This window comes from Lampetra fluviatilis, chromosome 74 (assembly GCF_964198595.1).
Source record: "Lampetra fluviatilis chromosome 74, kcLamFluv1.1, whole genome shotgun sequence".
Lineage (NCBI taxonomy): Eukaryota > Metazoa > Chordata > Hyperoartia > Petromyzontiformes > Petromyzontidae > Lampetra > Lampetra fluviatilis.
Window position 1 is genome coordinate 578,787 of NC_136348.1, and position 144,179 is coordinate 722,965.

At 52.4% G+C, this 144,179-nt stretch overlaps 3 protein-coding genes across 6 annotated transcripts in view; all 3 read left to right on the plus strand.

The window, feature by feature from the left end:
- The first annotated feature begins 23,190 nt into the window (after positions 1-23,190).
- ORC1 (origin recognition complex subunit 1) lies at positions 23,191-47,342 on the plus strand. The gene is made up of 14 exons (XM_078883918.1): positions 23,191-23,420; positions 25,307-25,496; positions 26,520-26,585; positions 28,339-28,462; positions 29,448-29,712; positions 34,184-34,254; positions 34,627-34,722; positions 36,004-36,166; positions 36,561-36,662; positions 41,156-41,305; positions 44,502-44,621; positions 45,056-45,333; positions 46,150-46,237; positions 46,350-47,342. The coding sequence occupies exons 2-14, from the start codon at positions 25,307-25,309 to the stop codon at positions 46,548-46,550; spliced, it is 1,914 nt and encodes a 637-aa protein (XP_078740044.1). The 5' UTR covers positions 23,191-23,420; the 3' UTR covers positions 46,551-47,342.
- Positions 47,343-48,983: 1,641 nt separating this feature from the next.
- On the plus strand, positions 48,984-92,032 carry LOC144953349 (coiled-coil and C2 domain-containing protein 1A-like). Of its 4 annotated transcripts, none has more exons than XM_078883911.1 (29): positions 48,984-49,322; positions 49,691-49,835; positions 52,235-52,347; positions 56,036-56,131; positions 57,211-57,321; positions 57,530-57,914; positions 59,196-59,308; positions 60,040-60,148; positions 62,459-62,533; positions 63,084-63,196; positions 63,959-64,031; positions 67,367-67,536; positions 71,254-71,338; positions 71,526-71,710; positions 72,384-72,509; positions 73,266-73,324; positions 76,559-76,675; positions 78,400-78,473; positions 80,386-80,444; positions 80,933-80,984; positions 81,463-81,562; positions 81,917-82,001; positions 83,157-83,294; positions 83,932-83,963; positions 86,902-86,965; positions 89,730-89,856; positions 90,592-90,668; positions 91,024-91,071; positions 91,436-92,032. In XM_078883911.1, the coding sequence occupies exons 1-29, from the start codon at positions 49,245-49,247 to the stop codon at positions 91,454-91,456; spliced, it is 3,030 nt and encodes a 1,009-aa protein (XP_078740037.1). In that variant the 5' UTR covers positions 48,984-49,244; the 3' UTR covers positions 91,457-92,032. The 4 variants fall into 4 exon arrangements, with proteins under 4 accessions (XP_078740037.1, XP_078740039.1, XP_078740038.1 ...); XM_078883913.1 differs by having other exon boundaries at positions 83,157-83,288; XM_078883912.1 differs by having other exon boundaries at positions 49,691-49,832.
- Positions 92,033-129,664: 37,632 nt separating this feature from the next.
- LOC144953336 (uncharacterized) overlaps positions 129,665-144,179 on the plus strand; it is a 16,718-nt gene continuing 2,203 nt past the window's right edge. Inside the window, exons 1-3 of the mRNA XM_078883898.1 lie at positions 129,665-129,842; positions 130,914-130,975; positions 134,544-134,656. Coding sequence (XP_078740024.1) covers positions 129,665-129,842; positions 130,914-130,975; positions 134,544-134,656 — 353 coding nt within the window. The remainder of the gene's footprint in view (positions 129,843-130,913; positions 130,976-134,543; positions 134,657-144,179) is intronic.

The following is a 144,179-nucleotide window of genomic DNA, read 5'->3' on the forward strand; positions in this document are numbered from 1 at the left end:
TGGCGCTGGTGGGTTAACGACACCATTACATTTACGCCACCGACAACAAAACAGCCTTTTGTTACGAGCAATAAGGGTCGCGAAAGCCCTGTGACTGCGTGATAAACAGGCTCATGCGTAACGAGGTGGCCACGACTACAGGGTGAGCTCGCCAGTCCGAGAGAGCCTCCAGAGAGAGGGTTGGCCTCCTAAACGGTGGAAAATTCGATCGACTCTAAGTGCTTCAGCAGAGGAGTGTTTCATTACGCACTTTGATGGGATATGGTGACGTGTGTGCGGTAGTGGAGTCGTTAGCACCCTGCGCTATGAACCTGGTGACCCAAATTCAATTCCCGCTCACATCTGAACCAGTCATGGGCCTCCCCTAAGTCGACTCAGTCTCAAATGAGTATTTGGTGTGGTGTGTAATAAACATCGCCACGGGGGAGACAAATGCGTCCGGGCGTGGTGCTGGCCACCCACCCCCTCGTGTGCCGTGCCGGCCTTCATAGGTACGACTCGTTAACAGCACTTTTCCCTCCAGTCTATTAAGGCGATGCGGGAGATTTCTCTTTGTGATCTTGAACTCAATGCTGAACAGCTGGATGTACAATGGCGGTGATGTTAGCGCTCTGTAACGTGACACACAGGGGTAGTTTACTTACGTCTTCATTGTGACTTGCTTACCTATCCTATGTCTCCCTGCTGGTGACATATGGTCAAACCACCCCCTATTACCAACGCGGTGTTGGGGATGGGGCTGGTGCCCTTCACTTTCCGCAGTGAAGATTGACAAAGGGGCGCAGTCTGTTGTTTCAGGCGACGACTCTTCTGCAGAACCGTCGGGGAGGGTATACAGAGAGATCATTGGACGTATGTACGTTATATGTAGTATGTGTGTTGTATGTATCTACGCATGTTGAACAGTACTTGCCCCAGCGGTTTGTTAAGGCTACATGGGGCATCTTTGTCTTTGGTGGGGGAGATTTTTATTGTCTAACCGGTAATTGCGTGGGGGAAAAAAAAGGTCAATAGAAAAGCACTCCCGCTTTGTGCGTCACACGCAAAACAAAGAAAGCCATCGCCAGTTTCCGCAGAACTGATTCGACTTACTGCATTGTCATCGTCGAAATGAATTTTGAGCAAAAACAAGTAATATTAAAAAAACACTTTTTTTAAAAACACGCTTTCATTAAATGTACCGTATACTAGTAATGGAAGAACTCCACGACTCCAGGAAGTGACCCCGAAGCTTGCCATAACGAAAGGGACTGTGGTCAATTACAGCCAACGTGAGTTGACCGTGGACAATTAGATCCAAGCCGAAGCATAACATATCAAAAATAATGTTTTAAAATATATGCTTTTTAATTTTTATGATAGAATATAGTATTATCATCAGTATTAAATAAGTATACCAAGTTTGCAGTCTATACCACACTGGGAAGTGGGTAAAAATTTAGTTGCAAGATTTGAGGATACAACAACATACAGAGTGAGTTTAATAAACGCGTGTAATAATAAGTGACAAGTGCAGACAGGGGCGCGGTCTGCCTCTCCCTCATCTTCATCCCGCACAGCTGCTGATGTGGATGCAGAGAAACAGCCAGGCACGGACTGGCCAACGGGGTGAATGACCATTTAAATATTTGATGTGCCTATAATGTGTACGCGTCATTGCTTATTTACGCTCTCTCAGCTTGCCCTCAAGTTCCCAGAGATATCGGCAGCACCCAAAGGTTCTTCATCTCTGCTTTTGGAGCCAGCCCCAAATTGGCCCTAAATGAGATCGCACGGCAACACCGCAATGCCAACACCACGACTCTATAATGCGTAGTGGTGGTAGTCGTAGCAGGTGGCTTTCGCGACAAATATTCACAAGAGGTGTCTGTGCGTGTTAGATCGCGTGAATATTAGATGCGTCGTTAAAACACTACACTACTATACATTACTACACACTACACGACTACACACTGTACTACTCTCTCTTAAACGCGTGGTGTTGTTGAGTCTAAACGTGGAGGGGTAAAACCGGATGACCCGCATAATAATCCATGCAGTGGCCAGGGCGAAAGAGAGAGACGCAGACTCCAAATCTACAGCAGCAGCAGCAGGCGTCGTCAGAGTCGGGATCGATCCCACGACCAGGCGAGGGAGTTAACATCTAAGTTGGACACAGACCTCTGGGACTCGTTCGCAAGTCCCTGTAATCCAACGCGGGCACCATCTGGACAAGGCGAAGATTTACAATGGCGAAGAACAGATGTTAAATTGTGCATCATGAACTACGCACGGTCTGTTCTACAATAAAGGGCTGTATGTGCTGTTTACTCACTCACCCACTCGCTCACCCACTCACTCATTCACCCACCCACTCACGCGCTCACCCACTCGCTCATCCACTCACGCACTCACCCACCCACTCACTCACGCGCTCACCCACTCGCTCACCCACTCACACAATCACCCAAACACTCACCCACTCACTCACCCACTCGCTCACCCACACACTCATCCACTCGCTCACCCACAAACTCAATCACCCACACACTCACCCACTCACTCACGCACTCACCCACTCGCTCACCCACACAATCACCCACAAACTCAATCACCCACACAACCCACTCGCTCACCCACAAACTCAATCACCCACACACTCACGCGCTCACCCACTCGCTCACCCACTCACACAATCACCCAAACACTCACCCACTCGCTCACCCACTCGCTCACCCAAACGCTCACCCACTCACACAACCACCTACACACTCACCCACTCGCTCACCCACACACTAAATCACCCAACCACGCACCCACTCACTCACCCACTTACCAAATTACTCAACCACTCACGCAGTCACTCACCACACACTCACCCACTCGCTCACCGACAAACTCACCCAATCACTCACCCAATCACACAGTCACTCACCCACTCGCTCATCACACACACCCAATCACCCACACACTCACCCAATCACTCACCCACACACCCAATCACTCACCTAATCACTCACCCACTCAGTCACCCACCCACTCGCTTACCCACACACTCAATCACCCACACACTTACCCACTCGCTCACCCACACACCCACTCACCAAATCACTCACACAGTCACCACACACTCACCCACTCGCTCACCCACACAATCACCCACACACCCACTCACCAAATCACTCACAGTCACTCACCACACAGCCACTGTCACCGACACAATCACCCACTCACCCAATCGCCCACCCACACACTCACCCAATCAATCACCCACTCGCCCATATACTTACCCACTCGCTCACCCACACACTCAATCACCCACCCACACACCCACTCACCAAATCACTCGGTCACTCACCACACACCCACACTCTCAACGACACACTCACCCACACACCTACTCACTCACCCAATCACTCACCCACTCACACAATCACCCAAACACTCACCCACTCGCTCACCCACTCGCTCACCCAAACGCTCACCCACTCACACAACCACCTACACACTCACCCACTCGCTCACCCACACACTAAATCACCCAACCACGCACCCACTCACTCACCCACTTACCAAATTACTCAACCACTCACGCAGTCACTCACCACACACTCACCCACTCGCTCACCGACAAACTCACCCAATCACTCACCCAATCACACAGTCACTCACCCACTCGCTCATCACACACACCCAATCACCCACACACTCACCCAATCACTCACCCACACACCCAATCACTCACCTAATCACTCACCCACTCAGTCACCCACCCACTCGCTTACCCACACACTCAATCACCCACACACTTACCCACTCACTCACCCACACACCCACTCACCAAATCACTCACACAGTCACCACACACTCACCCACTCGCTCACCCACACAATCACCCACACACCCACTCACCAAATCACTCACAGTCACTCACCACACAGCCACTGTCACCGACACAATCACCCACTCACCCAATCGCCCACCCACACACTCACCCAATCAATCACCCACTCGCCCATATACTTACCCACTCGCTCACCCACACACTCAATCACCCACCCACACACCCACTCACCAAATCACTCGGTCACTCACCACACACCCACACTCTCAACGACACACTCACCCACACACCTACTCACTCACCCAATCACTCACCCACTCACAGTCATTCACCCACTCACAGTCACTCACCCACTCGCTCACACACACACTCACCCACACACTCACTCACCAAATCACTCACACAGTCACTCACCCACACACCCACTCGGCTCACCGACACTCACCCACTCACTCACACACACTCACCCACTCACTCACACACCCACTCACCCAATCACTCAACGGACAAAGATCCCAACCCCATAGCTCCGCCCCTCACCCCCCAGAGCCCCGCCCTGCACACTCCTTGTAGCCCCGCCCATCAACACCCCATAGCCACGCCCCTCACTTCTCCAGAGCCACAACCCTCCAGAGCCACGCCCCTCACATCCAACCCCAGCAGCAAGTTCAAGTTCATTTATACTGGTAGGAACGAAGTGGACCAGCCTACAATAGATTATATCGTCCGTCCGTTTGTCCGTCCGTCCGTGTAGCAACATCGCCCCCTACTGCAAACACTTGGCATGACCCTACAAAAACCTTTAGACTCTGTGACGCTTTCCTAGCTAAACAAGTGTAACATCTAACCTATATAATTCATTCTTTGTCCGTCCGTCCGTCCATCCGTCTGCGTACGCTCCCTACCGGGGGATTTAGCTCTCGGACCGTGGGGTTCGGCGAGATTAAATTTCGCAGGTGGGCACGCCCCCGGCCCCGCGGTAAACTTAGGCATTTCCGATTTTTCGTCTCTAAACTTTAAATCGGACCGATTATCGATTTAGTGCGATTTATCTTTATTTATTTATTTAACGCTTTATTTATTTATTTACTCTCGCCGGCCGGCGCGGTCCACGGCGGTTGCCCCTGGCAACGGATAGGAACGCGTTCGCTGCAGGGTGGACGCCATTTTGAATTACCATTAAAAATATGCGCACGCATTAACACGCGATTCTGAGGTAAATTCATCAAAGTTTCACGTCCTCTTCACTCCCCCCCCACCCCAATGTGTGCAATTACTATTATAGGGTCGGTAGATAATAAAATTATAGCGATTAGACAGTATTATTGTAGCGCGGGGGGGGGGTTAACGGCCCCAGCACCCAGCCTCAGTCGGGTGGGCAATCTAGGCGAGGCCGGAGGCTCTGCACGGTACTAGGCCTCGACACGCAACTCTGTCAGGCGTCGACTTTGTGGTATAAACTCGATATACCCAGCGTTGCCCGGGGGAAAAATACATTTAAATCTTCTGAAAACCTTAAAACATAACATTCCAATGAAAATACAACTGTGTAATTAAAACTCTAAACCCGACCGCGCCAAGAATCGATTCTCTGAATCGCGAAAAGGAATCGAAGGTTGTAGATTCACTTAGAATCGCCTTATTCCCGTTTAATATAAGTTGGTTATAGAGTTGATATAAACTGCTACGAATGGGAAATATCCGGCGTTGACCGGGGCTAAAATATAATTAAAAACTCCTGAAAACTTTAAAACATAACATACGAATGCAAATAAAACTCTGTAATTAAAAATAGAAACCTCCTATGCGCCAGGAATCGATTCTTTGAATCGCGCAAATGAATCATCGAAGGTTGTAGATTCCTTTAGGAGCGCCATTAACATGTGGTGAGGGGGAGAGTGGTGAGTGAGGGGGAGAGTGGTGAGTGAGGGGGAGAGTGGTGAGTGAGGGGGAGAGTGGTGAGTGAGGGGGAGAGTGGTGAGTGAGGGGGAGAGTGGTGAGTGAGGGGGAGAGTGGTGAGTGAGGGGGAGAGTGGTGAGTGAGGGGGAGAGTGGTGAGTGAGGGGGAGAGTGGTGAGTGAGGGGGAGAGTGGTGAGTGAGGGGGAGAGTGGTGAGTGAGGGGGAGAGTGGTGAGTGAGGGGGAGAGTGGTGAGTGAGGGGCAGAGTGGTGAGTGAGGGGGAGAGTGGTGAGTGGGTGGTGAGTGGTGAGGGTGAGTGGTGATTGCTGAGGGTGAGTGGGGAGGGTGAGTGGCGGTTGTTAGTGGTGATTAGTGAGGGGTGAGTGGTGAGGGTTAGTGGTGAGCATGAGTGGTGAGGGTGAGTGTTGAGCGTGAGTGGTGAGGGTGAGTGGTGATTGTTGAGGGTGTGATTGGTGAGGATGAGTGGTGAGTAGTGAGGGTGAGTGGTGAGGGTGAGTGGTGAGGGTGAGTGGCGGTTGTGAGTGGTGATTAGTGAGGGGTGAGGGTGAGCGTGAGTGGTTAGGGTGAGTGGTGAGGATGAGCAGTGAGGGTGAGCAGTGAGGGTGAGTGGTGATTGGTGAGGGTGTGATTGGTGAGGATGAGTGGTGAGTGGTCAGGGTGAGTGGTGAGGGTGAGTGGTGAGGCAGAATGGTGTGAGGGTGAATGGTGAGAGTGAGTGGTGAGGGAGAGTGGTGAGGGTGAGTGGTGATGGTGAGGGGTGAGTGGTGAGTGGTGAGTGGTGAGGGTGAGTGGTGAGTGGTGACGGTGAGTGGTGAGGGAGAGTGGTGAGGGAGAGGGGTGAGGGTGAGTGTTGAGGGTGAATGGTGAGGGTGAGTGGTGAGGGTGAGTGGTGAGGTTGAGTGGTCAGGTTAAGTGGTGAGGGTGAGTGGGGAGGGTGAGTGCTGAGGGTGTGGTGAGAGTGAGTGGTGAGGGTGAATGGTTAGGATTTGTGATGATGGTGAGTGGTGAGGGTGAGTGTTGATGTTGAGGGTGAGTGGTGAGGGTGTGTGGTCAATAGTAAGGGTGAGTGGTGAGAGTGAGTGGTGGGTGGTGAGGGTGAGTGGTGAGGTTGAGTGGTGAGGGTTAGTGGAGAGTGGTGAGTGGTTATTGGTCAGTGGTGATTGGTCAGGATGAATGGTGAGTAGTGAGGGTGAGGTTGAGTGGTGAGGTTGAGTGGTGAGGGTGAGTGGTGGTTGTGACGGTGAGTGGTGAGGGTGAGTGGTGAGGGTGAGTGGTGAGGCAGAATGGTGAGGGTGAATGGTGAGAGTGAGTGGTGAGGGAGAGTGGTGAGGGTGAGTGGTGATGGTGAGGGGTGAGTGGTGAGGGTGAGTGGTGAGGGTGAGTGGTGAGGGTGAGGGGTGAGTGGTGAGGGGTGAGTGGTGAGGGTGAGTGATGACGAAGAGTGGTGAGGTTGAGTGGTGAGTAGTAAGGGTGAGTGGTGATGGTGAGGGTTAGTGGTGAGGGTGAGTGGTCAGTGGTGAGGGGTCAGGGTTAGTGGTGAGGGTGAGTGGTGATGGTGAGGGGTGAGTGGTGAGTGGTGAGGGTGAGTGGTGAGGGAGAGGGGTGAGGGTGAGTGTTGAGGGTGAATGGGAGGGTGAGTGGTGAGGGTGAGTGGTGAGGTTGAGTGGTGAGGTTAAGTGGTGAGGGTGAGTGGGGAGGGTGAGTGCTGAGGGTGTGGTGAGAGTGAGTGGTGAGTAGGAAGGGTGAGTGGTGAGGGTGAGTGGTGGGTGGTGAGGGTGAGTGGTGAGGTTGAGTGGTGAGGGTTAGTGGAGAGTGGTGAGTGGTGATTGGTCAGTGGTGATTGGTCAGGATGAATGGTGAGTAGTGAGGGTGAGGTTGAGTGGTGAGTGGTGGTTATGACGGTGAGTGGTGAGTGGTGAGGGTGAGTGGTGAGGGTGAGTGGTGAGGCAGAATGGTGAGGGTGAATGGTGAGAGTGAGTGGTGAGTGGTGAGGGTGAGTGGTGAGGGTGAGGGGTGAGGATGAGTGGTGAGGTTGAGTGGTGAGTAGTAAGGGTGAGTGGTGATGGTGAGGGTTAGTGGTGAGGGTGAGTGGTGAGGGTGAGGGGTGAGTGGTGAGGATGAGTGGTGAGGTTGAGTGGTGAGTAGTAAGGGTGAGTGGTGATGGTGAGGGTTAGTGGTGAGGGTGAGTGGTGAGTGGTCAGTGGTGAGGGATCAGGGTTAGTGGTGAGGGTGAGTGGTGATGGTGAGGGGTGAGTGGTGAGGGTGAGTGGTGACGGTGAGTGGTGAGGGAAAGTGGTGAGGGTGAGTGGGGAGGGTGAGTGCTGAGGGTGTGGTGAGAGTGAGTGGTGAGGGTGAGTGGTGAGGGTGAGTGGTTAGGATTTGTGATGATGGTGAGTGGTGAGGGCAAGTGTTGATGTTGAGGGTGAGTGGTGAGGGTGTGTGGTGAATAGTAAGGGTGAGTGGTGAGAGTGAGTGGTGAGGGTAAGGGTGAGTGCTGAGTGGTCAGTGGTGAGGTTGAGTGGTGAGTAGGAAGGGTGAGTGGTGAGTGGGGAGGGTGAGTGGTCAGGGGTGAGGGTTAGTGGTGAGGTTGAGTGGTGAGTAGGAAGGGTGAGTGGGGAGGGTGAGTGGTCAGTGGTGAGGGAGGGGTCAGGGTTAGTGGTGAGGGTGAGTGGTGAGGGTTAGTGGTGAGGGGTGATTGGTGGTGGTGAGGGTGAGTGGTGAGGGTGAGTGGTGATGGTGAGTAGTGAGGGTGAGTAGTGAGGGTGAGTGGTGATGGTGAGTGGTGATGGTGATGGGTGAGTGGTGACGAAGAGTGGTGACGTTGAGTGGTGAGTAGTAAGGGTGAGTCGTGAGGGTGAGGGTTAGTGGTGAGGGTGAGTGGTGAGGGTGAGTGGTTAGGGTTTATGGTGATGGTGAGTGGTGAGGATGAGTGGTGAGGGTGAGTGGTGATGGTGAGTGGTGAATGGTGAGTGGTGAGGGTAAGTGGTGATGGTGAGTAGTGAGGGTGAGTGGTTAGGGGTGAGTGGTGGGGATGAGTGGTGAGGGTGAGTGGTGAGGGGCATTGGTGAAGGTGAGTGGTGAAGGTGAGTAGTAAGTAGTGAGGATGAATGGTGAGTGGTGAGGGTGATTAGTGAGTAGTGAGGGTGAGTGGTGAGGGTGATTAGTGTGTAGTGAGGGTGAGTGGAGAGGGAGAGAGTGAGTGGTGAGCGTGAGTGGTGAGGGTGAGTGGTGGTGGTGAGGGTGAGTGGTAAGCGTGAGTGGTGAGGCAGAGGGTGAGTGGTGAGGGTGAGTGGTGAGGCTGAATGGTCAGGGTGAATGGTGAGAGTGAGTGGTGAGTGGTGAGGCTGAATGGTCAGGGTCAATGGTGAGAGTGAGTGGTGAGGGTTAGTGGTGAGGGTGTTTGGTGAGTGGTGATGGTGAGTGGTGAGGGTGAGTGATGAGGGAGATTGGTGAGGGAGATTGGTGAGTTGTGAGGGTGAATGGTGAGTAGTGAATGGTGAGTAGTGAGTGGTGAGGATGAGTGGTGAGTGGTGAAAGGTATTGTCAAAGCCCACCGGGCTTTGACAATACCTTAGTATCTGTGTATATATGTAAGGTTATTAAGAAATATATTTTTCACCCGGGCAACGCCGGGTACTTCTGCTAGTTCCCTTATAATTAATTCTAGATTTGAAGCTTTCGTGACTGCAATGATTCATATTCTTAGGTTTTTTCGGTAAAGTCACGTAGGTAAAAACATTAAAATTAATGAAAGTAAAATAAAACAAAATAAAAATAAAAATCACGACGTTTCGGAGGCAACACAAGTCTCCGTCATCAGGTGGGACCGTCACAGCCGAATTAGCTGCATCAAGTGAAGCAATGATTCAAGATGTAATCCCTTATAAGCAAGTTGAAGGGAGGTGGAGAGGGGGGTTTGGAGAGCTTATCAGACTGTGGTAGCCAATGAATGGAAACGTATCGGGAGGGAGGAGGAGCGGTGATCAAAGACTGCACGTAGTGCTCAACACAATGATGGACACGTGTCGGGAGGGAGGAGGAGCGGTGATCAAAGACTGCACGTAGTGTTCAACACAATGAATGGAGACGTGTCGGGACGGAGGGTGAGCGGTGATCAAAGACTGCACGTAGTGCTCAACACAATGAATGGAGACGTGTCAAGACGGAGGGTGAGCGGTGATCAAAGACATCACGTAGTGCTCAACACAATGAATGGAAACGTGTCGGGACGGAGGGTGAGCGGTGATCAAAGACTGCACGTAGTGCTCAACACAATGAATGGAGACGTGTCGGGACGGAGGGTGAGCGGTGATCAAAGAACAATGAAGAGATTACTGTTAAACACTGGGGATGTTAACACTCGGTGAAGTAAATTAAAATAGTGCCTGTCAGATAAGATGGTCCAAAAAGTGTAATTAAGTCTTTTTTGCGTGGTTAATAACATCTTTCCAGTGATTACTAAGTTTGTACCCATCATCACGGTTGAAATTATGTCTGTGTTTGTATATTTGTATGGCTTTGTTGGATATATGCCCCCCTTTTTAATTTTAAAATTATTTTTTTTTTTTAAGAATTATTCTGCCAACATAGATAATATCGTTTTTTTAATAGACACGGGACAACGTGAGAACGGACGCGCCCCCACACTCCCACAGAGGCCCCCACACACTAACACAGATGTGCGCACACCTCATTTCAAAGGAAAGAGGGCATGAAAGAAGGTAATCAAGATCATAAAACTCCCCGAATTTCACACAAGAGGACAAGGGAGGGAATTGCAAGCGGGGGGTTCTGGAAGAAACATCCTTTCGTAAAGAAAAAAAAACCCTTTTATAAGTACAAAACCAGGCCACGAAATATATAATTATATTCTTAACAAAGGAACAACATTAACGATAAAAAAAACACAAACGGGTTTTGAACCATGTTAGACAAACTAGTACAACTTAGCCATGAAGTAAGCAAACAGTATCCATCCTCACTACAATTGAAAATCAGACTACAGTCTGCACCAGAATCGCGACCCATCATTGTTAATTAAATACTGACATTATTTACCTTTATAGAATTTCTACACGGCCGGGCCGAAGCATCGAAGAACAATTATGGCATATATTTCGCTCCAAAACAAAATTCTTAGCCGGGATAGCAGATTAAATAATCACAAGAAGTCAAATAATAAGTACGGAATTAAAGTGAATATCCTAGGAGCTAACGGTGAATAAGGCTCTCAAAATTAACCAAACACAACAACCCCCTGAAAACAACAGCAGCAACACGACCGTCTTTGTCTTTCCGAGAGGATCTCCACACGCAGGCACAAAGCCGGGAAATGACACCAATAAAACTCCTGGGCAATGGCTCAAAGGAAATTAACACGCTCTCAGAAATAAATAAATAAGCGCATGCGCCGGGCGCTTCCACCGTGGAAACAACCGTCTTTGTCTTCCCACAACACGGACAGCAAAAATTGCACACGCAAGGAATAACATCTCCATGAGAGATCGGGTCACGATGAAACATCGGGAACACGGTTTCGGCATAACTGGGGCATAATGGAATAAGTCACATTTCAACTTCCAAACCAAAACAACTTAAGCTGTGTGAGACAAAAGATATGATCCCCGAGCGAGGGCGGAAATAATTAAGCTCGCTTAACGCGTAGGTTTTTGCGACAAATATTATTCAGTAACAAAAACATGGATTCGAATATCTCTTTTATATATATATATAACTCGACGCGAATCATCGGTCTGGCTAATGGATATCTTCGTTGGCGCCGTCACGAGCCCCCCCCCCTTCCAGAACGACAACAGCTGTGTCTTCAAAGCTAATAAACACACGGACGGACACACACACCCACAGGAAGGTTTTATGACAGACTTTGAACAACTCGGGAAACTGAGTGGCTTTTTCTCAATATAAGCCGGGGAAAAATCCATTCATCACATCGTCAGGGCCTCTGGCCCCATCACAGATCGTCAGGGCCACGGGCCCCACCACAGATCATCCGGGCCACGGGCCCCAACACCGATCGCCAGGGCTCTGAGCCCCATCTCGTCGCCAGGGCTTCGACTCCACCACAGATCGTCAGGGCCTCTGGCCCCACCACATCGTCCGGGCCACGGGCCCCATCTCATCTCAACGCCGACAACGAAGAAGTTTTCGTCATCTAGCATGACGAGAATCGCGAGGTAGCGACGTGCTGCTACAAGCCGAGGTATGCACCACCTGAGAAGAATCGCTACCCTGAGTCGCCGAGCTGCGAGTGAAGCCAACAAAGACGCCAATGTCCACCCTGCCACGAACGAAGCATCGCTCCTCGTCAGAGTGACGACCCGCGAACAACCCGCAGGAAAGGCGGAGATCGCTGAACGAGCGACACCGTGCGCCACCTTGCGCCACCTTGCGCCCCCGTGCGCCACCTTGCGCCACCTTGCGCCAAGCGAGCGCCACCGCGCGCTACCGCGCGCTACCGCGCGCCACCGCGCGCCACCGCGCGACAACGAGCGACACCCAGATCGGCCCGCATCAACCAAAACCGACTCGTCATCCCGCCGTGGAGAAAAAGAGTCAAAGTCTTCTGGACGAGCGCCGCCGCTCACCTCATCGCGGAGAAAGTGTCAGCTGCAGCTCGCACAGACGGCAGAGAGGTTGTATCGCTCCCCACACACAGACTCAAGGAAACACAGAGAAAATCTTGTCAAACCAGTTTCCTTTGTCATAGAGCCTCGCCGAAGAATTAATTAAAACAGAGCCAGATTAGCTCTCCCGCAACACGCCTCACCCACCATTGTATCAAACATTCCGTTAAAAAGGATTTGGTACTTGCCGATGAATCTATTGACATGTACTTTCGCTTCTTGGGTATAATAAGTGCTATATTACCGCCATACGAAATGTGTCATGCTTGTTTCAAACTCGGCCAGTCGCCGATTGTGATCGATACGAAAACGAACTAATGAGATGCCTGGTTGTTAGGAGAGTTTTAGTCATTCAGTTCGATTAAATGCATAAGAGTTTTGAGTTATTCATTCATTTTAGTCAAACGTATAGTCTCGTAATTGCATAAGAATTTTAGTTATTCATATTAATCGAATGCATGATATCGCAAATGCATAAGTGTTTGGTTATTCATGAATTATTGACGCATGTTTGACCTGCATGATAGAATGTCACATGCTTGTTAGAATAAAATTGCTTAACACCAACTGTTCGAGTGATTCTTTCCAAGTCCATGCAAAACGATCTTATTCATAAGAGCTGTTACCTGCGATGAGATATGAAAATGGAGACCTAAAATATCATAAACACACACTAAGATAATCGGTAAATGTTTAATCGATGATAATCGTGTTATCCTGATTGATATAACACTGGATAAACGAAGCTGAGCCAAATTATCACAACTGCACACATTAACATCATCGCAAGCATCCGCATAAATTACTACGATTATCTCCGTGATTATCATAATTTATGCATATAATTACGCTCACCATCATAATTTATGCATAGTAATACACCCATTAACATAATTAATGCGATTTGCGCATTTTTCGGAAAATTATTAAATTTTATTATTTTCATCAAAATTTCATAACTCCAACATATACAACATAATGGGGGCTCGTCCGGGATCTCTCGCAGACAGTGTTTTGCATGGATGAAGGAATGAATCACCACGTGTTAACCAGAATATCGGGACCAAACATTGCATTGTGATTGTAAACGGGCGTAAAACAAAACAAAAAAACGCCCTCTGAGGTTAAAATCCAGAATAGCAAGTTGAAACAAAGACAGTGGAATTCAGATAAATCATATCGAACCGATTGTATCCTGTGATAAATGGTGTTAGAGGTACGCACACTGAATCGGAAAATAACAGGATAGATCGAGTCAAACTGACCACACTCTGTGAGATAATTGTTTTATAAGTACTCTGAAAAGGAATGTCAAAGTAACTTCCGCCATACCTAAGATGTTAGGATTAAGAATAATTTTTGAATGAGTTACGGGATACGGGGAGCTCGTATTAGAACGTACCGACCAATCTGTTACAAAGCAGTACAGTCAGAGAGACATATGGGAATTGAGCTGTATCGATAACACGAACACACCTCGGGGGAAACTAATTGACTGGATAAAATGTAACGAAGGCGAACACGATGCAAAAACTACAGAGAAGGCAGGACAGGACTCATGTCTCCTCACACAGGCATACAGACAGGGATGGTGGAATAAAGAAAAATTTGGAAAGGAAACGGGAGAGAAATCGTCTCTAATAAACGAGGAAAAATGTCCTCACACCATCGTAAGTGAGGAGAAATCAGGGCTCGCGACACCAGCGAAACTCACAGACGTTGATCCACAGAATAAATATGGAAGTAACATTAAATCACACTCTTGGGTACGTGGACAGAGTCCAGGGACTAATGGCAAAAAAATTATGGATATCGAACAAAAAATCCTTGACAAACAGAAACCCTCACAATTCGAGAGAAGGGATGGAGAGATACATATGCAAACAAAAACATGTGAGATTGACAACCTCACAGATAGAGGGAAGCAAAATGTTAAAGTAAAGTCGACAGGACGTGCTCCACTAAGGGCAGAGGCAAAAACTGAAGGGAAATGGCAACACGAGCGACACGGCACTGGGCGAGCACACAGAAAATGCACGCCACTTAAACACAAGCGACACAGCACAGACCAAAGTGACAGATTGCCTGATGATAACTTGTTTGATGATGACGCTGTCGGCAATCAACTTTCGGAATACCTATTCACCAGTAAAACCCTTAAATTGATGGACAAGGCTCTAGTCAGAATTCCCGATTTTGACCCCCACAATAAGACTATGGATATCCACACACATATCGCGACAGTAAAAGAGGAGGCAATGATTAGAGGGCTGAGGAGACGGGATGAAAAAGCGAGTTTGTTGAAACGGACCTTACATAAAGATTCTATCCCATGGGTAAAGTCACTACCACACAAGGTTAGAAATGATTTTAAACAACTGAGCCTGGCAGTGATTCGGAAGTTTGGAGAATATTCGACATTCACTGAGGGGTTTTATGCTGTAAAATCGATGACCCAGGGCATGGACCAAGACCCACGTGACTACCTTGTACAATTTAAAAGAGCGTATTACGCAGGCGATGTGAATCAATACCACGAAGGAGATAAAATGTTCTAAATTATGTTTTTTGAATCCTTGAGCCCAGAGATTACAGAAAGGGTGAGAATGGTTTTGAATCCAGAAACCGCATCCTTACGCCGCATAGAGAGCAAGGCGTACATGGCATGGTTATACAGAGCTAAGAATCATAATTCGGATCCAGAACACAGGGAGAGGGATAAGGAACCCAGCCTCTCAGAGAGGAATAAAAATCACTGAACAGTCCCACAATGCCTAGAAGAGCAAACACACACGCACCTGTGGCAAAATAAACCAGAGAGAGGTTGGCACGAGAATGAGAGCGGCACAAAGCCGAACATCCAGAGGAATCGCAGGAGGGGGAGGTTCAGAACAGAACCATACCAACACCCCATGCCACGACACACACACGGTCAAAATCACCCACAGAGATGGCGAAGTAACAATCCCGAAAAAATTTGGCACCCAAATGGGAAAAACACTGGGCCAAAAATGTACGAGATTCATAGGAGGGAGAGGTTCAGAACAGAATCATATCAACACCCCATCCCACGACACACGCAAGGTTCAAATTACGCACAGAGATGGCAAGATAACCACCTAGCGGGAAGGTGTTACACAGACCGCGGAGGTATGGATGCGAACATGCAAGAGAATCGTAGGATGGGAGGTCAAACACAATCGATCCAATTCCGACCAATTCCTCCACCGGCTATACCAGGAGGGAGTAGAGGAATAACACAGAATGCGGTCCAAATACATGATAAACAACCCACAGTGAGCGCGAGCGAGCGGCCAACACGCGCCCCACCCGCCGAGGTTTTAAACCCGGAGCTCAATGGGAAATACAGGCAGGCTGCAAGTGACAGGGCGGGCAAAAACGCGGACAGTGCTCCCGTAAATGACGCGCGGATCGAATACAAGGACAGGGTTGCATTGAAGCGTGATCGGACAATACAAAGAGAGAACACAGAGACACGCCCTGAGGAGCGCAGGCGTGAGCCTTTGAATGGAAAATATCCAAGGGAAACCAAAATGTATGTGGATCGGAGTGCTAAAATGGAGACGAATGTTCATGACATATCGGGAATGTTGTTAAAATCTAACACACTCGTAAAAACAAAGAGGGCAACATTACGAGGGACAGAATTAAATCGACACACAAACTCGGCAAATGTGCATGTAATCGCAGAGAGAGCGAATGCCACGAACCAAGTGTCAAAGTGGGTTGTGTGCGCGAATTCTGATTATGTACAGCACAATTTTTCACCACACACTCCCACGACGCGAGAGAGTGAGAGAGGAAATTACAAAAACGAACCCGAAAACCGTGATCGAATTATCAAAGTGATAAGTGGTAAACCAGGCAACATGAGGAAGGTAACGCATAAATGCGTTCGAAACCGCTACCTAGCGTTTCCCAGGATTTAACAAAAACAAAGATGAAGTTCGTCGGAGTTATGATGTATGAGAACCATGTAACTGATTATATCGATGTTTTAACGTGTTGTTATTTTCCTTGCTTATTTCAGATGTAACCAGGTTAAGATTGTAATACGTGCACGCGCGTCGTAAGAAATAATCGCCGAGAGTAAGGGCGGCTGATGGGATGCATGACATAAAAAGGGGGCATTACTTTGTTTGAAAATTCGCCAGTGGCCAAATCGACCCCTGATAATTTTCAAAAGGGCGGACTGTTGGATATATGCCCCCCTTTTTAATTTTAAAATTAAATTTTTTTTTAAGAATTATTCTGCCAACATAGATAATATCGTTTTTTTAATAGACACGGGGCAACGTGAGAACGGACACGCCCCCACACTCCCACAGAGGCCCCCACACACTAACACAGATGTGCGCACACCTCATTTCAAAGGAAAGAGGGCATGAAAGAGGGTAATCAAGATCATAAAACTCCCCGAATTTCACACAAGAGGACAAGGGAGGGAATTGCAAGCGGGGGGTTCTGGAAGAAACATCCTTTCGTAAAGAAAAAAAAACCCTTTTATAAGTACAAAACCAGGCCACGAAATATATAATTATATTCTTAACAAAGGAACAACATTAACGATAAAAAAAACACAAACGGGTTTTGAACCATGTTAGACAAACTAGTACAACTTAGCCATGAAGTAAGCAAACAGTATCCATCCTCACTACAATTGAAAATCAGACTACAGTCTGCACCAGAATCGCGACCCATCATTGTTAATTAAATACTGACATTATTTACCTTTATAGAATTTCTACACGGCCGGGCCGAAGCATCGAAGAACAATTATGGCATATATTTCGCTCCAAAACAAAATTCTTAGCCGGGATAGCAGATTAAATAATCACAAGAAGTCAAATAATGAGTACGAATTAAAGTGAATATCCTAGGAGCTAACGGTGAATAAGGCTCTCAAAATTAACCAAACACAACAACCCCCTGAAAACAACAGCAGCAACACGACCGTCTTTGTCTTTCCGAGAGGATCTCCACACGCAGGCACAAAGCCGGGAAATGACACCAATAAAACTCCCGGGCAATGGCTCAAAGGAAATTAACACGCTCTCAGAAATAAATAAATAAGCGCATGCGCCGGGCGCTTCCACCGTGGAAACAACCGTCTTTGTCTTCCCACAACACGGACAGCAAAAATTGCACACGCAAGGAATAACATCTCCATGAGAGATCGGGTCACGATGAAACATCGGGAACACGGTTTCGGCATAACTGGGGCATAATGGAATAAGTCGCATTTCAACTTCCAAACCAAAACAACTTAAGCTGTGTGAGACAAAAGATATGATCCCCGAGCGAGGGCGGAAATAATTAAGCTCGCTTAACGCGTAGATTTTTGCGACAAATATTATTCAGTAACAAAAACATGGATTCGAATATCTCTTTTATATATATATATATAACTCGACGCGAATCATCGGTCTGGCTAATGGATATCTTCGTTGGCGCCGTCACGAGCCCCCCCCCCTTCCAGAACGACAACAGCTGTGTCTTCAAAGCTAATAAACACACGGACGGACACACACACCCACAGGAAGGTTTTATGACAGACTTTGAACAACTCGGGAAACTGAGTGGCTTTTTCTCAATATAAGCCGGGGAAAAATCCATTCATCACATCGTCAGGGCCTCTGGCCCCATCACAGATCGTCAGGGCCACGGGCCCCACCACAGATCATCCGGGCCACGGGCCCCAACACCGATCGCCAGGGCTCTGAGCCCCATCTCGTCGCCAGGGCTTCGACTCCACCACAGATCGTCAGGGCCTCTGGCCCCACCACATCGTCCGGGCCACGGGCCCCATCTCATCTCAACGCCGACAACGAAGAAGTTTTCGTCATCTAGCATGACGAGAATCGCGAGGTAGCGACGTGCTGCTACAAGCCGAGGTATGCACCACCTGAGAAGAATCGCTACCCTGAGTCGCCGAGCTGCGAGTGAAGCCAACAAAGACGCCAACGTCCACCCTGCCACGAACGAAGCATCGCTCCTCGTCAGAGTGATGACCCGCGAACAACCCGCAGGAAAGGTGGAGATCGCTGAACGAGCGACACCGTGCGCCACCTTGCGCCACCTTGCGCCCCCGTGCGCCCCCGTGCGCCACCTTGCACCACCTTGCGCCAAGCGAGCACCACCGCGCGCTACCGTGCGCTACCGCGCGCCACCGCGCGCCACCGCGCGACAACGAGCGACAACGAGCGACACCCAGATCGGCCCGCATCAACCAAAACCGACTCGTCATCCCGCCGTGGAGAAAAAGAGTCAAAGTCTTCTGGACGAGCGCCGCCGCTCACCTCATCGCGAAGAAAGTGTCAGCTGCAGCTCGCACAGACGGCAGAGAGGTTGTATCGCTCCCCACACACAGACTCAAGGAAACACAGAGAAAATCTTGTCAAACCAGTTTCCTTTGTCATAGAGCCTCGCCGAAGAATTAATTAAAACAGAGCCAGATTAGCTCTCCCGCAACACGCCTCACCCACCATTGTATCAAACATTCCGTTAAAAAGGATTTGGTACTTGCCGATGAATCTATTGACATGTACTTTCGCTTCTTGGGTATAATAAGTGCTATATTACCGCCATACGAAATGTGTCATGCTTGTTTCAAACTCGGCCAGTCGCCGATTGTGATCGATACGAAAACGAACTAATGAGATGCCTGGTTGTTAGGAGAGTTTTAGTCATTCAGTTCGATTAAATGCATAAGATTTTTGAGTTATTCATTCATTTTAGTCAAACGTATAGTCTCGTAATTGCATAAGAATTTTAGTTATTCATATTAATCGAATGCATGATATCGCAAATGCATAAGTGTTTGGTTATTCATGAATTATTGACGCATGTTTGACCTACATGATAGAATGTCACATGCTTGTTAGAATAAAATTGCTTAACACCAACTGTTCGAGTGATTCTTTCCAAGTCCATGCAAAACGATCTTATTCATAAGAGCTGTTACCTGCGATGAGATATGAAAATGGAGACCTAAAATATCATAAACACACACTAAGATAATCGGTAAATGTTTAATCGATGATAATCGTGTTATCCTGATTGATATAACACTGGATAAACGAAGCTGAGCCAAATTATCACAACTGCACACATTAACATCATCGCAAGCATCCGCATAAATTACTACGATTATCTCCGTGATTATCATAATTTATGCATATAATTACGCTCACCATCATAATTTATGCATAGTAATACACACATTAACATAATTAATGCGATTTGCGCATTTTTCGGAAAATGATTAAATGTTATTATTTTCATCAAAATTTCATAACTCCAACATATACAACAGCTTCGTGTACAAACCTTTGATGGTAGCCAGTAGGTTTGCAGAGAACCTTGGTCTCGGAAAAGACAATTTCATGAGAGCCCACAGAGTTGTAGCAATGTTCGGCAACGGCCGAAGAATCAATTCTGCCGTGTTTCAGATCTGACTTGTGCTCGCGGACACGATCAGAAACATGACGTTTCGTTTCTATAATTCCCTCAGATAGCTTTTAATTAAAACATTTCAATTAATGGGGCTTTCCTGGCTAAACAAGTGTAACATTCCCTTATAATTCCCTGAGATAGCTTTTAATTAAAACTTGTAAATTAAAATTTAACTCACAGCGGCCTAAAGCCTACAGCTAGGCCTAAAGCCTCGAACAACGCCTCAAACTCTCCCTTCGTATCGTTCCCCCGCGTGTGTGAAAGGGAGTTAATGTTTAACAATGTTACATTCCCTGATGTTTTTTAATAGAAACATTTAAATTTAAAGCTTTTACATTAAAAACAACTCCCTACCCCGCCCCCCCTCGTCGGCGGCTCTCCAGCCTAGAGCCAGGCCTGGGAATCTCTCCCCCGCTAGGGGTGTATTGGGCGGGGCTACAGCGGCAGGGGGCGGGGCTACGCGGGGCTGGGCGGGGCAACGGCGGCAGGGGGCGTGGGCACGAGGTGGAGGGCGGGGCTACGCGGAGTTGGGGCGGGGTTACGGCGGTAAGGGGCGGGGCAACGAGCTGGGGGCGGGGACACCGAGATGGGGCGGGGCCACGGGTGGCCGGGGCGGAGTTACGCGGGTGGAGGGTGGGGCCACGGGGCATCCACTTATTGGTGGCCATTTTTTGCCATTTCATTTTATTATAGCCATTCAATTGTTCGTTCCTACCAGCCGACCCCGCAGGGTCCTGTTTAGGTATAGCCCTGTGAGCCATTCGGCTCTTGAATCGGGTGCAACCGCAACAAACAAAAAACAAAAACATGAACAAAAACATCTTAAAGTGAATATGTGACTGAGTGCAAACAGAAAATACAAGAAAATACAGCAAAATATTGCAGAAAAAAACACCGTACACCAACGCTGTGTGCAAAATCCCAGTGGAATGCAAGTCAAACAACAACAACCACAAGACAACTTAGATTAAGGCCATCAGTCTAACTATGTACTACAACAAACAAACATGGCTAAACCAATACACTTTTCAAAATCACCAAAATAAAGCCATGAAAGCAATGAAACAGTGATCATAGGAACTGTGATGGAATTTTCACAATAAATGGCATAAACAACATGTACTACCAAAATCCTGCAGCCATAGCTGGCTGCATGAGTCACTCTACAACAGCAGGAGCATCAATTGGAGTATTATAATGTTTCAATGCACCTTTAAGATCAGCACACTAAATCAAAACACAGGTCATACTCTGTAGCGATCATCCGGAGCGAAACATTTTATTTTAGGCCACTGAATAGCACTGGCAGCTAGGGGTGTACAACTCCTCTAGAGCAGTTTTGAGTGAAGATCTCATAGGTAGTGACTCAAGTTTAAATTTATTGGCAACAGCATTCCAGACCCTGGGGGCATCAATAGCAAAGGCCCTCCCTCCAGTATATGTACGGCAATAGGGAATATGAAGCTGGTAAATGAGTGTAGACCTTAGGTCAAATTAATTCTTTGAAACAGAGAGGAGATATAGCAGGTAATCTGCGGATTTTTTTGTAAGTAAATCATGAATAAATAAGATCTGGTGCACAAGCCGTCGAACATTCAGAGATGTTAAGTTTGACCCAATGTAGAGATCACACTGGTGAGTCCTATATGGGCAGTTCAATGCAAATCTTAAGGCCGAGTGATACATTGAGTAAAGCTTCTTCAGTACAGTACTTGGAGCTGATTTATACACGATGTCACAGTAATCAAGTAGAGGCAGTATGGTAGCTTTTATCAATTCCAAACGGAACATAGGGGGGAAGCAGTGCTTGTGTCGATATAGAAAACCAATTTAAATTTGTCTTTTTCACAATATAATCAATGTGATCTTCAAATTTCGATTTAAAGCTTTCGTGACTGCAGGGATTCATCTTCTTGGTTCTTTCGGTAAAGTCACGTAGAAGGGAAGTAATAAAATAATAAAAATAAAACATAATAAAATTCTCACGACGTTTCGGCCACAACACAAGCAGCCGTCCTCAGGTGGTGTTCCATTCTTCACCTGAGGACGGCTGCTTGCGTTGTGGCCGAAACGTCGTGAGAATTATTTTATTATGTTTTATTTTTATTATTTTATTACTTCCCTTCTACGTGACTTTACCGAAATAACCAAGAAGATGTAATAGATTGTTGGCGGACAGGAAACTGCTAATTTGGTAGTTCAATAATTTTTTTAAAAAATTCATCAATGGTGACAAAATTGAGATAGGTCGGTAGTTATTTGGATCATCTTTAGGGCCCCCTTTGTGAAGTGGGCGAACATAGGAATGTTTCCATTCTCGGGGAACTGATGCTTCTTTGATAGGATGAAAATATGGGCTATAGGTTTGTATATTAGGTGACCAACAGTTAGTACAGCAAAGACGGGAATACTATCTGCTCCGGTAGAGGAGGACCCTTTGAGGTAGGACAGTTGTTTCAGAACATTACTTTCGTGGATTGGCTGAAAACTAAATTCGCTTAATGTTTGGATAGGGGTGTAGGAATTTGCATGAGCAGGGGTGACTCCCAATACATTATCAAATAGGGTACCAGCTTCAGAAAAATGAAGGTTAAAATTGTCAACAATTTTTTGAGGATCTGAAAAATATTCCCCATTTCGGTTAAGCTCAGCGGGCAGATTATCTGTTTTGGATGCCTTTTCGATTCATGATTGTTTACCAGAAAATCCTGGCATTTCCATGTGATTCAAGGAGAGTGAAAGAAAAGTAGTCATTTTTTGCATGCCGTATTTTTTTGACGCATCTATTCCTTAAAATTCTGGCGCTGTGCCAGGCTAGGTGCACGAGGAGAGAAGGTTATTCAAGTTCAAGTTATTCAAGTTCATTTATTAGGTTTCGCCCTGTGAGCCATTCGGCTCTTGAATCGGGTGCAACCGCAACAAAAATAATGAACAAAAAAACATCTTAAAGTGAATATGTGACTGAGTGCAAACAGAAAATACAAGAAAATACAGCAAAATATTGCAGAAAAATCCCCGTACACCAACGCTGGGTGCAAAAATCCCAGTGGGATGCAAGTCAAAACACCAACAACAACCACAAGACAACTTAGATTAAGGCCATCAGTCTAACTATGTACCACAACAAACATGGCTAAACCAATACAGGTCACAGGATAGACCAGCAGGTGCCATGGGTCTTCCTGCTCCCGTGCCAGGCAAGGCGCACCATCAACCACGTCCATCTTGTGACTGTCTTGACGTCTTAGTTAGTGACGTCATCCACCCTGGTCCCTCGACGACATGACGTCACGGAAGCGGCCGAAGCGTTGAACGGAAGTGACGCAATTTATTTATATATATATATAAAAGCTTTTAAAATATATACTTGTTATCCCATGTTGCTGTTAAGCAGACAGCTTTATTCCTAGTTTAACTTTCAATCCTGAAACATTTAAAATATAAAAATAAAATATATTATTTAAAGTCTCCCTGGTGTGCATCCGGTTTTCGGCGGAAGCGGAAGTTAGGAGAAAGACGCGGGAATATCAGAGCTGGCGAGAAGAGAGACAGAGAGAGGTGAGTTAGTGGTGAGTGAGTGGGTGGGTGAGTGGGTTGGTGGGTGGGTGGGTGAGTGGGTTGGTGGGTGGGTGAGTGGGTTGGTGGGTGGGTGAGTGGGTTGGTGGGTGGGTGAGTGGGTTGGTGAGTGGGTGGGTGAGTGGTGAGTGAGTGGTGAGTGAGTGGTGAGTGAGTGAGTGGTGAGGGGGTGGTGAGGGGGTGGTGGGTGGTGAGTGAGTGGTGAGGGGGTGGTGGGTGGGTGGGGAGTGAGTGAGTGGTGAGTGAGTGGGTGAGCGAGTGGATGGATGAGTGGTGGGTGAGTGGGTGGGTGAGTGAGTGGTGAGTGAGTGGGTGAGTGAATGAGTGAGGGGATGAGTAGTGAGTGGGTGGGTGAATGGTGAGTGTGTGGGTGGGTGACTGGTGAGGGGGTGAGTGAGTGGGTGAGTGTTGAGTGGGTGGGTGGGTGAGTAGTGAGTGGGTGGTGAGTGGGTGGATGGGGAGTGCGTGGAGGAGCGGTGTTTGAGTGGGTGGGTGAATTGGTGGGTGGTGAGTGGGTGGGTGAGTGAGTGGGTGAGTAGTGAGTTGGTGAGTAGTAAGTGGGTAAGTAGTGAGTGGGTGAGTAGTGAGTGGGTGAGTGGTAAGTGGGTGGATGGGGAGTGCGTGGGTGGGGAGTGGATGGATGAGCGGTGATTGAGTGGATGGGTGGGTGGATGGGGAGTGCGTGTGTGGGTGGTGAGTGGGTGGTGAGTGGGTGGGGGAGTGGTGAGTGGGTGGGTGAGTGGTGAGTGGGTGGTGAGTGGTGAGTGGGTGGTGAGTGGGTGGTGAGTGGGTTGTGGGTGGTGAGTGGGTGGGTGGATGGTGAGGGGGTGGGTGGTTGGGTGGTGAGTGAATGAGTGGGTGGGTAGGAGAGTGGGTGGGTAGGAGAGTGGGTGGATGGGTGGGTGGTGAGTGAGTGGTGGGTGGGTGAGTGGTGAGTGGGTGAGTTGGTGGTGAGTGGGTGAGCAGTGAGTTGGTGGTGAGTGGGTGAGTTGGTGGTGAGTGGGTGTGTGGTGAGTTGGATGGTTAGTGCGTGGGTGGTGAGTGGGTGGGTCAGTGGTGAGTGAGTGGTGAGTGAGTGGGTGGATGGTAAGTGCGTGGGTGGATGATGAGTGGGTGGTGAGTGAGTGGGCGGGTGAGTCGGTGGGTGGGTTAGTGGATGATGAATGGTGAGTGGGTGTGTTGGTGGATGGTGAGTGCGTGGGTGGGTGGCGAGTGGCTGAGTGGTGGGAGATGAGTGGTGCATGGGTGGGTGGGTGGGTGGTGAGTGAGTGGTGAGTGGGTTGGTGAGTGAGTGGTGAGTGGGTTGGTGAGTGGGTTGGTGGGCGGTGAGTGGGTTGGGTGGTGAGTGGGTGGGTGATTAGTGGGTGGGTGGTTGGGTGAGTGGGTGGGTGAGTGGGTGGGTGGGTGGGTGGGTGGGTGAGTGGGTGGGTGGGTGGGTGGGTGAGTGGGTGGGTGGGTGGGTGGGTGAGTGGGTGGGTGAGTGGGTGGGTGAGTGGGTGGGTGGGTGAGTGGGTGAGTGGGTGGGTGGGTGAGTGGGTGAGTGGGTGGGTGGGTGGGTGAGTGGGTGGGTGGGTGGGTGGGTGAGTGGGTGGGTGGGTGGGTGGGTGAGTGGGTGGGTGGGTGGGTGAGTGGGTGGGTGGGTGGGTGGGTGGGTGAGTGGGTGGGTGGGTGAGTGGGTGGGTGGTGAGTGGGTGGGTGAGTTGGTGGTGGGTGGGTGAGTGGTGAGTGGGTTGGTGGGTAGTGGGTGGGTGGATGGGTGGGTGGATGGGTGGGTGGGTGGATGGGTGGGTGGGTGGATGGGTGGGTGGGTGGATGGGTGGGTGGGTGGGTGGGGGGTGAGGTGAACCTCTCTCCTTTTCTCTTCCCAGATGCCCCGCTACAATACCAGGAATTCCGGATCCACGATTCCGGATTCCGGATCCAAGATTCTGAGTTCTGGATCAAAAATTCCAGATTCCGGATCCAGTATTCTCGATTCCAAAGGGAGCAGGAAGCGTCGCGTAGCAGAGGATCATGGGAGGCGGCTGGGTCATGTGACGCCCGTGATTAAATCACCGGGTACCAGTACAGGAGATCAACATCACTTCCATCAAGATTACTACCATTCACATCATTACCATCAATATGACTACCATCGCTGCCATCAACTATCACTACCATCACTGCGATCAACATCACTACCATCTCTACTACCAACATCACAACCATCAACATGACTACCATCTCTACCATCAGCATCATTACCATCACTAACATCACCATCACTAACATCAGCATCATTACCATCAGCATCATTACCATCATGACCATCACCACCAGCACTACCATCACTACAACTATCACTACAACTATCACTTCCATTGACATCACTACCATCAACATCACCACCACTGCAACTATCACTACCTCTCCCACCAACATCACTACTGTCACTACCACCATCACCACCACTACTACTATTACTACCACTCCCATCAACATCACTACCTCCATCACTACAACTATTATAACTTTAGTGACTTGATCAGAGACGCTAAGACTTGGAGGCACTTCTTTTATTTAACCCAGCACCCTCGGCACAATACACACCCTACACACTCTTCTGTTGCTCATTTATACACAACTTTACGTGAGTTGCTAGCCTATACACAGCGCTAGCCGTCTAACACTGATGGCGCTGAACCGAGACGGCCAACAACCGTATAGCACAGCGACGAGACGACAGCGACGAGACGACAGCGACGATGGCGACGATCTTCAACAGCACGACGGGGGTCCCACTCCAAACGACAGCCCCGAGCTCCCGCTCAGGGCCCCCTTTTATGCTCCCAGCGTGGCCTCGCTGCGCCCCGGCCACGCCCCCTCTCTTGAACCTACCAGTGGGTTCCAGGGCTTCCCCCACGTGCTCCTTCTGTAACCTTTCCCCCAGATATCCCCTCTGGTGTACCACGTGGCCTGCTGAAGTCAGGGCTGCTGTAAACCCGCCAGCAGCCAGCGCTATGCTGCTACATAGCTCATTCTATGTCACTACATAACCATCAACATCACTACCATCACCATCGGCTGTTCTCTCTTTCACAGAATGCACTTTGGTTCCGCGAGTCTCCATCACGGACATCCTCTCAATAATCCTGTCGGACGAAACAGGTGATGGGTGGTGGTGATCGGGGCTGGTGGTGGTGATCGGGGTTGGTGGTGGTGATGGAGTGGTTGGTGATGATGGGGTTGGTGGTGGTGATGGGGTTGGTGGTGGTGATGGGGTTGGTGGTGGTGATGGGGGGGTGGTGGTGATTGGTGTTGGTGATGGGGTTGGTGGTGGTGATGGGATTGGTGGTAGTGATGGGGTTGTTGATGATAGGGGGGGTGGTGGTGATGGAGTTGGTTGTGGCGATGGGGGTGGTGGGCAGGCCCAGGTAAGCTACATTGCTGGGAGTCGTAGCCATTCCCTGTTCACCTTTGGGTGCGACAGGGATGTCCTCTAGCTCCCACATTGAACATTTTTAGACCACATAGTTCGAGAGGCCTTCTATGGCTCTACCGGAGGGATCTCCATCTGGTAGAGATCCAATGGGAGGCTGGTCGACATCTGGGTGTGGTCAAGGTACGGCTCCCTATTGGTCAACCATGTTATATATGCTGATAATCTGGTGATTGCTGCTCTCTCAGAGGAGGAGTTGGAGGCTGTACTGCTGAACCTGGAGTGTGCCATTAAGAGGTGGGGTCTTACCATCGGCTCCACCAAAACTAAGCACCTGCCTGGGTATTTTGTGCCATCAAACACTCTACCCTTCAACTCCCCAATAGTGATGGGGCAGTTGTTGAGAGAGTGGAGAGTTTTACATACCTGGGCAGGATGCTCATGACGAGCTCCGGTTCTACATTAGACGTCTCACTCCGAATCAGTCGACCGGCCGTGTCTTATCATTAGCTGGGTTTAACCAGGCTGAAATCTGTGAGCAGCTCACAAATCCTTGAAAGATCTAAATAAAGTCCCGTTGGTGAGTTCCTCCGGCAGGCAATGCTGTGTTGGCTGGGTCATGTAGCCTATGCCCAGCCAACGCATGCCTAAATATCTTTTGTTCAGCCGGATAGAGGGGGCTAAACGGGCGCGGCACGGGCTAGAGAAGATATGTAGTGATGTGGTACAGGAGGACGTGGAGCTGAGTGGACTTGCAGATGACTGGTACCAGCGGTGTCAAGATCGGCCTCAGTGAAAGAGGTTCGTGAAGGACGCTACTGGGCAGTTGGAGGCAGTCACCCTCCAACAACAACAGAGGGCGGAGGAGCAACGCTCACAACAACGAGCGGAGTGCCGGGTGGCTAAAGCACAGCAAGTTGGCACAGTAAGGGGCACAGGTGGTGCATCAGCCAGTCATCTCAGTCAGTCGACCTGTAGCACCTGGGTCTGCCCCGTGACCTGCCAGCGGGCGTTCGACACTTTACGTGGCCTCAAGGTGCACATGGCCTGGCACAAGCGTCGTGGTGATGTCACTTCCACTTAGTGGCGAATGGCGGTTGTTGATGTTCATGATGTAGATGATGGTTGTGATTTTGATGTAAATGATGGTCATGATGTTGATGTAAATGATGGTCGTGATTTTTATGTAAATGATGGTCGTGATTTACATCATGAGGCCTCCTTTGCCAGTAGAAAAATATAATAATAAGTTTTTACCCTTTTTTTCTGGCAACAAAACTGGAACCTTTTTTACGAGGAATCATGTTTACATTAACCACAATACCTGCAGTCAGAATGCAAACAACATACATTATCAGAGTGTGTTTTTTTTGCATTCTGACTGCAAGTATTGTGGTTAATGTGAATTCCTTGTAAAAAGGTTTCAGTTTTGTTGCCATAATAAAAGGGTAAAAACCTCTTTTTATAATGGTCGTGATGTAGATGATGGTGATGATGATGGAACCCATCGGCAGTGCTCCGTACTGCTCACCCCAACCTCAAGGAAGAGTCGCGGCAAGCAGCAGCAGCAATCGGACATCCTGAGGCTCGCCCCACTCAGCTCCCCGTACGTCACTCACCCACTCACTCAGCTACTCACTCATCCACTCACCCACTCACTCACCCACTCACTCACTCACTCATCCACTCAGCTACTCATCCACTCACCCACTCACCTACCTACCCACTCACTCAGCTACTCACCCACACCTACCCACTCGCCCAGTCAGCTACTCACCCACACACCCACTCGCCCACTCGCCCACTCACCCACTCAATCAGTTACTCAATCACCCACACACCTACCTTCCCACGAACCTCCCACTCAGCTACTCACTTACCTCACTGCGCTACTCAGCTACTCACTCACTGACCCACCCACTCACCTAATCGTCCACTCTGCTACTCAGCTACCCACTAACCTACCCACCGACTCACCCACACACCCACCCACTCACCCAGTCACTCACCAACCCACTCACCCACTCAAGCTACCTACTCACCTACTCACTAACTTCCCAACCTACCAACTCAGCTACCCACCCACTCAGTTACCCACCCACTCACTCATTCACCCACTCACCAATAACCCTCTCATCCATCCACTCACCCACCCACCCATACACCCATCCACCCACTTGCCCACTCACCCACCCACTCACCAATAACCCACCCACTCATTCACCCACTCACCAATAACCTTCTCATCCACTCACTAACCCACCCACTCACTCACTCGCTCACCAATAACCCCCTCACTCACCCATTTGCCCACCCACTCACCCACCCACTTACTAACCAAATCACCCACTCACCAATAACCCACCCACTTGCGACCCGCCCACTCACTCACCCACTCACTCACCCACCCACTCAATCACTCCTGCACCCACTCACCAATAACCCACCCACTCACCCATATTTCCACTCACCCACTGATATTATGATGTTGCACATGGTGATATCCATGATGGTGGTGGTGATGATGTTACTGATTGTGATAATGATGTTGCTCATGGTGATGCTGATGATGTCTCCATCTCCATATCTAGGTTACGAGTCAAAACAACAAAATTTCAACCATCACTACCACGACCATCATCACCACCACCATCACCACCACCACCATCATCATCGACATCACCACCACAGTCATCATCACTACCACCATCATCACCATCGTCATCATCATCACCACCATCATCCCCACCATCATCATCATCGCTGTCATCACCATCATCACCATCATCATCGGCATCATCATCTCCTGTCCCAGTTCGCCGTACCAAGAAAGTTTTACCCAAGCCTCAAACCAAGGTAGAGTCGAACTTCTCTTACTCAGCAGCCCTGTTAACGAATAACCATGGGCCTCCATAGAGCCCAACGTGTAGTGTATAGTAGTGTAGTGCATATTCGTGTGTAGTGAATAGTTATGTAATGTATAGTTGTGTAGTGTATAGTGTGTATAATCGTGTAGTGTATAATAGTATATAGTAGTGCGATGTATAGTAGTGTAGAGTAGTGAATGGTTAATACAAAAATCAGAGAACCTTGCCCAGACAAGGTATGACGGGACTCCCCCCTGGAGCCAGTCCTTGGGGATGGTATTCGCCGGCTAGCACCTGGTCGCTGGGTTACCCACATAACCCGGTCAGACCCAGCTGGAAATGGCTACGTGGCGCCGTCATGTGGGCCCACCATCCGCAGGACGAAGGGTGAGGGCCGGGTGCGATGCCAGTATGGCAAGGAAGAGGGATGGTCTCAGACAGACTGGACCTTGGCGACGGACACTAGTTAATCGGACGTGGAATGTCACATCACTGGAGGGGAAGGAGCCAAAGTTGGCGGAGAAGGTGGAAAGGTACCGACTATATATAGTCGGTCTTGATTTGAAGCTTTCGTGACTGCAGGAATCCATACTCTTTGGTTCTTTGGTAAAGTCACGTAGGTATAAAAGCATGGTCTGCTGCTGAGGCAGCAGACCATGCTTTTCCACCTGATGACGGACGCTTGTGTTGCGCCCGAAACTTCGTGATTTATTTTATTTCATACCTAAGTGACTTTACCGAAACCCAAAGAGTATATATGGTCAGTCTCACCTCCACACACAGCATTAGCACTGGTAGCAAACTTCTCGATTGGGGGTGGTCTCCTATTCTGGAGTAACCCCTGGCGAGAGGCCCCGGGTGGGTGTGGGGATATTCACAAGCCCCCGGCTGGGTGCTGTTCAGTTGGAGTGTGTCCTTGTGGATGAGAGGGTCGCCTCAATGAGACTTAGGATCTCTGAAAGGAAAACTCTGACTGTTTTCTGTGCTTTTGCACCAAACAGCAGTTAAGAGTATTCGGTCTTCTTGGAGACGGTGGGTGCAGTGCTTAACGGAGTGCCGCCTACCGACTCCATAGTTCTACTCGGCGACTTCAATGCTCACATGGGAAATGATGGCGATACATGGAGAGGCGTGATTGGGGGGAATGCCCCCCCTGATCTGGATCCAAATGGTGGGATGTTACTGGAATTCTGCGCTGGTCACGGAATGTCAATAACAAACACCGTGTCCAAACACAAGTATATTTTGTACCACAGTGCCTTGGGCCAAAGGTCAATGATTGACTTTATAGATGTATCAAGGACGTGTGTTCTGGACACTCAGGTAAAGAGAGGGGCAGAGCTCTCAACTGATCACCACTTGGTGGTAAGTTGGATCCGACGCTCGAGGCACCGACCAGATAGACATGGAAGGCCAAAACGGATAGTGCGGATTTTCTGGGAACATTTGGCGGAATGACCCAGTGCAAAAATATTTCAACTTCCACCTCTGGGAAAACGTTTCCTGCACTCCATGGGAGGTCGTGGACATTGAGTCTTGAGTGGACGATGTTCAGGACCTCGATTGTGGATGCAGCTATGAAAATCTGTAGCCTGAAGGCAGTTGGTGCCTGTAATGGCGGCAACCCTAGGACACCGGTGGTGAGGAAGCTGTCGAATCAAAGAAGGAGGCTTTCTGATATATGCTCGTTAAAAGGTCTCTCGAACGAAGGTTGAGAGGTACCGGCTTGCCAAGAGGATGGCAGCGGTAGCAGTCGCTAAAGCGAAAGCTTGGGCATGGGAGACTTTGGAGAGGCCATGGAGAGGGGCTACCGGGCAGCGTCAAAGATGTTCTGGCAAACCATCCGATACTTTAGGAGGGGTCGACGAGGCGTGGCTCAGGATGTTTTCAGTAAGCGTGGTGTAAGATTGACCTCGACTAAATAGATAGTTGAAAGGTGGAAGGAACACTTTGAGGAGCTCCTCAACCCGGTGGAGACACCCTCCTCTCAGGAGACAGCCCTGGAAACAGCTGGGGGGATCAGATCCATCACGGTTGCTGAAGTCATTGCGGCGGTTAAGGGCCTTCGTAGCAACAAAGCTGCTGGGGTGAACGAGATTCGCCCAGAGTTGTTGAAAGCACTGGACAGTGTAGGAGTGTCGTGGTTAATACACCTCTTCAATGTTGCATGGAAGGTAGGTACAGTACCTCTGGACTAAAAAAACTGGGGTCGTGCTCCAACTACAGAGGAATCACACTTCTCAGCGTCCCAGGTAAAGCTTATGCCAGAGTGCTAGAGAAGAGGCTCTGCCCAGTGGTCAAGCCTCATATTCAGGAAGAACAATGTGGATTCCGTCATGGTCGTGGAACAATGGACCAGCTTTTTTTCCTCTCACAGATATTTGAGGGGTGATGGGAGTACGCGTCTCCAGTCTACCTCTGCTTTGTAGACTTGGAGAAAGCATGTGACCGTGTTCCCCGCAATGTCTTGCGGGAGGTGCTGTCGGAGAATGATGGACCGGTGCCGCTTTTGTGCTCCATCCGGTCCCTCTATTACCGGAGTGAGAGCTGTGTCCGTATTCTTAGTGTTAAATCAAAGTATTTCATTGTGGGTGTTGGACTCTGACAGGATATCAAGGCACAACTGAGGTATGGAGAGTATCTGGTTATGGGGGCATGGAGGTGGCATCGCTGCTTTTTGCAGGTGACCTCCTCTTTGCCCCGTCAGTCTGTCATCTTCAGCGTGCACTTGAACACTTTGATGCCGAGTGTGAACCAGCTGGGATGAGAATCGGTACCTCCAAACCTGAGGTCACAGTTCACTTCCTGGAGACGGTGGATTGTTCTCTCTAGATGAGGGTGGAGCAGCTGCCCTTAGTGAAGGAGTTTAAGTACCTTGGGGTCTCTTTAGTGAGTGATGGTGAGTGGAAGCGGGAGATCGGTGCGGCGTCCGCGGTGTTGGGGCTGCTGTACCGTTCTGTGGTAGTGAAGCGGGAGCTGAGTTCCTGAACAAAGATCTCAGTTTACAGGTCAATCTACATTCCCACCCTCACTTATCTTAATTTTAGAACTTTCGTGACTGCAGGAATTATTATTTGTTTCTTTCGGTTAAGTCACGTCTAAAGATAAAATAATAAATAAAATTAAATAATAGAATACGACGTTTCGATTGCAACACAAGCAATCATCATCAGGTATAATGAAATCACTTATGATCAGGAGCTTTGGGTAATGACAGAAAGGTTGAGATCGCGGGTACTAGGGGCCGGGATGAGGTTTCTCCGCAGGGTTTGCCGGGCTCACTCTCCGCGATCGGGTGAGGAGCTCGGTAATCTGGGAGAGCCTCAGAGTCGAGCCGCTTCTCCTCCGGATTGAGAGGAGCCAGTTGAGGTGGTTCGGGCACCTGGTAAGGATGCCCCCCGGTAGAGTCTCTCTGGAACTCTACCAGGCTTGTCCCACTGGGCGAAAACCCCAGGGCAGGCCCAGGACATGCTAGCGGGACTATGTTGCTCGGCTCGCCTGGGAACGCCTGGAAATTCCCCAGGAAGAGCTAGAGTCTGTCGCCAGGGAAAGGGAGGTCTGGACCGCTCTACTCAACATGCTGCCGCTACGACCCTCACTAGGATGAACAAACAGTAGTGTAGTGTAGAGTAGTGTAGAGTAGAACCCCTCTTAACGACTAACCGTTTAACAACGGGCATCCGTAGAGTAGTGTATAGTAGGGAGCCCAATGTGTTCGCCTAACGACCTTTCTCTTCTGAACGACAGGCTTTTATAGGTACCATAAATATTCATTGTGTGTTCATAATGTTGCTTCCATCTTTACGTCGTAGTATATATTGTTAACGAGAGATTCTTCTCTCGTATTTCAATGTTTTTTTTATCTCGTATTAATAGTTATACACCGAATGAATATTAATGTTTATAGACCTAAGAAATATTAAAGTTTATAGACCTCATGAATGTTAATGTTTATAGGCCTAAATAATGTCAATGTTTATCAACCTAATGTAAAATTAATGTTTATAGGCCTTATACTAAAAAATTTACATTAACCTCATGAACATTAATAAACGTTGACCTTATGAATATTAATATTATACCTGGTGAACATTAGGTCTATAATGCATATTAATGGAATGAACATGACTGTGTTAACCGCATTGATATAAATTATTACCCCACGTGATATTAATGAGCATTCACCTAATAAATGCTCGACGGTATTACCATAATGATGATTAAGGGGTGTTGCTCTAAAGATATTAATTCCGTATTAACGTGACTTATTAATTAGTATTCTAATCAACATTGGTGCATAATCTTACGCGTTATAACAATCGCTTGTCTAATGAATATCAGTGGACATTCTACTGAATATTCTCATGGATATTAACAAACATCCCAATTAATATTAATGATGATGTGTGTAAACGTGGATGCCCGAATTGATATTAATGAGTATTCATTATTCTATACAGGCACAAAAAACCAAGACCACGCAAACACCTAAACTGCCTTCAAGGACACAAGTGCTGAAGACAGAAACCGGGTCAGTGTCTCCCACGTGTTTCACCGTGTTTCCCCGTGTCTCCCGTGTCTCTCCGTGTCTCCTCGTGTCTCCCCCGTCTCTCCATATCTCTGTATTTCCGTGTCTCCCCATGTCTCCCCATGTCTCCCCATGTCTCTCCGTGTCTCCCTGTGTCTCACTCTGTGTCCCCCTGTCGCTACTGTCTCTCCCTGTCTCTCCCCGTCTCTCCGTGTCTCTCCGTGTCTCCCCATGTCTCCCCGTGTCTCCCCCGTCTCTCCCTGTCTCTCCGTGTCTCCCCGTGTCTCCCCTTTCTCTCCATGTCTCCCCGTGTCTCCCTGTGTCTCACTCTGTGTCCCCCTGTCGCCTCCGTGTTTCACCCTGTGTCTCCCCCAGGCCGTCCGTGTCTCTGGCGTGTCTCCCTTGCAGGGAGTCTGAGTTCCAGGAGATTTTGGATTTTGTGGAGACTAAACTGGACACTCGGAGTGGAGGGTGAGCTACCATCGTCATCAATATCACGATCAACATCATCACAATTACCACCACCATCACTACCATCAACATCATAATCGCCACCACCATCACCTTCATCACTAATGTAGCGTCATTGACAAGCACTGTATGTACTCACCTGTAGTAGCAGACGTGTCCATAGAGGGTGGTAACTCAGGATGAGTTGGGCCGTTAGGACACGAGGTTCTCCCAGCCCCAAGAGAGGGGTTGGGCGGATAGACCCTGGCACGAGTATAAAAGCCGGACCTCTGGACGAGTCCAGCAGTCTTCGTCAAGCTGAAGAAAGAAGACCAGCTAGGCTAGGACCCTGGGAGAACCCCCAGACCTGACGTCCTTCTAAGGGTCGGGGCTGTAGTGGGCCAGTGGCCGGGACCCGTGGACCTTGGCTGGGTCGGGTCAGATAGCCTCCCCTGGGGCCCCCTAGCCAGAGGGTTGAGAGTACTAGCCCCAGTGGTAGGACACACTGGCCCTGAGAGTTGAGAGTACTAGCCCCAGTGGTAGGACACGCTGGCTCTGAGGGTTGAGAGTACTAGCCTCAGTGGTAGGACACACTGACCCTGATGGTTGAGAGTACTAGCCCCAGTGGTAGGACACACTGGCTCTGAGGGTTGAGAGTACTAGCCCCAGTGGTAGGACACGCTGGCCCTGAGGATTGAGAGTACCAGCCCCAGTGGTAGGACACGCTGGCCCTGAGGGTTGAGAGTACCAGCCCCAGTGGTAGGACACACTGGCCCAAGGCTGGACCTCCCCAGGTATCGGGTAGAGGGGCCGCTACCTCTCTGTGCTAGGGACCCGTGTATCACGCAGTTGTATTAAATACAATTGTTGCCTCAAGCGATCCGTCTCCAGTCTTCTTGGACCCACTACACAACCATTAACACCTTCACCGTGACTACTATCAACATCACCATCACTATTTACAACATCACCGCCATCACTACCATGAGCACCACTACCATCAACATCAATAACAACACCACCATCATCACTATCATCGTCAACTCACTGTGTCACCCCGTGTCTCCCCCGTGTCTCCCCCGTGTCTCCCCCGTGTCTCCCCGTGTCTCCCCCATGTCTCCCCCGTGTCTCCCCTGTCCCCCCCCCCCCCGTGTCTCCCCCGTGTCTCCCCCGTGTCTCCCCGTGTCACCCCCGTCTCACCCCGTGTCTCCCCCGTGTCTCCCCCGTGTCTCCCCCGTGTCTCCCCCGTGTCTCCCCCGTGTCACCCCCATGTCACCCCGTGTCTCCCCCGTGTCTCCCCAGGTGTATGTTTATCTCTGGCGTCCCGGGGACAGGAAAGACTGCCACCATCCAAGCCGTGCTTTCCTACCTCGTGGACAAGACGAGGCCCGGGGCTCTCACCGTTGTTCCCATCAACGCGATGGAGCTCACGGAACCGAGACAAGTCTACAGCAAGCTGCTGAAGGTGGTTCCTCCTTTCTCCGTCTCTCTGTGTCTCCATTTGTCTCAGTGTCTCCACTGTCTCCATCACTCATCCAGTCACTCGCCACCCTGCTCACTCACCCATCCACTCACCTCCCCAGTCACCCCCCACCCACTCACCCCTCCCCCCCCACTCACTCACCCCCCCCCACTCACTCACCCCCCCACTCACCCACTCACTCACTCCCCACTTACCCACACATTCAATCGTAAACCCCACTCACCCACTCACCAATCTCACCCCCTCTTTCTCACTCACCCATTTACTCACCCATCCACTCACCCACACACTCACTCACTCCCCCGTCACTCCCCCCACTCACTCACCCCCCTCACTCACCCCCCCCACTCACCCCCCCCCCCCCCCCGTGATTCAGGCGATGAGCGGTGAGCGAGCCGTTCCGTCGCGTGCCGCTCAGATTCTCAATGAGCTCTTCGCTCGGCGCAGCAAGAGATCCGTGCTGCTCATCCTAGACGAGGTGAGGAATACCGCTCACCCATCCACTCACTCATCCACTCACTCACCCACTCATCCACCCACTCACTCACCCACTCACCCACTCACTCACCCACTCACCCACCCACTCACCCACTCGCTCGCTCACCCACAAACCCACCCACCCACTCACTCACCCACCCACTCACTCACTCACTCGCTCACCCACCCACTCACCCACCCACTCGCTCGCTCACCCACCCACCCACTCGCTCACTCGCTCGCCCGCCCACCCGCTCACTCGCCCACCCACTCACTCGCTCACCCACCCACACACCAATCACTCACTCGCTCGCTCACCCACTCACCCACCCACTTGCTCACCCACTCACTCGCCTAAACCCCCACACACCTAACCCCCCACACACCCACTCACACACCCACTCGCACACCCACTCAGCTACCCATCCACTCACACACTCACCCACCCAATCACTCAGCCACCCACCCACTCCCCACTCACCATCCATTGACCAACTCACTCAGACACCCACTCACTCACCAGCCCACTCACACCCACTCAGCTACCCACCCACTCACTTAGCCACCCATTCACCTACTCACCCACCGACTCACCTCAACCACCCACTCACAACCCATTTACTCACTCAGCTACCCACCCACTCACTCAGCCACCCATCACCTAATCGCCTAATCACCCACTCACTCATCCACCACCCACTCTCCCACCTACCCACCCACTCACTCAGGCACCCACCTCTTTACCCAACCACTCGCAGAGTTTGGCTACTTCCTCCAATGTCTGGGTGAGTGGGTGACTGATTGAGTGGATGAGTGGATGGCTGAGTGGGTCCGTGAGTGGTTATGTGAGTGAGTAAGTAGGTGGGTGTGTAAGTGGTTAACTGGGTGAATGGGTGAGCGAGTAGGTTAGGTGAGTGGGTGGGTGAGCGATTAGGTGAATGGGCAGGTAAGTAGGTGAGTGGGTAGGTGAGTGAGTGGCTAGCTGAGTGACCTTCTTTGTGTGTAGCTGGACCTGTTGGTGACCAGGAGAGGTGAGTGAGTGGTGGTTGGGAATCCTCGGATATCGGAGGAAGTTGACAAACCCTGTGAGTGCGTTACTGGGTGAGTGGATGTATATGAGTGCGGGGGGAGTGGGGAAGTGGGCGAGTGGTTCAGTGAGTGGATGAGTGAGTGGGTGGGTGTGTGGTTGGGTGAGTGGGTGGGCAGGTGAGTGAGTGCATGGGTGGGTGGTTGAGTCGGTCCAAGTGGTGGAAAGGTTCGTGTGTTTCAATGAACCCGAGATCGATTGCTTCTGGTAGGGTCACCCATGGCGGTAAGGTCGAGGTCCAAGACTAAGTGCGATCCAAAAATTACATTGGGGGGGGACACACATTCGGCAGACTCTAAAAATGGAAGATCCTGGCAGCCCCCTGCAGCCCTGCTCACCTGAAGGTTGTCTCCAGTTTTCTCTCTTGCCACCGGAACCTGGTGAGTGCGGTCACACTTGTAGAGGGAGACATTGCGCCCCCCATTTGCCACACTAAATCCATTCACAGCGCACGGCTATTGCGTCTGCCATAGAAGTCCTCTGGCAACAGGACAGAGTGACGGGGGCAGGTAATGGATTTGACTGTGGGGAGCTTCTAGCTGGAGTCCTACACAGCTTCGGGGCGCGTGTTTGATGGTCGTTGTGATAATGGGATGAGGAACGGCATCCTCCTTCGGCAACTGCTCGTGTGACCCAGCAGCTCTCTTAAGGGTCCGCACTGCTCACCCCTCGATGGGGAAGGGTCTATAAAAGGTGACCTGACCATTTCCCGTTCCTCGCGCACCTGGGCGGCTAACCGCAGCCATCAAGGCAATCCCCCCTTGTACGGTCGAAAATCAAAACCTACTGAAGTTATGGAATGTACGCACTCTCCTTGACGTTCGGGATGGAACAGAAGGACCTCGCAGACGGACTGTCCTTGTTGCACACAAACTCAAGAGGCACAATGTTGATATTAAAGCACTAAGTGCGGCCCGGTTCCCCTGGCGAAGACTACCTGACTGACGGAGGTCAGCGAAGGTTACACCTTCTTCTGGAAGGGCCTTCTGAGAGATGCCCATGGACTTCATGGAAGTGGCTTTGCTGTCAGAAGCAAGCTACTCCGCAACATCCCTGAGTCTTGCAGGATCAGGGAAAGGCATTATGACCTGGCACATCCCGCTAGGGAAAGGCCATTTTGCCACTCATAAGTGCCTACGCTCCCACCCTGGATGCAGATGACAACACCAAAGATGCCTTCTATGATTCCCTTGACGCTGCACTATCCAGAATCCCTCGCGCCGACAGACTTGTTCTCATGGTTGAGTTTAACGCCAGAGTGGGCACCGATGCCAGGCTCTGGCATGGAGTTATTGTAAATCACGGCATCGGAAAATTAAACAACAATGGCCCAAGATTCCTCTTGCTGTGCTGCAAACACAAATTGGTCACAACAAATGCATTCTTTCAAGTGAAAACAAGCCCAAAACATCTTGGATGCTCCCCCGGTCCAAACGCTGGCATCTGTTGGACGACATCATCACTCGCCAACAAGACCAAAACCATTTCTCCATAACCCAGGCCATGCGCGGAGCCAAATGCCGGACCGACCAAAGGTTTATCGGATGAAAGTTCAACATAAAGATCCGGCCACCACACAAAAAGCAGCAGCCTCGAAAATGACTTCACCACAGAGCCCTTGAATCTCCAAACTTCCAAACCTGACTGTCGCATGATGAAGCTAGTTGTAATTACTGGCGAAATGTCGTTCTCAGATTGTAAATGCTGTGGCTTTGCTCTCCAACACACCGGTGTGCTGTACTAGTGACGAATGGGCATGTTCTGTTTGTGACAACCCTTACTAATTGGCTGTGTTGGGTGGTGGCGGGTTTAACGGCATATTTACGCCATCTAACCCCAACAAAACCTGTTATGGATGATATTGGTTGCGAAAGCCTCCGTGTTAAACTTCCACAGCAGACTAGCTGACGGGCTTGCTGCTGCACTCCAGGATGGCCACCCTCTTGACGGTGCCCTCGACATGGACAGCGAATGGTCAAAGCTGATCTCAACCGTGCACCAAGCTGCCTCCCAGACAATTGGCTTCACCCAAAGAACGTCACCAGGATTGGTTTGATGACAGCTCCCCTGAAATGCAGGAGGGCTAGATACAAAATGCAAAGCCCACATTGCTTACCTCTCCAACCCCCAGTCTTACTGTGTTCTCTCTCTCACTGGAAAGCCATCCGGGTGCGGAGACTCAACGAAGATTCCGGCTCATGGAAAACGAGTGGTGGCTCAGGAAAGCTCAAGAAATCCAGAGCTACGCAGACACCAACAATGCCCATGCAATTTTACAACGCTGCCAAGTCACTGTACAACCCTCAGAAACAAAACATCACTCCGGTAAGATCAGCAGACGTCTCTGCGCTACTCAAGGAGAAACGGCAGATCATTGAGCGCGCTGGGCAGAACACTTTGACACACTCCTTAATAAAAAAAAAAACTCTGATCACTCTGTCCTAGATGCCCTCAACCTTATCTCAGTAGCCTTTGGTAGACTGAGCTCTAAAGTCTTTGAGAACAACAATCTAAAGACACCAACGAATGTTGTCTACCTGGCAGTCTGCGTGTCAACGTTACTCTACGGCAAACCTACCGCTCTCACATCAGACGCCTCGAGGCTTTCAACATCAGATGCTTGAAACGGATTCTTCGCCTCACCTGGGAGGATATTGTCCCTCACGTTGATATCCTCCAGCGTACTGAGGCCATCAGCATGGAAAAGAGGCAACTCCGCTGGGTGGGCCACGTCATTCGGATGCCCGGCAGTCGTCTACCGCGTCAGCTTCTCTGTGGACAACTCCCGACAGCCAGCAGAAGGCCGGGCAGTCACAAACTGAGGTATAAGGATCAGCTGAAGGGGACACTAAAGATGTGCAACATCAAGCTGAGCGACCTTGAGGCAGCTGCAGCCGACAGCCCACTATGACAATCTTATGCGACACAGGGGTCAAACACCTTGAAGAACAACGGTATCCAGCAGCGGATAGTACGTCAACAGCGCAGACACCAACACACTGTACCAGAACCATCCAAGGCCTTACATATGCCAGCTGTGGCAGGATACGTGGCTCTAGGATTGGGCTTGGGAGCCATCTGCAGTGGCATCATCGCCGGTGGCGATAGCCACTAGCAAATACTTTTACCAACAAACAATGGAAACAGCGTTGTCTTCGTATAGATGGACTGCCATAAGTAAGGGTGGGTGGGTGGGTGAGTGAGTTTGTGAGTGGGTTTGTGGGTGAGTGGTTTTGTGGGTGAGTGAGTGCATTTGTGGATGAGTGAGTGGGTATGTTGGTGAGTGCATGAGTAGGTCTGTTGGTGAGTGAGTAGGTCAGTGGGTGAGGTGAGTGGGTGGGTGGGTCAGTGAGTGACTGTGTGGTAAGTGGGTGGGTGAGTAGGTCAGTGACTCTCTATGTGTGTAGCTGGACCTGCTGGTGACAAGGAGGCAGGACCTGCTCTACTCACTCAGTGATTGGGCCACCGGAGGCTCCTCTTGCCTCATTCTCCTCGCCATTGCCAACACCATGGACTTGCCTGAGAGGGTGATGCTCACCAGGGTGAGCAGCCGGCTGGTAAGTGTCGCTCGCACCGTAGCTCCTCACCCACCCACTCACTCACCCACCCACCCACCCACTCACTCACTCACCCACCCATTCACTCACCCACCCACTCACCTACCCACTCACTCACCCACCCACTCACTCACCCAGCAACCCACCCACTCACTCACCCACCCACTCACTCACCCACCCATTCACTCATCCACCCACTCACTCACCCACCCACTCACTCGCACAACAACTGCCATTCAACACTAAGTGACGGTGACATCACCACTCCGCTTGTGGCAGGCTATGTGCACGTTAAGGCCACGTAAAGTGCCGAACGCCCGCTGGCAGGAGGTCACGAGACACACCCAGGTGCCATGTGTTGACCGACTGAGATGAGTGGCCGATGCACCACCTGCGCCCCCTACTGTGCCAACTTGCTGTGTTTTAGCCACCCAGTACTCTGCTCTCTGCTCGTTGTTGTGAGCGTCGCTCTTCTGCCCTCCGTTGTTGCTGGAGGACAACTGCCTCCGACTGCCCAGTAGCGTCCTTCACGAGTCTCCTCCACAGAGGCCGATCTTGACACTGCTGGTACCAGTCATCGGCAAGTCCACTCAGCTCCACGTCCTCTTGTACCACATCACTCCATCTCTTCTCTAGCCCGTGCTGTACTCGTTTAGCCCCCTCTATCTGGTGAAACACAAGCTCTTTAGGCATGTGGTGGCTGGGCATGTGGGCTACTTTACCTAGCCAACGCAGCCTTGCCTGCTGCAGGAACTCACCGATGGGACTATGTCCAGATCATTCAAGGATTTGTAAGCTCCTCGCACAATCCAGCCTGCTTAAACCCAGGACGGATTGTATGCAGGCCAGCCGAAATGTTTCTAGCCGGCGAAGATGTTCCTTTATGGGGGGTCCAAGCATAGAGAAAGAAGGGTATGATCTTTGCCGAGAAGACCCGAAGCTTCGTGTGGAGCAACAGACCAGGTAGCTTCCACACAGCATTACGCAGCCGATGAAAAGATAATGCCGCTCGACTGATTTGGAGTGAGACCTCTGCTGTCAAACTATAGCCGGTCATGAACACACTGCCCAGGTTTGGAAAACTCCCCACTCTATCCACAACTGCCCCATCACCAATTGGGAATTGTGGGGGTGGAGTGTTTGATGGTACAAAATAAGCAGGCAGGTGCTTAGTTTTGGTGGGGCGCCTCCAACTCTTCTCTAAGTAAGCAACAATCACCAGATCATCAGCATACATAACATGGTTGAGCAATGGGGAGCCATCCCTTGACCGCACCCAGGCATCGATCAGCCTCCCTTTAACATCTATCTACGTGGTCGAAGTAGATGTTCAATAATGTGGGAGCCAGAGGAAATGCCTGTCGCACCCCAAGGTGAATAGGGAATGGCTCCAACTCCTAGCCACGTAGTTTTACCCGGGCCTGCCCACCATAATGAAGGTACTTAATAATAGTGAACAGAGAGTCAGGGACTCCGAAAGCACGAAGAACAACCCAGAGCCCATGCCTACTGGTGGTATAATAGGCCTTGACCAGTTCAACAAAGCAGAGATGTAGGTCTTCGAATTCCCTCCACCTCTGCTATAGCAGACGGCCAGAAAATATGGCATCTGTGCAGGACCGCCCTTTCCTGAAACCACATGCGGGCTCCGCAAGCCTTTCCTCAGCGTCCCTGGCAAGGCCATGTTGAATAATCCTTGCCAGGACCTTTCCCGGCACACTTAGGAGGGAGATGCCCCTGTAATTGCTACAGTTTGTGTGGTTCCCCTTCTTAAAGAGAAGGAACAGCAGGGCATTCTTACAATCCTGCGGAACCCATCCTGTGCTCCAGACTGTTATTATGATCTCATATAGGGCAGTCTGTGCAAAAACGCCACCCTCCCTCAGCATTTCGCTTGGGAGCTCATCTCTGCCAACCACTTTTCCTGGTCTCAGACTCTGGAATGCCTTCTGTACTTGCTCAACAAATGGCACTTCAGCATACTTCTTCCAATATTTGAGGCACCACTGCCTCAACAGGTTCATTCCCATTTTGCCTCATGATGTTTTCCAGGCTAATGGATTTCCCCTCCCCCAAGAACTCACAGAAATGCTCAAAATCTGCAAAACTGTTCTTGAGGGTTGGAGATCGGATCACCGTTCTTTCACCTAATGATGGTGATCGGTGTGGCACTGAAAGTTACTTTTTTGATGGCGTTAAAGAGTGATTTGTGGTCGGGGGCTACTGAGGCAGACTCCATCTTCTCAGCAACCCGCGACGACCACCCATTCTTGCAGCACCGCAAGGCTCTCTAAAGCTCCGAGCGAAGGCTGCGGTAAGCCACCTCATTCCCTAACATGGGCTGCTGTAGATGGTGAGAGTAGGCCTGTCGATTTTTCTCAGCCAGCCAGAACAACATCTCTGTCAGCCAGGGTCTCTGGGGAAGTTTGGACCATGTACCCAAAGCAGCCATTGCAGCTGCAATAAGCCACAGTCCTAAACCTCGCCCATTTCCTCATTTCCCTTCGGCATCAGGAGGAGGGGGGGGGCGATGCCAACCACAGCTGCAAATTAAAATGAAAGTCTCGCTTGCAATTTTCATCAGCAACCTGAGACCAAGCAACTGTGTTTGAATGGGGTCCTGGGTGTACACCCACCACTGGAGTGGAAGAATGGCAGACGCATTTTTACAGATGACAAGCCGATGGTCAGTGGGCAGATCAGCTTCACGGTAGGTTCTGGTGTCAAGGACATGGACCCGCATCACTATATAGTCTAGCAGATGTTCTTGTTTGGACCCAGCGTGCATCCATGATATTGTGGGGATGTGCTGATGCCAGAACAGCGTGTTGGTAATTCCAAGCCCATGGGCTGCACAAAAGTCTAGCAGCTTCCTACCGTTGTTATTGGGCTGATCTGGCCCTTGCCTTCCAATCACTCCAGACCAAGTACAAGTTGTAATGGCCCACTCGGGCATTAAAATCACCCAACAGGATGACTATCCCATAGGGGCCACTTTAGCTAGCTCCTGTGACAGTAGGACATAGAAGGCATCTGACTCATCGGCCTTGCCTGCATCCCTCCACTGATGGGTAACTGATGTCTCTCACTCACCCAGTCACTCACCCACTCACGCATCCACACTCCCACGCACCCTTTCTATGCCGCCCCCTTCCTCCTGGTAACCTCACTTCCTGCCATCCCTGACCCCCCACAGGGTTTGACCCGGATGTGCTTCCAGCCCTACTCCTTCCAGCAGTTGCAGGAGGTCGCGAGGTCGCACCTCTCTGGGGTCGCGAGCTTCGAACCGGACGCCCTCCAGCTGGTGGCACGCAAGGTCAGGGATCGTGCAACCTGGGGGAGGGGGAAGGGGGGGACAGGTAGTTATGCCACAGGGAATGCTGGGAGACAGTACGTGATGTCAAAGGATTTATTCACGGATGAAGTGATGTCACGTTAAGGTTGTGACAGGAAGTGATGTCACATTCTCACTAGCGGTACAGTGTTCAGCAATAATACTTATAATGTTTAATAACGATACAGTTATGATTCATAATATAATCTTCATAATAATTAGCAATATTTATAATCATAGATTGACATGATTTGATTTCACAGCTCAGAAAGAGATGTAATCTAACAGGAAGTGATGTCATCAAACAGGAAGTGGTGTGATCTAGCAGGAAGTGATGCAATGCAAGAGGAGGTGACGTCATGGACTCACCCACTCCACCCTCCCTCCCCTCTCACCCCCCCCACTCACCCCCCCAGGTGGCTGCTCTGTCTGGTGATGCCCGCAGGATGCTTGACGTTTGTCGCCGGGCGGCCGAAATAGCAGCTGCCGAGGTGAAGGCCGCCTCCTCCATCTCCACCTCTCCCAGCTCCCCCATCTCCTCCTCTGCCAATGGGAGAAGGGCCGCGGGGAGGTCACGTGACCTGGCGAGGGCGGCGGCAGTGGCAGCCAATGGGAAGGGACCTCGCGTGGGCCTGAGACAGGTTGGGGCAGCACTGGAGGAGACGTTCAGATCACCCTGCGTGGCAGCCACTCGGTGAGTGGGGGGTGAATGGGTGGGGGGGGTGAGCAGGGGGTTGAGTCGGGGGGGGGGGGGTGAGTCGGGGGGGGGGTGAGCAGGGGGGGGGGGGCTTGCTCAGTAGTAGCAGTAGCACCACCATCACCATTATCAACAACATCAACAACATTCCCTCCCACATCCCTCATGATTTCCCTCTTCTCCCCTGCCCCATGTCTCCTCTGTCTCTGTCCCTGTGTCTCTGTCCCTGTATTTCCTCTGTCTCCATTTCTCCCCATGTCCCTCTCTCCCTGTCTCTTGGTCTCCATGTTTCTGTCTCCCAGTGTCTGTCCCCGTGCCTCTGTCCCTATGTCTCCTCTATTTCCATGTCTCTCTCCCCATGTCTCTGTCTCAGTGTCTCTGTCTGTGCTGTCTGCGTGTCTCTGTCTCTGTGTCTTTGTCTCCGATGTTTTCGTGGCTCTGCTGTTCCCGTTTCTGTATCTCTGTGTCTCTCTGCCCGTGTCTTCGCTGTCCTCGTATCTTCTCTATCTCCGTATCTCTGTGTCCGTGTTTCTGTCTGCGCTGTCTGCGTGTCCCCTCTACGTTCGTGTCTCTCTCCCCTTGTGTCTCTCTCCGTGTCTTTGTTGTCAGCGTGTCTCTGTCTGTGCTGTCCCCGTGTCTCTCCGCTGTCCTCGTGTCTCTGTCTCCGTGTCTCTCCCGCCGCGTCTCTTTATCCTCTATCTTTCATGTCTGTCTCCGTGTCTCTGTCTGCGCTGTCCCTGTCTCCTCTGTCTCCGTGTCTGTGCTAACATGGTGTCTGTGCTGTCTGTATGTCTCTCTGCTGTCTGTGTGTAGAGAGTGCTCCTCTCTGGAGAAGTTCTTCCTGGAGGCCGTTTTGTCTGAATTCTCTCGGACCGGGCTGGAGGAGACTTCCTTCGGACAGGTGGGTGGTGGGAGAGTCCAAGTTCACTCTGTGGGGGGGGGGGGGGGAGTGGGTGGGAGAGTCCAGGTTCACTCAGAGTCTCTGTCTCTGTGTCCCCCCCCCACACCCCCAGGTGTTTGTGTCCCTCCGCTCGCTGCTGCTGATGTCGGGGCACCCCCCCTGCTCGGTGTCGGCAGCTCTCGGGAGCTGCTCACGGCTCCTCTCGGCGCGCCTCCTCCTCTCCTCCTCCACAACCGGCCTGCGCCGCAGGCTTCGCCTTAACGTGCCACGCGCGGACCTCCTCTACGGCCTGCGCGGCGGAGACTCGGCGTGAAGTCGCCAACATGACCGCCACCAGTGTGACCTTGCCAACGTGGCCGCCGGTGTGACCTTACCAGCGTGGCCGCCGGTGTGACCTTACCAGCATGGCTGCCGGTGTGACCTTACCAGCGTGGCCGCCAGTGTGACCTTACCAGCGTGGCCGCCGGTGTGACCTTACCAGCGTGGCCGCCAGTGTGACCTTACCAACGTGGCCGCCGGTGTGACCTTACCAGCGTGGCCGCCGGTGTGACCTTACCAACGTGGCCGCCGGTGTGACCTTACCAACGTGGCCGCCGGTGTGACCTTACCAACGTGGCCGCCGGTGTGACCTTACCAACGTGGCCGCCAGGGTGACCAAACCAACGTGGCCGCCCTCTTCACTTTACAAACATGGCCCCTGCCGGTGTGACCTCGCCAGCATTGCCGCCAGTGTGACCTTACCAACATGGTCATCATAACTTTACTAACATGGTCAACAGTGAATAAGTGTGACCTTACTACCATGAACCCCATAACCTTACCAGGTTAGCCACCGGTTTTACCTTACGAACATGACCGTCAGTGGGAGATTATGGTGGTGGTGTGACCTTACCCACGTGACTGCCAGTAGGGGGACTCCACATGACCTTACCAACATGGCCATCAGTGTGACCTCAGCAACATGGCCGCCAGCATAACCTCACCAACATGGCTGCCAGCAAGTTGTGGCTTGACCTCACCAACATGGCCACCCATGGGGTATCCCATCTCACACGAGTAAACTATTTTACTCTGAGTTACTTCAATAAATAAACTTTTACCCAAACACGAGTCTCTGTGAATGACACTCCACCCTGCACCCTGTGGACCACCCTGTTTAACAGTGCCCCTATGTGTCCTGACTTTTGGGCCACACAGTATAAAAACGCCCTCATGTGTAGGCCTCGGCAAGGTAAGGTAATTTACCCTTTTTACCAGGTAAAAGGGTAAAGGTAAAGGTGTCGACATGCCAAGGGGTAAGGTAAAGGGTAGGGTAAAGGTAGCTCGGAATAATTACCCGGTAGGGTAAAGGTAGCGCGAAGTATTACCCGGTAAATACGGTGCCTTGTTTACCGCTAAAAGCTCCGTGGCGCAGTCTGTGGCCTCCATTCAATAAGTAATATTTTTAAAAAAACGTTATTAAAAACACGCTTTTATGAAATGTACGAGTAATGGCAGAACTCCACGACTCCAGGAAGTGGCCCCAAAGCTTGCCACAACGTGAGGGACTGGTGATTTACAGCCAACGTCATTTGAGCGTGGACAATTAGACCCAAGCCGAACATAACATAAAAAATATTGTTAAAAAATATGTTTATTATAGAATATATTGTCATCAGTATGACATAAGTATACCAAGTTTGCAGTCGATTCCACAGGAAGTGGATTAAAATTGAGTTACAAAATTTGAGGATACAACGACAACAAGCGTGTAAAATTGGAATCATCGAGAGTATTCTATATGAGTAAAGCGCTCTACCTCGCATTTACCGTTGTAAACCTTTTTCATGTGTAGTAGTTTCCTAGTAATTACCCTGTAATCGGGTAATTTGTATGGGGTAAGAGTAAAAGGTAGGCTCGTTGCTTTTTACCTTACCTGCTGAAGGGTAAAAGGTAGGGTAGAGTGATTGTATTGTGGTAAGGTAAAGGTAGGCTCGTTGTTTTTATCTTTTAACTTTTACCTTACATTGCCGAGGCCTGACTTTTGAGCCACACAGTATAAAAATACCCCTTTGTGTGTTGACTATTGGGCCACCCTGTATAATAAACACATTCCTGCGGAGGGAGCTGGTAGGAACGTTGGGTTGCTCGGTCAATGGCCAGGGTCAACAGCGGCGTGGTGTATTCCGCAAATATGGCCGACTGTGAGGGCGGGCACAAGCCGGCGTGAGTAGGTTAAACGTTGAGTTTTATAAGCGCACCACGGGGTGACCAGCCCCTCCCCAACCAGCCCCACCCCTCCCACCCAGCCCCTCCCTGTACGACGGATGGACGGACACAATAATCCCCTGTGGGCTGGTGTAACCAGGAGGTTCCTACCAGTATAAACTATTTGCCCTGATTTGGGCCACCCTCATTTGTACTGGCAAATGAGGTTCCAATGGTGTAAATGCTTACCCCGAGCTCTCATACTCTGATGGTGCATTGTCTTTGAGTTGTGCGCCTTTTGGCGTCATCTGGTCCAACCCATGTGAGACTAGTTTCTAAGGAAAGCTGTCTCGGATGTGGACCAATCAACTTCAAGGACAGTGCATATATTATCAGAGTTATGTTTTTTGTTTGCATTATGGCTGCAGGTATTGTGGTCTATGCAAACATGACTCCTTGTAAAAAAAGATGTCAGTTTTGTTGCCAGATAGAAGGGTTAAAAAACAATTATCAAGGAATCGAATGTTCCAGAGGAATCGCCGGCCACTGAATTGGAGACCATAGATTCTCGCGGATCGATTCCGCTTCCCTAGTCAAAGGCCTCGCCTCTGACAGCCCCGCAGGCTGTTTGGGTCCCCTTCGAGTCTCCTTGGGTCCCCTTCGGCTGCACCCCCTCGGTCGTTCCCCCGATAGCTTCCTCCACAGGGTGCGGTGCCCCGTTATTAACCCAACGCCGGCGGGCGCTTGGCGGGGACGAATCCCGAAGAGACCGGCGAAGCCTACGGTGTTGCCTTGAACCTCCCGCCGCGAAGGAGCGAGCATGGCCGGCAGGAGCCGCGGGGCCGACAGGGGTCGGGGTCGGGATCGGGATCGTCAGAATGAAGATTTGAAAAGAAAGGTGATGGTGGTGGTGGAGATGATGATGGTGGTGATGTTGGTGGTGATGATGATGATGGTGTTGATGTTGTTGGTGGTGGTGATGATGGTGGTGATGACCATGATGGTGGTGATGATCATGATGGTGGTAGTGATGTTGTTGGTGGAGATGATCATGATGGTGGTGGTGATGTTGTTGGTGGAGATTATCATGGTGGTGATCATGATGGTGGTAGTGATGATGATGGTGCTGATTATGGTATTCATGATGGTGACAGTGGTGATGATCATGGTGATAGTGGTGATGATGATGATGGTATTCATGATGGTGACAGTAGTGATGATGATGGTAGTGATGATGATGGTGGTGATGCCTGCTATATCACTCAGCTGGGGCTGCTACCATTTCCCGATGGTGATGGCGGGGGTTACGATGATGGTGATGGCGATGATGGGGATCTGGAGGCAGAGTTGGCGGCTCTGGTCGGGGGGACGGAGGGCAGAGCCAAGAAGGAGAAGCCACGCGGAAAAGGTGGTGAGTGCTCAGTCTATGGTGCAGTACTGAGTCTATGGTGCAGTGTTGAGTCTATGGTGCAGTGCTGAGTTTATGGTGCAGTGTTGAGTCTATGGTGCAGTGCTGAGTTTATGGTGCAGTGTTGAGTCTATGGGCAGTGTTGAGTCTATGGTGCAGTGTTGAGTCTATGGTGCAGTGCTGAGTCTATGGTGCAGTGCTGAGTCTATGGTGCAGTGTTGAGTCTATGGTGCAGTGTTGAGTCTATGGTGCAGTGCTGAGTCTATGGTGCAGTGCTGAGTCTATGGTGCAGTGTTGAGTCTATGGTGCAGTGTTGAGTCTATGGGCAGTGTTGAGTCTATGGTGCAGTGTTGAGTTTATGGTGCAGTGCTGAGTCTATGGTGCAGTGCTGAGTCTATGGTGCAGTGCTGAGCCTATGGTGCAGTGTTGAGCCTATGGTGCAGTGTTGAGTCTATGGTGCAGTGTTGAGTCTATGGTGCAGTGTTGAGTCTACGGTGCAGTGTTGAGTCTATGGTGCAGTGTTGAGTCTATGGGCAGTGCTGAGTCTATGGTGTAGTGTTTAGTCTACTGGCAGTGCTGAGTGTATGGTGCAGTGCTGAGTCTATGGTGCAGTGCTGAGTCTATGGTGCAGTGCTGAGTCTACGGGCAGTGATGAGTCTATGGTGCAGTGCTGAGTCTATGGTGCAGTGATGAGTCTATGGTGCAGTGTTCAGTCTATGGTGCAGTGTTGAGTCTACGGGCAATGCTGAGTCTATGGTGCAGTACTTAGTCCATGGTGCAGTGCTGAGTCTATGGAAAGTGTTGAGTCTATGGTGCAGTGTTGAGTCTATGGTGCAGTGTTGAGTCTATGGTGCAGTGTTGAGTCTGGTGCAGTGCTGAGTCTATGGTGCAGTGTTGAGTCTACGGGCAATGCTGAGTCTATGGTGCAGTACTTAGTCTATGGTGCAGTGCTGAGTCTATGGTGCAGTGCTGAGTCAATGGTGCAGTGTTGAGTCTATGGTGCAGTGCTGAGTCAATGGTGCAGTGTTGAGTATATGGTGCAGTGCTGAGTCAATGGTGCAGTGTTGAGTCTATGGTGCAGTGTTGAGTCTATGGTGCAGTGCTGAGTCTATGGTGCAGTGCTGAGTCTATGGTGCAGTGCTGAGTCTATGGTGCAGTGCTGAGTCTATGGTGCAGTGTTGAGTCTATGGTGCAGTGCTGAGTCTATGGTGCAGTGCTGAGTCTATGGTGTAGTGTTGAGTCTATGGTGCAGTGCTGAGTCTATAGGCAGTGCTGAGTCTATGGTGCAGTGTTGAGTCTATGGGCAGTGTTGAGTCTGTGATGCAGTGCTGAGTCTATGGTGCAGTGTTGATTATGGTAATGATTTGGGATGGAGAAGATGTTGCTTGTGATTATGGTGGTGGGGAGCGGTAGTGTAGTGGTTTGCGCGCTGCACTACGAACCTGGCGACCCGGGTTAAATTCCCGCTAACACCAGTGACGATTATCTGAACCGGTCCTGGCCTCCCCTAGGTCGACTCGGCCTCAAAATGAGTACCTGGTGCAGTGTGTAAACATCGCCACGAGGGAGACAAAGGCGGGGGTGGGCGTGGTGTTGGCCACCCGCCCCGTCGTGTGCCGTGCCGGCCTTCATAGGTGCTACTTGCTAACAGCACTTGCCCCAGCAGTCTGTTAAAGCTACATGGGGGATATATTTTTTGTCTTCGATGGTGATTTAGGTATTGGTGTTGATGTTGATGGGAGTGATGGTGTTGCTGGTGATGTAGGTAATGGTGTTGATGTTGATGGGGGTGATGGTCATGTAGATACAATGTTTCGCTCCGGATGATCGCTGCAAAGTATGATCTGTGTTTTGATTTAGTGTGCTCATCTTAAAGGTGCATTGAAAAATGTTGATACTCCGACTGATGCTCCTGCTGTTGTGGAGTGACTCATGCAGCCAGCTATGGCTGCAGGGTTTGTTAGTTAGTACATGTTGTTTATGTCGTTTATTGTGAAAATTCGGTCACAGTTCCTATGATCACTGTTTCATTACTTTGTGGCTTTATTTAGGTGATTTTCGAAAAGTTTTTTGGTTTGGCCATGTTTGTTTGTTTGTAGTACAGAGTCAGACTGATGGCCTTAATCTAAGTTGTCTTGTGGTTGTTGTTGTTTGACTTGCATCCCACTGGGATTTTTGCACACAGCGTTGGTGTAAGGTGCTTTTTCTGCATAATTTTGCTGTATTTTCTTGGATTTTCTGTTTGCACTTAGTCACATAGTCACTCTAAGATGTTTCCTTGTTTTTTTTTGTTGCGGTTGCACCCGATTCAAGAGCCGAATGGCTCACAGGGCTAAACCTAATAAATGAACTTGAAGATAATGGTGTTGATATTAATGGTGGTGATGGTGTGGATGTTCCAGTCACCCCGGGAGCGTTGGAGGACATCGCTCGGATGGCAGCAGTGTGCATGAGGGACGATGATGATGGTGATGATGGCGATGATGGCGACCTGGAGATGGACATGGAGTTATTGGTATGGGCAGGGTACACGGGGAGACGCGGGGGACACGCGAGGACACGCGAGGAGACGCGGGGGAGACGCGGGGGAGACGCAGGGAGACGCGGGGAGACGCAGGGAAGTCGCGAGGAGACGCGGGGGACACGCGGGGGTGACGCGGGGGAGACGCGGGGGAGACGCGGGGAGACTCGGGGGAGACTCGGGGAGACGCAGGGAAGACGCGAGGAGACGCGGGGGACACGCAGGGGAGACGCGGGGAGACACGGGGGAGACTCGGGGAGACGCGGGGGAGACGCGGAGGACACGCGAGGAGACGCGGGGGAGACGCGGGGAAGACGCGAGGAGACGCGGGGGACACGCAGGGGAGACGCGGGGAGACACGGGGGAGACGTGGGGGAGACGCGGGGGACACGCGGGGGAGACGCGGGGGAGACGCGAGGACACGCGAGGAGACGCGGGGGAGACGCGAGGACACGCGAGAACACGCGAGGAGACGCGGGGGAGACGCGAGGACACGCGAGGAGACGCGGGGGACACGCGGGGGAGACGCGGGGAGACGCGAGGAGACGCGGGGGACACGCGGGGGAGACTCGGGGAGACGCGGGGGAGACGCGGGGGAGACGCGAGGACACGCAAGGACACGCGGGGGAGACGCGGGGAGACGCGGGGAAGACGCGAGGAGACGCGGGGGGACACGCAGGGGAGACGCGGGGAGACACGGGGGAGACGCGGGGGAGACGCGGGGGAGACGCGGGGAGACGCGGTGGAGACGCGGAGGACACGCGAGGAGACGCGGGGGAGACGCGGGGAAGACGCGAGGAGACGCGGGGGACACGCAGGGGAGACGCGGGGAGACACGGGGGAGACGTGGGGGAGACGCGGGGGACACGCGGGGGAGACGCGGGGGAGACGCGAGGACACGCGAGGAGACGCGGGGGAGACGCGAGGACACGCGAGAACACGCGAGGAGACGCGGGGGAGACGCGAGGACACGCGAGGAGACGCGGGGGACACGCGGGGGAGACGCGGGGAGACGCGAGGAGACGCGGGGGACACGCGGGGGAGACTCGGGGAGACGCGGGGGAGACGCGGGGGAGACGCGAGGACACGCAAGGACACGCGGGGGAGACGCGGGGAAGACGCGAGGAGACGCGGGGGGACACGCAGGGGAGACGCGGGGAGACACGGGGGAGACGCGGGGGAGACGCGGGGGAGACGCGGGGAGACGCGGTGGAGACGCGGGGGAGACGCGGGGGAGACGCGGGGAGACTCGGGGGAGACTCGGGGAGACGCGGGGGAGACGCGGGGGAGACGCGGGGGAGACGCGAGGACACGCAAGGACACGCAAGGACACGCAAGGAGACGCGGGGGAGACGCGACGACACGCGAGGAGACGCGGGGGAGACGCAGGGAGACGCAGGGAAGTCGCGAGGAGACGCGGGGGACACGCAGGGGAGACGCGGGGAGACACGGGGGAGACTCGGGGAGACGCGGGGGAGACGCGGGGGAGACGCAGGGGAGACGCGAGGAGACGCGGGGGACACGCGGGGGAGACGCAGGGAGACGCGGGGGAGACGCGGGGGACACGCAGGGGAGTCGCGGGGAGACACGGGGGAGACTCGGGGAGACGCGGGGGAGACGCGGGGGAGACGCGGGTGAGACGCGGGGGAGACGCGAGGACACGCGAGGAGACGCGGGGGAGACGCGGGGAAGACGCGAGGAGACGCGGGGGACACGCAGGGGAGACGCGGGGGACACGCAGGGGAGACGCGGGGAGACACGGGGGAGACTCGGGCAGACGCGGGGGAGACGCGGGGGAGACGCGAGGACACGCGAGGAGACGCGGGGGAGACGCGAGGTCACGCGAGGAGACGCGAGGAGACGCGGGGGACACGCGGGGGAGACGCGAGGAGACGCGGGGGACACGCGGGGGAGACGCGGGGGAGACGCGGGGGAGACGCGAGGAGACGCGGGGAGACGCGGGGAGACGCGGGGAAGACGCGAGGAGACGCGAGGAGACGCGGGGGACACGCGGGGGAGACGCGGGGAGACACGGGGGAGACTCGGGCAGACGCGGGGGAGACGCGGGGGAGACGCGGGGAGACGCGGTGGAGACGCGGGGGAGACGCGAGGTCACGCGAGGAGACGCGAGGAGACGCGGGGGACACGCGGGGGAGACGCGAGGAGACGCGGGGGACACGCGGGGGAGACTCGGGGAGACGCGGGGGAGACGCGGGGGAGACGCCGGGGAGACGCGGGGGAGACGCGGGGGAGACGCGGGGGAGACGCGAGGAGACGCGGGGAGACGCGGGGAGACGCGGGGAAGACGCGAGGAGACGCGGGGGACACGCAGGGGAGACGCGGGGAGACACGGGGGAGACTCGGGCAGACGCGGGGGAGACGCGGGGGAGACGCGGGGAGACGCGGGGGAGACGCGGGGGAGACGCGGGGGAGACGCGGGGAGACTCGGGGGAGACTCGGGGAGACGCGGTGGAGACGCGGCGGAGACTCGGGGAGACTCGGGGAGACGCGGGGGAGACGCGGGGGAGACGCGGGTGAGACGCGGAGGAGACGCGAGGACACGCGAGGAGACGCGGGGGAGACGCGGGGAAGACGCGAGGAGACGCGGGGGAGACGCGGGGAGACGCGGGGAGACGCAGGGAAGACGCGAGGAGACGCGGGGGACACGCAGGGGAGACGCGGGGAGACACGGGGGAGACTCGGGCAGACGCGGGGGAGACGCGGGGAGACGCGGTGGAGACGCGGGGGAGACGCGGGGGAGACGCGGGGGAGACGCGGGGGAGACGCGGGGGAGACGCGGGGGAGACGCGGGGAGACTCGGGGGAGACTCGGGGAGACGCGGGGGAGACGCGGGGGAGACGCGGGGGAGACGCGGGGGAGACGCGGGGGAGACGCGGGGGAGACTCGGGGGAGACTCGGGGAAGACGCGACGCGGGGGAGACTCGGGGAAGACGCGACGCGGGGGAGACGCGGGGGAGACGCGGGGAGACGCGGGGGAGACGCGGGGAGACGCGGGGGAGACGCGAGGACACGCGAGGAGACGCGGGGGAGACGCGGGGAAGACGCGAGGAGACGCGGGGGACACGCGGGGGAGACGCGGGGAGACGCGGGGAGACGCAGGGAAGACGCGAGGAGACGCGGGGGACACGCAGGGGAGACGCGGGGAGACACGGGGGAGACTCGGGCAGACGCGGGGAGACGCGGGGGAGACGCGGGGGAGACGCGGGGGAGACGCGGGGGAGACGCGGGGAGACTCGGGGGAGACTCGGGGAGACGCGGGGGAGACGCGGGGGAGACGCGGGGGAGACTCGGGGGAGACTCGGGGGAGACGCGACGCGGGGGAGACGCGGGGAGACGCGGGGGAGACTCGGGGAGACGCGGGGGAGACGCGGGGGAGACGCGGGGGAGACGCGGGGGAGACGCGGGGGAGACGCGGGGGAGACGCGGGGGAGACGCGGGGGAGACGCGGGGGAGACGCGGGGGAGACGCGGGGGAGACGCGGGGGAGACGCAGGGTGACACGGGGTGAGACGGGCGAGTCACGGGGTAAACACGACGGGGATGCTGGGGGCCACAGGGTAGACATGGAAGATACACGGGGGGGGGGGGGGGGGGGGGGGGAGACTTGTTGCGGAGATACGGAGGGGGGGGGAACGCTGTTACCATGGCGACCATGTCCCCAGGCTGAGCTGCAGGAGGTGATGGAAGACGTTGAGACAGAAGCCCCGGTCTCCAAACCACAGCCCCAGCCTCAAGCTGTGGTCCCTACACACTCACAGGTACCTCCCTCTCACATCGTGTTTCTCCCTATCTCCGTCTCACTCTCACTGTGTGTCACACTCTCCCCATGTCTCTCTCTCACTGTGTGTCTCACTCTCCCCATGTCTCTCTGCCTCTCTCTCACTGTCTCACTCTCCCCATGTCTCTCCGCCTCTCACTGTGTGTCTCCCTCTCCCCATGTCTCTCCGTCTCTCTCTCACTGTGTGTCTCACTCTCCCCATGTCTCTCTGTCTCTCACTGTGTGTCTCACTCTCCTCATGTCTCTCTCTCACTGTGTGTCTCACTCTCCCCATGTCTCTCTGCCTCTCTCTCACTGTCTCACTCTCCCCATGTCTCTCCGCCTCTCACTGTGTGTCTCACTCTCCCCATGTCTCTCCGTCTCTCTCTCACTGTGTGTCTCACTCTCCCCATGTCTCTCTGTCTCTCACTGTGTGTCTCACTCTCCCCATGTCTCTCACTGTGTGTCTCACTTTCCCCATGTCTCTCTGCCTCTCTCTCACTGTCTCACTCTCCCCATGTCTCTCCGCCTCTCACTGTGTGTCTCACTCTCCCCATGTCTCTCCGTCTCTCTCTCACTGTGTGTCTCACTCTCCCCATGTCTCTCTGTCTCTCACTGTGTGTCTCACTCTCCCCATGTCTCTCACTGTGTGTCTCACTTTCCCCATGTCTCTCTGCCTCTCTCTCACTGTCTCACTCTCCCCATGTCTCTCCACCTCTCACTGTGTGTCTCACTCTCCCCATGTCTCTCCGTCTCTTTCTCACTGTGTGTCTCACTCTCCCCATGTCTCTCTGTCTCTCACTGTGTGTCTCACTCTCCCCATGTCTCTCTCTCATTGTGTGTCTCACTCTCCCCATGTCTCTCTGCCTCTCTCTCACTGTGTGTCTCACTGCCCATGTCGCTCCGTCTCTCTCTCACTGTGTGTCTCACTCTCCCCATGTCTCTCCGTCTCACTCTCACTGTGTGTCTCACTCTCCCCATGTCTCTCCGTCTCACTCTCACTGTGTGTCTCACTCTCCCCGTGTCTCTCTCTGCCTCTCTCCCCATGTCTCTCACTCTCCCCGTGTCTCTCCCGCACAGCCCATGGTGTCTCTGCTGGAGTCCCGTGTCTCTCTCTACGCTGAAGCTGTCTCCAACGCTCGCCTGGCGGGGGAAAGCGCCAAAGCCCGTCGATTCGAGCGTGGACTCAAGGTCAGGAAACGCTTCCCAGACACGCATTCAGAGTCTTACTCATTCAGAGACTCACCCACTCAGATAATTATTCAGAGACTCACTAACTCATAGACTGACTAATATACTCACTCACTCAAAGACTCACTCACTCAGAGACTCACTCCGACTCTCCGTGTCTCCTCTCTCTCCCCGTATCTCCTCCCACTCTGCTCTGCATCTCCTCCAGAGCTGCCAGGATTTGCTGAAAGCTGCCAAGTCCGGCCGCTCCATCTCCGAGGAGGACATACCGCCGCCCGTGGCCACAGGAAACAAAACCCGGGAGGCAAAGCCGGAACCGGATCCAAAACCAGAAGTTAAACCGGAGCAAAAGCCGGAAGTGAGACCCAAACCGGAAGTGAAGCCGAAGCCGGAAGTTGCACCAAAACCGGAAGTGAAGTCGCCACCGCCCATGAAACCGGAAGTGAGCCCGGAGCAAAAGCCGGAAGTGAGACCCAAACCGGAAGTGCAAGCGAAACCGAAAATGAGTCCGGAACCGGAGCTGAAACCAAAACCGGGAACGGAACAGAAACGGGAGCCAGAGCCCGGGAACAGATCTGGATCGGAGGATCCAAGTGAGTGATGGTGGTGATGGTTGCTGTGATGATGGTAGTGGTTGTGATGGTGATTGTGGTGATGATACATGTGTAGTGTCATAGGTCTCTTCTTCCTCTTTGTCGAGGCTTGCGTGTGTGTGTGCGGGTGGCGTGCGGCGCACACACACTCAGACGGAGACGAGGTAGTCGCAGGGGGCACCGTCCTCTTTATTATCTCCCGCGTCCACGCCACCAACTCCGGCCCCCTCTCTCTCACGACCACGCTGCCGAACGACCCGGCCCAGACACGACCCCGTTCCCGTTGCACCAACGGCGTCGACCGAGACAGCCAACTGCTCTCGGGCCGCGCGATGATCGGGCGAAGGTGGCAGCGATGAAGGCGGCGACGACGACAAGACGAGTCCACTCCCAGAACCGGCAGCCCCAGAGCTCTCACTCTCCGCTGCTTTTATTCCCCTTGGCGCGGCTTGGCTCCGCCCTAGCCACGCCTCCCTTCTCGAACCCACCAGAGGGTTCCAAGGGCCTCCCCACGAGGTCTACCGTGACCCTTGCCCCAGTTGCTCCGCCCTGCCGGCACACACACCGTGTATGCGCTCAACGACGTGTTCGCTAAGTGTCTACTTGCAGCTGCTGTACAGCAGTCAGCGCCGTGTCACTACGCATGCAACATGCATATAACACACGTGTAGTGAGCGGCTTCCGAGACGTAACTTGTATAGGGCTCCTTGTTTATTTCTCACACTTTACGGGCAGAGTCACTGAGTAACACACACACTGGGCTACGTAGAGCTGACCCACTGGTACTACCGCATCGGCGGCATCAGCTGGCTGACGAAACAGTGGCGACGAGGATGGGGACCTACAGCGGATCAGCTCTACGGCCGAACGACGATGAAGAGATCACGACGAAGACGGCGACGGCAGCCAGGACCCGAACCCCCCACGACAGCCCCGAACCTCCGGTTACCTCCCTCTTTTATCCTCCTCAGCATGGCCACGCCCCCCTTCTAGAACGCTCATGCAGGTTCCAGGAGCTTCCCGACTGATCCCCGCCTCTGACCCTTGGCCCAGTTACACCCCCCTTATGTTATATAGCGGACCCATACACGTGGTTATCCTTCACGGTCAACAGATGGCACCCTGTCACTACACATGCAACATACATAAAATGTACATACATCATACATACAACACACATACGTGTCTCCCAATGTTTCCCTGTGTCTCTCCCGTGTCTCCCTGTGTCTGTGTCTCTCCCGTGTCCCTCCCGTGTCTTCCCCCCGTGTCTTCTCCACGTAGCTCCCTTGCTGTTGGATCTGCGTCAACGCCAGAGGGAGTACTCAGTAGCAGCGCTGGCCGCCAAGAAACACGGAGACACGGAGACAGCCATGGCATATTTTCGGACAGCCAAGGTGAGACACGGGGAGATTCGGGGAGACACGGCGTGACACGGGAGAGACCGAGACACAAAGGAGATACGGTGGAAACACGGGGAGACGGGATACACGTGGAGACACGGGGGAGACACGGTGAAACACGGTGAGACATGGTGAGACACGGGGGAGACGGACACAAAGGAGATACGGTGGAAACACGGGGAGACGGGATACACGTGGAGACACGGGGGAGACTTGGGAAGACTCGGAGAGACTTGGAGACGAGGGGAGACGCGGGAAAACACGGGGGAGACTTGGAGAGACACGGGTGAGATACGGGGGAGACACGGTGAGACACGGAGAGACACGGGGGAGATACGGTGAAACACGGAGAGACACGGTGAGATACGGGGGAGACACGGTGAGACACGGATAGACACGGTGAGATACGGGGGAGACTTGGGAAGACTCGGAGAGACACGGGGGAGACAGACACGGGAGACTCGGGGAGTGGGATAGATGTGAGGATTTGTTTCTAAATGTGCCGTTGTCTCCCCCTCCACTTCTCCGCCCCATAACCCCATGACCCCATAACCCAGTGATCCCATCACCCTGTCTCCGTGACCCCATAACCCTGTGACCCCATAACCTCGTGACCCCATAACCTGGTGACCCCAAAACCTCGTGACCCCATAACCCCACCCTAATAACCCCGTGATCTCATGACCCCATAACCCTGTGACCCCATGACCCTGTGACCCTGCTAGTCGTTTGACGCTGTTATCTCTGCGCTGTTGAGAGGGGAACGCGTCGACCTGTCCAACGCTCCTCCTCCTCCTCCTGCTGCTCCTGCTGCTGTTGCTCCATCTCCTGCTGGTACCATCACCACCACCATCACAACCATCAACATCACCACTATCACCACCACAAACACCACCACCATTAACATCACCACCACTATCACCACCATCACCACCACTATCACCACCATTAACATCACCACCATTAAAATCACCACCACCATTAACATCACCACCACTATCACCACCATCACCACCACTATCACCACCATTAACATCACCACCATTAACATCACCACCACCATTAACATCACCACCACTATCACCACCATTAACATCACCATCACTATCACCACCACCATTAACATCACCACCACCATCACCACCACAAACACCACCACAAACACCACCACCATTAACATCACCACCACAAACACCACCACCATTAACATCACCACCACTATCACCACCACTATCACCACCACCATTAACATCACCACCACCATTAACATCACCACCATTAACATCACCACAAACACCACCAACGTTAACATCACCACCACCACAAACACCACCAACGTTAACATCACCACCACCACAAACACCACCACCGTTAACATCACTACCACCACAAACACCACCAACGTTAACATCACCACCACTATCACCACCACTATCACCACCACCATTAACATCACCACCACCATTAACACCACCACCACCATCACCACCACAAACACCACCACCATTAACATCACCACCACCATCACCACCACAAACACCACCACCATTAACATCACCACCACCATCACCACCACTATCACCACCACCGTTAACATCACCACCACTATTACCACCACTATCACCACCACCATTAACATCACCACCACCATTTACATCACCACCACCATTAACATCACCACCACCATTAACATCACCACCACCATCACCACCACAAACACCACCACCATTAACACCACCACCACCATCACCACCACAAACACCACCACCATTAACATCACCACCACCATCACCACCACAAACACCACCACCATTAACATCACCACCACCATCACCACCACAAACACCACCACCATTAACATCACCACCACCATCACCACCACTATCACCACCACCATTAACATCAACACTACCATTAACATCACCACCACTATCACCACCACCATTAACATCACCACCACCATTAACATCACCACCACCATCACCACCACAAACACCACCACCATTAACATCACCACCACAAACACCACCACCATTAACATCACCACCACCATCACCACCACAAACACCACCACCATTAACATCACCACCACAAGCACCACCACCATTAACATCACCACCACCATCACCACCACAAACACCACCACCATTATCACCACCACAAACACCACCACCATTAACATCACCACCACAAACACCACCACCATTAACATCACCACCACCATCACCACCACAAACACCACCACCATTAACATCACCACCACCATCACCACCACAAACACCACCACCATTAACATCACCACCACTATCACCACCACCATTATCAGTCTCGACCTGTCCAATGCTCCACCACCTCACCTCCTGCTGCACCTCATGCTGGTACCATCATGACCATCACCAACATCAACACCACCACCACCATCAAGACCACCACCACCATCAAGACCACCACCACCATCAACACCACCACCATCAACACCACCACCATCAACACCACCATCAATACCCAGTGTCGACTTCTCCAATTTTCCTCCTCCTGCTGCAGCTGCTAACATCAAAACAATCACCACCATTCATATCCTCAACATCAACATGATCATCATCACTATAAACATTAACATCATCATCCCTATCAACATGATCATCATCACTATCATTAACATGGTGGTAGTGATGGTGATGATGATGGTGGTGGTGATGATGGTGGTGGTGATGGTGGTGATGTTGGTGATGGTGGTGGTGATGATGATGGTGGTGGTGATGGTGGTGATGGTGGTGATGGTGGTGATGTTGGTGATGGTGGTGATGTTGGTGATGGTGATGGTGGTGATGATGGTGGTGGTAATGGTTGTGGTGGTGATGGTGATGGTGGTGATGTTGATAATGGTGGTGGTGATGATGTTGATGGTGGTGGTGGTAGTGATGGTGGTGATGGTGGTGGTGATGGTGGTGGTGATGTTGGTGATGTTGATGGTGGTGGTGGTGGTGATGGTGGTGATGATGTTGATGGTGGTGGTGGTGATGGTGGTGATGATGGTGGTGGTGATGGTGGTGATGATGGTGGTGGTGGTGGTGGTGGTGTTGGTGGTGATGGTGATGGTGGTGGTGATGTTGGTGATGTTGGCAATGGTTATTTTCCCACCAGTGCCGGTGAACGTCGCTCCAAGTCCCAAAGTTGGAGGTCCGGAACCACAGACAAAACCTCCCCCCTCGCTACCCGGTGACTACTCCGCCACGTTTGTTTCCTCGTGTCTCCCCGCGTCTCCCCGCTTCTCCTCGCGTCTCCTCGCGTCTCCCCGCGTCTCCCCCGCGTCTCCCCGCGTCTCCCCCGCTTCTCCCCGCGTTTCCCCGCGTCTTTCCGCGTCTCCCCCGCTTCTCCTCGCGTCTCCCCGCGTCTCCCCGCGTCTCCCCGCGTCTCCCCGTGTCTCCCCCCATCTCCTCGCGTCTCCCCGCGTCTCCCCCACGTCTCCCCGCGTCTCCCCGCGTCTCCCCCGCTTCTCCTCGCGTCTCCCCGCTTCTCCTCGCGTCTCCCCGAGTCTCCCCCGCGTCTCCCTGCGTCTCCCCGCGTCTCCCCGCGTCTCCCCGCGTCTCCCCGAGTCTCCCCGCGTCTCCCCGCGTCTCTCCGAGTCTCCCCGCGTGTCCCCGCGTCTCCCGCGTCTCCCCGCGTCTTCCAGAGTCTCCCCGCGTCTCCCCGCGTCTCCCCGCGTCTCCCCGCGTCTCCCCGCGTCTCCCGTGGTTCTCCGTGACTCCCCATATCTGTCTCCCCGTAGACACGCCGCTGTCCGCGCTGGAGGCTCGTCTGTCTGCCTACAGAGACATCGCAGCTCAGGCCAAGAAGGAGGGGAACAGTGCTAAGGCTCGGAGACACGAACGCATCGCCACGGTAACTACGCCCATGAGTTACATTGGTAACCTCTCTCATGGTAACCCATGGGCAGTGCTGAGTCTGTGGTGCAGTGCTGAGTCTTTGGACAGTGTTGAGTCTGTGGTGCAGTGTTGAGTCTGTGGTGCAGTGTTGAGTCTATGGGCAGTGCTGAGTCTATGGGCAGTGTTGAATCTGTGGTGCAGTGTTGAGTCTGTGGTGCAGTGTTGAGTCTATGGTGCAGTGTTTAGTCTATGGTGCAGTGCTGAGTCTATGGGCAGTGCTGAGTCTGTGGTGCAGTGTTGAGTCTGTGGTGCAGTGTTGAGTCTATGGTGCAGTGCTGAGTCTATGGGCAGTGTTGAGTGTATGGGCAGTGCTGAGTCTATGGGCAGTGTTGAGTCTGTGGTGCAGTGCTGAGTCTATGGGCAGTGCTGAGTCTATGGGCAGTGTTGAGTCTATGGGCAGTGCTGAGTCTATGGTGCAGTGTTGAGTGTATGGGCAGTGCTGAGTCTATGGTGCAGTGTTGAGTCTATGGTGCAGTGTTGAGTCTCTGGTGCAGTGTTGAGTTTATGGGCAGTGTTGAGTTTATGGGCAGTGCTGAGTATATGGGCAGTCATATTCTTTGGGTCTTTCGGTAAAGTCACGTAGATAGGTTCAAAGAAAATAGCAAAAAACTACGACGTTTCGATCGCAACACAAGCAGTCGTCATCAGGAAAAGCCACCCCCCCCCCCCGTGTGTTGGGGTTGTCTATGAGCTGGGTTTGTTTTTGTGCGGTGTACAGAGCTATGTGGACGCTATCAAGGCTCTGAAGGCTGGGAAGCCGGTGGACTTCAGCGAGCTTCCAGCTCTGCCCTGTAAATACTCACAGATACTCATTACACACTCGCTCACAAACCCACAGATACTCACTCACAAACCCACCCACAAACCCACAGATACTCATTACACACTCACAAACCCACAGATACTCATTACACACTCACTCACAAACCTACAGATACTCATTACACACTCACTCACAAACCTACAGATACTCATTACACACTCACTCACAACCCACAGATACTCATTACACACTCACTCACAAACCCACAGATACTCATTACACACTCACAAACCTACAGATACTCATTACACACTCACTCACAAACCCACAGATACTCATTACACACTCACTCACAAACCTACAGATACTCATTACACACTCACAACCTACAGATACTCATCACAACTCACTCACAAACCCACAGATACTCATTACACACTCACTCACAAACCCACAGATACTCATTACACACTCACTCACAACCTACAGATACTCATTACACACTCACTCACAACCTACAGATACTCATTACACACTCACTCACAAATCCACAGATACTCATTACACACTCACAACCTACAGATACTCATTACACACTCACAACCTACAGATACTCATTACACACTCACAAACCCACAGATACTCATTACAAACTCACTCACAAACCCACAGATACTCATTACACACTCACTCGCAAACCCACGGATACTCCAATACCAATACAACCGCCATTCCCCATAGAGTGACGTCACCACGGCGCCTGTGCCAAGCCAGGTGCACTTTGAGGCCACGTGAAGTCTCAGAGGCTCGCTGCTGACAGGAAGTGCCATGGGTTGGCTGACTGAGATGAGTGATAGATGCACCGCCAGCTGTACCCCTTACTGTGCCAACCTGCTGCATTTTAGCCACCCCGCGCTCTGCTCGTTGTTCTGGGCGTCTCTCGTACCAGCGGTGTCAAGATCCACATCCTCCCATACCGCATCAGTCCATCTCTTCTCCAGGCCATGTCGCACCCGTTTAGCCCCCTCTACGCGGCCAAACAGAAGCCACTTGGGCATGTGGTGGCTGGGCATATGGGCTACATAAACACGCTACAGTACACCCCAACCCCTCGTCCACGTCGTGGGAGGTGGTAACAGTTAAAGAACAGGATTGCCAGACAGGGTGAAGTATGGTGGGTGGTTCGACCACCTGGGCCGCTTCATGAAGGCCTGTCTGGACTCACCTGGAGAGGCACTGGCTAACGGGGCTCTGGTTAGCCACCGCTTAGGCTAAGGGAGTAAACCCTGACAAAATCCAAGGTGGATACCAAGTGGCCAACGGCATATGGCGGAGGTGCCACTGTATGTCTGGTGTTTCAGGGCAAGCCTTCCAGTCGTCTTGGTTTTCTCCATTGCCATTGGACCCAGGCTTGGTTCCTGGTTAAGCCCCGTGCGGTAGGCTGGTGTGCAACAGACACTGCACGTAAATTAATTCACGCACTGGCACCCTCCTGGACAACTGTGCCATCGCACTACCACACTACACACCCAAAGCCCTTGGGCGATTGGCAAGTGGCGAGCGGGGCAGGCCTATGCAGCTTGAAGCTCCTAGTCACAACCCAGCACCAAGGCGGGGGCTATTAGAAGGTCGTCATGCACTCGGATTAGGCAGGAGTGCATCCCGGCAGCTGTAGCTGTGACTGAGCAGCCCACCAGGATCCACTCTGCTCACCCCAAATGGGGAGGGGGCTAGAAAAGGTGCCCTAAACATAGCCTGCCTAGTAACATCCTGTCTGGCTTAGTGTGACCAGAGGGAGCATCAATAATTGTTGTCGAAACACAACAGAAATGTAGCCTAAACATTGTATCGTGGAATGTCAGGACCCTCACAGACAACCCAAGCTCGCAACGTCCAGAGCGCCGAACTGCTCTTGTGGCGCGCGAGCTGAGACGATTTAACATCCATATTGCCGTCCTCAGTGAAACCCGTCTGGCGGACGAAGGCCAACTGACCGAGCTAAGTGGAGGCTACACCTTCTTGTGGAAGGGTAAACCAGCGCATGAACGACGCCTGCATGGCGTAGGGTTTGCAATAGACAACGTGCTCATCAACAGCTCAAGTGGCCTTCCAATTGGTATCCATGAGCGTTTCATGACCCTACGCCTGAAACTCGCAAAAGACCAAAATGCAACCATCATCAGCACCTGTTCACCAACGCTGAACTCTGAAGAAGACACCAAGGAGACCGACTACAGCCGACTCAACCAAATCCTTCAGGGGACACCAACAGCTGACGAGCCGATTCTCGTCGGCGACTTCAATACTCGAGTTGGGAGAGACCATCAGATGTGGAACGGTGTCATTGGTAAAGAGGGAGTTGGAAAGTTCAACTCCGAAGCAAATCTTCTATTCCCAGCTCAGCGCTGGATCACGTTACCCCCGGAGGTCAGAGGAAGCGTTTCCGTGACAACCTTAAAATGCACCTCAAGCGAAGCCACGTAGATCCAAACAACTGGGAAATCTATGCTCTTGGTAGACCATCATGGAAGGCCAAAATAAACAATGGAACTCAGCATTTTGAGGCTGTGCGAAGAGAGTTGATAGCCAGGAGAAGAGCACGCCACAAAGCAACACACCAGAGACAGAGACAATGTGGGAACTCCAGGATGGACCATCCTGGTGCCCCCACTGTGCCAAGATCTGCAGGTCACGGATTGGCCTGTTCAGCCATCTCCAAACCCATGGCCAGCCAGGTCCACCTCACAACACAGACGAGTGACACCCGGACTACGAGGGATCCCAGAAGAATACACCCCAACCTACAGTACACCTCATCCTACAGTACACCCCAACCTTCAGTACACCCCAACCTACAGTACACCCCACCCTACAGTACACCCCACGCTACGCTGCCGCTCCCCACTACACAACAAGCTTTCTTTAAACATACACAGACAAGAACACACGCACACAAATACACAAACACACAGACACAAGGACATAAATAACACACAGACGTAAAATAATACAAGACACGACTGTCACACAGAGATATTAACAATACAGATACTAATAATACAGATACTGTACACGCATGCAGATGACAAAAATGTTCAAACAAACTATAGACGTTAAACAATCATGCACGTTATATTAATGGGCACTAATAAACATTTCGATAATACACTGATAAAATATTCCCCTGTATAGCCCACAACATACTACGAGCACCTACCTTCACACACGCACACACACACATCACAGATACTCCATACTCACATACTCATTCACATATTCGCTCATATCCACTCGCATCTCCCCAAGTCTCCCCTCATCTCCCTGCGTCTCCCCCATGTTACGCTCCCCCCATGTCTCCCCCAGCATTCCCTCCCATCCCGGGAGTCGTGGGATCGGGGGGTGAGGACGCCGTCGTTGCCTCCCTGGCGAGCCTGGACAGACACGGAGACCTGCAGAGCGCGGAGATGGAGACGGGGGAGAGTGGGCAGAGGAGTGGGGAGAAGATGGAGAGAGCTTCTGCTGGTACTCGCTCGGTACGAGGAGAGTGGGGAGAGTGGGGAGAGTGAGGAGAGTGGGGAGAGTGGAGGGGGTGGGGAGAGAACTTCCGCTACCCATTTGGTACGAGGAGAGTTTGCGAGAGTGGGGTAAGTGGAGAGAGAGGCGACATTGGGGAGGGTGGGGAGAGTGTTGAGAGAGTTCCCGCTACCTGCTTGGTACAGGGAGAGAGAGGTGGTGGTGGTAATGATGGAGGTGGTGATGATGATGGTGGTGATGGTGGGGGTGAATAACCGCAATACCATGGATGGAAGGCCAATTCCAAAATCGGCTAATTTCCTCATGGTGCTTGTAGCCACCACAGTGACCAAACTTGGGGCTCTGGATGGGTGAGAGGGGCTGTTAACCCCTCCACCTTCATATCAACTACCACAAACCCATATGGAAAATATAGAATGAAGCTTAAATTTTGACTTAAAACTTTCATGGCTGCAGGAATTCATATTCTATGGTTCTTTAACAATAAAATAAAAAGAAAGTGAATATCACGACATTTCGATCGCAACACAAGCGGTCGACCGCTTGTTTTTTTCTATCTACGTGACTTTATCAAAAGAACCATAGAATAGAATGAAGCTTGTGCCAGAGGCCCGGGGGGACAGGCGTCTATGAGGTCTCCTGGCCAAACCCCATTTGGCGGAGCTAGGAGACTGAATCCTTACCCTCGGGGTTCCTCCAGAAACAGCAAAAAGCCACTGCGAGTGGAATGTTCAAACGCTCACTGCGGAGGAAAGGCTACCACTATTCTGTTGGGAGCTGGACCGGATCTCTGTTATTCAGGAGATCCGTTGGACTGGCTCTGGCTCCAGTCACTATGAGGGGTGGACAGTCCTCTACTCGGGGCAGGAGACTGTCAAACAACAGGGAGTGGCTCTTCTGAACAAAATAATGAAGGCGGCGAGGGAGCATGGCGGTGAGGTGTGGGAAACTGTAAGCCCCAGGCTACTGTGGGTTCGCCTTCCCATCTACCACAAGCGAGGAGTGGTGGTCGTGGTTACTTATGCGAGATTTAGGACTGTGGCTCATGCAACTACAATGGCTGCTTTGGGTGCACGGTCCAAACCTTCCCAGAGACCCTGGCTGACAGTAGGTGTTCCGGCTGACTGAGAAATAGCGACAGGCGCACTCCCAACATATACAGCATCCCATGTCGGAGAATGAGGAGGCTTACCGCAGCCTTCGCTTCGAGATTTGGAGAGCTGTGAGGCGCCTCAAGGATAGGTGGTGGTCGCGGGTTGCTGAGGAGGTCTTGCAGGGGTGGGGGGGGGGATTCCTGAGCCTGGAAAACATTGTGGTGCAAAGTGGGCATGACCCTGCTGAGGCTGCTGTGCCTCAAATATTGGAAGAAGCAGTCACCCCCTGTGAGTGGCTGGCTGAAGTGCCATCTGTTGAGGAAGTACGGAAGGCGATCCAGAGTCTGAGATCAGGAAAAGCACTAGGCAGAGATGATCTGCCAAGTTAAATGCTGATGGAGGGTGGCGTTTATGCACAGACTGCCCTACATGACATCATAACAACAGTCTGGACCACTGGATGGGTTTTGCAGGATTGGAAGGATACCCTGGTGGTCCCCCTCTTCAAGAAGGGGGCCCGCACAGACTGTAACAACTACAGGGGCATCTCACTCCTCAGTGTGCCGGGAAAGGTCCTGGCAAAGATTATTCAACATCGCCTTGCCAGGCATGCTGAGGAGAGGCTTGTGGAGCCCCAATGTGGTTTTAGGATGCCGTGTTCTCTGTCCATCTGCTACAGCAGAGGTGTAGGGAATTCCAACAAGACCTACATCTCTGCTTTATTGACCTGGTCAAGGCCTATGATACATCAACAGCCTAGTGCTGTGGACAGTTCTTCATGCTCACAATCAATGAGGGTCTTCATGTTAGTGAGCAGGCCTGGGTAAAGCTACGTGTCCAGGAGTCGGAGTCATTCCCTGTTCACCTTGGGGTGCGACATTTTTTGATCATGTCTTTTGTGAAGCCTTCTATGGCTGTACTGGAGGAATCTCCATCTGGTACAGATGCAATGGGAGACTGATCGATGCCCGGTTGCGGTCAAGGTATGGCTCCCTATTGGTCAATCATGCTCACTCATGCTGATGATCTGGTGATTACTGCTCACTCAGAGGAGGATTTGGAGGCGCTGCTGCTGAATCTGGAGGGTGCCTCTCAGAGGTGGGGCCTTACAATCAGCCCCACCAAACCGAAGCACCTGCCTGGGTATTTTGTGGCATCAAACACTCTACCCCCTCATCTCCCCATTGGTGATGGGGCAGTTGTGGAGAGAGTGGAGAGTTTTCCATACCTGGGCAGTGTGCTTATGACCAGCTCTGGTTTGACAGCAGAGGTCTCACTCCGAATCAGTCGAGCGGCATTATAATTATCTTTTCAACGGCTCCGTAACGCTGTGGGAAAGCTACTTGGTCTGTCACTCCACACGAAGCTTCGGATAATCTCGGCCAGTCATGCCCTCCCTTCTCTATGCTTGCGAAACGTGCCCCCCCCTAAAGGAACATCTTCATTGGTTAGAAACATTTAAATGAGAGATTGCAGGAGCTACCACTCCGTTTATATAATGGTTGGAGACGGGGGGGGGACTGGGCAAGTACAGCACACTTTTTATTCATATGGTAAGGTGAGGCTTAAGAGGGTGAGCCTTTGTTATGGAGATGGTAAGCCTCACCTTACCATATGAATAAAAAGTGTGCTGTACTTGCCCAGTCCCCCCCCTCTCCAACCATTATATAAACGGAGTGGTAGCTCCTGCAATCTCTCATTTACTTGATACAGCTGTCGTGGCTGTGACGGTCCACCTGAAGACGGAAGCTTGTGTTGCCTCCGAAACGTCGTGAATTTTTATTTTGTTTTACTTTTATTAATTTGAATGTTTTACCTACGTGACTTTACCGAAAAAACCTAAGAGTATGAATCCTTGCAGTCACGAAAGCTTCAAATCTAGAATTAGAAACATTTAGCCTGGCCTGCCTACGATCCAACCTCGGTTTAACCAGGCTGGATTTTGTGAGGAGCTCACAAATCCTTCAATGATCTAGACATAGTTCCATCGGTGAGCTCCTCCGGCAGGCAAGGTTGCGTCGGCTGGGTCATGCAGCCCGCATGTCCAGCCACTGCATGCCTAAACAGCTTTTTTTTGGCTGGATAGAGGGGGCTAAACGGGCACGGCACGGGCTAGAGAAGAGATGGAGTGATGTGGTACAGGTGGACGTGGAGCTGAGTGGACTTGCCGATGACTGGTACCAGCGGTGTCAAGATCGGCCTCTGTAGAGGAGGCTCGTGAAGGACGCTACTGGGCAGTGGAAGGCAGTCGCCCTCAAACAACAACGGAGGGCGGAGGAGTGACGCTCACAACAACGAGCGGAGTGCCGGGTGGATAAAACACAACAAGGTGGCACAGTCGACCCACGCCACCTGCTGGTTCTGTCTCGTGACCTCCGGCCAGCGGGCGTTCGACAATTCACGTCGCATTAAAGTTAAAGTGCACCTAGCCTGGCACAGGCGCCGTGGTGACGTCACCACCACTTAGTGGCGAATGGTGAGTATTGGTGGTATAGGTGGCGATGTTGATGATGTTGGTGATGATGATGGTGGTGATAATTGGTTGTGATGATGGTGGCGCTAACAGCACTTGCCCTGCCAGTCTGATAAAGCTACACGAGGGAGCTTTGTCTTTGTGTCCAGGTGGCTCCTCCAACCACTCCCCAGCCAGTTCCTGGACCTACCCAGTCAGTTCCTGGACCTACCCAGCCAGTCACAAAATCACCAGGTAAATTACCTCCCCACTCACCTTCCCACTCGCTCACTAACTCACCCACTCACTCACCCACTCACCCACCCACCCACTCACTCACCCACTCACTCACCACTCACTCACCCATCCACCCACCCACTCACTCACCCACCTACCCACTCACCCACCGACCCACTCACCCACTCACCCACCCACTGTGTAGCTGCCTGCCAGCAGCAGCTGCAGCTGCGCCTGCTGCAGCGACGCCGCACCCTGCTGCACGCCGCTGCGCTGCGCTGCAAGGAGAGTGGGGACCTGGCGGGTGCCAAGGTGCTGCTCAAGCAGCGGCGTGGAGTGGACGCCTTCCTGGAGCACTGCCAGGCCGGAATGCCAGTGGACATCGCCTCGGTGACGGAGACTCATCACAACCACAGTACCCCTGTCTCTCTCATCGCCACGGTGACGGAGACTCATCACAACCACAGTACCCCTGTCTCTGTCATCGCCACGGTAACGGAGACTCATCGCTACCCTAGTGGCCCTGTCTCTCTCATCGCCACGGTGACGGAGACTCATCGCGACCCTAGTAGTCCTGTGTCTCTCATCGCCACGGTGACGGAGACTCATCGCTATCCTAGTAGTCCTGTGTCTCTCATCGCCACGGTGACGGAGACTCATCACAACCACAGTAGCCCTGTCTCTCTCATCGCCACGGTGACAGTGACTCATCGCTACCCTAGTAGCCCTGTGTCTCTCATCGCCATGGTGACAGGGACTCATCGCTACCCTAGTGGCCCTGTGTCTCTCTCACGATCACCGTCACTACCATCGTCTTCACCATCGTCTTCACCATCGTCCCAGTGTCTCGCTCCTCATCACCAGGATTGCTGTGGTTGTGGTAGTGATTGTGGTTATGAGTGTGGTAGTGATGATTGTGGTTGTGGTGGTTGTAGTGATTGTGGTTATAAGTGTGGTAGTGATTGTGGTTGTGATTGTGGTGATTGTGGTTACGATGGTGGTTGTGTGGTTGTATAGTGATTGTGGTGATGCTGATTGTGGTTGTGTGAATTTGTGGTTGTAGATTCCGGCACCACCTCCGCTGCCAGACTCGGACTTTGAGTTTGTGTCTCGACGAGAGGCTCGGGACTCTGAAAGACACCACGAGGAGTACTCGCGGCTCGGCCACGTCCTCAGGGCACAGCATACCGTGAGAGGAGACACGGGGAGACACGGGGAGACAGAGAGAGACACGGGGAGACATGGGGGAGACACGTGGGAGGGAGACACAGAGGGGAGACATGGGGAGACAGAGAGAGACACGGGGAGACATGGGGGAGAGACACGTGGGGGGGACACGTGGGGGGGAGACACAGGGGGGAGATACAGAGGGGACACTGGGACAGAGAGATACACGGGGAGACATGAGGAGACGCGGGGAGACACGGGGAGAGAGAGAGACACTGGGAGACACGGGGGGAGACACAGGGGAGACATGGGGAGAGACAGAGACAGGGGGAGATATGGGGGAAAGACTGGAGAGACACGGGGGAGACACGGGGGAGACACGGGGAGAGAGATGGAGGGGAGAGAGACACGGGAGACAGACCCGGGGGGAGACACGAGGGGGAGACCTGAGGGGATACACACGGGAGAGAGAGTGACAGGGGGAGACACGTGGAGGGGAGACACTGGGAGAGAGAGACGGGGGGAAAGAGAGACGGAGGGGAGACAGACCCAGGGGGAGACACGAGGGGGAGACAGAGGGGAGACCTGGAGAAAGAGAGAGACAGTGGGGAGACACTGGGGAGACACGGGGAGAGAGAGAGACCAGGGGGAGACACGTGGAGGGGAGACACTGGCGAGACACGGGGAGAGAGGCAGGGGAAGACACGAGGGGGATACACGCGGGAGAGAGACGGGGGGGGAGAGACTTGTCTTTTTGTCCTTCTGTGTTCTGTTCCAGAAATGCCAGGAGATTGCTCAGCAGTTCACACTCCTGGGCAACATCACGGAGATCGCAAAGTGAGTCCCCTCCCTCCCTCTTGTAGTGTATAGAGTAGTGTGGTGTATTGTAGTGTATAGTAGTGTAGTGTATAGTGTAGTGTATAGTAGTTCTAGATTTGAAGCTTTCGTGACTGCAATGATTCATATTCTTAGGTTTTTTCCGGTAAAGTCACGTAGGTAAAAAACATTAAAAAGTAAAATAAAATAAAAATCACGACGTTTCGGAGGCAACGCAAGCTTCCGTCTTCAGGTGGTACCGTCACAGCCACAAGTAACATCAGCGAAAACGAACGCTCTGAACTCGCGGACCTAAAAAAGAGAGATGATATAGTCATCCTCTCGGCAGACAAGGGCAATGCCACGGTCATCATGGATAAAGATTCATACAACAACAAAATCCTGGACCTTCTTAATGATGGGAGTTACTCCAAAATTAAAAACGATCCCACTAAAAACCTAACGACAAAAACCAACAGTATCATCACGAGTTCGACTTCCCTAATCGAACCAAGCAAACGTCCCTCTCTAAAACCATCGGCGGCTAGACCTCCCAGACTCTATGGTCTTCCCAAAATCCATAAAGAAGGCACCCCGCTACGACCCATCGTGTCGACGATAAACTCTCCTACGTACAAACTAGCCCGTTTTCTATCAGATACTCTGCTCCCCTTCACAGGCAAGACCTTTTCGGCAGTACTCAACTCAACCCAATTAGTCTCTATGGTTAAGGACAAGGTACTATCTCCTGATGACATCCTCGTCAGCTTTGATGTAGTATCTTTGTTCACCAAAGTCCCAGTACCGGACACCCTAACAATAATTGAGGACTTAGTCCAACATGGATTGAATTCTGATGTACCTGCGCTGGTTAGGCATTGCCTCACCAACACTTATTTTACCTGGAATGGCACCTTCTACAAACAGGATGAGGGTACCCCTATGGGCTCCCCCTTGTCACCAGTTATAGCCAACATGTTCATGGAAAAGTTTGAATCAGACGCCATCCAGACATCCACCCTGCGTCCTTCCTTGTGGAAGAGGTATGTGGACGACACTTTCGTCATCTGGCCACATGGCCTCCCAGCATTGAACCACTTCTTGGACCACATCAATTCTAGACACCCATTCATCAGATTCACCATGGAAGTGGAGAAAGACGGTAAACTACCATTCTTGGATATTCTGTTTGAGAGGAGGCCTGACGGATCCTTGGGACATTCTGTCTACAGGAAAGCCACCCACACAGATTCCTACTTGAAACCGGATTCCCACCACCACCCATCTCAAAAGAATTATCTCATCAAAACGCTATACCACAGAGCCCATGGCATTTCTGACCAACACCACCTGGCCGGTGAATTAAGACATGTACATCGGGCCCTCAGGATGAACAGATACTCTGGTCGCACTATCCGCCAAGCTGTTTCTCCCACCACACAGAAACAGCCACATGAAACTCCGACCAAAACTATCACGTTGCCATACATAGCAGGCGTGACCAAAAAGATCTCCAAAATTCTAAACAAACATAAGATCCAAGTCCGATTCAGTACAGTGCATAAAATCCGTGATTTGATTCCATCTGTGAAGGATGTCGTTCCTGACTTACAGTATTCTGGAGTCTACAAATTGAGTTGCATTTGTGGTGATTGCTACATTGGAGAAACGAAACGTCATGTTTCTGATCGTGTCCGCGAGCACAAGTCAGATCTGAAACACGGCAGAACTGATTCTTCGGCCGTTGCCGATCATTGCTACAACTCGGTGGTCTCTCATGAAATTGTCTTTTTCGAGACCAAGGTTCTCTGCAAACCTCCTGGCTACCATCAAAGGTTTGTACACGAAGCCATACAAATATACAAACACAGACATAATTTCAACCGTGATGACGGTTACAAACTGAGTAATCATTGGAAAGATGTGATTAACCATGCAAAAAAGATTTAACTACACTTATTTGCCAATCTTATTTGACAGACAACCATCACAGACAGACAACCATCACAGTTTTACCATGTCTAGTGGTGGTCTCCCTGTTACAGGTTGAGTCACAAACCGCACCTCTCCATAACAAAGTCTATTCTTAGTCTTAAGCCTCACCTTACCATATTAATAAAAGTATGCGGCCCTTGCTCCACCACCTCCTCCAACCATTATATAAACGGAGTGATGGCTTCTGCAATCTCTCATTTACTTGATACAGCTGTCGTGGCTGTGATGGTACCACCTGACGACGGAAGCTTGTGTTGCCTCCGAAACGTTGTGATTTTTATTTTATTTTACTTTTTAATGTTTTTTACCTACGTGACTTTACCAAAAAAACCTAAGAATGTATATAGTAGTGTATAGTGTAGTGTATAGTGTAGTGTATAGTAGTGTAGTGTATAGAGTAGTGTATAGTGTAGTGTGTAGTGTATAGAGTAGTGTATAGTGTCGTGTATAGTGACTTTGTAGGATGAACGTTGAGATTTATAAGGGCACGGGGTGACCAGTAAGGTCTGAATGGTCTGTAATAAGGTAGGGCACTGATAAGGGGTTGACAGTCATGTGACGGGCATGTGACGGGCATGTGACGGGCATGTGGCAGGCATGTGGCAGGCATGTGATGGGCATGTGACGGGCATGTGACGGGCATGTGGCGGGCATGTGACGGGCATGTTACATGTATGTGCACCGTACAGCATCTCGTGTAGGCCGGCACCCTTCACTTTGTCTCCACAACGCAACTCCCGCATTCGTTAACAATTTATACTGCATTTCGTTACTTTTGCTTTTTACTTCACAAGACGTTTATAGAGTTTACTTGATTTTCTGTTACATGTAAAGCAGTCTGTTACATGTACGTGTGTAGCGGTCAGCGCTACGCTGCGATACGAACCCGGCGACCCAAGTTCGATTCCCGCTCGTGGCTGCCAACACCGGTGACGATTATCTGAACTGGTCATTGGCCTCCGCAAGGTTGAAAATGAGTTACCTGGCGCAGTGGCTGTGTAAATATCGCCTGTGGTGAATAATGCCCTGGGGGCACAGTGTGGTCAATGATGCCCTGGAGGCCCTGTGTTGTCAATGATGCCTTGGGGGCACTGTGTGGTGAATGATGCCCTGAAGGCACTGTGTGTGTGTGGTGAATGATGCCCTGGGGGCACTGTGTGTGTGGTGAATGATGCCCTGGAGGCACTGTGTGTGTGTGGTGATTGATGCCTTGGGGGCACTGTGTGTGTGTGGTGAATGATGCCCTGGGGGCACTTTTAGGTACGAGGCGATGGAGGATGAGGTGGCTACCCAGTTGGAATTCCTGCGCAAGGCCCACAGCCTGGGCCTGCCTCCGCCTAAGTCGCACCAGGAGAAGCGCACCATGAGGGCCATCCGGTGCGTCCACCGCCTGGCACCGCACGTACACCCAGCACCACACCATAGACTCAACACTACCCATAGACTCAACACTACCCATAGACTCAACACTACCCATAGACTCAACACTACTCATAGACTCAACACCGCCCATAGACTCAACATTACCCATAGACTCAGCACTACACATAGACTCAACACTGCGCCATGAACTCAACACTACCCATAGACTCAACATGGCACCAAAGACTCAACACTGCCCATAGACTCAACACTGCCCATAGACTCAACACTACCCATAGACCCAGCACTACCCATAGACCCAGCACCGCACCATAGACTCAACACTACCCATAGACTCAACACTACCCATAGACTCAACACTGCCCATAGACTCAACACTACCCATAGACCCAGCACTACCCATAGACCCAGCACCGCACCATAGACTCAACACTGCCCATAGACTCAACACTACCCATATACTCAACACTACCCATAGACTCAACACTGCGCCATGAACTCAACACTGCCCATAGACTCAACACTGCCCATAGACTCAACACTGCCCATAGACTCAACACTGCCCATAGACTCAACACTACCCGTAGACTCAACATTGCCCATAGACTCAACACTGCCCATAGATTCAACACTGCCCATAGACTCAACACTGTCCATAGACTCAGCACCGCACCATAGACTCAACACTGCCCATAGACTCAGCACCGCACCATAGACTCAACACTGCCCATAGACTCAGCACCGCACCATAGACTCAACAATGGCCATAGACTCAACACTGCACCATAGACTCAACACTGCCCATAGACTCAACACTGCACCATAGACTCAACACTGCACCATAGACTCAACACTGCACCATAGACTCAACACTGCACCATAGACTCAACACTGCCCATAGACTCAGCACCACACCATAGACTCAACACTGCCCATAGACGCAACACTGCCCATGGACTCAATACTGCCCATAGACCCAGCACCGCACCATAGACTCAACACTGCACCATAGACTCAACACTGCCCATAGACACAACACAGCACCATAGACTCAACACTGCCCATAGACTCAACACTGCCCATAGACACAACACTACCCATAGACTCAACACTATCCATAGACTCAACACTTGCACCAAAGACTCAACACTACCCATAGTATCAGCACTGCACCATAGACTCAACACTGCCCATAGACTCAGCACCGCACCATAGACTCAACACTGCCCATAGACTCAGCACCGCACCATAGACTCAACAATGCCCATAGACTCAACACTGCACCATAGACTCAACACTGCCCATAGACTCAACACTGCACCATAGACTCAACACTGCCCATAGACACAACACAGCACCATAGACTCAACACTACCCATAGACTCAACACTATCCATAGACTCAACACTTGCACCAAAGACTCAACACTACCCATAGTATCAGCACTGCACCATAGACTCAACACTGCCCAAAGACTCAACACTACCCATAGACTCAACACTGCCCATAGACTCAATACTTTCCACAGACTCAGCACTGCCCATAGACTCAAAACGGCACCATAGACTCAACACTGCCCATAGACTCAATACTGCCCATAGACTCAATACTGCCTATAGACTCAACACTGCACCATAGACTCAGCACTGCACCATAGACTCAACACTGCCCATAGACTCAACACTACACCATAGAGTAACATTCTTGTTGTTTTTCAGAATAAATGCTCACCTCTCCGCCTTGGAGATGGAGTTGCTGATCGTGAAGGGGATAAACCTTCCTGCTCCATCCGGTGAGAGAGACACACGGAGAGAGAGCGACACGGGGAGAGATATATGGAGAAAAACATTTGGAGAGAGACATTGAGAGAGAGAGAGACAGAGACATGGGGAGAGAAACACGGAGAGACACGGGGATAGAGAGACTTGTATACTGTGTGTATGCAGTATGCGTGTCCTGCAGGCTGCTCCCAAAAGCGATCTCCACTCCTGTGTATGTGTACTGTATGTGTATACTGTACACGTGTGTGCAATATCTACGTGTACTGTATGTATGTGTATGTTGTATATGTACTGTGTTTATACTGTGTATGTGGTATACGTATACTCATACTCTTTGGTTCTTTCGGTAAAGTCACGTAGGTATAAAATAAAATAAATCACGCGTTTCGGGCGCAACACAAGCGTCCGTGATCAGGTGGGAAAGCATGGTCTGCTGCTGAGGCAGACTGTTTTAAAAGGTTTGAATTGGGTGTAGCCTAAGGGTCATAAAGAAGTGGCCGGGGCTAGTGATGTTAATGTGAGAGATTAGCATGTAACTGTGAGATAGGAGAGCGGCCTCCTCGACGAGGGCACAGAAGTGGCTATGTTAATGTGAGGGATTAGCATGATGTTAATGTGAGGGATTAGAGGGCACGGAAGTAGCTATGTTAATTGGAGGGATTAGCATGATGTTAATGTGAGGGATTAGAGGGCACGGACGTGGCTATGTTAATGTGAGAGATTAGCATGATGTTAATGTGAGGAATTAGAGGGCACGGAAGTGGCTATGTTAATGTGAGGGATTAGCATGATGTTAATGTGAGGAATTAGAGGGCACAGAAGTGGCTATGTTAATGTGAGAGATTAGCATGATGTTAATGTGAGGAATTAGAGGGCACGGAAGTGGCTATGTTAATGTGAGACATTAGCATGATGTTAATGTGAGGGATTAGAGGGCACAGAAGTGGCTATGTTAATGTGAGAGATTAGCATGATGTTAATGTGAGGGATTAGAGGGCACGGAAGTGGCTATGTTAATGTGAGAGATTAGCATGATGTTAATGTGAGGGATTAGAGGGCACGGAAGTGGCTATGTTAATGTGAGGGATTCAAATCAAGATTATACGTATCCTGTCCGTGTATACTGTGTGTAGCACGCAGTATGGTACAGTCTGCGGTATAGTCCAGTCCACGGTATGGTGTACTCTGTGTATACAGTTTGAACACAACATGCTGTATGTAGTGTGTACAGTATACAGTGGGCGCTGTGTATAAAGTACATGTGGAGTGGCATTACTGGGTGATGCCACTGCTCCCCGGATGTAGTGGCAGCCCCAGGACGCCAGGGGGCGGTAGAGTGCCCGGCTCGAGCTGGGCCGTGGCACTCGGGTTGAACCCAGTGGGGCTCGTCACCGGAGGTATGGAGCCCATGACCTCCAAAAGGGGGCTGCGGGGATGACGTGTCCACAGCCCAGGTCCTTCTCGACGGTTCGAGAAGGAGGGAGTGGCTGGGGGCGGAGAGAGCCGGGACTGACTCTATAAGCCGGACCCCTGAACGGGTCCGGCTGCTGTTGTATACTCAAAGACACGAAGCCGTCACCCTGAAGACCCGAAGCCGTCATCCTGAAGAGGAGCTTGAAGACGAGACCCGGACCCCAGCCAGGGTCAGGTCGACGTCAGCCTCCCCAGTGTGAGGAGCGTTAGCCCGGAGGACAGACCTCCGTAGAGTATCGGGTGAAAGGGGCCGTTACCCCTTCGTGTTAAGGTTACCCTTGCTATGATAAACGTGTTGCCTCTATTGAAGTCTCGCTCTCCATTCTACCCACTCCACATGCACGTGTGTACAGTACACAGCGTGCTGTTTGAAACTGTGTACAATATACAGTGTGTACTGTGTACATCACCTGTGCATTGTACAGTGTGTACTGTATGCGTGTACTGCAGGATACTCCCAGGGGGATCTCAACTCCTTCGTTAAATTTGAGTTTCCGTTCCCCACCTCTGTGAGTAGCCCCATCACCTCCATCACTACCATCACTACCATCATCACCATCATCACCACCATCACCACCATCACCACCATCACCATCATCATCACCATCATCATCACAACCATCATCACCATCATCACCATCATCACTACCATCATCTCTACCATCACTACCACCATCATCACTACCATCATCTTTACCATCACTACCACCATCATCACTACCATCATCACTACCACCATCATCATCACCATCATCATCACTACCATCACTACCACCATCACTTCCACCATCACCATCAGTAGCATCATCGTCACCATCGCTACCATCATCACCACTACCACCACTACTACCATCACCATGGTAGTAGTGGTGGTAGTAATTGAGTAGTGGTAGTGGTGGTAGTGGTTGAGTGGTGGTAGTGGTTGAGTGGTGGTGGTGGTGGTGGTAGTAGTGGTTGAGTGGAGGTAGTGGTTGAGTGGTAATTGTTGTGGTTTCAGGATCAACCACAAACTGACAAGACTCAATCAGTCAAGAACTCCTGCAACCCTGGTGAGACTCTCTCCGTCTCCCCGTGTCTCTCTCCCATGTCTCTCTCTCCCCGTGTCTCTCTCTTCCTGCATCTCTCTCCCCGTGTCTCTCTCCCCGTGTCTCTCTCTCCCCGTGTCTCTCCTGTCTCCCCGTGTCTCTCTCTTCCATGTCTCTCTCTTCCAGTGTGTCTCTCTCCCCGTGTCTCTCTCCCCATGTTTCTCTCTCCCCGTGTCTCTCTCCCCGTGTCTCTCTCTGTCTCCCCGTGTCTCTCTCTTCCATGTCTCTCTCTTCCAGTGTGTCTCTCTCCCCGTGTCTCTCTCCCTGTGTCTCTCTCTCTCCGTGTCTCTCTGTCCCAGTGTCTCTCTCTTCCTGCATCTCTCTCCGCGTGTCTCTCTCTCCCCGTGTATCTCTCTCCCATGTCTCTCTCCCCGTCTATCTCCGCCATGTCTGTCTCGCTTTGTCTCTCTCTCCGCGTCTCTCTCCGTGTCTTTGTCTGCAGTCTACAACGCCGAGTTCAAGCTGAGTATCGTGCGCACGAACCGCACATTCAGACGCGCCATCTCCTCCAAGGGGATCCGTCTGGAGCTGTACCACAAGAGGTGAGACAGAGACAGACACATGGTGAGAGAGACACGCAGAGGTCGCAATCGGGTACCCGATACCCGTACCCTACCCGATACCCGGCCGGGTATCGGGTACTGGTACCCGCTTGCGACCCTGGTGCAGCCGGGTATGGGTACGCGTAAGGAATCAAAACCCGTAGAGAGAGACAGAGACAAAGAGAGATGAGGAGAGACACAGCGACTCTTTCTCAGAGATTGGTGGTTGTGGTGATTGTATAGTGGTGGTTGTGGTGGTTGTGGTACAGGTTATTGTATAGTGGTGGTAGTTGTTGTGGTGGTTGTGGTACAGGTTGTTGTATAGTGGTGGTGGTTGTGGTGGTGGTGCTGTAGGTTGTTGAAGTCTGACTTGGTGGCCTGGGCTTCGTTCCGACTCGAGAAACTGGAGACTCAGAGTCACGTCAGAGCCATCCTGGAGGTAGTCAACAACCACCACAACCACCACCACTGTCAACAACTACCACAACCACCACAACCACTGTCAATAACCACCACAACCACCACTACCACTGTCAACAACCACCACAACCACCACCATCACCACTGTCAACAACTACCACAACCACTGTCAACAACCACCACAACCACCACAACCACCACTACCACTGTCAACAACTACCACAACTACCACTATCATAACCACTACCACCTCTATACAACAACTACCGCGACCACTACCACGAGCATAACCACTACCAACCACAACCACTATAAAACCAATACCAACCACCACTACCAACCACTACAACTACCACCACTACACCTACCACTACCACCACGACCATTATCAACCACAACCATTACCACAACCACCATGCGGAAGGTGATGATGGTAATGATGTAGATAACGGTTATGGTGATGTTGATGTTGGTGATGATATTGTAGATGATGTTGATGATGATGATGCTGATGATGATGGTGTAGATGCTGATTATGTAGATCACGATGTAGATGTTGATGATGATGTTGATGATGGACGACGTAGATGGTGATTTCATAATGTAGATGCTGTCGATGATAATGTAGATAATGATGTTGATGCTGATGGTGTTGATGATGTTGTTGAAGATGATGTTGACGATGAAGTGGTTGATGATGATGGTGTACATGATGATGATGATGATGTTGTGGACGTAGATGATGATGGTGTATGTGATGATGTGGTTGATGTTGTAGGTGATGATGATGTAGATGACTATGATGATGATGTAGATGATGATGATGATGTTGTAGATGATGATGTGGTTGATGTTGTAGGTGATTATGATGTAGATGTCTATGATGATGATGTAGATGATGTTGATGATGTTGATGGTGTAGGTGATGATGTAGATGACGATGATGATGTTGTAGATGATGTAGATGACGTAGATGATGATGTGGTTAATGTTGATGTAGGTGATGATGATGTAGATGTCTATGATGATGATGATGTAGATGATGATGTTGCAGATGATGTTGTAGATGATGATGATGATGTTGTAGATGATGATGTGCTGGATGTTGATGGTGTAGGTGATGATGATGTAGATGACGATGATGTTGTAGATGATGATGATGTTGATGTTGTAGATGATGGACGGCAGGAAGCCCACTGGAGGCAAGTTGGAGGTGGTTGCTCGCCTGAGGGAGCCTCTGGCTGGGCCTGAATTCTACCTCTCAACAGAGAACTGGCTCAGTGTGGAGGTGGTGAACATCGCTCCGGTGACGGTAACCTCCTGCCTCTTTGCCTGTCTGTCTCTGTGTCTGTCTCTGTGTCTCTCTGTCTCTTTGTCTCTCTGTCTGTCTATCTGTCTGTCCCTCTTTGTCTCTCTTTGTCTCTCTCTGTCTCTCTCTGTCTCTCTCTGTCTCTCTGTCTGTCTCCGTCTCTCTCAATCTGTCTCTCACTCTCTCTCACTCTGTCTCTCTCTGTCTCTCATTGTGTCTCTCACTCTGTCTCTCTCTGTCTCTCACTCTATACCTCTCTGTCTGTTTCTGTGTCTTTGTCTCTTCCTCTGTCGCTCTCCTTTTCTCTCTTTCTCTCTCACACGTGGAGGGAGACACGCTGGGAGGAACCTCAGAGAAATGAGGAAGTAGCCAACTCCCGTGAGTGAGAAGGGAGGGAGACACGGGGAGACTTCGGGGGACTCGGGAAGACTCGGGAAGATGTGCAGAGACTCGGGGAAACCTCAGGGAGACGCAAGGAGACTCGCGGAAACTCGGAGACTCAGTGAGACTCAGGGAGACTCGGGGAGATGCAGGGAGACTCAGGAGATGCGGGGAGATGGGGGGAGACTCAGGGAGACTCGGGGAGATGCGGGAAGACTGATGGAGAGACAGATTCTCAATTTTGTGTCTGTCTCTGTAGGTTCCCAAATCTCTTCCTCCAGCTGCTAAGAGGTGAGTGGATGGGTGGGTGAGTGGATGGGTGGGTGAATGGATGGGTGGGTGATTGAGTGTGTGAGTGGGTCGGTGCGTGAGTGAACGAGATGATGAGTGGGAGGGTGAGTGGCAGGGTGGGTGATTGAGTGTGTGAGTGGGTGGTTGGGAGGTTGGGTGGGTGGGTGGGTAGGTGAGTGAATGATTCGATGAACCGGTGGGAGGGTGAGTAGGTGGGTGGGTGGGTGATTGATTGAGTGTGTGAGTGGGTAGGTGGGTGAGTGAACGAGATGATGAGTGGGTCGGTGCTCGGTGAAACCCGCTTCCGTGGAGAAGCCTCTCTCGCAGAGGTTGGTGAGGGCTACGCCTTCTTCTGGAAGGGTGTTCCAGAAGATTCTCGCCGCCTCCATGGAGTGGGTTTTGCTGTGAAAACCTCAATCCTCCAACGCATCCCTGAATCTTCTGTTGGCATTCGTGAGCGGCTGATGACATGGTGCATTCCCTTGGCTGGGGGATGCTCTGCCACGCTCATCAGTGGTTCTACGCCTCCACTGGACGCAGACAATGAGGCCAAGGAGGCCTTTCTTAAAGTTCTCGACACTGCCATGAAACACACGGTGCGTATCAACAAGCCACTCCTCATGGGAGACTTCAATGCCAGGGTGGGCTCGGACCACCAGACCTGTGATCGCGTACGAGGCCAGCACGGGGTGGGTCAGCAGAACAGCAATGGGCTGCGGCTACTCTGCCTATGCTCCCAACACCGTCTAGGGATATCCAACACCCTGTTCCAGTTGAAGAACAAACACAAGAACTCATGGCAAGACCCACACTTAAAACACTGACACCTGCTAGATTGCATCATCGTCCGTCAGTGCGACCAAAAGGAGGTGCTAGTGACCCCCGAGCCATGCGTGGTCGGAATGCCGGACTCGTCACCGTATGATCAAAGCCAAGCTCCGCGTTGAGATCTGTCACCGCCAACCAAGGGAGGCCCCCAAATAAGCGACTGAACTGCAATGCCCTCAACAATCCAGCTGTCACTAACAACCTGCGGCGTCTCCACCAAACTCCCCGGACTCCGACCCCAACACGACGTGCTTTTTGATGGTTCTTTAGTGAAGACGCGTTTGCTTGACGGGCGAAGACCCCCGACTTCAGCAGCAGCCCCCAGCCTCTCCTCTCGAACCCTTTTAACCCCAGCGTGGCCATCTCCCTTGACCCTTGGCCACTCTCGCTACTCTCGAACCCTCTCGATGGCTCTCGATCCTTGATCCGCACCTATCACTTGGCCACAGCCCCTATTCTCTGATCCTTTATTATCCCACTGATAATTTATTAACCCATCGATCCTTTATTAATCTACTTCTTTATTAACCCACTAATCCTTCTCGTAGACCCCAGATCGTTCCCCTGGCTATCTTTGTCATTACCCCCTGTGCCCGCTAGTCCCCTGTGCTGTCTTTACGCATGGACTGAGTTGCGCACAGCCATCCTTGAGGCAGCCTCTGCTTCTTGGGACACCAAGAAGCATCGCCACGACCGGTTCAGCGAGAACGCTGCGGATATCCACACAAAGCTCACAAAGCCGTCCTGTCCCAACCACACTCCCCCACTCTTCAATTCTCTGGTCTCCAGGGCCGAAGCAAAGTCCCCCCAGCGTGCTGTCCGTGCCATTGAGGACACCTGGTTGGTCAAAAAGGCAGATGAGATCCAAAGCCTTGTGGGTGCAAACAACACCCAAGGGTTCTGTGATGCCATCAAAGCCCTCTATGACCCCCAAAAACGAGCCGTCACACCGGTCTGGTCTGCTGATGGCAACACACTTTTCAAGGACCGCCAAAAGATCTTGAAGAGATGGGCGGAGCACTTTGATAATCTCCTCAACCACACCAACCGCACAGACTCGCTCATCCACTACACACTCCCAGATATCCCACCCATTCATGCACTCGACACCCCACCACAATTTTCTGAGGTCCACCAGGTGCTCAAAGGCCTGAAAAACAACAAAGTGCTGGACCCATCGGCATCCCCGCTGAGATCCTGAAGCACGCGAGATACTTCCTCCATTGCCGCTTGCACCTTCTCATGAAGTCCAGCTCGCTGTCCGAAACCATCCTGCAGGAATGGAAGGATGCAAATATTAATCTAGATTCGAGGTTTTCGTGACTGCAGGGATCCATACTCTTTGGTTCTTTCGGTAAAGTCACGTAGGTATAAAATAAAATAAATCACGACGTTTCGGGCACAACACAAGCGTCCGTCATCAGGTGGGACAACCACAGATGCAAATATTGTAGTTGTCTACAAGAAGAAGGGTTACGACGCGGCTTGCGGCAACAGCAGAGCGATCTTCCTTTCAGTCGGCGGAAGGTCCTCGCCAGGTTAATGATCCGGGTGCGGCTTCAGGAAAGGCAGGAGCACCACCGACATTATCTCTGTGGCAAAGCAACTGCAGGAAAAATGCCAAGAGCCAAACAAAGACCTCTTCATGGCTTTTATCGACCTCAGCAAAGCATTCGACACCATGGACCGTGAGATAATCTGGCAGTAGCTCACCAAACTTGGGTGCCTCCCAAGTTTTTGAGCATTCCAAAACAGGTCCATGAAGGAATACGTGCCAGAGTGGCGCTTTTGGTGGGCCTCAATCAGCCCTTCAACGTGGAGGCCGGGGTCAGGCAAGGCCATCATAAGCCTGTCACACAACTCCCTCGGCTCAATCGACTGAATTGAGCAAAAGTACCGTCTGTTTGCAAATGATCGTCTTCGATGGGCAGCCAAGAAGAGTGGGTGCATGCGTGGTTGGGTGGGTGCGTTTGTGGGTAGGTGTGTGTGTGGGTAGGTGCGTGGGTGGGTGAGTGCGTGGGTGGGTGCATGCGTGCGTGGGTGGGTGGCTCTTAAGCCCTTGTCCCGACCACCTGTGTGATCCTCCTGGGGCCACTTTGTCTGCGTGCAGCGTCCCAGTGCGAATGTGGAGCCTCGAGGTCCTCGGCCTGGAGAAGAAGCTCTGTGATGCACAGGTAACCACCCACCTGGTCACCCACCTGGTCACCTACCTGGTCACCCACCTGGTCACCCACCTGGTCACTCACCTGGTCACCCACCTGGTCACCTCGCTCTACACCTACCCCTCTAGCTACCTGGTCACCACGCTCTACACCCACCGCTCTAGCTACCTGGTCACCACGCTCTACACCCACCCCTCTAGCTACCTGGTCACCACGCTCTACACCCACCCCTCTAGCTACCTGGTCACCACGCTCTACACCCACCCCTCTACCCACCTGATCACCTCGCTCTACACCCACCCCTCTAGCTACCTGGTCACCTCGCTTTACATCTACCCCTCTAGCTACCTGGTCACCACGCTCTACACCTACCCCTCTAGCTACTTGGTCACCACGCTCTACACCCACCCCTCTAGCTACCTGGTCACCACGCTCTACACCCACCCCTCTAGCTACCTGATCACCTCGCTCTACACCCACCCCTCTACCCACCTGATCACCTCGCTCTACACCCACCCCTCTAGCTACCTGGTCACCTCGCTTTACATCTACCCCTCTAGCTACCTGGTCACCACGCTCTACACCTACCCCTCTAGCTACCTGGTCACCACGCTCTACACCCACCCCTCTAGCCACCTGGTCACCACGCTCTACACCCACCCCTCTAGCTACCTGGTCACCACGCTCTACACCCACCCCTCTAGCTACCTGGTCACAACGCTCTACACCCACCCCTCTACCCACCTGGTCACCATGCTCTACACCCACCCCTCTACCCACCTGGTCACCACGCTCTACACCCACTCTTCTAACCACCTGGTCACCACGCTCTATACCCACTCCTCTAGCTACCTTGTCACCACGCTCTACACCCACCCCTCTAGCTACCTTGTCACCACGCTCTATACCCACTCCTCTAGCTACCTTGTCACCACGCTCTACACCCACCCCTCTACCCACCTGGTCACCACGCTCTACACCCACCCCTCTAGCTACCTGGTCACCACGTTCTACACCTACCCCTCTACCCACCTGGTCACCTCGCTCTGCACCCACCCCTCTACCCACCTGGTCACCACGCTCTACACCCACCCCTCTAGCTACCTGGTCACCTCGCTCTACACCCACCCCTCTACCCACCTGGTCACCTCGCTCTGCACCCACCCCTCTACCCACTTGGTCACCACGCTCTACACCCACCCCTCTAGCTACCTGGTCACCTCGCTCTACACCCACCCCTCTACCCACCTGGTCACCACGCTCTACACCCACCCCTCTAGCTACCTGGTCACCACGCTCTACACCTACCCCTCTACCCACCTGGTCACCTCGCTCTGCACCCACCCCTCTACCCACCTGGTCACCACGCTCTACACCCACCCCTCTAGCTACCTGGTCACCTCGCTCTGCACCTACCCCTCTAGCTACCTGGTCACCTCGCTCTACACCCACCCCTCTAGCTACCTGGTCACCACGCTCTACACCCACCCCTCTAGCTACCTGGTCACCACGCTCTACACCCACCCCTCTACCCACCTGGTCACCTCGCTCTACACCCACCCCTCTAGCTACCTGGTCACCTCGCTTTACATCTACCCCTCTAGCTACCTGGTCACCACGCTCTACACCTACCCCTCTAGCTACCTGGTCACCACGCTCTACACCCACCCCTCTAGCCACCTGGTCACCACGCTCTACACCCACCCCTCTAGCTACCTGGTCACCACGCTCTACACCCACCCCTCTAGCTACCTGGTCACAACGCTCTACACCCACCCCTCTACCCACCTGGTCACCATGCTCTACACCCACCCCTCTACCCACCTGGTCACCACGCTCTACACCCACTCTTCTAACCACCTGGTCACCACGCTCTATACCCACTCCTCTAGCTACCTTGTCACCACGCTCTACACCCACCCCTCTAGCTACCTTGTCACCACGCTCTATACCCACTCCTCTAGCTACCTTGTCACCACGCTCTACACCCACCCCTCTACCCACCTGGTCACCACGCTCTACACCCACCCCTCTAGCTACCTGGTCACCACGTTCTACACCTACCCCTCTACCCACCTGGTCACCTCGCTCTGCACCCACCCCTCTACCCACCTGGTCACCACGCTCTACACCCACCCCTCTAGCTACCTGGTCACCTCGCTCTACACCCACCCCTCTACCCACCTGGTCACCTCGCTCTGCACCCACCCCTCTACCCACTTGGTCACCACGCTCTACACCCACCCCTCTAGCTACCTGGTCACCTCGCTCTACACCCACCCCTCTACCCACCTGGTCACCACGCTCTACACCCACCCCTCTAGCTACCTGGTCACCACGCTCTACACCTACCCCTCTACCCACCTGGTCACCTCGCTCTGCACCCACCCCTCTACCCACCTGGTCACCACGCTCTACACCCACCCCTCTAGCTACCTGGTCACCTCGCTCTGCACCTACCCCTCTAGCTACCTGGTCACCTCGCTCTACACCCACCCCTCTAGCTACCTGGTCACCACGCTCTACACCCACCCCTCTAGCTACCTGGTCACCACGCTCTACACCCACCCCTCTACCCACCTGGTCACCTCGCTCTGCACCTACCCCTCTACCCACCTGGTCACCTCGCTCTGCACCTACCCCTCTAGCTACCTACAACCTACTGATACTTTGTAAACCCACTGATCCGTTATTGACCCTACAACCCACTGATCCTTTATTAAGCCACGGATCCTGTATTAACTCACTGATCGGCGGCCCCGTTATTGAACCCCAGATGGCTGGATTCAGGGACCGCGGGCAGCCCCTCCCCCCGGCACTCGGGGACGTGGCCGCCCGCATCTCCCAGAGGGCTGAGCGGCAGCGGCACTTCCTGCGGAGCGGAGGCCCAGCGGCGCGCAGAGGTTCGTCCACCTAGCTTGGCACGGTTCGTGGTCCCACTCAGAGTTGCCTCTCTTTCTCTCTCCCCTAGGTCGACTCAACCATCGAGTGAGTGCCTGCCCGTGTCTCTCCCCGTGCCTCTCCCCGTGTCTCTCCCCGTGTCTCCCCCCATGTCTCTCCCCGTGTCTCTTCCCATGTCTCTCCCCGTGTCTCTCCCCGTGTCTCTCCCCGTGTCTCCCTGTGTCTCCCCATGTCTCACCCTGTCTCCACCATATCACCCCCGTGTCTCCCCATTTCTCCCTGTGTCTTGCCGTGTCTCCCCGTGTCTCCCCATTTCTCCCTGTGTCTCTCTCCATGTCTCTCCGTGTCTCTCCCCGTTTCTCTCCCCGTGTCTCTCCCCGTGTCTCTCTCCGTGTCTCTCCCCGTGTTTCCTCAAGTTTCTCCCCGTGTCTCTCTCCCCGTGTCTCCTCACTGTATCTCCCTGTGTCTCTCCCTGTGTTTCCCTGTGTCTCTCTCCCTGTGTCTCCCCCGAGTCTCCCCCGTGTCTCACCGTGTCTCCCCCATCTCTCTGCCCGTGTCTGCCCGTGTCTCCCCCGTGTCTCCCCCGTGTCTCCCCCGTGTCTCCCCCGTGTCTCCCCAGTGTCTCCCCAGTGTCTCCCTGTGTCTATTTCTATCTCCCTGTCTCCCCGTGTCTCTTTCTCCCTCTCTCTCCCCGTGTCTCACCGTGTCCCACCGTGTCTCACCGTGTCTCTGCGTAGACTACACTGCGTTTCTCAAGACTGAATATTCTCGCTACTCCCAAGAGGCAAAGAAATACCAGCAGTCTGGAGACAAGGTGTGGAGAGACGATGCAGGGGATACACAGAGGAGACACAGGGGAGACACGGGGGAGACACAGGGGAGACACGGGGACACACGGAGACACACGGGGAGACACGGGGGAGACATTGCAGAGACACGGGGGAGACACGAGGAGACACGGGGGAGACACGAGCAAGAAACAAGGACACACGGGGAGAAATGGGCGAGACACGGGGGACACACGGAGACACATGGAGACACACGGGAGACACGGGAACTATGTGGGTAGTGGTGATGGACCCTTTGGGTAGTGGGGAGGGACCGTGTGGGTAGTGGGGAGAAACCGTGTGGTGGGTGGAATCTCATCTCTAAGCTCTCTGCATTCCCAGGAAAAGGAACACAAAGCCATTGAACGTGGAAGACTCATCCAGAAAGAGGTGGGTTGGTGAGTGGGTCGGTGTGTGGTTGAGTGGATGAGTGAGGGAGTAGATGAGTGAGTGGATGAGTGAGTAGGTGGGTGGGTATGTGAGTGGGTGGGTGACTGAATGATTGAGTGAGTAGGTTGAGTGGGTGAGTGGATAAATGAGTGGTTGATTTGGTGAGTTGGTGGATAGATGAGTGGGTGGGTCGTTGGGTTGGTGGGTTGGTCATCCAGTCGGTGGGTGGGTGGGTGGGTCAGCCGGTGGGTGGGTGGGTTGGTGGGTCAGTCGATGGGTGGGTCGGTCGGTTGGTGAATGGGTGGGTGAGTGAGTGAGTGAGGCTACCTGAGGTAGCTTTGCCTCTGTCTTTTTCTCCCCATAGCTCCGTGCCTTCCAGGACTAAGAACCTATTGGATTACGGGGCAGGATTGCGTGACAGGACGTGGCAAAGACATCACATGAAGTTCTGCCCCTCCACTACCCACAATGCATTTCGGAAGCTACTGGTCAATTCAGCTTACTGGTTATTGGGTTATTGGATTCATTGCTTAATCCTTGGTTACTAGTTAATTCATTATTATTCATTGGTCTCGGTGTGGTTAGTCTATGGATCTATGTGTGGTGAGTCTATGGATCTCTGTGGTGATTCTGTGGGTCTCTGTACGATGAGCCTATATGTCTCGGTGTGATGAGTCTGTGGGTTTTGGTGTGATGAGTCTATGCGTTTATGTGGTTAGTCGATGGTTCTTGGTGTGGTTAGTTTATGAGTCTGAGTCTATCGACTCAGACTCCTAGAGATACATAGACTCAGAGACACATAGAGATACATAGATACTCATTGAGATACATACTCAGTCACAGACTCAGAGATACATACATATAGACTCATAGAGATGCATATACTCAGACTCAATGATATATATACTCATAGAGATACACAGAGATGGGTAGACAAATAAAAATAATAAAGACAGTCTTATTCCACTGCTGGATGATTGTATGACTTGTCTCTCTGTGTTAGGAGTGTCTGAGTGTTAGTGAGTGTGTGTTTGTGAGTGTGTGCTGGGAAAGCTCGAGAAGAGATGGGCTAGAGAAGAGATGGAATGATTTGGTACAAGATATGAAGCTGAGTGGACTTGCCGAAGTTTGGAGCCAGCAGAGTTAAGATCGGCTTCTGTGGAGGAGGTTCGTAAAGGCCGCTACTGGGCAGTTGGAGGCAGTCGCCCTCCAGCAACAACGGAGGGCGGAGGAGCGACGCTCACAACAACGAGCGGAGCGCCGGGTGGCTAAAGCACAGCAAGTTGGTACAGTAGGGGGAACAGGTGGTGCATCGTCCAGTCACCTCCGTCAGTCAACCCATGGCACCTGCTGGATCTGTCCCGTGACCTGCTCATGGGCGTTCGACACTTCACATGGCCTTAAAGTGCACATAGCCTGGCACAAGCGCTGTGGTGACATCATCACCACCCGGGGACCCGGGTTCGATTCCCGCTCACGGGGATTATCTGAACCAGTCCAAGACCTCCCCTGGGTCAACTCAGCCTCCACTGAGTATGTGGTGCGATGTGTAAACATCACCATTAGGGAGACAGGCGGCCAAGGGTGGTGCTGGCCACCCAACCCCTCGTGTGGCATGCCGGCGTTCATAGGTGCTACTCGCTAACAACACTTGCTCCTACACTGTTAAGGCTACACGGGGAATCTTTGTATTTAAGCATGTAAGTGTGTGTGTAATCTGTGTGTGTAATCTGTGAGTGTGTAATGGCGACTTGGACGCACTTGTCTTGAGATGGTTTCTTTATTAAGGGGCCACGTGCTCACGCTGGAAATGGCGGAGACCCCCACTGCAACAGCCCCGAGTCTGCCGTGCATCTCCCTTATTATACGGTCCGAGGCCACGCCCCCATTCCCGAACCTTCTCGCTGGTTCTAGACCGCTCGCTCTACCAGCAGACTCTACCATCCTCTTCCGTCACCTGGCCACGCTCCGATTCTCAATCATTCCTGCAGCCACCAGTCCACTCGTACTGGAAGCTGAATCCCCTGATATTACCTCCCATGGCCACCAGTCCACTCACACTGCAGGCTGACTCCCCCTGTCATTACCGCCCGTGGCCACCAGTCCACTCACTGCAGGCTGACTCCCCTGTCATTACCTCCCGTGGCCACCAGTCCACTCACACTGCAGGCTGACTCCCCCTGTCATTACCTCCTGTGGCCACCAGTCCTCTCACACTGCAGGCTGACTCCCCTGTCATTACCTCCCGTGGCCACCAGTCCACTCACACTGCAGGCTGACTCCCCCTGTCATTAGCTCCTGTACCACCAGTCCTCTCACACTGCAGGCTGACTCCCCCTGTCACTACCTCCCGTGGCCACCAGTCCTCTCACACTGCAGGCTGACTCCGCTGTCATTACCGCCCGTGGCCACCAGTCCACTCGCACTGCAGGCTGACTCCCCCTGTCACTGCCTCCCGTGGCCACCAGTCATCTCACACTGCAGGCTGACTCCCCCTGTCACTACCTCCCGTGGCCACCAGTCCACTCACACTGCAGGCTGACTCCCCCTGTCATTACCTCCCGTGGCCACCAGTCCTCTCACACTGCAGGCTGACTCCCCCTGTCATTACCTCCCGTGACCACCAGTCCACTCACACTGCAGGCTGACTCCCCCTGTCATTACCTCCCGTGGCCACCAGTCCTCTCACACTGCAGGCTGACTCCCCCTGTCATTACCTCCCGTGGCCACCAGTCCACTCACACTGCAGGCTGACTCCCCCTGTCATTACCTCCTGTGGCCACCAGTCCTCTCACACTGCAGGCTGACTCCCCTGTCATTACCTCCCGTGGCCACCAGTCCACTCACACTGCAGGCTGACTCCCCCTGTCATTAGCTCCTGTACCACCAGTCCTCTCACACTGCAGGCTGACTCCCCCTGTCACTACCTCCCGTGGCCACCAGTCCTCTCACACTGCAGGCTGACTCCGCTGTCATTACCGCCCGTGGCCACCAGTCCACTCGCACTGCAGGCTGACTCCCCCTGTCACTACCTCCCGTGGCCACCAGTCCTCTCACACTGCAGGCTGACTCCCCCTGTCACTACCTCCTGTGGCCACCAGTCCACTCACACTGCAGGCTGACTCCCCCTGTCATTACCTCCCGTGGCCACTAGTCCTCTCACACTGCAGGCTGACTCCCCCTGTCATTACCTCCCGTGACCACCAGTCCACTCACACTGCAGGCTGACTCCCCCTGTCATTACCTCCCGTGGCCACCAGTCCTCTCACACTGCAGGCTGACTCCCCCTGTCATTACCTCCCGTGGCCACCAGTCCACTCACACTGCAGGCTGACTCCCCCTGTCATTACCTCCTGTGGCCACCAGTCCTCTCACACTGCAGGCTGACTCCCCTGTCATTACCTCCCGTGGCCACCAGTCCACTCACACTGCAGGCTGACTCCCCCTGTCATTAGCTCCTGTACCACCAGTCCTCTCACACTGCAGGCTGACTCCCCCTGTCACTACCTCCCGTGGCCACCAGTCCTCTCACACTGCAGGCTGACTCCGCTGTCATTACCGCCCGTGGCCACCAGTCCACTCGCACTGCAGGCTGACTCCCCCTGTCACTACCTCCCGTGGCCACCAGTCCTCTCACACTGCAGGCTGACTCCCCCTGTCACTACCTCCTGTGGCCACCAGTCCACTCACACTGCAGGCTGACTCCCCCTGTCATTACCTCCCGTGGCCACTAGTCCTCTCACACTGCAGGCTGACTCCCCCTGTCATTACCTCCCGTGACCACCAGTCCACTCACACTGCAGGCTGACTCCCCCTGTCACTACCTCCCGTGGCCACCAGTCCACTCACACTGCAGGCTGACTCCCCTGTCATTACCTCCCATGACCACCAGTCCACTCACACTGCAGGCTGACTCCCACTGTCATTACATCCCATGTCCACCAGTCTACTCACACTGCAGGCTGACTCCCCTGTCATTACCGCCCGTGGCCACTAGTCCATTCCACTGTAGGCTGTGTGTGACGACGTGTATGTATGTTTGCATGTGTATATATATGTGTGTAAGTGAGTGTGTAATCTGTGAGAGTGCAGGCTTCCTGCCGGGAAGCTATCGGAGTGAGTGTGTATGTGACTGTGTGTATGTATATGAGTGTGTGTGTGTATATATATGGAGAGCGGTGGTGTAGTGGTTGGCGCGCTTCGCTACGAACCTGACATATCGAGTTTGATTCCCACTCATGGCCAACACAAGTGACGATCTGAACCCGTCCTGGGCCTCCCCTAGGTCGACTCAGCGTCAACTAAGTACCTGGTGTGATGTTTAAACATCGTCACTGGGGAGACAAAGGCGGCCGGGCGTGGTGCTGGCCACCCACCCCCTCGTGTGCCGTGCCAGTCTTCATAGGTACTGCTCGCTAACAGCACTTGCCCCAACAGTCTGTAAAGGCTATACGGGTGATATTTGTTTTTTTGTATGTATGTGAGTGAGTGTGTGAGTGTGTATGTATGTATGTAGAGTAAATATGTGAGTGTGTGTGTGTATGTAGAGTGTGTATGTGAGTGTGTGTGTGTAGAGTGTGTGTGTATGTGAGTGTTAGTATGTGAGTGAGTGTGTATGGATGCCCTGGTGGGTCCCCCTCTTTAAGAAGGGGGACTCCACAGACTGTAACAACTACAGGGGCACCTCACTCCTCAGTGTGCCGGGAAAGGTCCTGGCAAGGATTATTCAACATCGCCTTGCTAGGCACGCTGAGGAGAGGCTTGTGCAGCCCCAATGCGATTTCAGGAAAGGGCGGTCTTGCACAGATGCCATATTTTCTGTCTGTCTGCTACAGCAGAGGTGTAGGGAATTCCAACAAGACCTACATCTCTGCTTTATTGACCTGGTCAAGGCCTATGATACCATCAGTAGGCCTGGGCTCTAGGTTGTTCTTCATGCTTTCGGAGTCCCTGACCCTCTGCTCACGATCATTAAGGACCTTCATGATGGTGAGCGGGCCCGGGTAAAACTACGTGGCCGGGAGTCAGAGCCATTCCCTGTCCACCTTGGGATGCGACAGGGATGTCCTCTGGCTCCCACATTATTTAACATCTATTTTGACCACGTAGTTTGTGAAGCCTTCAATAGCTGTACCGGAGGAATTTCCATCTGGTACAGATGAAGTATTGGAATGACGGCAGGAAACCACTTGACGGGTAGCACACTTTTTATTAAACCTTGACTTGTCACGATACAACGTGTGGTCACTATTCCTCTGACTACACACACTTCACTTGACACGTGTAGTTACTATGCCTCTGACTACACACACTTCACTTGACACGTGTAGTTACTATGGCTCACACTGCATTCCGCTCCGTAACGTCCGTGGAGCCTACAGGCCCACCCCAGCTTGGGCGTGGGCCACAACCTCTGAGTCCCAAGGGCCGGCCCTCTCACGGACGCTCGGCCCCGGGTCCCAGGGTTCCGCCTCTGGGTCACACAGAGCCCCGGCCCCTACAGGACAGCGGGACTAGGTACCCCAGGGCCCTATCTCTTCCTCCTCCGTCTTCAGTCTTCGCTGGTCACTCGCTCCCCGTGCGCCTGTGCGCACCACCTTATATAGCCCCCGCTCACGGGAGACGGAGCGTATGCGGACCTCGACGTGAGCATCCCCCTTAGTTGACCAATCCCCGCGCGCTTGCCCCAGGATCCCATCGCTGTCAGCGCGCGTCACTCATACCCAACCAATCACTGCCTCATAACCCCCGACCCCGCGCTGACCCCTGATCCTTCACCGTCAGCGCGCGTCACCAACACACACAGCCAATCACTACGCGCTGGCACACGATCCCTACCCCAGCGCGTATCACCACTACATAACCCCCTCCCACATAGCTCGCAGCCGGCCCGGCTGCTAAACAACACAACACAACGTCAACACAACAAAAACCCCACCCCCCAGTGTGCCCCGTAACGCAACAACAACAACACAACGACACAACACCCGACAACAACCTATGTACAAACCGACAACCAACACAATAAAAGTCAACAACAACACACAACACCTAGACAACAAGCTATGTACAGCCCGACGAACAACACACTAAAAGCAAATCCCAGAAAATGAACGTGTCCAGTGTCTCTGTGACTATTGATCCCTCCCCCCTCCGCTCGCTCCTCCACCGGGGTGATAGAGCGGTCGAGCGGATGAACGCAGTGACGAGGCGCTCCGGCCGCATCGGCTCCTCATTCGGTTGGTCATGAAAAGTAGCGCGACTTAGCGCGAGTCCGCCTGGCCGGTCCATCGTATGGGACGGGACGCTGACGACCGTCCGGTGGCTCCGGCAGCCATGGACGGCGCGGATCGGGCCTGGAAGGACCGGCCGCGCCGCGAGGATCCGGCCGCCGGTGGTCGGCAGCTGTCAGTTCCGAGACACCTGGGAGCGGATCAGGCGGAGACATATGAGGATCAGGCGGAGACATTTCCCCCCTTGGGTCGTCGGTCACGTCACATGCTCGGCCCTCACGACACAAAGGGAGGCCATATGGAGGCGAGAATGGTTTCAGTCGGGAGGGGTGGACGTACCAACGGCGCTTTCCCCATTTTATTTGAACACACTGGGGGCGTGCAAACCGCACGACCTCCACGGGTCCCCGCCATGGCTTCAACAATTTAGGCGACGTAGCCAAAGGTGCCTGAGGGCAGTGCAGCCAGGCCCTATCGCCTGGTTTCCAGTCGTGCACGGACACCTTCCGTGCACGCAACCGCTCGTTGGCTATTTGGCGAGCCCGCGAATTAAGCCGTGCGGCCTCCCATGCCTCGGTCAGCTTATGAATGTTAAATTTAATATGTTCTGCCAATTTCGAATTTGTTCGTGGTGCGGACAGTCCCAGCTGCGTTTCCATGGGCGGGTTGGCTTCCCGACCATACATCAGATAGAATGGGGAAAATCCCGTTGCTGCATGGGGGGCCATTCTATACGCGGCGAGGACCCCCTGGACCTGCAGGTCCCAATCAACATGTGCCTCACACACCTGCTGGCACAGCATAGAAGTCAAAGTCCTGTGGAGTCGCTCCACCATCCCGTCTGTCTGTGGGTGGTACGGGGAGGTACGCACCTTCTTAGTACCCAATAGGTCGCACACCTCTTGCAGCAATTTACTTGAAAAAATTTTCCCTTGGTCGGTCAGCAAGCGTTCGGGAGCCCCCTTGTCCAGGACGTAGCCCTGGACAAAGGCGTCCGTCACAGCCGCCGCTGACTGGTTGGCGAGTGGCCACGCCATAGGCCACCGGGTAAAGTATTCGACACCAACCAACAGGTACTTATTACCCCTAGGCGTGACTGGAAAAGGCCCCAAAATATCGAGCGCAACGAGCTCGTTAGTGCGCGAGACCTGAATAGATTGCAGCGGTGGATTTGATGCCATGGGCGGCGGTTTCCGTCTGGCGCAATCAACACACCCCTTTAGAATATTCACCACATCACTCCCCATCCCCGGCCAATAATAGTCACGCTGAAGCAGAGCAAGCGTTTTGTTTACTCCCAAATGCAAGAGGCATTCATGTGCGGCCAGGACAATTTTCCCCCGCACAGCGGAAGGCACCACGAGTGCGTGCCGCCGGGACAAATTGTCCCATCTCATTAACAGGCCCTGCTTAAGTACCCAGGAGCCAGTTCACTCCCGGCCCTCCTCGGGACCCCCCACCCTGCGGCGCAACGCTAGCAGGGAGCTGTCAGCCATTTGGAGACAGCCTCACTCAATCAGCGACAATGAGAGCAGCGAGTCCTCTCCCTCAGGGGTAGCGGGAACATCCCCGATTGGTGCATCCGCGGTCGCAGCCAACGCCCCCATACTTTCCGCAGCTGGCGGTTTACAGCGCGCCGATCCCGTTAAGCACGCACATTTGTGACAAGGCGACAATCGCGACAGGGCATCGGCGTTAGTGTGGCGCAACCCCTTACGGTATGTGGTCGTGAACTGATAGTCCTGGAGGACTTCCAACCACCGTGACAATTGGCCCGAGGGTTGGGCGACCCTCAATGAATACTGAAGCGCCGCGTGATCCGTCCGGACCGTAAAGTGACGGCCATAGAGATACGGTCTAAATTGCTGTACAAAAAAAACAATAGCAAGCAACTCGCGACGGGTGACGCAGTAGCGCTGCTCCGCCGGCGACAAGACCCTGCTACCATAGGCGACCACCCTTTCGACTCTCCCAACGACCTGTGAGATCACCCCCCAATGCCCGTGTTGCTAGCATCCGTGTCTAGCAAGAAGGGACTTGTAAAGTCAGGATAACGCAAGGGCGGGGCACCCACCAAGGCGTCCCGGAGGGAGCAGAACGCGGCCTCCTCCTCTGGTCCCCATCGGAACTTGACTCCTTTTGCAGTTAGAGCGTGCAAGGGTTTTGCAATGGTGGCGAAATGCTCAACGAATCGGCGGTAGTAAGAAGCAAAACCGATGAAACTGCGCACGTCCGAAACCGACATGGGCGTTGGCCATGAACTGACACAGTCCGTCTTCGCGGGATCGGTAGAGATCCCCGAAGAATCGACAATGTGGCCCAAGTATCTCACGGACTTACGAAGAAGGTGGCATTTGGCCGGTTTAAACTTTAATTTAGCCGATCGCATTCGCAAGAACACCCCTCTCAATCGCTGGAGGTGTTCCTCAAACGTTTTACTGAAAACAATGACATCGTCAAGGTAAATCAAGCAAGTATCCCATTGCAAGCCCGACAAAACCAATTCCATAAGGCGCTGAAACATCGCGGGAGCGGAGTGAAGTCCCATGGGTAACCGGTTAAACTGGAATAGGCCCCCTGGAGTCCGAAATGCTGTCTTAGATTTAGACTCGTCGTCGAGTGGCAGCTGCCAGAATCCCGATAATAAATCAAGAGTAGAAAAATATTGCGCACCAGACAATGCATCGAGGGACTCGTCCATTCTGGGGAGCGGATACGCGTCAGCCACGGAGATTTTATTCAGGCGACGGAAATCTACGCAAAATCGCAAGGACCCGTCTTGCTTTTTAACCAGCACAATAGGTGCTCCCCAAGGACTGGAAGAAGGCGAAATAATGTCGGCCGCCAGCATATCGTTGACGGCCGACTGAACGTGTTCCTTCTCAGCAGGACTCAGCCGGAAGGGATTTAGCCTGACCGGTGCCGCATCGCCTGTTTCAATATGGTGGCGCAACAGGTCCGTGCACCCAATGTCATATTTATGCTTACTGAACACATCAGAAAATTCTATCAGCAAAGCACACAGCGCACCCAACTGTACCGTTGACAAATCGTTCGAGTCCGCGCACAGCGAATCGACCCATTCAAGGTCCTCCCTCACTGGATTGTTCTGCGTCGGGCTTGGATCAACATGCGCAACCAGCCGCTCTTCCGCAGGGACCCGTGCCGCGTGAGCTAGCACAGTGCCCTGCTGAATAACGGCCGGCCGCGACCCAGCGTTTAAAACCATCACGAACGGGTCCTTGTCAGCCCGAACCAAAGTGTGAGCCACCGACAAATCGAGACCTCCGACAGCCCTATTTGAAGGACCCAAAAGCATGCTCTGTTCCGAGGTCTCCCCCACCCATGGTTTCCTCAACCGGAGGGGAATTAACATCTGTGAACCCGGGGGCACGTGCACGGTCTGTGTCGCCAGCGCTTGTATCGTAGCGCACGCCGTCCGAATTTCGGTAGGGTTCGTCAAAAATGAAAAACGGCGACCCGATGGTAGTTCAATGCAACGCTGATCGATGAGAATTTTAATGGGCATTTTAGCCAAAAAATCTGTGCCCAACAGACAAGGAACCGCCAAGGAAGAAGAAACGAAAACGGGTCCCGACAATTTGATATCTCCAATGCAAATGGACGCCCTAATCTGACCGACAATGCCCAACGAGCCCCCATTAGCCGCGTAAAATGGCACGTCCACCGGGAGCAGAGGTCGACATTGGACGGGGAGAATGTTGTAAATGAGGTCCGATATAATAGTCGCCGACGCCCCCGTGTCCACTAACACCCTGACCTCGACCCCGTCAATGAATCCCGTAACGACCGATGATCCCGCCGACGCAGCCACTATCCTGTGCCCCAACTCCGACCATTTAATGTCCCCTCGGTCCCGCACGAACCCCCCTCGCCGAACCGAATCCCCGATCCCTAACCGGCTCTCCTCCGCCGCAACGCGACTGCCCATGTGTGTCGTGCATGTAGGCCGAGCATGTGAAGCGCCGCGACTTGCCGGGGTTAGTAGGGATGACTTGGGGCCTTTGTCGTCGTCCAGCCGAGGTCCCATGGCGCGCTGACGTGGAGCGCAGCAACCGGACGCCACGTGGCCCCGGAGGCCGCAGTTGTAACACGTGATGAGGGTCGTCGGAGATCTCGGTTGCTCCAGCTTGCGGGCCGATCGCAGAGGCGAACGACCCCCCGACCTCCAGTCCCCCGGTCGTCCCGCGGTGAACGCCTCCTCTCGTGGGCTGACGACTTTGGGCTCGGTGACCACCGGGCCCGGAGCTGAGGCCACGGCAGCATTGCAGACGACCCCCTGTTTACGCTGGAGGACCTCGTGCGCCTGTATACCTGTTGCGACCCGCAAAGAAGAAATATCGACCTCGTCGGCCGTGTTGATGGGGACCCCCAGGTCCTGCGCCAACTTGAGCAGTTGCTCCAAGACCATCGCGTCCTGGCCCTCCTCGTCCATGCGAGGGAACGCGGCGTCGGCGAGAGCCAACAACGCCGTGCGGTAGGCGAGCGCGGTCTCCGTGTCCGCCTTCCGCCGGGCGTAAAAGTGATGGCGACACGCCGAGGGAGGTCCGTAGACCTTGGCCATGAGACCCAGCGCAGCCTTAAGCGTGGAGCGGTACGACCTCTGTGCGGACGTGAAGGCTGCGAGCGCGTTGTCGTCCAACATGGCAGGCAGTGCCCGCAGCGCCGTAGCGTCGGACCAGGCGGACATTTCTTGATGCGCCAGAAACCTGTGCTGGAATGCGCCCCAGTCCCCGCCTTCCGCCTTGAAGGCTGACAATGTGGGAAGGCGCTGTTGAAAGATGAAGTCATCCTCTGCCTCGTGGTTCCTCTCCGCCGCACCGTCGGTGTGCGAGATGGCGGCCCCAATGGCGGGTGGCTGATGGCGGTGCGCAGCGTGCGTTGATGACGTAAGCGGGCGCGCTTGGAGAACCGCCGCCACGTGGTGCTCGCCGTTCCCGCCAAAAGATGTCCGCGCAGTTGAAATGGCGGGAATCACCCAGTCATTTTGGCGGGAATCTGCGGGGCGACCCTGTTGAATGTCCGCCGACGTCCCCGCTCCTCCCGACGTGCTGATTTCCGCCAGGATGGACGCGGCAGCGAGCAGCAGCTCTGCCAGACGGGAGTGCGCCTCGCGGAGTACGGCATCGGTCCCCAGGCGCTCGTTCGGCGCCCTCGGCAGATCCTGCGGCGTCGGCATTTCTTCGTCCTCTCCCCCCGATGCCAGCTGGCCCGAGTCGTCAAGGTTATCCTCGCGGTCAATCCCGTGAGTCCGACGGGTCTTCCTTGTATCCATGCCTGGAAGACTGTTTCACTTCTGACGCCAGTTGAAGTATTGGAATGACGGCAGGAAACCACTTGACGGGTAGCACACTTTTTATTAAACCTTGACTTGTCACGATACAACGTGTGGTCACTATTCCTCTGACTACACACACTTCACTTGACACGTGTGGTCACTATTCCTCTGACTACACACACTTCACTTGACACGTGTAGTTACTATGCCTCTAACTACACACACTTCACTTGACACGTGTAGTTACTATGGCTCACACTGCATTCCGCCCCGTAACGTCCGTGGAGCCTACAGGCCCACCCCAGCTTGGGCGTGGGCCACAACCTCTGAGTCCCAAGGGCCGGCCCTCTCACGGACGCTCGGCCCCGGGTCCCAGGGTTCCGCCTCTGGGTCACACAGAGCCCGGCCCCTACAGGACAGCGGGACTAGGTAACCCATGGCCCTATCTCTTCCTCCTCCGTCTTCAGTCTTCGCTGGTCACTCGCTCCCCGTGCGCCTGTGCGCACCACCTTATATAGCCCCCGCTCACGGGAGACGGAGCGTATGCGGACCTCGACATGAGCATCCCCCTTAGTTGACCAATCCCCGCGCGCTTGCCCCAGGATCCCATCGCTGTCAGCGCGCGTCACTCATACCCAACCAATCACTGCCTCATAACCCCCGACCCCGCGCTGACTCCTGATCCTTCACCGTCAGCGCGCGTCACCAACACACACAGCCAATCACTACGCGCTGGCACACGATCCCTACCCCAGCGCGTATCACCACTACACAGATATAATGAGAGGCTGATCGATGCCCGGGTGCGGTCAAGGGATGGCTCCCTATTGGTCAACCACGTTATGTATGCCGATGATTTGGTAATTGCTGCTCATTCAGAGGAGGATTTAGAGATGCTTCTGCTGAAACTGGAGTGTGCCACTAAGAGGTGGGGCCTTACCATCAGCCCCACCAAAACTAAGCACCTGCCTGGGTATTTTGTACGATCGGACACTCTACCCCCCACAACTCCCAATCGGTGATGGGCCAGTTGTGGAGATAGTGGAGAGTTTCCCATACCTGGGCAGTGTGCTCATGACTGGCTCTGGTTTGGCAGCGGAGGTCTCACTCCGAATCAGTCGAGTGGCAATATATTTTCATCGGTTGTGTAACGCTGTGTGGAAGCTGCCTGGTCTGTCGCTCCTCACGAAGCTTCAGGTCTTCTCGGCCACAGTCATTCCCTCCCTTGGCTATGTCTGCGAAACGTGGACCCCCCTAATGGAGCATCTTCGCCGGTTAGAAACATTTAGGCTGGCCTGCCTACGATCCATCCTGGGTTTAACCAGGCTGGATTGTGTGAGGAGCTCACAAATCCTTGAAAGATCTGGGCAAAGTCCCATCGGTGAGCTCCTCCGGCAGGCAAGGCTGCATTGGCTGGGTCATGTAGCCCGCATGCCCAGCCACCGCATGCCTAAACAGCTTTTGTTCGGTCGGATCGAGGGGGCTAAACGGGCGCGGCACGGGCTAGAGAAGAGATGGAGTGATGTGGTACAGGAGGACGTGGAGCTGAGTGGACTTGCCGATGACTGGTACCAGCGGTGTCAAGATCGGCCTCTGTGGAGGAGGCTCATGAAGGACGCTACTGGGCAGTTGGAGGCAGTCGCCCTCCAACAACAACGGAGGGCAGAGGAGCGACGCTCACAACAACGAGCGGAGCGCCGGGTAGCTAAAGCACAGCAAATTGGTACAGTAGGGGGCACAGGTGGTGCATCAGCCAGTCATCTCGGTCATCACGGTCAGTCGACCCGTGGCACCTGGGTCTGCCCCGTGACCTCCTGCCAGCAAGCATTCGACACTTCACGTGGCTTCAAGGTGCACTTGGCCTGGCACAAGCGTCGTGGTGACGTCACCGCCACTTAGTGGCGAATGGCGGTTGTTGTTGTATGTAGAGTGTGTATGTGAGTGTGTGTGTATGTAGAGTGTGTATGTGAGTGTGTGTGTATGTAGAATGTGTATGTGTATATGTATATGTAGAGTGTGTATGTGAGTGTGTGTGTATGTAGAGTGTGTATGTGTGTGTATATGTAGAGTGTGTATGTGAGTGTGTGTGTATGTAGAATGTGTATGTGTATATGTATATGTAGAGTGTGTATGTGAGTGTGTGTATGTAGAGTGTGTATGTGAGTGTGTGTATGTATGTCGAGTGTGTATGTGAGTGTGTGTGTATGTAGAGTGTGTATGTGAGTGTGTGTGTATGTAGAGTGTGTATGTGAGTGTGTGTGTATGTGAGTGTGTGTGTGTATGTAGAGTGTGTATGTGAGTGTGTGTTGTGTATGTAGAGTGTGTATGTGAGTGAGTGAGTGTATGTAGAGAGTGTATGTGAGTGTGTGTGTATGTAGAGTGTGTATGTGAGTGTGTGTGTATGTGAGTGAGTAATCTGTGTGCAGGCTTCCTGTCGGGCTGCTATCGGAGCCCCGCACACAGCCCCAGACACTTCCTGCCCCAACACAGGAAGCCTGCAAGCTCCTCCAACACTCGGCCCTCATATATATACACACATATACACTCATATATACATATATACATACATATGCATAGTATTCATACACTCATCTACTTATTTACACTCATAAACATAGTATTCATATATACATCGTACTCATATACTGTACACACATAGACACAGTACTCGTATAGATGTATACACAGTACTCGTGTGTGTGTATATAATACTCATATATCAATACCTGCCATTCGCCGGAGATGGTGACGTTACCACGGCGCCGTGCCAGGCCAGGTGCACTCTGAGGCCACGTGAAGTGTCAAAGGCTCGCTGACAGGAGGTCACGGGGCAGGCCCAGCAGGTGCCATGGGTTGACTAACTGCGATGATTGGCAGATGCACCACCTGTGCCCCCTACTGTGCCAACTTGCTGTGTTTTAGCCGCACGGCGCTCCGCTCGTTGTTGTGAGCGTCGCTCCTCCACCCTCCGTTGTTGTTGGAGGGCAACTGCCTCCAACTGCCCAACAGCGTTTTTCACGAGCCTCCTCCACACAGGCCGTTCTTGACACAGCTGGTACCAGTCATCGGCAAGTCCACTCAGCTCCAAATTCGCTTGTACCACATCAACCCATTTCTTCTCCAGCCCATGCCGTGCCCATTTAGCCCTCTTTATCCAGCCGAATAAAAGCTCTTTAGGCATGTGGTGGTTGGACATGTGGGCTATATGGCTAAGCCAATGCAGCATTCTCTCCTGTAGGAGCTCACCGATGAGACTTTGCCCAGATCTTTCAAGGTATTGTGAGCTCCTCACACAATCCTGCTTGGATCATAGGCAGGCCAGCCTAAATGTTTCTAACTGGCAAGATGTTCCAATAGGGGGGGGGGTCCACGCTTCGCAAGCATAGAGAAGGGAGGGCATTACTGTGGCTGATGACCCGAAGCTTCGTGTGGAGCGACTGACTAGGTAGCTTCCACACAGCGTTACGCAGCTGATGAAAATATAATGCCACTCGAGTGAATCGGAGTGAGACCTCTGCTGTCAAACCGGAGCTGGTCATGAGCACACTGCCGAGGTATGGAAAACTCTCCACTCTCTCCACAACTGCCCCATCACCAATTGGGAGTTGTAGTGGTGGAGTGTTTGATGGCACAAAATACACAGGCAGGTGCTAAGTTTTGGTGGGCCTGATGGTGAGGCGCTACCTCTTAGGGGCATACACCAGGATCAGCAGCAGTGCCTCCAACTCCTCCTCTGAGTGAGTAGCAATTACCAGATCATCAGCATATCTTATATGGTTGACCAAATGGGGGCCATCCCATGACCGCACCCGGGCATTGATCAGCCTCCCATTGTATCTATACCAGATGGAAATTCCTCCAGTACAGCCATCGATGGATTCATGAACTAATTGGTCGAAATAGATGTTAAATAATGTTGGAGCAAGAGGACAACCCTGTCGCACCCCAAGACTCTCGGCCACGTAATTTACCCGGGCCTGCCCACCATCATGAAGACCCTTAATGGTTGTGAACAGAGAGTCAGGAATTCTGAAAGCACAAAGAACAACCCAGAGCCCAAGCCTATTTATGTTATCATAGAGCTTGACCAGTTCAATCCAGCAGAGATGTAAGTCTTGTTGGAATACCGTATACCTCTGCTGTAGCAGACAGACAGAAAATATGACATCTGTCAAGAAACCACCCTGGCTTGAAACCACACTGGGGCTCTACAAGCCTCTCCTCAACGTGCTTAATTAAGTGATGTTGAATAATCCTTGCCAGGACCTTTTCCAGAACACGTAGGAGGGAGATGCCGCTGTAGTTGTTACAGTCTGTGCAGGCTCCATTCTTAAATAGGGGCACCACCAGGGCATCCTTCCAAACCTGCGGAACCCGTCCAGTGGTCCAGACTTATTGTTTTCATATAGGGCAGTCTGCGCACAAACGCCACCCTCCCTCAGCATTTCGCTTTGGAGATCATGTATGCCCGGTGCGTTTCCTGGTCTCAGACTCTCGATTGCCTTCTGTACTTCCTCAACAAATGAAACTTCAGCCCTACACTCACAGGGGGTGACTTCTTCCAATATTTGAGGCACCGCAGCCTCGGCAGGATCATCCCCACTTTGTCCCATGATGTTTTCCAGGCTGAGAGATTTCCCATCCGCCAAGACCTCACAGAAATGCTCACCAATTCTGCAAACCTGTTCCTGGGGTTCGGAGATCAGATCACCTTTCTTTCTACTAATGATGGTGATAGTTGTGGTGCTGCAAGTTACTTTTTGATGGAGTTAAATTGTAATTTATGATCACAAGCCACCGAGGCAGATTCCATCTCCTCAGCAACCCGCAACCACCACCCATCCTTGCAGCGCCTCACGGCTCTCCGAACCTCCGAGCGAAGGCTGCGGTAAGCCTCCTCATTCTCTGATGTGGGATGCTGACGGTGGTGAGAGTGGGCCTGTTTTTCAGCCAGCCAGAACACCTCCTCTGTCAGACAGGATATCTGGGAATGTTTGAACCGTGCACCCAAAGCAGCCATTACAGCTGCATGAGCCACACTCTTAAACCTCGCTCATTTCCCTTTGGCATCAGGAGGAGGAGGGACGATGCCAACCCCAGCGACAAGTGATGATGATATTTTGCTTTCAACTTTCATCAGCTAGCTGAGACTAGGCCACTATGGGTTGGAATGGGGTCCTGGGTGTACACTCACCACCGGAGTGGAATAATGGCAGGTGCATCTTACAGATGACAAGCCGATGATCAGTGGGCAGATCAGCTCCACGGTAGGTCCTGGTGTCAAGGAAATGGGCCCACATCCGCTGTTCCGTCGTTGTATAGTCCAGTATGTGTTCTTGCTTGGACCCAGTGTGAATCTATGATGTGTTGATATGCCGATGCCGAAACAGCGTGTTGGTAATCACAAGCCCATGGGCTGCACGAAAGTCGAGCAACCTCCTACCCTTGCTATCGTGCTGATCTGGCCCATGCCTTCCAATCACTCCAGACCATGTGCCAGCATCATGACCCACTCGGGCATTAAAGTCACCCAACAGGATGACGCTATCCCGAGGGGCCACTTTAGCTAGCACCTGTGACAGGAGGTGATTGAAGGCATCTGACTCATCGGCCTTGCCTGCAACCCTCCACTGATGTTCATCTTCGGTGGTGGAATAAATAAGCACAACCACCACTCCTCATCGCTGGTTGATTGGAAGGCAAGCCCACAGTAGCCTGGGACTTACAGCTCCCACATCTAACTTCCACCCTCCCACGCCCCCTTCATTCTTGTGTTCGGCAGTCTCCTGCCCCAATAGAGGACTATTCACCACTAGCCAGAGCTAGTCCACCGGACCACCTAAATACCGCAGAGATCCAGGCGGTACCGGTTTAACTCCCGACAGAGGAGTGGCAGCCTCTCCTCCGCAGTGACCATTCGAATATTCCACGTGGCCACCTGCAGTGGCTTTTTGCTGGTCTTGAGGGATCCCGAGGGTAAGGATTCAGTCTCCTGGCTCCGCCAAATAGGGTTTGGCCAGGAAATGTCATAGACGCCTGTCCCCACAGGGCCTCCAGAACAAGTTTTGACCTACATTTTTCACCTGGTTTAGTGGTAAAAAAATTGAAAGTGGAGGAGTTACCAGGCCCTCGGACCTGTAAAGATCCCCCGTTTGGCCGCTGTGGTGGCTACAAACGCCATGAATGGGTATCGCCGATTTTGGAACTGGCCTTCCCTCCATGGAATTGCTCACATCCACCACAGCGTTACCATCCAGCACAAAGACAAGGATCCCCCGTATAGCCTTAAAAGGCTGCTAAGCAAGTGCTGTTATCGAGCACCTATGAAGGCCAGCACAGCACACGAGGGAGTGAGTGGCCAGCACCACGCCCGGCCGCCTTTATCTCCTCAGTAGCGATGTTTACACACCACACCAGGTACTCATTTGAGGCTGAGTCGTCCTAGGGGAGGCCCAGGACCGGTTCAAATAATCGTCACTGGTTTTGGCCATGACCTGGAATCCAGGTTAGTAGCGCAGTGTAATAACCGCTACAATACCGCTCCCCACTAACACACACACTCTAACAACAACAACAACAACCGCTATTCACCACTAATTGGCGGTGATGTCACCACGACGCTGTGCCAGGCCATGTGCACCATGAGGCCACGTGAAGTGTCGAACGCCTGCTGGCAGGAGGTCACGGGGCAGACCCAGCAGGTGCCACGGGTCGACTGACTTGAGATGAGTGGCCGATGCACCACCTGTGCCCCCTACTGTGCCAACTTGCTGTGCTTTAGCCACCTGGCACTCCGCTCGTTATGAGTGTCGCTCCTCCGCCCTCCGTTGTTGCTGGAGGGCGACTGCCTCCAACTGCCCAGTAGCGTCCTTCACGAGCCTCCTCCACAGAGGCCGATCTTGACACCGCTAATACAAGTCATCGGCAAGTCCACTCAGCTCCACGTCCTTCTGTACCACATCACTCCATCTCTTCTCTAGCCCGTGCTGCGCCCGTTTAGCCCCCTCGATCCGGCCGAACAAAAGCTGTTTAGGCATGCGGTGGCTGGGCATGCGGGCTACATGGCCCAGCCAACGCAGCCTTGCCCGCCGGAGGAGCTCACCGATGGGACTTTGTCTAGATTTTCCAAGGATTGTGAGCTCACGCAATCAAGCCTGGTTAAACACAGGATGGATCATAGATAGGCCAGCCTAAATGTGTCTAACTGGCGAAGATGTTCTATTAGGGGTGTCCACGTTTCGCAAGCATAGAGAAGGGAGGGAATGACCATGGCCGAGAAGACATGAAGCTTCGTGTGGAGCGACAGACCAGGTAGCTTCCACACAGCGTTACGCAGCCAATGAAAGATAATGCCGCTCGGCTGATTCGGAGTGAGACCTCTGCCCAGGTATGGGAAACTCTCCACTCTCTCCAGAACTGCCCCATCACCAATTGGGAGTTGTGTTGTCTCCTGCTTGTGCGTCTGTTTGTGTCCTCGTGTCTGTGTTTATTTTCTCAAATTTAGCTAAGCTCGACCTGATGACGAGTGCTTGTGTTGCAATCGAAACGTCGTATTGTATTTTTTATTTTATTTTTATGATGACTTTACCAAAAAAACCAAAGAGTAATTCCTGCAGTCATGAAAGCTTCAAATCATGTTTTTATTTTATTTTGATGTCAAGTAGGTCAGTCTGTGCACATACGCCACCCTCCCTCAGCATTTCACTTGGGAGATCATCTCTGTCCAGTGCTTTTCCTGGTCTTAGACTCTGGATCACCTTCAGTACTTCCTCAACAGATGGCACTTCAGACAGCCACTCACAGGGGGTGACTTCTCCCAATATTTGAGGCACCGCAGCCTCAGCAGGTTCATCCCCACTTTGCCCCACGATGTTTTCCAGGCTGAGGGATTTCCCCTCCCCCAAGACCTCACAGAAATGATTAACAAATCTACAAACCTGTTCTCGGGGTCAGAGATTGGATCACCGTTCTTTCCCCTTTATGATGGTGATAGGTGTGGCACTACAAGGTACTATTTTGATCAAATTAAAGAGTGATTTGTGATCGCGGGCCAGATTCCATCTCCTCAGCAACCCGCGACGACCACCCATCCTTGCAACGCCTCACGGTTCTCCAAACCTCCGAGCGAAGGCTGCGGTAAGCCTCTTCATTCTCTGATGAGGGATGCTATAGACGATGAGAGTGGGCCTGTCACCTTTTTTCAGCCATCCTGAACACCTCCTTTGTCAGCCAGGGTCTCTGGGGAGGTCTGGACCGCGTACCCAAAGCAGCCATTGCAGCTGCATGAGCCACAGTCCTAAACCTCGCCCATTTCCCCTCGACATCAGGAGGAGTGGGGGATGATACCAACACTAGCTGCAAGCGATGATGAAATTCCCACTCGCAACTTCCATCAGCTAGCTGAGACCAGGCCACCTTAGGTTTGAATGGTGTCCTGGGTGTACACCCACCACCGGAGTGGAAGAATGGTTGGCGCATCTTACAGATGACTAGTCGATGATCAGAGGGCAGATCAGCTCCACGGTAGGTCTTGGTGTCAAGGACATGGGCCCGCATCCTCAGATCCGTCACTATATAGTCCAGCAGATGTTCTTGATCGCACCCAGCATGCATCCATGATGTTGTGTGGATGCGTTGATGCTGGAACAGCGTGTTGGTAATTACAAGACCACTCTGACACACACACACTCTAACTAACACACACACTCTAACAGACACACACACACTCTTACACACACACACTCTAACACACAGACCACACACACACACTAACACACAGACCACACACACAGCACACACACCGCACACACTCTAACAGACACACACACCCTATAACACAGACCATACACACACTAACACACACACACCACACACAAACCACACACACCACACACACCACACACACACCAGACTCTAACACACACACACTAACACACACCCACACCACACTAACACACACACACCACACACTCTAACGCACACTACACACACCACACATACTAACACACACCACACACTACACACACACTAACACACAAACACACACACCACACACACACACTAACACACAATCTAACACACACACACACCACACACACTCTAATACACGACTCCTACTCCCCACGTCTTCCTCCCCCCCTCTCCCCCTTGCCGAAGCTCTCTAAGCGCTGGTCAATTCCACTACCAAAGCGAACTCGACATCACCACCATCACCACCACTACCATCACCACCACCATCATCACCACCATCACCTACCACCACTACCATCATCACCCCTAATCACCACCCCATCACCACCATCACCACCATCAACATAATCAACATCATCACCACCACTGCCATCACCACCATCATCACCACCATCAACATTATCAACAACATCACCACCATCAACATCACCACCATCAACATCACCAATATTACCACCATCAACACCATCACCACTACCAACACCACCATCAACACATTAACTACTATCAACATCAACACCATCAACATCAACTCCATCACCACCATCAAGATCATCAAGAGCATTAACAAGATCATTAACATCACTAACATTAACATTACCATCAATAATACTACCACTATCATTAACACCACCACCACCATCATCAATATCATCAACATCATCAACAACAACATCACCACCATCACTATCATCATCAGTATCATCATTCACATTAACGCCAGCAACATCAACAACATTACCATCAACATCACAAATATTGACGCCATCATCACCATCGTCAACATTACCAACATCGCTTGTTACGAAAACGACCATCTCCTCCACCACTCCCATCTCCACCATCACGACCAACATTGTGGATTACGTGACGTGGAGCTTACGACACAAGCAGACATGAGGTAAGACACAGAGACACTCACGCACACAGACACTCACACACATACTACACACATACACTCACACACACAGACACCCACACACAGACACTCACACACATACTACACACAGACACTCACACAGATGCACAGATACACTCACACACACAGACACACACAGACACTCACACACAGAGACACAGAGACACACACACACACAGACACTCAAACACACACACAAACACACACAGACACACACAGACACACACAGACACTCACACACAGACAGACACAGACAATCACACACAGACAATCACACAGAGACACTCACACACAGACACTCACACACAGACACACACAGACACTCACACACATACAGACACAGACAATCACACACAAACACACACAGACACTCACACACAGACACACACAGACACTCACACACAGACACACACAGACACTCACAGACAGACACACTCACACACAGACACTCACACACAGACACTCACACACAGACACTCACACACATACACATACACACACAGACATTCAAACACACAGACACACACAGACACTCACACAGAGACACTCAAACACACAGACACACACAGAGACACACAGACACTCACACACAGACACTCACACACATACACACAGAGACACTCAAACACACAGACAATTGCACACAAGACACTCAGATACAGACAGACAGACTCACTCAGACACTCACACAGACATTCACACAGAGACACACACAGACACCAATTCCTGTCATTCGCCACTCAGACACTCACTCACACAGACACACAGACAATTACACACAAGACACCCCGATACAGACACACAGACTAACACTCAAACACACAGACAATTGCACACAAGACACTCGACACTCACACACAGACACACACACAGACAATTACACACACGACACTCAGATACAGACACACAGACACTCACACTCAGACACTCACACAGAGATACAAAGATCCCCCGCATAGCCTTAACAAGCTGATGGGGCAAGTGCTGTTAGTGATCACCTATGAAGGCCGGCACTGGCACACAAGGGGGTAGGTGGCCAGCACCACGCCCGGCTGCCTTTGTCTCCCCAGTGCTAGCGATGTTTTACTACACACCGTCACACCAGGTACTTATTTGAGGCTGAGCTGACTTAGATGAGGCCTACGACCAATTCAGACAATCGCCATTATTGGTGTTGGTGGCTGTGAGCGGGAATCGAATTCGGGTCCCGGGTTCGTAACTCAGCGTAGCGCTAACTGCTCCACACACACACAATTAGACTCACTCCTTTATAGACTCACTCATACTCACTCATTCATATACTCACTCACGCATAGACTCATTAACTCATTAACTCATACACTCACTCGCTCGTTGACTCGCTCACTCAATGACTCACCCACCCATAGACTCACCCACACATAAACTAACTCACTCATAGAGTCACTCACTCGTAATCTCACTCACTTAAATACTCACTCACCCATTTATTCACTCACTCAGTCATAGACTCACTCAGCAATAGACTCACTCATAGACTCACTCACTTATATAATCACTCACCCAGAGATTAACTTAAACTCAATCACTCAAAGATTAACTCATAGACTCACTCACCCAATAACTCACTCACTCATAGACGTATTCACTCATATACTCACTTATTCATAGACTCCCTCACCGATAGACTCCCTAACCCATATACTCACCCACTCGGGTACTCACTCACCCATAGACTCACACATAGACACCCTCACCTATAGACTTAATCACTTATAGATGACGTCACTTATAGAATCACTCACTTATAGATGCACTCACCTATAGACACACTTACTTTAGAGATACACTCACTCATAGACTCACCCATAGACTCACTCACGCATAGACTCACTCACTCATCCATAGACTCACTCACTCACTCATAGACTCACTAACTCACCCATAGACTCCATCACCCATAGACTCATTCACTCCCCCATAGACTCACTCTTTCATAGACTCACTCTCTCATAGACTCACCCATAGACTCACTCACCTTTAAAATAAATCACCTATAAACAATCACTTATAGATTGGCTCACTCACTCATAGACTCACTCACTCACCCATTTACTCGCTCACCCATAGACTCTCATCTATAGACTAACTCACCTATAGACAATCACTTATAGATTCCCTCACTCATAGACTCACTTATTCATAGACTCACTCACTCATAGACTCCCTCACTCATAGACTTACACATAAACTCACTCAATCATAGACTCACTCATACACCCATAGACTCAGTCACTCATAGACTCATCCATAGACTCACTCACCTTTAGAATAAATCACCTATACAGTGAGAGAAAGAAGTATTTGATCCCCTGCTGATTTTGTACGTTTGCCCACTGACAAAGAAATAATCAGTCTATCATTTTAATGGTAGTTTTATTTGAACAGTGAGAGACAGAATAACAACAACAAAATCCAGAAAAACTCATGTCAAAATGTTATAAATTGATTTGCATTTTAATGAGGGAATAAGTATTTGACCCCCTCTCAATCAGAAAGATGTATGGCTCCCAGGTGTCTTTTATACAGGTAACGAGCTGAGATTAGGAGCACACTCTTAAAGGGAGTGCTCCTAATCTTAGCTTGTTACCTGTATAAAAGACACCTGTTCACAGAAGCAATCAATCAATCAGATTCCAAACTCTCCACCATGGCCAAGACTAAAGAGCTCTCCAAGGATGTCAGGGACAAGATTGTAGACTTACACAAGGCTGGAATGGGCTACAAGACCATCGCCAAGCAGCTTGGTGAGAAGGTGACAACAGTTGGTGCGATTATTCGCAAATGGAAGAAACACAAAAGAACTGGCAATCTCCCTCGGCCTGGGGCTCCATGCAAGATCTCACCTCGTGGAGTTGCAATGATCATGAGAACAGTGAGGAATCAGGCCTACACGGGAGGATCTTGTCAATGATCTCAAGGCAGCTGGGACCATAGTCACCAAGAAAACAGTTGGTAACACACTACGGCGTGAAGGACTGAAATCCTGCAGCGTCCGCAAGGTCCCCCTGCTCAAGAAAGCACATATACATGCCCGTCTGAAGTTTGCCAATGAACATCTGAATTATTTAGAGGACAACTGGGTGAAAGTGTTGTGGTCCGATGAGACCAAAATGGAGCTCTTTGGCATCAACTCAACTCGCCGTGTTTGGAGGAGGAGGAATGCTGCCTATGACCCCAAGAGCACCATCCCCACCGTCAAACATGGAGGTGGAAACATTATGCTTTGGGGGTGTTTTTCTGCTAAGGGGACAGGACAACTTCACCGCATCACAGGGATGATGGACGGGGCCATGTACCGTCAAATCTTGGGTGAGAACCTCCTTCCCTCAGCCAGGGCATTGAAAATGGGTCGTGGATGGGTATTCCAGCATGACAATGACCCAAAACACACGGCCAAGGCAACAAAGGAGTGGCTCAAGAAGAAGCACATTAAGGTTCTGGAGTGGCCTAGCCAGTCTCCAGACCTTAATCCCATAGAACATCTGTGGAGGGAGCTGAAGTTTCGAGTTGCCAAACGTCAACCTCGAAACCTTAATGACTTGGAGAAGATCTGCAAAGAGGAGTGGGACAAAATCTCTCCTGAGATGCGTACAAACCTGGTGGCCAACTACAAGAAACGTCTGACCTCTGTGATTGCCAACAAGGGTTTTGCCACCAAGTACTAAGTTATGTTTTACAGAGGGGTCAAGTACTTATTTCCCTCATTAAAATGCAAATCAATTTATAACATTTTTGACATGCATTTTTCTGGATTTTGTTGTTATTATTCTGTCTCTCACTGTTCAAATAAACCTACCATTAAAATTATCAACTGATCATTTTTTTGTCAGTGGGCAAACGCACAAAATCAGCAGGGGATCAAATAATTTTTTCCCTCACTGTATACTCAATAACATAGATTGGCTCACTCATCCATAGACTAACTCACTCACTCATGGACTCACCCATAGACTCACTCACTTATAGATAAACTTACTTTTGAGATACACTCACTCATAGACTCACCCATAGACTCACTCATCCATAGACTCACTCTTTCATAGACTCACTCCCCCATAGACTCACTCACCTCTAGAATCACTCACGTATAGAATCACTCACCTATAGAATCACTCACCAATAGACTCACTCACTTATAGATTCACTCACTCATAGACTCACTCACATATAAACTCACTCATCCATAGGCTCACTCATATACTCACTCACTCATTTATAGACTTACTCACTCACTCATAGACTCACCCATAGATTCCCTCACCCGTAGACTCACTGCCTCATAGATTCACCCCTAGACTCACTCACCTTTAGAATAAATCACCTATATACTCAATAACACAGATTGGCTCACTCATCCATAGACTAACTCACTCACTCATAGACTCACTTACTCATAGACTCACTCATGGACTCACTCACTCACCAATAGACTCACTCACTTATAGACAAACTTACTTTTGAGATACACTCACTCATAGACTCACCCATAGACTCACTCACGCATAGACTCACTCACTCATCCATAGACTCACACACTGATAGACTCACTCATCTATATACTCACTCACCTATAGACAATCACTTATAGTTTCACTCACTCATAGACTCACTTATTCATAGACACACTCACTCATAGACTCCCTCACTCATAGACTTACACATAAACTCACTCAATCATAGACTCACTCACCCACAGACTCACCCACCCATAGACTCAGTCACTCATAGACTCACCCATAGACTCACTCACCCATAGACTCACTCACCCATAGACTCACTCACTCATAGACTCACTCACCTATATACTTAATCACTTATAGATTAATTCACTTATAGATTAACTGACTCATAGACTCACTCACTCGTAGACTCACTCATAGACTCATTCACTCACTCATAGACTCACTCACTCATAGACTCACTCACTCATAGACTCACTCACCTATAGACAATCACTTATAGATTGACTCACTCATGGACTCATTCATAGACTCACTCATAGACTCACATAGAGACGCAGCCCTCATAGACTGACTCACTCACCCATAGACTCACTCACTCACCCTTAGACTCGCTCACCCATACACTCCCTCATCCATAGACTCACTCATTCATAGACTCACCCATAGACTCACTCACCCAAATACTCACTCACTCACCCATAGACTCACACATAGACTCACGTACCCACCCTGAGTATCACTCACTCACCCATAGACTACCTCACCTATAGACTTAATCACTTATAGCATTCACTCACTTATAGAATCACTCACCCATAGACTCACCTCTAGACTCACTCACTTATAGAAGGAATTACTTAGAGATACACTCACTCATAGACTCACTCATCCATAGACTAACTTGCCCATAGATTCACTCATAGACTCACTCACTCACCCATAGACCTATCACCCATCGACTCACTCGCTCATAGACTCACTCATCCATAGACTCACTCACTCACTCATAGACTCATATACTTACCCATAGACTCACTCACCTTTAGACTAACTCACCTATATACTCAATCACTCTTAGATTCGCTCACTCATAGACTCACTCATTCATAGATTCACCCATAGACTTACTCACTTACCCAGAGACTCACTCATAGACTCACTTACCCACCCTGAGAATCACTCACTGACCCATAGACTCCCTCACTCATAGGCGCACCCATAGACTCACCCATAGACTCACTCACATATAGACTTAATCACTCACCAAAATACTCACTCACTTATAGACGGATTTACTTAGAGATACACTCACTCATAGACTCACTCATTCATAGACTAACTCGCTCATAGACTCAATCAACTATAGACTCACCCACTCACCCATACACTCACTCATAGACTCACTTACTCACCCTTAGACTCAAACACTTATAGACGCATATACTCACCCATAGACTCCCTCACTAATCGACTCACACAGACTCACTCACCCATAGACTTACTCGCCTATAGACTCTATCACTTATAGATTAACTCACTTATATAATCACTCACTTATGGAATCACTCACCCATAGACTCACTCACCCATAGACTCCCTCACCCATAAACTCACTCACCCATAGACTCACACATAGACTACCACACTAATAGACTCACACAGACTCACTCACTCACTCATAGACTCACTCACCCATTGACTCACTCACTCACTCGCTCATAGACTCACTCACCCGTTGACTCACTCACTCATAGACTCACCAGCTTATAGACTCAACCATTCATACTCACTCACCCACTCATATACTCAATCAGACTCACTCATAGACTCACTCACTCATAGACTCACTCACCCATAAACTCACTCAAAAATCACTCCCTCACTCATACACTCACTCCTAGACTCACTCATAGCCTCCCTCACTCATACACTCACCCCTAGACTCACTCATAGACTCACTCCATATTAGACTCCCTCTCGAATAGACTCAGTCATAGACTCCCTCACTCACTCATATACCCACTCATAGACTCACTGGCCCAGCTATTTTAATTTCTAATGTTTTTAGCCGGCGTAGACGTTCCATTAGAGGGGTCCACACACACACATAACAAGACAAGCATGAATACACCCCCTGTAGCCTTAACAGACTTTTGGGGCAAGTGCGAAAAGTAGCTGCTATGAAGGACGGCACAGCACACGAGGGGGTGGGTGGCCAGCATCACGCCTGGTCGCCTTTGTGGTGATGTTTACTATACACCACATTAGGTATTAATTTGAGGCTGAGTCGACCTAGGGGAGGCCTAGGACCGGTTCAGATAATACTCATTCACTCATAGACTCACCCATAGATTCACTCAAAGACTCACACTTAGACTCACTGATTCAGAGACTCACTCACCCTCCCATAGACTCACTCACTCACCCATAGACTCAGTCATCGAAATACTTTCTCATAGGCTCACTCACAAACGCTCAATAATAGACTCACTCACAGACTCACTCATTGACGCACTCAGACTAACCTAATTGCTCATCGACTCATTCACTCATAGATACACCCACTCACTCATTCACCCACTCACCCATTCATTCAATCACACACTCACCCATCCACTCACCCACTCACTCTCCCACTCACTCACTCACTCACCCAATCATTCACTCACCCACTCACCCACTCACTCACCCACTCATTCACCCACCCACTCACTCACCCACTCATTCACTCACCCATTCACCCACTCACTGACACAGGCAGATACAAAGGTTCCCCGTATAGCCTCTATCAGGAAGTTGCTCAATTGGAGAGTGTTGCAAGTGAGTGTCTTGCGAGCGTTCAGAGTGTTAATGTGTCGCTTTGCGTAGCTGTGTGTGTGGGGAGCGGTAGCGCATGGTATACTGTCGTGTGTGTACTGTAGTGTGTGTATTGTTGGGTGTGTACTGTAGTGTGTACTGTAGCGTGGTGGACTGTAGCGTGGTGTGTTGTAGTATGTGTACTTTAGCGTGGTGTACTGTAATGTTTGTACTGTATAGTGTGTACTGTAGAGTTGTGTACTGTAATGTATGTACTGTTTAATGGTGTGCTGTAGCCAAGGGTGTGCTGTAGCGGGGGTGTACTATAGTGTGTGTACTATAGACTGCCAAACAACAGGGTGTGGCTCTTCTTCTTAACAAAAGAATGAAGGGGGCGTGGGAGCGTGGCGGTGAGGTGTGGAAAGCTGTAAGCCCCAGGCTACTTTGTGCTCGCCTTCCCATCAACCGGAGGCGAGGAGTGGTGGTCGTGGTTACTTATGCCCCCACCGAAGACGAACATCCGTGGAGGGATACAGGCAAGGCCGATGAGTCAGATGCCTTCTATAACCTCCTGTCACAGGTGCTGGCTAAAGTAGCCCCTCGGGAAAGAGTCATCTTATTGGGTGACTTCAATGCCCAAGTTGGTTATGATGCTGGCACCTGGTCTGGAGTGATTGGAAGGCATGGGCCAGATCAGCTCAATAACAACGGTAAGAGGCTGCTAGATTTTTGTGCAGCCCATGGGCTTGTAATTATCAACACGCTGTTCCGGCATCGGCGCATCCACACAACATCATGGATGCATGCCGGGTCCAAGCAAGAACATCTTCTGGACTACATAGTGACGGACCAGCGGATGCGAGACCATGTCCTTGACACCAGGACCTACCGTGGAGCTGATCTGCCCTCTGACCATCGACTGCCATTCTTCCACTTCCACTCCGGTGGTGGGTGTACACCCAGGACCACATTCCAACCAAAGGTGGCCTGGTCTCAGTTAGCTGATGAAAGTTGCAAGCGAAAATTTCATCATCGCTTGTGGCTGGGGTTGGCATCGTCCCCCACTCCTGATGTCGAGGGTAAATGGGCGAGGTTTAGGACTGTGACTCATGCAGCTGCAATGGCTGTTTTGGGTACGCGGTCCAGACCTCCCCAGAGAGCCTGGCTGACACAGGAGGTGTTCAGGATGGTTGGGAAAAAGCGACAGGCCCACTCTCATCGTCTACAGCATCCCACGTTAGAGGATGAGGAGGCTTACCGCAGCCTTCGCTCGGAGGTTCGGAGAGCCATAAGGCGCTGCAAGGGTGGGTGGTGGTCGCGGGTTGCTGAGGAGATGGAGTCTGCCTCAGTGGCCCACGATCACAAATCCTTATTTAACTCCATCAAAAAAGTAACCTGCAGCGCCACACCTATTACCATCATTAGGGGAAAAACGGTGATCCAATCTCCGACCCCCAGAAACAGGTTTGCAGATTTGCTGAGCATTTCTGTGAGGTCCTGGGGGAGAGGAAATCCCTCAGCCAGGAAAACATTGAGGCACAAAGTGGGGATGACCCTGCTGAGGCTGCGGTGCCTCAACTATTGGAAGAATAAGTCACCCCCTGTAAGTGGCTGGCTGAGGTGCCATCTGTTGAGGAAGTACTGAAGGCGATCGAGAGTCTGAGACCAGGAAAGGCACCGGGCAGAGATGATCTCCCAAGCGAAATGCTGAGGGAGGGTGGCATTTGTGCACAGACTGCCCTACATGACATCATAACAACAGTCTGGGCCACTGGACGGGTTCCGCAGGATTGGAAGGATGTCCTGGTGGTCCCCCTCTTTAAGAAGGGGGACTGCACAGACTGTAACAACTACAGGGGCATCTCACTCCTCAGTGTGCTGGGAAAGGTCCGGGCAAGGATTATTCAACATCGCCTTGCCAGGCATGCTGAGGAGAGGCTTGTGGAGCCCCGACATGGTTTCAGGAAAGGGCGGTCTTGCGCAGATGCCATATTTACTGTCTGTCTGCTACAGCAGAGGTGTAGGGAATTCCAACAAGACCTACATCTCTGCTTTATTGACCTGGTCAAGGCCTTTGATATCATCAGTAGGCCTGGGCTCTGGGTTGTTCTTCGTGCTTTCGGAGTCCCTGACCCTCTGCTTACGATCATTAAGGACCTTCATGATGGTGAGCGGGCCTGGGTAAAACTACGTGGCCGGGAGTCAGAGCCATTCCCTGTCCACCTTGGGGTGCGACAGGGATGTCCTCTGGCTCCCACATTATTTAACATCTATTTTGACACGTAGTTTGTGAAGCCTTCAATAGCTGTACCGGAGGAATTTCCATCTGGTACAGATATAATTGGAGGCTGATCGATGCGCGGGTGCAGTCAAGGCATGGCTCCCTATTGGTCAACCACGTTATGTATGCCGATGATTTGGTAATTGCTGCTCATTCAGAGGAGGAGTTAGAGATGCTGCTGCTGAAACTGGAGTGTGCCACTAAGAGGTGGGGCCTTATCATCAGCCCCACCAAAACTAAGCACCTGCCTGGGTATTTTGTACCTTCGGTCACTCCACCCCCACAACTCCCAATTGGTAATGGGGCAGTTGTGGAGAGAGTGGAGAGGTTCCCATACCTGGGCAGTGTGCTCATGACCGGCTCCGGTTTAACAGCAGAGGTCTCACTCCGAATCAGTCGAGCAGCAATATCTTTTCATCGGTTGCATAATGCTGTGTGGAAGCTACCAGGCTGGATTGTGTGAGGAGCTCACAAATCCTTAAAAGATCTGGGCAAAGTCTCGTCGGTAAGCTTCTCCAGCACGCAAGGCTGCGTTGGCTGGGTCATGTAGCCCGCATGCCCAGCCATGGCATGCCTAAACAGCTTTTATTCGGCCAGATCGAGGGAGCTATATGGGCGCGACACGGGCTGGACAAGAGATGGAGTGATGTGGTACAGGAGGACGTGGAGCTGAGTGGACTTGCCGATGACCAGTTCCAGCGGTGTCAACATTGGCCTCTGTGGAGGAGGCTAATGAAGGACGCTACTGGGCAGTTGGAGGCAGTCGCCCTCCAAAAACAACGGAGGGTGGAGAAGCGACGCTCACAACAACGAGCGATGCGCCGGGTGGCTAAACACAGCAAGTTGGTACAGTAGGGGGCACAGGTGGTGCATCAGCCAGTCATCTCAGTCAGTCGACCCGTGGCACCTGCTGGGTCTAATGTAGACTGTAGCCTGGCTTTTAAGCTTGGTGAGTGTACTGGTAGTCTATAATGTAGACTGTAGCCTGGTTCTTAACCTGAGTGAGTGTACTATGCTCCGCCCACTTCGTTGCACTTGTGCCACGCACATTTGTGAAACCTTCACAAGCGGTTGCCTTGGGTGACCTTCCCCCTCTTTCCTCCTGAACATGATCGCTTGTGTTGTGATCAAAACGTGGCGAGTTATTTATTTATTTATTTTAATTACCGAAACTACCAAGAATATGTCTACATTATAGACTGCCAGTATGCTCACTGAGGTTTAAGAACCAGGCTACAGTCTACATTAAAGACTGCCAGTACACTCACTGAGGTTAAGAACCAGGCTACAGTCTACATTATAGACTGCCAGTACGCTCGTTCAGGTTAAGAACCAGGCTACAGTCTACATTATACGGGTAGGAACCTCTGGTTACACCAGCCCACAGGGGATTATTTTGTCCGTCATGCATTCCAAGTATGGGAGGGGTGGGTGGGGCTGGGTGGAGAGGGGAGGGTGGGGAGGGGCTGGGTGGGGAAGGAGGGGCTGGGTGGGGAAAGAGGGGCTGGGTGGGGAAGGAGGGGCTGGGTGGGGAGGGAGGGGCTGGGTGGGGAGGGAGGGGCTGGGTTGGGAGGGAGGGGCTGGGTGGAAAGGGAGGGGCTGGGTGGGGAAGGCGGCCACGGCACTCAATCACTACATTTAAGCCGCCAATTCGTTGAGCCATCATTCGAGGCAAGGTCACTTCGGAATCGTATACAGCTCAGTGGGCCCTGCCCGGTCAAAATAAAACATTTAGTTGAGCACTGTACACATTTCTGCATAGGGCACTGTACACACGTGTGCTGTATCAACTACTGACCTTGGGAGCTGCTGCTATACGAGGTGCGGTTCCTGTTTTGAAAATAACCCCACCCATTCCTCCTGGGTCGATAAAATAAGTACCGCTTTGTGGGGAAGCCAACGGCGCTTGTGTGTGTACACCTATGTTGACCACAGTGTGTGTGTACACCTATGTTAACCACAGTGTGTGTACACCTATGTTCACCACGGTGTGTGTGTGTACACCTATGTTAACCACAATGTGTGTGTACACCTATGTTAACCACAGTGTGTGTACACCTATGTTAACCACAGTGTGTGTGTACACCTATGTTAACCACGCAGTGTGTGTGTGTACGCCTATGTTAACCATGCTGTGTGTGTGTGTACACCTATTTTAACCACACTGTGTGTGTACATCTATGTTAACCACACTGTGTGTGTATATTTATGTTAACCAAATGCCAACGTTGGCTCAACGTTGCATGTGTACTGGGTTTGAATGAAAATTAGTTTTCTCGATGGAGTAATTTCTGCCCTTTTATATTTTTCAACGGTCTTACTTCACTTGATTCCTCTGTTTGTCGTGGTCAAATCTTGTAATACAAATTTACTCTACAGTAGAACCTCGGAGATCGAACGCCCCAGAACTCGAACAATTCGGTGATTGAACAAAATTTTCGAACATTTTTTGCCCCGGACATCGAACAAAAATTCGGAGATCGAACAACTTGAAAGAACCTGTATGGGCAGAGACGCGTAGCCAGGGCCACCGAGACAAAGGCGATTGACCCAGTTTACGCGTAGCTCTCGTCCAGTGCAGACCCGCAAAACATCGTTCTGTTAATTTTTGTAAAAAAAATCATCCAGATAAGGCAGTAGCCAGCAGAGCAGGCGATTTTTATAATTATAATGCATTGAGTCATTTCAGAAACATCTTAAAACGGAGGCAGAAACAATCCTCTCTTGATCAGTTTTTAGTAAAAAGGCCCTCAAGTGAATCAGTTAGTGCTAGAAAAAAGGCAAAGAAAAGAAAGAACCCAGAAGGGCAGTTACCCAACGTTTTTATGGAGGGGTACTCCCCTTCCAAGCAACACTGACACCTCCTCCTCCCCTCCTTCCCACCTTCCACTCAAGCCATCCACTCTCCTTACTACAGGTAAAGTGAAGTTCAATGTTCATTTATTGTATTAATTTACTGATAGGAACCTCCTGGTTACACCGGTCCACAGGGGATTATTGTGTCCGTCGTGCAGGGAGGGGCTGGGTGGGGAGGGTGGGGAGGGTGGGGCTGGGTAGGGAGGGGAGGGGCTGGGTGGGGGGTGGGAGGGGTGGGGCTGGGTGGGTAGGGGCCAGTCACCCCGTGGTGCCTTTATAAAACTCAACGTTTAACCTACTCACGCCGGCTTGTGGCCGCCCTCACAGTCGGGCATATTTGCGGAATACACCACGTCGCCGTTGACCCTGGCCATTGACCGAGCAACCCAACGTTCCTACCAGCTCCCTCCGCAGGAATTTGTAGACTGCCAGTACACTCACTCAGGTTAATAACAAGGCTACAGTCTACATTATAGACTGCCAGTACACTCACCCAGCTTAATAACCAGGCTACGGTCTATATTATAGACTGCCAGTACGCTCACCAAGCTTAAAAGCCAGGCTACACTCGACATTATAGACTGTCAGTACACTCACCGAGGTTAAGAACCAGGCTACAGTCTACATTATAGACTGCCAGTACATTCACCGAGGTTAAGAACCAGGCTACAGTCTACATTATAGACTGCCAGTACACTCACCGAGGTTAAGAACCAGGCTACAGTCTACATTATAGACTGCCAGTACACTCACCCAGCGTAATAACCAGGTGACAGTCTACATTATAGACTGCCAGTTCACTCACTCCGGTTAAGAACCAGGCTCCAGTCTTCATTAGTGGTTTGTAGTTTTTAATTGTTGTATCGGTATATTATTTTTATTCACTTTATTTGTATTATTATTTTGCTATCTACGTGACTTTACCGAAAGAAATAAAGAATACAGGAGTTCTGGTGGACTGGATCTGGCTCCAGTCATCATGAGGCGTGGACAGTTGTCCACTCGGAACAGGAAACTACCAAACAGCAGGAATCGGCACTTATTTTGAACAAGATAATGAAGGGGGCGTGGGAGCGTGGCGGTGAGGTGTGGGGAGCTGTAAGGGGCCGTCCATAAATTACGTCACACACCTGGGGGGGGGGGGGGTCAGACATTTGTGACGATGTGTGATAAGGGGGGGGCGGGGTTGAGAAATGTGACGTCACATCAAAATGCGCAACATTAAATAAATATAGAATTGTTATAACAACACTCCTACAACATCAGAGTGCAGCGCCACGCTAAATACGCACTACAATGACAATAGTTTAAAGCGATTTGAAGCGTGTTTTATTTTAAAAATGGAAATATGGTTTTGGGGGGGAGGGGGCGCAGAGCTTTCTGACGTCATATTTGAGGGGGGGGGTCTGCCTTTTTGTGACGCCGTGTGACGAGGGAGGGGGGGTCAATAAACGTCCAAAATCGCGTGACATCATTTATGGACTGTGGGTTCGCCTCCCCACCAAAGATGAAGACCTGTGGAGGGATGCAGACAAAGCCCCGATGAGTCTGGCGCCCTCTATAACCTCCTGTCCCAGGTGCTAGCTAAAGTGGCCCCTCGGGATAGTCATCCTGTGAGGTGACTTTAATGCCCGAGTGGGTCATGACGCAGATGCTTGGGTTGGAGTGATCGGTAGGCATGGGACAGATACACTCAATTATAGACTTCTGTGCATCCACATGCATGCACGCCAGGTCCAAGAAAGAACATCTGAAACGTCGTGAGAATTGTATTTTATTATGTTTTATTTTTATTATTTTATTATTTCCCTTCTACGTGACTTTACCAAAAGAACCAAGTAGAAAAAAAAGAACATCTGCTGGACTAGATTATTACAGACCAGCGGATGTGGGCCCATGTCCTTGACACCAGGACCTACCGTGGAGCTGATTATACCCACTGACTATCGACTTGTCATCTTTAAGATGTGCCTGCTATTCTTCCACTCCGGTGGTGGGTGTACATCTAGGATCCCATTCAAGCCTACAGTGGCCTGGTCTCAGCTAGCTGAGGATAGTTGCAAGCAGGAATTTCAACATCGCTTGCAGCTATGGTTAGCATTGTGCCCCCCTCCATCTGATGCTGAGGGGAAATGGGGGGTGAGGTTCAGGACTGTGGCTCATGCAGCTGCAACAGATGCATGGCGTATGCGGTCCAGACCTCCCTAGAGACCCTGGCTGAAGGAGGAGGTGTTTCGGCTGTTTGAGAGAAAATGACAGGCCCACTCCTGTTATCTACAAAATCCAACATTGAAGAATGAGAAGGTTGACAGCGGCCTTCGCTCGGAGATTCGATTAGCCGTGCGTCGCTGCAATGATGAGTGGTGAGGACGGGTTGCTGAGGAGAAGGAATCTGCCTCCCTAGCCCGAAATCACAAATCACTATTTGATAAAACTTGATTTGAAGCTTTCGTGACTGCAGGAATCCATACTCTTTGGTTCTTTCGGTAAAGTCACGTAGAAAGAAAATAAATTAAATAATAGAATACGACGTATCGATTGCAACACAAGCAACCATCATCAGGTATGAATGAATGAGAAAACAAACCTAGTAAACTTATAAATGTAATGCAATGCAACACAGGGAGGCGGATATCTCTGCTTTACTTACCTGGTCAAGGCCTATGACACCAGAGCTATTCCCTGGTCATATTTGGGTGCGACAGGGATGTCCTCTGGCTCCTACATGTTTTTACATCGTTTTCAACCACGTTCGAGAAGCTTTCTATAGCTGTACCAGAGGAATCTCCATTGGTAAATATACAATGGGAGGCTGATCGATGCCTGGATGCAGTTGAAAGATGGCTCCCCTTTCAACCATGTAATTTATGCTGATTATCTGGTAATTGCTGCTCACTCAGAGTAGATGTTGAAGGAGCTGTTGTTTGGAGTGTTCCACTATGATATGGAGGCTTACCATCAGCCCCTTCAAAACTAAGCACCTGCCTGGGTATTTTTTGTCATCATACACTCCACCCCTCAACTCCATATTGCCGGGTGGTTGTGGAGAGAGTGGAGAAGTTTCCGTGCCTGGGCAGTGTGCAGAGGCCTCACTTCGATCAGTCGAGCGGCTTTATCTTTTCATCGGTTCCGTGACGCTGTGTGGAAGCTACCTGGTTTGTCACTTCACACGAAGCTTCAGTTCTACTAGGCCACAGTCATGCCCTCTCTTCTCCATGCTTGTGAAAAATGGACCCCCTTCCTAATGGAACATCTTCTCCGGTTAGAATCATTCATGCTGGTCTGCCTATGATGGATTGTGTGAGGAGCTAACAAATTATTTGAAAGATCTGGACCAAGTCCCATCAGAGAGCTCCTTTGGCAGATCAGGTTGCGTTGGCTGGGTCATGTAACCTGCATGCCCAGCCACTGCATGCCCAAACAGCTTTTGTTCGACCAGATAGATGGGGCTAAACGGGTGCGTCACGGGCTACAAAAGAGATTGAATCGTGTGGTACAAGAGGATATGGAGCTGAGTGGACTTGCCGATGACCGGTACCAGCAGTGTCAAGATTGGCCTCTGTGGAGGAGGCTCATGAAGGATGGTACTGGGTAGTTGGAGGCAGTCACCCTCCAACAATAATGGAGGGCAAAGGAGCGATGCTAACAACAACGAGGGGAGCGCTGGATGGCTAAAACACAGCAAGTTGGCACAGTAGGGGGCACAGGTGGTGCGTCGGCCACTCATCTCAGTCAGTCAACCTGTGGCACCTGGGCCTGCCCAATGACCTCCTGCCAGCGGTCGATCGACACGTCACGTGGCCTTAAAGTGCACTTAGCTTGGCACAGGCGCCATGTTGATGTTATCGCCACTTAGTGGTGAATAGCAGTTGTTGTTCTAAGTGTGTTAGTGTGTGAGTGTAAGCCGTGTATGTGTAAACCGTAAGCAAGCCGTTTCAAGAAGCCAAGGGGTATTGGTGTACAGGGTGTTGCAAAAGTCGGGACACATAGGGGTATTGTATGGAATCATAATCTGTATGCTGCAGAAGGAGGAGAAGGAGGAATCCGATGAGCTATGAAGGTCTTCTCCACAGATGATCACGTGACACCAAGATGTCCAATCGGCAGGTGCCAGCTGCGGCCTGCGTGCTGACAACGTTCATGTGACCTCCTTTGACCTACGAACACCTCCTCTGACCTACAAGGACCTCTTCTGACCTACGAGCACCTCCTCTGACCTACATGGACCTCTTTTGACGTACGATGATCTCCTCTGACCTACCTGTACCTCCTCTCACATATGAGAACCTGCTCTGACCTACGAAAACCTCCACTGACCAACGATAACTTTCTTTGACTTATGATGAGCTCTTATAACTTATGTGGACCTCTAACCTCTGAGGACCTGCTGTGACCTCTGAGGACCTCTGTATGTATGTTGTAGGTGTGTATGTTGAACTTCTCTTGCACCGTACGTAGCCAACCGGGCTCATCTCCGACGGGGACCTCCTCTTGACCCCCGACGAGGCCTTGGAGACAATGATGATGACGACGGAGAAGCCGCTGGGTGACGACGTGACTCCACCGCTGACTCCACCCGCGGACATCAAGGTCACGGCCACTGAGGAGGAGGTGGAAGAGGACATGGAGGTGGTGGTGGAGGAGGATGAGGAGGATGAAGAGGAGGTGGTGGAGGAGGAGGTGGAGGAGGAGGAAGTGGAGGAGGATGAGGGGGAGGAGGAGGATGTGGAGGGCATGGAAGAGAACGAGGAGGATGAGGATGTTGAGAAGGACATTGGGAAGGACTTGGAGGGTGTAGAGGAGGTTGAGGAGGAGGTTGAGGAGGAGGTTCCTGATGGCGAAGTCGGTCCCCTGGACCTGACACCACGCGATGGCGGCGGCGGCGTCACAACGCCCCACCACGGCGGTGGTGGTAACGTCACACCGAGGGGTGTCACACATCGGAGTGACTTCATAATGAGGAAAGTCGCACCAATGGACGTCGCACGAAGGGGCATCAGACCGAGGGATGTCACGCATCGGAGTGATGTCACACCAAGGGGCGTCACACCAAGGGGCGTCACACCAAGGGGCATCACGGCGCATTTGGGTGACGTCACGCACCACGGCAGCATCACGCCGAGGGGCGTCACACCACGGGATGCCACACGTCGGAGTGACGTCACACCGAGGGGCGTCACAACGCATCGAGGTCACATCACGCACCACGACGACGTCAAACCAAGGGGCGTTGTAGCAAGGGACGTCGCACACCATGGTGACGTCACAACACATCGTGGTGACGTCACAACACATCGTGGTGATGTCACAACACATCGTGGTGACGTCACAACACACTGTGGTCATGTGACAGCAAGGGGCATCACAACGCATCGTGGTGTCGTCACAACACATCATGGTGACGTCACACGCCATGGTGACGTCACAACGCACCACGGTGGCATCACACCAAGAAGTGTCACAATGCATTGGGGTGGCATCACACCCCGTGATGATGTCACACACCATAGTGACGTCACAACACATCACGGTCACGTCACACCCCGAGGTAACATCACGCATCGTGGTGATGTTACAACGAGTGACGTCACATCAAGCGACGTCACACCAAGCGACGTCACAATAAGGGACCGCACGCCAAGCGACGTCACACACCGCGGTGACATCATAGTGCACCGGGGTGACGTCACACAAAGCGTCATCACACCAATGGATGACACAACCCACCAACGTGATGTCGCACCGAGGGGCGTCACACATCACAGTGACGTCACGCATCACAGTGACGTCACACCAAGGGGCGTCACACCAGGTAACGTCACACACCACAGTGACGTCACACCGAGAGACGTCACCCCGAGGTTGGAGCTGGTGGAGGGATGCGACGTCGGAGTGTCATCGCAGCAGCGACTTCACGCTGGCCGCGACGTCGGGGCGGACCCCGGACGTCCACGGGACGTCGTACTCACTGTGCGGGGGGCAGGGGGGGGGCAGGGGGAGGGGGGGCACGGGGAGGGGGAGGGGAGCATGGCGAGGGAGGTGACGGTGAGAGGCCCGGACACTCACTCAGCCACTCACTCACTTGGACACTCACTCGGACACTCACTCACTCAGCCGCTCACTCACTCGGACACTCACTCAGACACTCGCTTGGACACTCACTCACTCAGACACTCACTCACTCGGACACTCACTTATTCGGACACTCACTCACTCAGCCACTCACTCACTCGGACACTCACTCACTCAGACACTCACTCGGACACTCACTTATTCGGACACTCACTCACTCAGACACTCACTCACTTGGACACTCACTCGGTCACTCACTCACTCGGACACTCACTCACTCAGACACTCACTCACTCGGACACTCACTCACTCGGACACTCACTTATTCGGACACTCACTCACTCAGACATTCACTCACTTGGACACTCACTCGGACACTCACTCACTCGGACACTCACTCACTTGGCCACTCACTCACTTGGACACTCACTCACTCGGCCACTCACTCCCTCGGACACTCACTCACTCAGACACTCACTCACTCGGACACTCACTCACTCGGACACTCACTCAGCCACTCACTCGGACACTCACTCACTCAGCCACTCACTCACTTGGACACTAACTCACTCAGACATTCACTCACTTGGACACTCACTTGGACAATCACTCGGACACTCACTCACTCAGACACTCACTCAGTTGGACACTCACTTGGACACTCACTCGGACACTCACTCACTCGGACACTGACTCCCTCTGACTTTCACTCACTCAGACACTCACTCACTCGGACACTCACTCACTCGGACACTCACTCACTCAAACACTCACTCACTTGGACACTCACTCACTCTGACACTCACTCACTCGGACACTCACTCGGACACTCACTTGGACACTCACTCACTCACTCGGACACTCACTCACTCGGACACTCACTCACTTGGACACTCACTCAGCCACTCACTCAGCCGCTCACTCACTCGGACACTCACTCAGACACTCACTCACTCAGACACACACTCACTCAGACACTCACTCACTCGGACACTCACTCACTCGGACACTCACTCACTTGGCCACTCACTCACTTGGACACTCACTCCCTCGGACACTCACTCACTCAGCCACTCACTCACTTGGACACTCACTCACTCGGACACTCACTCACTCAGCCACTCACTCACTTGGACACTCAGACACTCACTTGGACACTCACTTGGACACTCACTCACTCGGACACTCACTCGGACACTCACTCACTCGGACACTCACTCGCTCTGACTTTCACTCACTCAGATACTCACTCACTCGGACACTCACTCACTCGGACACTCACTCTGACACTCACTCACTCGAACACTCACTCACTCGGACACTCACTCACTCAGACACTCACTCGGACACTCACTCACTCAGCCACTCACTCACTTGGACACTCACCCACTCGGACACTCACTCACTCGGACACTCACTCACTCAGACACTCACTCACTCGGACACTCACTCACTCTGACACTCACTCACTCGGACACTCACTCGGACACTCACTTGGACACTCACTCACTCGGACACTCACTCACTCGGACACTCACTCAGACACTCACTCACTCGGACACTCACTCAGCCACTCACTCAGCCCCTCACTTACTCGGACACTCACTCAGACACTCACTCACTCGGACACTCACTCACTCGGACACTCACTCACTTGGACACTCACTCAGACACTCACTCACTTGGACAATCACTCACTCACTCGGACACTCACTCACTCAGACACTCACTCACTCGGCCACTCACTCACTCGGACACTCACTCACTCAGACACTCACTCACTCGGACACTCACTCACTCGGACACTCACTCAGCCACTCACTCACTCGGACACTCACTCACTCAGACACTCACTCACTCGGACACTCACTCACTCGGACACTCACTCAGCCACTCACTCACTCGGACACTCACTCACTCAGCCACTCACTCACTTGGACACTCACTCACTCGGACACTCACTCACTCAGCCACTCACTCACTTGGACACTCAGACACTCACTTGGACACTCACTTGGACACTCACTCACTCGGACACTCACTCGCTCTGACTTTCACTCACTCAGACACTCACTCACTCGGACACTCACTCACTCGGACACTCACTCTGACACTCACTCGGACACTCACTCACTCGGACACTCATTCACTCAGACACTCACTCACTCAGACACTCACTCACTCAGCCACTCACTCACTTGGACACTCACCCACTCGGACACTCACTCTCTCGGACACTCATTCTGACACTCACTCACTCGGACACTCACTCACTCTGACACTCACTCACTCGGACACTCACTCGGACACTCACTTGGACACTCACTCGGACACTCACTCACTCGGACACTCACTCAGACACTGACTCACTCGGACACTCACTCAGCCACTCACTCAGCCCCTCACATACTCGCACACTCACTCAGACACTCACTCACTCGGACACTCACTCACTCGGACACTCACTCACTTGGACAATCACTCACTCCAACATTCACTCACGTGGACACTCACTCAGACACACACTCACTCACTCGGACACTCACTCACTCGGACACTCACTCACTCGGACACTCACTCACTTGGCCACTCACTCACTTGGACACTCACTCACTCACTCGGCCACTCACTCACTCGGACACTCACTCACTCAGACACTCACTCACTCGGACACTCACTCACTCAGCCACTCACTCACTTGGACACTCACTCACTCGGACACTCACTCACTCAGCTACTCACTCACTTGGACACTCACTCACTCAGACACTCACTCACTTGGACACTCACTTGGACACTCACTCACTCGGACACTCACTCGGACACTCACTCACTCGGACACTCACTCACTCGGACACTCACTCAAACACTCACTCACTCGGACACTCACTCACTCAAATACTCACTCACTCACTCTGACACTCATTCACTCGGACACTCACTCGGACACTCACTTGGACACTCACTCACTCGGACACTCACTCACTCGGACATTCACTCACTTGGACACTCATTCACTCAAACACTCACTCACTCACTCTGACACTCACTCACTCGGACACTCATTCGGACACTCACTTGGACACTCACTCACTCGGACACTCACTCACTCGGACACTCACTCACTCGGACACTCACTCAGACACTCACTCACTCGGACACTCGCTCAGCCACTCACTCAGCCCCTCACTTACTCTGACACTCACTCACTCGGACACTCACTCACTCAGACACTCACTCACTCGGACACTCACTCACTCGGACACTCACTCAGACACTCACTCACTCGGACACTCACTCACTCGGACACTCACTCACTTGGACACTCACTCAGCCACTCACTCAGCCCCTCACTCACTCAGACACTCACTCAGACACTCCCTCACTTGGACAATCACTCACTCCAACATTCACTCACGTGGACACTCACTCGGACACACACTCACTCAGACACTCACTCACTCGGACCAACACTCACTTGGGCACTCACTCGGACATTAACTCATTCACTCCCTCATGCCCCCCCCCCCCCCCCCCCTAGGCGGTGTGCGTCCCTGTGATTGACTTGGGACTCTGTGGGGCTAAGGGTGGGGGTCACGGCCCCCACCCTCTCCTCATCCCCTTCGGCCCTCCCCCACTCATGGGACCCTACGGGTGAGAGACACGGCCATTGTGAACCCACCTACCCACAGACACGGCCATCATGAATCCACCCACCCACAGACAGGGCCATCATGAACCCTCCCACAGACATGGCGATTGTGAACGCACCCACCCACAGAAATGGCAATCGTGAACCCACCCGGAGACACGGCCATCATGAAACCATCCACCAACAGACACGACTATCGTGAACCCACACACAGACACGTCCATCTGGAACCCACAAACCCAACAACAGACACGGCCACCGTTAACCCACCGACCCATAGACATGACCATTGTTAACCTACCGACCCACAAACACGGCCATCGTGAACCCACCCACCCATGGCTAAGGCCAATGCGAACCCACCCACGCGGCCACTCACAAACACAGCCATCGTGAACCCACCCACCATAGACACGGCCATTGTGAACCCACCTACGACAGACATGGCCATTGTGAACCCAGTCACCCAAAGACATGGCCATCGTGAATCCACCCACCCACAGACACGGCCATCGTGAGCCAACCCACCCACAGACACAGCCATCGGGAACCCACCCACCCAAAAAACATGGCCATCGTGATCCCACCCAGAGACACGGCGATCATTACCCACCCAACCCAGAGACACAGCCATCGTGCACCCACTCACCAACCCAGACACATGGCCATCGTGAACCCACCCACCAACAGATGTGGCCATCGTGAACCCACCCACACACAGACATGGCCATCATGAGCCCACCCACAGACATGACGATTGTCAACCCACCAACCCACAGACATGGCCATCGTGAACCTACACACCCACAGACACAGCCATCGTGAACCCACCCACCTGCAGACATGGCGATCGTGATCCCACCGACCTACAGTTATGATCATTGTCAACCTACCGACCCACAGACACGGCCAACGTGAACCCACCCACGACAGACATGGCCATTGTGAACCCACCTAACAACAGACACGGCCACCGTGAACCCACCGACCCACAGACATGACAATTGTCAACCTACCGACCCACAGACACGGCCATCGTGAACCCACCCACCCATGCCTACGGCCAATGCGAACCCACTCACCCACCCACCCACAAACACAGCCATCGTGAACCCATCCACAACAGAGACGGCCATCGGGAACCCACCCACCCAAAAACATGGCCATCGTGAACCCACCCTCCCAGAGACACGGCCATCATTAACCCACCCATCCACAGACACGACCATCGTGAACCAACCACACTCAGAAACAGCCATCGTGAACCCACCCACAGAAACGGCAATTGTGAAGGCACCCAGCCACGCAACCAGAGACATGGCCATCGTGAACCCACCCACCAACAAACGTGTCCATCGTGAATCCACACACGCTCAGACATCGCCTTCGTGAGCCCACCCACAGAAACCGCCATCGTGAATGCACCCACAAACAGACATGGCCATCGTGAACCCACCCAACCATGGCTACAGCCAATGCGAACCCACTCCCCCTCCCACCCACAAACACAGCTATCATGAACCCACCCACCCACCCACAGACACCGCCATTGTGAACCCACCCACAGAAACGGCAATCGTGAACCCACCCATCCACCCAGAGACACGGCAATTGTGAACCCACCATCCAACAGACACGGCCATCAGGAAGCCACCCACCCAAAAACATGGCCAACGTGAACCCACCGACCCAGAAACACGGCCATCAATAACCCACCCATCCACAGACACGACCATCGTGAACCTACCACACTCAGAAACAGCCATCGTGAACCCACCCACAGAAACGGCAATTGTGAAGGCACCCAGCCACGCAACCAGAGACATGGCCATCGTGAACCCACCCACCAACAGACGTGTCCATCGTGAATCCACACACGCTCAGACATCGCCTTCGTGAGCCCACCCACAGAAGCCGCCATCGTGAATGCACCCACAAACAGACATGGCCATCGTGAACCCACCCAACCATGGCTACAGCCAATGCGAACCCACTCCCCCTCCCACCCACAAACACAGCTATCGTGAACCCACCCACCCACAGACACGGCCATCGTGAACCCACCCACAGAAACGGCAAACGTGAACCCACCCATCCACCCAGAGACACGGCAATTGTGAACCCACCATCCAACAGACACGGCCTTCAGGAAGCCACCCACCCAAAAACATGGCCAACGTGAACCCACCGACCCAGAAACACGGCCATCAATAACCCACCCATCCACAGACACGACCATCGTGAACCTACCAGACACAGACACAGCCATCGTGAACCCACCCACAGAAACGGCAATTGTGAAGGCACCCAGCCACCCAACCAGAGATATGGCCATCGTGAACCCACCCACCCACAGATATGACCATCGTGAACCCACCCACAGACACGGCCTTCGTGAACCCACCCACCCACAAACACGGCCATTGTTAATCTACCCACCCACAGACACGGCCATCGTGAACCCACCCATGACAGACACGGCCATTGTGAACTCACCCATCAACAGACATGGCCATCGTGAACCCAGCCACCCAAAAACATGGCCATAGTGAATCTACCCACCCACACCATCGTGAACCCACAGATACGGCCATCGAGACCCCACCCACCCACTAACAAACATGGCCATCATGAACCCAGTCACCCATGACATGACTATCGTGAACCCACACACAGACACGGCCATCTGGAACCCACCAACCCAACAACAGACATTACCATTGGCAACCTACCGACCCACAGACATGGCCATCGTGAACCCACCCACAACCATGGCTACGGCCAATGCGAACCCACTCACCCTCCCACCCACAAACACAGCTATCGTGAACCCACCCACCCACTGACACGGCCATCGTGAACTCACCCACAGAAACGGCAATCGTGAACCCACCCATCCACCCAGAGACACGGCAATGGTGAACCCACCATCCAACAGACACGGCCATCAGGAACCCACCCACCCAAAAACATGGCCATCGTGAACCCACCGACCCAGAGACACGGCCATCAATAACCCACCCATCCACAGACACGACCATCGTGAACCTACCAGACACAGACACAGCCATCGTGAATCCACCCACAGAAACGGCAATTGTGAAGGCACCCAGCCACCCAACCAGAGACATAGCCATCGTGAATCCACACACGCGCAGACATTGCCTTCGTGAGCCACCCCACAGAAACCGCCATCGTGAGTGCACCCACAAACAGACATGGCCATCTGCCCACCCACCAACACAGCTATCATGAACCCACCCACCCACAGAAACCGCCATCGTGAACCCACCCACAGACATGGCTATCTGCAACCCACCAACCCAACAACAGACACCGCCTTCCTGAACCCACCGACCCTCAGACGTGGCCATCGTGAACCCACCCATCCACAGATACGACCATGGTGAACCCGCCCACAGACACGGCCATTGTGAATCCACCCACCCACAGACGTGTCCATCGTGAATCCACACACGCTCAGACATCGCCTTCGTGAGCCCACCCACAGAAACCGCCATCGTGAATGCACCCACAAACAGACATGGCCATCGTGAACCCACCCAACCATGGCTACAGCCAATGCGAACCCACTCCCCCTCCCACCCACAAACACAGCTATCGTGAACCCACCCACCCACAGACACGGCCATCGTGAACCCACCCACAGAAACGGCAAACGTGAACCCACCCATCCACCCAGAGACACGGCAATTGTGAACCCACCATCCAACAGACACGGCCTTCAGGAAGCCACCCACCCAAAAACATGGCCAACATGAACCCACCGACCCAGAAACACGGCCATCAATAACCCACCCATCCACAGACACGACCATCGTGAACCTACCAGACACAGACACAGCCATCGTGAACCCACCCACAGAAACGGCAATTGTGAAGGCACCCAGCCACCCAACCAGAGATATGGCCATCGTGAACCCACCCACCCACAGATATGACCATCGTGAACCCACCCACAGACACGGCCTTCGTGAACCCACCCACCCACAAACACGGCCATTGTTAATCCACCCACCCACAGACACGGCCATCGTGAACCCACCCATGACAGACACGGCCATTGTGAACTCACCCATCAACAGACATGGCCATCGTGAACCCAGCCACCCAATAACATGGCCATCGTGAATCTACCCATCCACACCATCGTGAACCCACAGATACGGCCATCGAGACCCCACCCACCCACTAACAAACATGGCCATCATGAACCCAGTCACCCATGACATGACTATCGTGAACCCACACACAGACACGGCCATCTGGAACCCACCAACCCAACAACAGACATTACCATTGTCAATCTACCGACCCACAGACATGGCCATCGTGAACCCACCCACAACCATAGCTACGGCCAATGCGAACCCACTCACCCTCCCACCCACAAACACAGCTATCGTGAACCCACCCACCCACTGACACGGCCATCGTGAACTCACCCACAGAAACGGCAATCGTGAACCCACCCATCCACCCAGAGACACGGCAATGGTGAACCCACCATCCAACAGACACGGCCATCAAGAACCCACCCACCCAAAAACATGACCATCGTGAACCCACCGACCCACAGACACGACCATCGTGAACCTACCAGACACAGACACAGCCATCGTGAATCCACCCACAGAAACGGCAATTGTGAAGGCACCCAGCCACCCAACCAGAGACATAGCCATCGTGAATCCACACACGCGCAGACATTGCCTTCGTGAGCCACCCCACAGAAACCGCCATCGTGAGTGCACCCACAAACAGACATGGCCATCTGCCCACCCACCAACACAGCTATCATGAACCCACCCACCCACAGAAACCGCCATCGTGAACCCACCCACAGACATGGCTATCTGCAACCCACCAACCCAACAACAGACACCGCCTTCCTGAACCCACCGACCCTCAGACGTGGCCATCGTGAACCCACCCATCCACAGATACGACCATGGTGAACCTGCCCACAGACACGGCCATTGTGAATCCACCCACCCACAGACACGGCTATCGTGAACCCACCGACCCACAAAGATGGCCATCGAGAACCCCCCCAACAAAAAACATTTGCATTGTGAACACACTCACCCAGGGATACGGCCACCATTAACCCAACCACCCACAGACACAGCCATCGTGAACCCACCCACAGAAACGTCAATTGTGAACCCACCCAGCCACCCACCAACAGATGTGGCCATCGTGAATACACATGCGCACAGACATCGCCTTCGTGAGCGCACCCACAAACAGACATGGTCATCATGAATCCACCCACCCACAGACACGGCCATGGTGAACCCACCCACAGAAATGGTCATCTGCAACCGACCAAGCGAACAACAGAAACAACCATCCCGAACCCACCGACCCTCAGACATGGCTATCGTAAACCCACCCACCCACAAACACGGCCATTATGAGCCCACCCACTCACAGACATGGCCATCGTTAACCCACCTACCCTCAGACATGGCCATCGTGAACCCACTCACAGAAACGGAAATTGAGAGCCCACCCACTCAAAGTCACGACCATCATGAACGAACCCACCCACCCAAAGATAAGGCCATCGTGAACCCACACACCCACCCACCCACCCAAAGACATGTTCAACGTGAACCCAACCAACAACCCAGAGACACTGCCATCGTAAACCCTCCCATCCACAGACACGGGCATCGTGAACCCACCCACAGACATGGTCATCATGAACCCACCCACCCACAGACATGGCCATTGTGAACTCACCCACAGAAACGGCAATTGTAAACCCACCCATCCAACCAGAGGCACGGCCATCGTGAACCCACCCACCTACAGACACGTCCATCGTGAACCCACCCACAGACACGTCCATCGTGAGCCCACCCACCAACAGACATGGTCATCGTGAGCCCACCCACCCATAAAAACGACCATAGGGAACCCACCCACCCAGAGACACTTTTCGAGCATTAACCCACCCATCCACAGACACAGCTATCGTGAACCCACCCACAAATACGGCAATTGTGAACCCACCCAGCCACCCACCCAGAAACATGCCCATCGTGAACCCACTCACCAACCAAGTGACACGGCCATCGTGAACCCACTCAACAACAGACACGGCCATCGTGAACCTACCCACCCACAAACACGGCCATCATGAACCAACCAGCCAAAGACATGGCGATCGTGATTCCACCCACAGAAACGAAAATCGTGACCCCACTCACAGACACGGGCATTGTGAATCCACCGATCCAGAGACATGACCATCATGAACCTACCCACAGAAATGGTCATCTGCAACCGACCAAGCCAACAACAGAAATAACCATCCCGAACCCACCGACCCTCAGACATGGCTATCGTAAACCCACCCACCCACAAACACGGCCAACGTGAGCCCACCCACTCACAGACATGGCCATCATTAACCCACGCACCCACCCACAGACACGTCCATGGTGAACCCACCTACCCTCAAACATGGCCATCGTGAACCCACCCACAGAAACGGAAATTGAGAGCCCACCCACTCAAAGTCACGACCATCATGAACGAACCCACCCACCCAAAGATAAGGCCATCGTGAACCCACACACCCACCCACCCAGAGACATGGTCAACGTGAACCCAACCAACAACCCAGAGACACTGCCATCGTGAACCCACCCACCCACAGACATGGCCATCATGAACCCACCCACCCACAGACATGGCCATTGTGAACCCACCCACAGAAACGGCAGTTGTAAACCCACCCATCCACCCAGAGGCACGGCCATTGTGAACCCACCCACCCACAGACACGTGCATCGTGAACCCACCCACAGACACGTCCATCGTGAACCCACCCACAGATACGTCCATCGTGAGCCCACCCACCAACAGACATGGTCATCGTGAGCCCACCCACCCATACAAACGGCCATAGGGAACCCACCCACCCAGAGACACTTTTCGAGCATTAACCCACCCATCCACAGACACAGCCATCGTGAACCCACCCACAAATACGGCAATTGTGAACCCACCCAGCCACCCACCCAGAAACATGCCCATCGTGAACCCACTCACCAACCAAGTGACACGGCCATCGTGAACCCACCCAACAACAGACACGGCCTTCGTGAACCTACCCACCCACAAACACGGACATCATGAACCAACCAGCCACAGATATGGCGATCGTGATTCCACCTACAGAAATGAAAATCGTGACCCCACTCACAGACACCCGCCATTGTGAATCCACCGATCCAGAGACATGGCCATCATGAACCTACCCACAGACACAACCATCGTGAACCAACCCACCCACAAACACGGTCATGGTGAACTCACCGACCCAACGATATGGCCATCATTAACCCACCCACGCACAGACACGACCATTGGAAACCCATGCTCCCACAGACACGCACATCGTAAATCAATCTACCCATCGACAGCCATCGGGAACTCATCAACAGACACGGCCATCTTGACCCCACCCACAGACATGGCCATCAACAACCCACCCACCCAGGCACAGATATGGCCATGGTGAAGCCACCCAGAGACACGGCCATCGTAAACCCACCCACAAAAACGGCAATTGTGAACCCACCCAGCCACCCACCCATAGACACGGCCATCGTGAACCCACCCTCCCACCCAAACACACGGCCATCGTGAACCAACCACTCAAAGACACAGCCATCATGAACCCACCCACAGAAACGGCAATCGTGAACCCACCCAGCCACCCACCCAGAGACATGTCCATCGTGAATCCACTCACCAACCCAAAACACGGCCATCGTGAATCCACCCACCAACAGGCATGGCCATCGTGAATCCACCCACAGACACAGCCTTCATGAGCCTACCCACCCAGAGACACCTCCATCATGAACCCACCCACCCACAGACACGGCCATCATGAACAAACCCGCTACAGACACTGCCATCATGAATCCACCCACAGACACGGCCATCATGAACAAACCCGCTACAGACACTGTCATCGTGATTCCACCCACAGAATCGGAAATCGTGACACCACCCACAGACATGGCCATCATGAACCCACCCACAAACACACATGGCCATCGTGAACCCACCCACAGAGATGGCCATCTGGAACACACCAACCCTACAAAAGATACAGCCATTCTGAACCAACGACTGACAGACATGGCAATAGTGAACCCACACATCCACAGATATGACCATCGTGAACCCATCCACAGACACGGCCATCGTGTACCCATCCACAAACACGGCCATCGTGAACCAACCAGCCACAGACACGGCCATCGTGATGCCAAACACTGAAACGGAAATTGTGAACCCACCCACAGACATGGCCATCATGAACCCACCCACCCACACACAGAAACGGCATTCGTGATCCCACCCACCCAGAGACACGGCTATCGTGAATCCACCCACCCACTGAAATGGTCATCGTGAACCCAAACCCCCACCCACAGACACGTCCATCGTTAACCTAGCAACCCACAAACGTGGCCATCCTGAACCCAACCACCCACAGACACGGCCATCGTGAAATCCACCCACGAACCCACAGACATGGCCATCATGAACCCAACCACCCACCCACAGACACGGCCAAGGCCATGGTGAATCCATGCACCCACAGACACGGCCATCATTAACTCATACATAGGCATGGCCATCCTGAACCCACCCACCCACAAACACGGCCATAGTGAACACACCCACACACAGACACAGCCATCGTGAACCCACTCATCCAGACAGACGGCCATCATGAACCCACCCACACACAGACACGGCCATCGTGAACCAACCACCCAAAGACACAGCCATCGTGAACCCACCCACAGAAAAGGCAATTGTGAACCCACCCAGCCACCCACCCACAGAAATGGCCATCATGAACCCACCCACCGACCCACAGACATGGCCATCGTGAACCCACCCACAGACACGGCCATCATGAACCCACCCACCAACAAACACGGCCATTGTGAACCAACCAGCCACAGATACGGCCATCGTGATTCCACCCACCGAAACGTAAATCGTGAACCCACCCACAGACACGACCATCGTAAACCCCACCCACCTACAGACACGGCCTTTGTGAGCCCACCCAATCAGAGACACGGCCATCGTAAACCCACCCAATCAGAGACACGGCCATCGTGAACCCACCCACACACAGACACGGCCATCGTGAACCCACCCACCAAAATACATGGCCATCGTGAACCCACCCACCAAAATACATGGCCATCGTTAACCCACCCACCCACACACATGGCCATCGTGAACCCACCCACAAATACGACTATCCCGAACCCACCCACAGACATAGTCAACAACAGACATGGCCATTGTGAACACACCAACCCACAGACACGGCCATCTGCAACTCACAAAACCTACAGACGCAGCCATCATGAACCTGTCGACCCACAGACATGGTCTTCATGAACCCACCCACCACAGACATGGCCATCGTGAACTCACCCACCCAGA

Excerpts from the sequence above, each read along its gene's own strand:
- ORC1 (XM_078883918.1), top strand. The coding sequence starts at position 25,307 with ATGCCCCGCTACAATACCAGGAATTCCGGATCCACGATTCCGGATTCC. Across the intron at positions 34,255-34,626 it reads GTGCTGAAGACAGAAACCGG|GCCGTCCGTGTCTCTGGCGT; the intron begins GTCAGTGTCTCC and ends TGTCTCCCCCAG. Across the intron at positions 45,334-46,149 it reads CCCTGCGTGGCAGCCACTCG|AGAGTGCTCCTCTCTGGAGA; the intron begins GTGAGTGGGGGG and ends GTCTGTGTGTAG.
- LOC144953349 (XM_078883911.1), top strand. The coding sequence starts at position 49,245 with ATGGCCGGCAGGAGCCGCGGGGCCGACAGGGGTCGGGGTCGGGATCGG. Across the intron at positions 62,534-63,083 it reads ACCTCCCCCCTCGCTACCCG|ACACGCCGCTGTCCGCGCTG; the intron begins GTGACTACTCCG and ends GTCTCCCCGTAG. Across the intron at positions 71,339-71,525 it reads GCCAGTCACAAAATCACCAG|CTGCCTGCCAGCAGCAGCTG; the intron begins GTAAATTACCTC and ends CCCACTGTGTAG.